General features: G+C 36.5%; 1 protein-coding gene across 4 annotated transcripts; it reads left to right on the top strand.

The window, feature by feature from the left end:
* Positions 1–802: 802 nt before the first annotated feature.
* WDR72 (WD repeat domain 72) lies at positions 803–114,382 on the top strand. 4 transcript variants are annotated; one of them, XM_061347441.1, is made up of 20 exons: positions 803–840; positions 10,572–10,733; positions 11,777–11,883; positions 14,995–15,073; positions 18,019–18,193; positions 18,711–18,784; positions 20,117–20,236; positions 22,028–22,173; positions 22,542–22,638; positions 23,892–24,033; positions 24,519–24,761; positions 25,307–25,527; positions 26,852–27,047; positions 43,354–43,559; positions 60,963–61,780; positions 64,546–64,641; positions 66,500–66,578; positions 72,386–72,497; positions 106,755–106,853; positions 112,785–114,382. In XM_061347441.1, exons 2-20 carry the CDS (start codon positions 10,581–10,583, stop codon positions 112,838–112,840), a joined length of 3,219 nt encoding a protein of 1,072 aa, XP_061203425.1. In that variant the 5' UTR covers positions 803–840; positions 10,572–10,580; the 3' UTR covers positions 112,841–114,382. The 4 variants fall into 4 exon arrangements, with proteins under 4 accessions (XP_061203425.1, XP_061203423.1, XP_061203424.1 ...); XM_061347439.1 differs by having other exon boundaries at positions 18,708–18,784; XM_061347440.1 differs by lacking the exon at positions 803–840 and adding an exon at positions 1,310–1,377 and having other exon boundaries at positions 18,708–18,784.
* Positions 114,383–121,896: the final 7,514 nt, after the last annotated feature.

The raw sequence follows: 121,896 nt of genomic DNA, 5'->3' as shown, positions 1-121,896 counted from the left end.
AAAATGCCCAGAAGTAAGCCCAGAGAAAAGCTACACCTAAGTTTTCATGTAAGATCCTATATTCCAGTGTTTTTCACTTAGCCTAATACTATCTTACTAAACACCACCATCTCCATTAAGGTTCTATTTCCAGGGTTCAAAAAATTTCATAAAATCATTCATTAGGTGAAGCAGCTTAAGTAGTCTCGTATTTATTGTGAGTAATGACCTGCTAAAACAAATTAAAATCAGAAGCCGGAGAGAAACATTTCAAAACATTACTAACTTTACATATTCTTTTTTCGTTACATCCATTTACCTCTAAAACGCAGGCCACAGATGCAAACTATAATTACTTCAACACAGTTTCATTAAGATGAACCCACACGTATGGAACAGCTGAGCTTGGCTCCTCATAATGGTCTCCTTTCACAGACCATAGCTTCTCTGAAATTGACCTTTTAAGAGAAAAGAAACACACCAACAACAAATAAACATCTCATTTCTCCTCCTCACTATATTAGCTCGCTAGAACAGCGTTTATAAGAAGAAATACCTAAAGCTGAGAAACTCATGCCCTCAACAATCCGCAGCCCTCACGTCATGAGGCACACAGCTCACCCTTTACTGTCCTCAAACCTGGAGCTGCTGAGAAACAAAGCACCTGACCGGAGACGTGCAGAACCGACACCACCTGCAGCTGTCCCTACGGCCGCAGAAATACTCTTCTCTCCGTACTTAAAGCAGGTCGGGCACCTAAAAAGTTTCTTGTACCTCATTACGGTTTTAAGGAAGTACTCTATTGAGCAGGCCGGCCCCCCACACGGGTCTGCTGAGCCGCAAGGGAGCGCAGAGGAGCAGGTGGGTGAGTAGGGCGGCAGCAGCCCAGGCACCACCTCACGGGTTGCTACTTTAGTCCTTGTTTCCTCCCGCTTTCCATTCTGAGCCTCCACAGCAGAAAGCGGCCCCCGGAGCAGATCCTGTCGGCGGGCGCTGACGGGACTGTGGGCAGCTGCGGGCAGCACGCGCTGCCCTTGCTCCGTAGCCACGCAAAGGCCGAGGCTCGGCAAGCGCCTCGCGGCCGGGGCGGGGGCTGGGCTGGGCTGGGCTGGGCGTAGCCGCGCCCGAGAGGGATAAAGCCTGTCCCGCTGCAGTCCATTTCCTCTCTTCTTAGCGCTGCCGGCCGGTCTTTTCCCACTGGCGGTGCCTGCAGCCGCTGCAGGTAAGGCGTTGTGCCGCGGCCTCGCTGCTCAGCACGGTTCCTCTCAGCGGTCTCCTCTGCCCGGCGGCAGCGGGTCGCGCTTCAGTGCGGAGCCTCGGGCCGCTCGTTGCGACCTCCCCAGGGTCTGTGGCCGCGAGGCTCTGCTACCTCGGGTGCCTTAGGAAAGCGACTGAGAGGTGGGCTTGGATTTTTGTCTTGGCCGAGAGCAGCGGTAACATCGGGTACTGCAGAGCTCTTCCGCTGGGGTGAAGTTTTTTTGTGTGGTGCGGCGTTTGTTCTCTTTACTCGGGCCGTTGTCAGACAAGTTTCTGGGAGTTCCGTTTCGACCCCTGTACGTTTAGTATCAGCTGTATAGCTTCGTTATGTTTCAGGTTTGACATGTAATGTTGGATGTCTGAACTTCCCTTTCCGACATCATCTAGTGATATTTACATATCACTATACATATACATATATTCTGTCAGCTGTCTTGGAGTATACTTATTCAGTGGACTTCTTGGAGAAATTCCTTCAAGGACATAGCAGAGTTCAAAATACTAGTTCACTGAAATGGGCAAATGCTTCTGTGTTATTTTAGTGATGCCTTTTGAGTAGGTACAAAGCCTTAGAGTAGAAATAAATTTATGTTTATTCAATAGCAGTTCTGTTTTCTCTTGAAAATAGTTCACTTAGAAATGTCTCTTGAGACTTGCTCGATGGAAATAACCAGGGTTCACTTGGAGCCCTGTGGTGGTTCTTTCACACTTGCTTTCCTAGTTACTGCTAGGAACAGCAGTAGTATTTTCTTAAATTATCATGAGATTTAGCATATCAGAAGCGCTGCTGGTAAAGAACTATGATGTTTTGGGAACGCATTGCAGAAATGGCTTTGTGGTGAGCCAGTTCTGTGCAAAAGGTTTGTGTCAGGTGGTAGGATTGGTTACACAAGAGCAGGTTTTTCTCATAAAAATTGTTTCAGTGTTAAAATTAGAACTTTATTGTAGTTACAACTGCAATCCATGCATTGCAATGCATTGAATCAGGTATGGACTTTGATTCTGCTTCATAATAGGCAGTGTCTCTCTACTTAAGTAGATCTGTTTGTGTACATATAATAAATCTTTCAAAGTTGTTTACACTAAACAGGTGCGTGCCCCATAGTGAAGAACTCTGTGGAGAGGCCTGTTTGGTAATCAGTAGTGTTCAAAGAGCAAAATGGAAAAATAAGGAGTTGTTGTTGTCAGAGTTTGGAAATCCTCATTATGATGCAATTAATTACACTAGCGGTTAGCAAATGTTACATCACTGTCCAAAACCCAAAGGCTGATGAAATGTTTCAGTTGTTTTATTTCCAGCATCTGGTTCGAATGTATTTGTTATTTAAACATTCCTGAGTACAGTGTAGCTGAACCAAAAACATCACCTCTCTGATCAGTGGGGTTTTTTTATCTTAAATGAGTTCAAGGTCACTTAAGGAAGACAAAATTAGTGACTTAGAGCTTTGATGCATATTCACTGCCTCTTAGTTTGACATTTTTGTAAGTTGGGTTTTTTTTTTCGATTTCATGTGTCTTGACTTTACCAGATATATCTTCTGTTGCAGTAGTGTAAATAAGAATGAATTCTGTAGGATTAATTATGGCTAGTTCATTACAGATTCTGTCATGTTTAGTAAAAATGAAAGTTTATCAGAGTTCTTGTGGATTACATTAATGACTTTTACTTGCATTTGTGGGAAGTCTTGACAGAGGCTTAAAGTTTATTACTCTTTAGACTTCCCAAGTTACGTGGGCAATAAACTTGAAGTTGATGCCCCCTTAGTACACCCTCTTGATTCATGGGGGATGATTTTATGATCATTGGCTCTTTTAAAGGGCATGATATTTGTCTGCTCAAAAGACAATTTATAATTAAGGAAAAGTAAGGAGCTATCTCTTCACAGGCATAAGGAAGCAGCACTTTCTCAAATGGAAAAACTCTCAATAAAGTTTGGTAACTTAATATATGTAAGGTGAAAACCTGTCTTTAAATCAGTAAGATTCAGTTTTGTTGAAATCAAAACTTGCTTTCTGCAGAAACTAATGACCCTTTTTTGTCATATTTACTTTCCTGTAAGAATTGGTGGGTGAATTTCCTAAGACCTGATTAAAGCTCTGCTTCATTAAAACATTTCACAATTTCCATGTAATGCCACTGAAGATGACTTAAGCGATGTTGTTTGTATGCTTAAGGATTTGAAAGTGGCATATAATTCACATATATATAGTTCTGTATAGTGTTTAAGCAGCATCTTGTTCCTGTAGATAGCTATGTTTGTACCTTGTAAAACATTCAGACATAAAATTTCCGACAGTAAAAACAACTGTGTTTTCTTTTTCTTTAATGTGTTTGTTCTTTCTTTAAAGACATCTTTTATGGCTCCAAGCTCTTGTAATGCTTTTTCCACATGAACTTCAAATATATGCAGTTTCCTTCCTTTGACTTAAAACCAAGATAGCTAGCTCATATGTATCAATTTTTAACGTTTAAACAGTTATTATATCATTGTTGTTGCAGAAGCCTTTAATAACAGTGGAAAAAAAGTAGGAATTTCTAGTTTTTCACACATCTTTATTTTTTCTACTTAGCAAAAGAGCATCTCATGACACTTTTCTAGCAAGCTTAATATAATGAACAGTTAATGGGGTAAAGTGATAACTTCAAGGAGGTGAAGATTTATTCTACTGTACCTTAGGACTGCACAAAGCAGAAGTGTGCTGAGTTTTCACTGCCCTGTTTTCCAGCTTAGGTGCAACATAAACAAACTATTTTAATTAATATTGTGTAACCAAAAGGTTTTGAGATGGCCAATTGAATTCTGCCAAGATAGAGTCTTTTGATGAAAACATATCTTTATTGATTGTAGAAGAAGAAAATCATTCTTAAAATGAAATCCAGAGAAAAATCATATCCCTCAGAGAAAATTTCTGAGTGGCAGGCTGAGATTAACATCATAAAATTGAATTTGTGCTGCAAACCTTTGATGTAATCAGCAGCTGGGAGATGGTGTTGCCCTTACTGTGCTCTTTCTGATTGTGGTGAATTATTGTGTGGAATGAAATAAGTGTTTCTTGTGTCACTCGTTCAAGAAATACAAACAAGGTATTACTAGGTGGTTCTTGCTAGTTAAAATGGGTTGTATTGATCCCTGGTCCCAGCCTCTTGCTCCCTTGGATTGCAGTACATTCACACCCCAAGAGGGATCTGGATGTCACTCAGCAGTGAGTCCTTGGGCAGGTTAGGCTGTAGCCCTGACAGGTCTTCAGGGATGTCCCATGAGCTTGAACTGGTACCACAGTGGTAGGCAAGCAGGCAGGGAGTGTCTCAGGGTAGAGCTGCGAAAAAAGGAAGTAGAATGGAAAACAGGTGTGGAGTACTGAGGGTTCTGGCAGGATGGATTAAAACACAAGGAAGAGAGCCATAGTATATAAGTGTTGATTGAAGTATTTTACTTCTTGCCTGCTATCTGGTTAGGTATGTTAACAAAAAAATTTTAAATACATAAATATTTTTGCTGCTGTACCTACAGAGAGCTGATTCTGCATCTTAAAGGAGCCAATTACTAGTTTTCTTGTGCGATGTGCTAAATGCAAATTAGCTTTTAATTATCTTTTAAAAATATCTTGATAATCTATTTTACTTTTTCCTATTAGTTATTTCAAATATCTTTTCCCTTTGTCTTGTCTTGCTGTCTTCAATATTGTTTCTTTGATCATTCTCTCTTCACTTACCTAGCCTCATACACTTTTTCCTGAATTGCACATCCTGCCATCTGCCCTGTAGCCCTGTATCTCCATTCTATTTCAATTTATCTGTTAAGAATCTTTCTCAGCATTATCTTTTCTAATTTATTCCACTGCTTATACTTGTACAAATGTGTGCTTACCCTGCTGCTTCACAAATTGCAAAGTATTGTTGACCTGTGTTTTCAGATTCATGGATGCAATGGATTTCTGGATAGCAACTTATACAGATCTGTGACCTGCTTCATGAGTGTGGATGTGGTACATCTTCAGGCTTACAAAGACAGCACTTTGTCACTTCTCTGTCTTCAGATTTTGTACTTTAGATGCTTTTATCAAGTATTTTGTAAATGCAATATATTATTTATGCCTCTTAGAAGGATTTGCTATATATTGTGAACAATGGGTGAATAACTTTAGTTAGGGAAAGATATCTCTGATAATCAGCAAAAATATATTATCTTTAAGGAGAGTGCAGCATTTACATCATAAAGTAAGTTGATAAAGTTAAGAAAGCAGTAATCATTAGTAGACTGCAAGTCAACGCTATTTTAGGAAACTAATTAGCTTTTTACCAACAGTACAAAAATATTGTTAAATCCTGTATTTTCTTATATAGGTGGTAAGAGCAAGTATGTCAGAGAAAAAACAAAGAATAGACAGGAATAGGAGAATGAAATTGGTTACAAACAAATGAACCTTTTGAATTTGTTATGAAAACCTACTAGGCTCTGCCTGAAATTTAGTTTGTACACTTTAGCTTGTAACTACAATGATGAATCTAAAAAGGGGTGTGTGTGGAAGAAACTTCTTATTTTACTTGTCCATCAAGAGCATTGAAACCTTGACCAGTACAATTTTGCTAGACTGAGAAGACACATGCTGTTCTCCTAAAGCTGTCAATAATTGTTTTGATCACTTTGGTCCATCTGTCTTTTTGTTGGTGTGCTTTTGTTTTAATTATTTGTATTTTTAATCCAATACAAACCGTTAAATGCTGCTAATCTCTTAATATTTTCAGGACTGTAAGCCAATTTCTGCATCTCTTCTTGTGCCCACTCTGATTGCCACACATTGACCTGGACAAACTGATCTTGAGAAAACTTATATTGTATAGAAGCATGAAATAAGTATGAATATAAACTCAGAAAAGCTTTTTTTGGCAGGTTGACTGTTGCCTGTAGAGTGACTTTTTGTTTTATGACTTTTTTTCTACTATAAATGAACTATAAATTCCAATTTGGTAGCTTCTGTTATGGGCTGTAGCTAAGAGGAGGAGATTTTTGTCACTGCCAGTGCTTTATGATGTGAACTGTTTGAGGTTAAGCTTCTGGGAAGTTCAGTTCCTAGTTTTAAGAACCTTTATGTATGTGAGAACTGGTGTATTCTTAACTCATTTAAAAATCACGGTATTCTCTCTATCCAAAAATGTGACCAGTCCCAGTCAAAACAGTTGAGTGATGAGGAAAACCCGTTGTATTACTATGTGCTTAGAAGGACATTCAAGGTCAGACCTGTGCTCTGGCTGCTTTAAAATACCTCATGGCCTTTGTAGAATAGGAGGTGGTATACTTAGCCTTCTGAATGAAAATTTAACACTATGCAAATGGTCCAAAGTTGCTGATGTAGTACAGCCAAAGTCCATGAAGCAGTGCAAACTGGAATAATTTTCCAAGTTAAGAAGTTTTGTGGTGTGACTTCAGAGTGAAAGGTGCTTGTAGAACTAGAGAGAGGATGGTGCAAGTTAGTGGTGGGATGAATTGGCATGGTTTTAACTCGGAACAGTGTTTTTGTTTTTAGTCATGAGTTTTTAGCAGTGTTATCGTAAGGGCAGGTCAAAAAGAAGTCGGGCTCTAAGCAGAGAGAAATGGGGAGCAGGACTGAGGAACTGGATTTGAAGTTGCATGAGGGGTTAATACTGCAAATCAGACATGCTTGAGTGTGCAGAGCTGGAAGAATTTGTGCTGATAAGCAACATGCAGCTCACATATGCCTTGGGCAATATTTGACTTTGTGGAAGCAGTTTTTACCTTTTTTTTTTTTTTAAAGGAACAGTGTGATAAGTATCTGTTGATTTTTATTTAAAAAAGTTTGCTTTAGGTGCCATCAGTATTACTAAATAGCTTTGATAAAGGTAAGTATCATCAGACAAAATGTAGATGCCTGCATGTGTGTGGTGTTTCTCGGAAAGTCAGGGTATTCTTAAAACTTTCATGCAAAGTACTTGTGCATCAAAATAACTTAATCCAAAAGAGGAGTTAACAAGGGAGCAAGAGTAAAAAAGTTAAGTACTGTTATGTTAACACGGAAGTTCACATACCTTCTGTTTTCTATTTCTCTTATAAGAGAATTAGACTGAAATGTATAACCAATGTTTTAGTAGCTGTTTTTTTTTAATATGACACTCATGGATATTTAAAATGCATACAAATAGATCATCTATACATTAGCAAATTCTACCAGTTCCAGATTTTAACTTCTGTTGGTTGTCTGAGTTCTCTTACTCATCACTTGCTCAGCAGTAGGCCTTCTGCTAAGAATATTGATCTTGAATCTATGCTGCTTTTAGAAGAAAATGTGATTTATGAGTTCATATTCAGTGCAGTACAAATCTGAATTCTGCTGTCTTATGGTGTTTTACACTAATTGAACACTCCCAAGGCACAAGTATAAATTACTACATGATATGCAAGGAAACACATTTGAAAGACTCAGTATTTAGCCTATCAAACTGTTAACTGGGCAGCCACCATTTTGTAAGATGTTTTGTAAGAAACTGAGTTTTCTTTGCTTATCTGATACTTGAAAGCCTATCACTAGAGTTTGGCTAGAACAACTTTGATTTCAGGGTATAAACTGGAAGAGAAAAGGACATCAGTGTTCACCAGTAAGCATAATACATCATGTGACTAGAGATTTAAAAAGTAACTTCTGTAAAAGTCAAATTTTAAAGCTGAGATCAATAACATGTCTCAGGATTTTGTGTGATAACCACAGAGCTTTAAAATGAAACTAAATGTGATTTAGCCTAATAAACTGCTGATTTCAATTAATTTTCTCTTAGACACTTCTTTCTCAGCCTTTGTTCTGGCTGAGGTTGTATAGGTTGTATGGCAGGACCTTGATATTCTGCCATACCAGTCTTCTCAGCCCTTTTTTCTCAGGAGCTGAGCCCTTTGTTTTGTGTACTTGTCAAAAAGCAAGACCATTCCTTCAGTTCTGTGTTACTTAAGGCTTTTATTAGGAATAACAGATACAGTTCTTGTCCGTGTCCCTGCTTTTAGCTGCTACCATGCTAGATTTAGTGATGGTTTGTATTACAGGCTTTTTTAAACAAAGCTTAAAAGCTGCTTCTGTGCTCTGTTTCTATCCTGTGGTCTTTTCTGAATTATCACAGGAACTTCTTTTCATGTCACTTCGCATTGTTCCTAGATTACTTCCTTTGGCTGTCTATTATCTGCTGCCATGCATTTCCTGCCTCCTCTGATAAGATTTCAGCTTTACTGTCATATCTCTTGTCTGATCCCTCCCAACTGTGCTGTTCTGGCACCTGTTTTGTTTTAAATATTTTTTTGCTAAGGAGTCTGTTGTGTCCCCTTTCTTCAGGATAAATAGGAGCACACCTCTGAAAGGTGTATTTTGGTTAGTGGGGGCTCTGAGGTATCTATTAAATGGTATTATGCTGTCTGAATAACAAGTAGCTGACATACAGACAATATTTTGAGAAAAGTAACTGAAGTACTAAAATGACCCTAGGGAATGGTGCATCTGAAGGGCTTAACATTCGTTTCTTGTTCGCTCATGCTTGAGAATAACTTTGAGTTATACAAACGTTTTTGTTGCTCATTTTCAGCTGTCTATGTACTGGTGGTAGTTAAAACTTTCCTCAGTACAGTTTAAGAAAACTCAGTTTTCAGAGGACTGACTTATAACTTCATATCCTTCCTCCCTGACAACAGTTAGGAGCAGGTGACAGCAATCTTCTGGCATTTTCTCCTGAAAACTGAATGGGAAGGGAGGTTGACAAAGATGCTTCAGAAGTATTTGTGCAGATTTTCTAGGAAAATTAAGGAGAGAAGAGTTGTCACAGGATGCAGGGAATGAGTACTGGAGGCTGTTGTATATTCCAGTTAATTTGGGAGTTTTGATACAGGTGACTTCTAGGTATGGAAACTGCTTGGGCTAAGGTAGCACTGCCACCTTAGTGGAAGGCTCTGCTATAAAGATAAAAAGATAAAGATGTGCTAAAGATATTGCTCAACTGTGTCTGTTTTAAGCAGTCCATCCTTTCACCTAAGTTGACCCAAAGGAGGCATATTTGTTGGATGTGTGGTAAGGTCCCCTGAAAAGTCTGAACAGGACAAATACGATTTTAAAGTGCCACATTATTTATGGGCAGATACTGGTTTTTTTGTTTTTTATTTTGAAGGTATCATTGGAAATACTCTAGAAAAACGTTTGAGGCTCATGAACATGGGAATTTGAGCAGTAAACAATGTGATAGAAGGCTTGTGAGGGAGAAAGCAGTTTTCTCAGGGCTTTTGTTTGAAGCAGGACAAGTACAGAATCCAGCTAACAAGCAGAACTGCTTTTAAAAGGAACATGCATCAAGTCTAAAAGCAAGCAAAGCAGGATATATTTTTTTTAATAAGAAGGATTTTAGGATGTTTTCTAAGTACTGGTTTTTGAACATGTGCTGAAATAGTTTCCTGGAAGTGGAGTTTGTAAGAATCTGTATTGAATTAACTAATGACCAATAGTCATTTTGTACAATTCTATTAAAGCAAATTTTTGCTCTAGTGGCTGAAATCTATTATATGGTATGTTTGGATTTTCTTTTTGTTTGTTTGGTTGTTGGTTTTCTTTCTTTCCCCCCCACAAGAGATTCATGAGTTGAGCAGCAGAAAGAGTCTGTTCTCCCTGTTCCTCAGCTTGCAACTCTGCCTCCACCTTTCTTCTGTGGCTTTTCTCTAGGAGATTCTATTGAATGTTGAGGGAATAGTGCTTTGCTGCCCTGGGCCTCACTTTTTTTCTCTTCCTCCCTGACCTACCACCTGCTCCTCCATGCTCATTACCTGTTTCTTTTGCCTTATCCGTATAGGAACTGCAGACCTCTGTATTGACACCCTGTTCCTGTGCCATCTCCATGCTCTGGTAGTTAGCTGCTGAGAATGAGCAGAACTACTGGTTGCGGGGAATAGGGAAGGCATGGTACATATTTCACCAACCAAAATTAAGAAGATGATGACTGTGACATGGGCCCATCAGAGCTAAGCCAGGTTGTGTGGGGTAGCACATGATTTCTGTTGCTGATATTTCAGTATTGTGGTGGTACTAGTTCCTGGTAACTCTGGTCTTATTTAGGAATGCCTCAGTTTAAAATAGTGGTATGTCACTGTTTTGCATATGTAAGTTATTAGCACATAGTTGTCTTAAAGTGTTTGTGTGATGCTTCAATGCCACATTAACTCTTTTGCAGCAATAAGTATTTTGTAGCTCCCCTTTTTTGGATGTTGATTTAATTGCATTAAGTTTTGGATTGTTGTTTTTTTTTCTTTTTTCCTTGCACTTCATGTTTCTTAATCATTGTGACTTGTTTCTGTTTTCAGGTGCTGACTATGAAGGTATCAGTACAGGCTGTGGCAGTGTGGGGGAAAATAGCTCCCTCTCACAGTATCACTGCTATTATGATTACAGATGACCAGCAGACTATAGTTACGGGAAGTCAAGAAGGGCAAATATGTTTCTGGGATCTTGCATCAGAATTAAAGGTTTGTGTTTGCTTTGCTACAGTCTGCCAAATTTACAGAGTAGAGCTTTATCTTTTATTAAGAATGGATTATCCAGACTTGCACTTTAAATTTTAGAGATTATGTGATATTTGTTATAGGTAGTTCATGAAGCAAAAACTGTTGAAATGTGTAAATAAGCAGTTATTTGCAGACTTCAGAAAAATTTTCATGTATTATTGTGACCTGTGGATTATAATTTGAGATGGTGTATGATAACAAGTGAGTGATGATAGCAAGTAAACATATGAATGTCACCATTCCTATCTTGTAAAGCTTTTTTAAATCAGGTGTTGATCATGGCTTGTCATTTAAGGAAAAAAAAAATATCTATTTATAAAACCAGAGCTTTCTACCACGTTTAGAAATGGAAAAAATTGTAGAAAGATGGAACAAGTAAGATGAAATATGTATTTGCAGTGTAATTAAGAGGCAAAGCCCCTAGCATATCATTGGCATTGCTTTGCTTATTTTATATTTATTTTCCTGAGAATGTAACAAAGTCAAAGCAGGTCCAGTTTTTTATTCTGTGTTCCTAGGACTATGGTTCTGTTCTCCTTGCATTTGGATGTCCTATTTGTGCTCACAAATATCCTGAAACTTTAGTTTGCCCTTTTATGGAGCTAGCTTTATTTTATTAAGATCTTTGCATGCAGTGAAGCTAATAAAAAGGATTACTAAACATGCTCTATGAAACCCATGCTTAAGAGCTCTGCTGTATCAGTTGTCTGCTTCACTCTGCCACTTTTGCTGCGTGTTGTAGGGTGAAGGGCAGAGATATTTTGCCTATTGCTTGTTTTACAATGTTTGATACTCCATGAATTCTTCAGGAAGTGAAGAACTTTACACAAACTGGATAATCCATTCATATCTTTGTGCATTCCAGAAATATGATAGAAAAACACAACAAAGCAGATTGAGAATTACTCATAAATAATGACATCTCCAAGTAGTATTCTCTTGCTTTTATGTCTCCTTTGATTAAACTGAAAGTATTATGTTAAACCATTGTATTATTCTCCTAGATTTCATCTAAAGAAATTCTCTTCGGCCATACTGCTTCTGTAACTTGTTTGGCAAAAGCAAGAGAGTTTGAGAAACAACCATATGTAGTAAGTGCTACTGAAAATGGGTAGGTAACTGAATATTCAATTATTCATTTCTTAAATGATGAAATGTGTGGCAGGTGTAGGTCAGATTCTGCATTTGGCAGAAGGTTTTTAATCCACTTCTGTGATATGGAAAGGATATCAGTTACTTAGGATAATGATTGCGTTGCCTATATACAGTAGTCTTAAGTAAGAGGTCATCTCTTGGATGACAAAATGGTTTGGCAGATTCAGGTGTCCAGTTAGTAGTCAGGAAAATGAATTGTTCAGAGAGTTAGCTAGGCCACATTCAAATGGAGAATAATGGGTTATTGGAGGGAAGCAGCAGATTCAAAAACATTTTAATATCGTGGTTCTTTTTTGTATTCCTTCCCAAGTTCACTCTTAAGAATTGAATAAGTAGAAGAGGTTAATGTACTCTGATCCAGGTTGTGCTTGTTCACTGGCTACATATAGAGGCATGTAAACTGCCCTTGAATAAAAGGCATATATATTACTTGTCTTTGCTTTAATCTGCCTTGCTGTTTTGGAGTATATCCTTTTAAGTGGTAGATCTTGCAGCTTTTCTCCTGTGTTTGTTGTGACTGGCTTATTATGTCAGGCAAAAAAAATTTATGCAGTTCTGCTAGGTTAGCATGCAAGGCTTTTTTCCCCTCTCTGAATATTTGGTAATCTTTTCAGCTGGGTTTTCAGCTCAGGATTACAGCAGCTGAAAGTAGTTAGAGGAGCTTTTTACTTCCTTAAACGCTTTCCTCCAAAAATTCTGTCTGGCTGCTTAATGATGTTCTCCTCTCATTTTGGGTCCCTCTTTTCCAATTAACAGCTCTGTTAAAACCTCTTCAGGTGAAGAGTTCCTGTCAATTGCCCTTCTTCAAGCTACACCTTTTAGCATCTTAAGGCTACTACTTTCTCACTGAGGAGCTTATACTTTCCAGCTGCTAGGTTCTTGGCCTGGTTCTCTCAATCATAAGTATGCAAGAAAGGGATAACTTAAGTAGACTGGTTCAGTCTTCTTAATCTTCAGAGGTTAGACTGCCCCACTGGGCAGATAGCGGTAAACAGTTCTGGTTGTTATGTGCAGAAAGGAGGGTGAGAAGTCTACAAAACTAGTTTTGTACTGGCCTACTTCAATTCTACTCAAGGGCTCAGAGGTAAAACTATTTTTCATCTTAATTGTGAAGTTCTGTTACTGTAGTACTGTTTCCAGATCTGTATTAAGATATATAAGATCTGTACTAAGATATATAGCATACTGTATTTCCAAAAAGCGCTGGTGAAAAGTGTGAAGAAACAAATGGTATTTTTTGCTATAGATAAACAGAGATATTCGCTTCCAAAAGATTCTGCCTCTGAAGGGATTATCAGGCTTCCTTGGAATGTGTGTATGTAGGACTGGACAGCCTTCTGGCCCCTTTAAATGTTCACTTTTACCAAATTACTGCGGACTTTTCAGCTGTATTGCATATAAGGGCAAAGCATCCATCACTGATCCCTGAAAGGCTGTGATGTGGAGATAATTACAAATAGGGAGCCTGTCTTCAGGAGAGGCAGGGTTTGTTGAACAGCCTTTTCTGGCTTGTGAATCATAGAATAGTTAGGGTTGGAAAGGACCTTAAGATCATCTAGTTCCAACCCCCCTTCCATGGGTAGGGACACCTCACACTAAACCCTGTCACCAAGGCTCTGTCCAACCTGTCCTTGAATCATTCACTTCTGCCATTTTCAAGCTTACATTCCCTTGTATTGAGGGTGGAAGAAACTGTATAAAAGATCATACTCTTCTCCCGTCCCATTTCAGAATCTCAAGTGTTTGTATAGCTGTCTTGTCCCAGAAGGATGAGTACTGAACAGTATTTCTGTAGTTTTTATATGGAGACCTATAAATCAATTCATTGTGATTCAGAAGGTCTCACTATGTATTTAGCATATGCTGTAGGACAGGTTTATCAACATATGGTATCACTTATTCCTTGTTAGTATAACACGCATTCCTTAGAGTGCAAAATGCGAAATTGATATTTTGGTCTCATTTGTGCATGTTTGCATGTATGTATCACAGTAATATAGCTAAAGCAATAAATTTAATTGTTCTGATGAGAAATTCACTGCCTTAATCTTTAATAAAGAGCATAAGCGTTCTGTTTAAGTTATGAATTTTGGTCTACTGAAGCTGATGTTGCACTAAGCATTATGATGATGCTACATAGATTTTACTGCTTTTGCTGAGTTGAAAACTGTAAGTTAATATTTTTAGATTATCATAAAATGTGAAAGTGTGTGGATTAAAATGTAGAAGACTAAGTGGAATTTTTAATACAATAAAATCTTTTCCCTGATGTGTTCTTTAAGTCCTCATACAGAAATGTGATTTCTGAAATTATAAAATTATTGTCAACTGTGGTAATAATGCTTGCTGTCCAAAATCTAAAAGCGTCAAAGTTTAACATTGCTGAACTATGACAACATACCTCATGCAACCTTATTTGCAACATTTGATTTGACTGTTTCTGTTGTACTCTAGTCCCACAGCACATTGAATAATGTCTAGATGAGGAAGCCTGGCTAATTTGTCTTTTTCAAACATTAATGTAACTAAGTATAGCTAGAATGTTGCACAGGCATTTAGGTTGTCAAGACACAAGTGGTGCTGTACCGCTATCAGATTTCAGGAATAGTCTCATGGTGGCACTGTTTCTTTTTAACAGAAGTTGCGGTTCCTCTTAGGAGCTGGTCTAATGCTGCAGAAGATGCATTATGTTTCAAGATGTGTGGTTTAAGTCCAGTGAAATGAATCATTTTCAGGAGGATATAGTTCCAACGACAGATAGTTACAGTGACATGTTGACGTGCTGTAATGGCAGTATACCTACAATTTGTTGTAGACTAGAGTTGGCCTTAAAGTCAGGTTTGTTGCAAGGCAGCAGGGTGTAATTACCAAAACAAAAAGACAGATACTGTATGTCATCTCTTACTAATGACTACAACATTTTCTTACCCAGTAATCTGTAACAAAAAGTCACATAAAGGACCAGACTGTACTTAAGTACAGCACGACAGAACAACTTGGTGGCACAAAATTATTCCAGCCAATTGAGTAGAAATGACAGAGAATAATATAAAGTTATCTTTGGCAGGGAGATGTGTGTTTGGAATGTCACTAGTGGACAGTGCATTGAGAACGCAAAGCTTCCTTATAGGCATACAGCAATCCATGTAAGTACAGCAACTTTTCATGGGCTCTCTCTGTTCATTACAAGAGCAATTTTGCTTAATAAATGGGATATTTTTCAGAAACGTACAATTTTAAACGTATAGCTCATAACATATTTAATAGGAGAAAATTTTTGTAATGGAAGTAGGTTTGTATCTGTTACATTTCCTTTTTTGACTTCCTCCTAAGAAAAGAGCTCAGACTTTTATGTTCCTCTGAACTCCTTAAATCAAACTGATTCTTTTTAAGCTTCAAATGTTTGGAATGCAATATCAATTAACTTAGTGTAAAGTTTGGGCATTGGGTAGCAAAGTGAAACTGTCTTAATCTTTACTCTTGTCCTCTATTTAAATTGCGTTGAAACTTCAAATGTTATGTTAGATTTTTATGGCATACTTTAGAAGTACAAGCAATTCAGCCAAACGTGAGACAGTATGCTGGAAATCTTATTTTTTAAAGTTTAAAAGGTTTTGATGGCTAACTACTGACCTTCAAAAGACTGCTCTGCCCCGTTTCCAAAAATACACTTTCATTCATTGTAGAACTTGAGACAGAATCCTTATTTTCAGAGGCCAAATTGCTTTGAATGTTACTTCATGTAATTTCAAGTGTGTGCTTGGAACTATATCCAGGTACACTAAATATCTAGATGCTGGACTGTTGAGGCTGTGTTTGAAATACATATGTGTATGGTTAAGGAGCCGCGCATGTATGAATTTGATTCAGAGAGATGGCTTATTTCTGAATGTATTAGTAGAACAGCTCAGGGCTTCTGGGTTGCTTAAGATGCTGGCTGTCTTCAGTGGGGAAATCTAGGGTAGAACTAAGCCTCCAGATGGTAGAAATCTTAAATTACCTTACCTTAAATGATGTAAACTATGGCCAAATTTAGAACTGAATTTTTTTAAAGTTTCAAGAAGAAACTGTTTTTCATGACACTCTTTTGGTTGACATGATGAGTTCGAGCATAGTTGTTAACGATGAAGGGAAGAGAAAAAGCTTGGGTAAATTACCAAATAAAAGTTATAGAAAAGAATTTATTAATATATTTTCACATATAGATGTGTGTATAAACATAAAAATCAAGAGAATTTATTCTTCAATAGTTTTTATGTATATGTTTAAGCTTATATAATCTTTTTACATGTATGTATACACACACGTAAAATATTTCAATTATAGTAGAGGTGTGGTATGATCTGCTTTGTGGTATTGCTTAATTAGATTTCAATAGTTAAAGTTATGGCAGAGTTCCGCTTCCAAGTAGGCAGACCTGGCCTGGGTGATTATCTAACAATCTGCATTTTTGTGGAGATTAGAGGCAGAATCTTCATTCTTACCCTTCAAATAGAAGTGGCAAATACTTTAGAAAACTGTTACTTTTGTATTAGATGCGAGCTAAATTTAATTTTGGCTAGATTAAGATTTTAGTTGTATAACTTGAGGAAGATGGCTAGAGGAAAATAGGAACACCTAAAAAGAAAACTTTCTTAGGAAAAGGTATAGATGTTTCTAGGAGGAGAAACTATACTTTTAAAATGCAACCTTCAGACATTTATAATGGATTTTGGGTTTTTTTTGTGTGCGTGTGGGTGTTTCTTGTGAGTTGTTTTTATAGGATTTTTTTTTTTTCTGCTGTTCCATGGGAAATGGTTGCCTGTGGCATAATAGTAACTGAAAGAGTACTGCTTCCTATGTAATGTTGTTTGTGAGGCTTAGTGCACACAGATTTTGATAGTATCACTGTTTCAAATTGTTGCTTTATTTTTTTGTTGGTGTTTTAGTAGGTTTTAATTAAATGAGCCTGTCTGGTTTAGTAGGTTACTTTTGTTCAGTGTAGATGATTCAGCTATAAATGGCAGATGTCAAGCAGTGCAAACTGAATATTTGCTATTTGAAATGAAGTTTAACACCAGGGTCAGCTCTTAACCGTTTTGGATCTTAATCAGTGTGGGATTTTCTCAGAGGACTAACTGACAATACAAATATTCCATTTCAAGCCTAATTTAAGAGGAACAGTAATTACAAGTTGTTCCTATTGCTAAGCACCTCTGCCTCTGGTCATTCATATCTGCGGTAGTACTTATCCCATTCCCCATTATTTATGCTGCTTTTGTTTTCAGACTTCAATTACTTAACTGATAAACCAAGAATTATTTTTTTTTTAAGCAGAACATGAATGTACAGAGAACTTCTAGTAAACTAGGCACAGTGTTGTGTGTCTGTCTGATGTTTTCCCCTGACTGCATAGTTGTTCCCTTTAAAGATAGTATTGACTTGTAAATTCCATTTGAGGTGGCTGCTTAGGCATTTATAGCAATTATGTGTACAAATATGGATAGATTTTACATAAAATGCAAACATACAAAGCACCTAGCAGAGAAGGAGTCTTCATAGTTGGTCTGCACTGCTGTGCACTTTGTGTCTCTTCCTTTTCTTTGTGACTGTTGAGAAAGAGTGAATCTTAACACTAAGACACTTAATGTCAAGATGAATAATATCTTGTGGAATATAAATTCTTCCTAGAAAATAATGGAAAATTTGTTATGACAAAAATAATTATGAATCTTCTGCATTTTCACCTGTTTTTTTTATCTTTATTTCTTTAACTAGAGCTTTAACAAATATTTGTCCAGAAACAAGTCCCAAACTGTTTAGCAGTATATAATGCAAAGTAGCAGCTTGATTGCTTCTAAAAATCCTAATATTTGAGATCCGCTCTCAGTCCAAAGCATCTCTTACATTATAATGATTTAGTATAGGCATACAGCTGAATATGTGAAATGCTTGTGTCGCTAGGAAAATTTTATATGGCCTCACATATGGAGTAGATTTTTAGTAAATGCTACAAATGTTGATTATAATTCAAAGTATGACATGCTTAACTGGAAAAATATGTGCACATTTGTAGTTCTGTATGCTGATTCTCTTCTTTCCACTTGTACAGTATTACCATTGCTCATTCCGAATGACAGGTGAAGGCTGGCTTCTTTGTTGTGGAGAATATCAAGATGTTCTTATTATTGATGCTAAGAGTTTGGATGTTCTTCACACTTTATCATCATCTCAGTCTTCTGATTGGGTAAATTGTATGTGTATTGTACACTCTGCAAGAATTCAAGGTATGTGTGCTAGATGTATTTGTGATAAAATGTCTGTACAGATAGAACAATCCTACCTGATTTAATATCCAGTCATGTTTTACAAAGCCATTATGTACGTGTTAACATTTCATTGGCAGCACCTAAGAAGGTGTTTTTAATGCTCCTAATATTGGTTATGTTTTATTTAATGTTTCTCAAGGAGAAAAATGAGCAGCCTCTACACTGGTTACAAGCAACTCATTTCTTGGTTTTATGTACAAATTAATTGTGTAATATCAGGAAAATAAAGGACACAAACCCACTATTCTTTGCCTTCTATTAAAATATATCTGAGTGGACAAAATAAATATTCACTCTTTGCTTGCATGTTGTGTATTTTTATATACCATTAGTTATTTTTGTGGAAATATTTCATCTGAAGTGTCCTGCAGAATCCATTTTAGAGCACTGTCTATGCTAAAGTTTTGTTTTCTTATTAGACACTGCTTGAACTTGGTTCCAAGTTGACTATCTCACTGTTACTTCTTCACAGAAGACTCACTGGTTGCAGTGTCTGTAACTGGAACTGTTAAAGTGTGGGACCTATCTTCATCTTTGACTAGCATACAGGTCAGTTTGTATGAGGTGTAAAACAGCAATATGAAAACATAAATATAGTAGTAATCTTAAGTTAAGGATGCCTTGAAGCAGAAGGTAAATTAGAATTTCCTGGGTATGTATTAAACAGAATTAGATGATTTTTGTAACAAAATTATGAAAACACATCCTTGCATTTTTAAAGTAGTTGGGCTCTTGGACAGCTTTTGCCTTGACAACTGCAGTCTTTTGCCCAAGCTTCTTGTCTTTCCATATTCCACAATGCTGAAGTTGTAATGCTTTCCTGCTGTCTTGATGTCATTCCTTTTTCTGAACCCCTTCACTCTGTCCTTTAAATTCAAAGCTCTTCAAAATTGGCCTTAGTACTCCCTCTTCACCTTCCTTGCTTTTTTCAAAATGGTCTTTTAGACTTTGTTTTCCTCTGTCTGCATTTGACAATGCTGTCTTCACTTGGAAAAGACTCTTGCTGTGTCAAGTGCCCTATTTCTCAATCTTCAAACTCTGTTATTCTTTTCTGTGTTAATATTCTCAGCAGCTGTCACTTGACATGCACACATGTTAGAATTGGAATACAATGTTTTGTGTTTGAATTAGACCCAGAGCTGTATTCACAAAGGGACTTAGTATTACAGTGAAGCACTATGAATCATCAACAGAAATGGTGAAATGTCAACAGTCTTCTCTGAACATCCATAATAAGTTATTGCCTTACTTGACAAACTGAAAAGCATGCCACAGTACTACTTGTTAATGGGTAGAATTGAGCTTCTCAGACTCTTGTCAGGTTTGATACCATAGTAGTGGTTTCGTGATGCATTTTTGGTTTACCTGCAAAGTTTCTGGGGGGCCTTTTAAACATTATTAGGGTAAAAAATACTGTCACACTGTAGAAATTGAGGACCTTAGCAATAGGTTACACACCAGAGATGCATACACAGTATCGTGCCATCCTTTTACTGCCTGGGGCCTTCTTTTGCGAAGGGAGGGGTGCAGAGTTAGTAACAACCCAGCTACTTTGTTTTAAAGTGCTGTATTTGAGTAAGTATTGCTATATTTACTTGGAGCTGTAAGGGGTAATAAGAATGTTTTGCAGTTTGATAGCCATAATTCCATGACTAGCATACCTCTTTTTGAGAGATTTAAATACTGTTGATATTTTTTTGAAGCAGAAAACATTAGTTTTCAGTGATTTAATCTATAATTAATAAAAATTATTCAAATATCATAATTTTGAGATTCATGATCTTGATAATAAAGTTATTTTCAACGGTTTGTTTCTATCTTAAAAGTAAAAGATCAAATACCTAGAATAATCTTATGGCTTTCTTCCTCTGTGCTGTAAAGGAGAGACAAAGTGTTTGTGAGAAGGAATCAAAATCTCTGGACTGTGTAAATTGTCAAGCGGTACGGTTTTGTACATACACAGAGAGGCTCCTTCTTCTTGTGTCCTCCACATGCTGGCAGGTACATTATTGAGCATTATACTTTCTCTTAAATGTTATTAATAACTTTGAAATGCTAATGTAATTTTTATGTGCAGATACTTGTTTTTCTCAGCTTAGATTTGTTCACTGTCATCCCTTCTCTGCTGTCCGAACTGCCTGACTGAGATTGCTTATTGTATGCATGTCTGGTTTTGAAGTTTGATATTGGGTAGAAAGGGGTTTACGTTATTAGTCAGTTTTAGAGCACTGAGTGTGTTAAAGTCCTGTCCACAGTGCATTTCAAAAGGAGCCAAAGGTGCACAAAAGCTGTTGTAAGTTCTGTAAGACAGAAGTAATCACAGTCTGCAAGTTCTCAGTGACCAGGGTCCTCTGTTCCATCGAGAGCAATAGCCTGGATTCCACTAATAGATGCCAGCAAAACTAAGTGCCCTGGAATGTATCTCTTTTTTATAGCTGGAAGAAAATAAATGCATTATGTAGTTGCTGAAACTTTTACTGATTTATTTAAGGTTTTAGTTAAACTGAACTTTATTTTAAAATTACTGTGTTTGTTTTTCCTAGATTTAAAAATAATACTGAGCTATTAGTGCAACATCTGCCTGATCCAAACACCACTCCTGGTGGGGGGTGGTGAAAATTCCACATACACCTGCCTCAACTTTGAATAATACATTTGTAGGTCATCCTTGAGACTTCTCTTGGGATATTTAAAAAGTCTGTACAGAAGCTTTCATAAAGAAATTCCACGTATACAATGGATAGGGGTTTCACGGAAAAATATGTGTAACATGCACTGCTTTCTATGAATTTCTGTAATGCTTTTTCCACAAGGAGTGCATGTTTCTTGTGCTGTCTCCATTATGCATTTTAATCTTAAGGTAATGTTATAGGTACATAAGTAATGCTGGATTTTTAACATATATTTCAACGAAGTAACAGCTTTAAAAAATTATGATTAGAAAGGTATGTAAGCATAGGAGACATTCATATGTGTTTAGAGTGGTTCCTTAACCCAATTCTGTAATAATGAAAATACAAAGCAAATTAACTAGAAATTACGTAATGAATAGAACTAAGCTATGGATAATTCATAGAAAAAATCCTAGTTCCTCTCACTGCTGGAATAAATTAATGAAATGTGTCTATGACTACTTTCTCTGTGAGGCCATTAGGAATGTGAACAAGCAGGCAATATCCTAGATTATCTTAGTCATTTCCTGTTTCATCTTAAAATGGGAACTTTAGAGGAAGTAAACAAGTTGTAACTTTTTACCAGCTCTAGAAATGGAAGAATTCATGCAAGCAAAGGGAATTATGTTGTTTGTTTTCAATTAATTTGTGAAAAAGAAAAATCTCTGTTGCTCCCAAAGAAAAAGAAGAATCTCTTTAAGACGTGTGCTGATTATGCCAGCAGATCCTCTTTTCAAGAATATAGAAGCATTTATAGCTTCTATTAGTCTTCCATGTCATGTTTGTGCTAAATTCATTACCTACTTCTCTCTAAGAAATTAATACTCCTGTAAATATTAATAAATGCAAGGCAAGGAAGTAAACCCAATCCAAAATCACCTACTATAACAGAAGGCTTTAATGCTGTTTTTTTTTCTGTTGTCACTTTATTTCAGAAGCGTAAGGCTTGATTCTGATTTTGCGGCAGTTTGAAGTATGAAAACTGCTTTGACTTTAAGAGTTAGACTACAAAGAGCCAAGTTCTACTTATTGCCCATTGCCTCAAACAGTCTTGAATTAAAATGAATGCCTAATGTTTATATTTCATTATTTTGTTGTTTTATTTCTTTTCTGAGCTTAGGTCTATGATTACTGTGATTTCTCCTTGCTTTGTACTGAGTTCTGTAGAAGTGGTCAGTGCTTTGCTGGTGGAGAAGTACTAGCAGCTTACAGACTTATCATCTGGACAGAAGATGGTCACAGTTACATCTACCAGCTGCTGAACAGGTGGGCTCAGATGGGAAATTCACACAAAAAGTTCAGGTACAAGATGAACTTTGGGAGGTTTATTATGGAAAATCTCTGCATGTTGCAAATGATCAAAAACCAGAACAAAACCACTTTGGCACTCAAAGATTTACCCTGAGTTTGACAGCCCTCAGTCTTTGTTTGACACAGCAGGGGACATAGGAATAAGATTAGCCATGTAGAACTTGGGCAGCTGGTGCTGTGATTTCAAAAAGTTGCTTGTAATTACTTATTTGGTAACTTTTAATTGAACTTGTGAATCTTGGATGTTGCTGTTCTGCTTTCTAAAATATATGACTTTTTAAAGCTTTATTTTTTTGCCCTTTTTTTTTTTTTTAATAATGCAGTGGGCTTTCTAAAAGCACATATCCTGCTGATGGGAAGGTGCTGAAAGAAACTGTTTATCCTCATTTACTCTGCTTTACTGATGTGAAAGAAAAAAAGGTAAATTGACAAATGTTTAGAGTAAGCTTTGAAAGTTCAGTCCTTATTTGTTTGCAGTTACCTGAGTGGTCCCTAAAAAAATGAGTCCATTGACAGATTTTATTGTTCTATGAAATCACTGAATAAGACTTGCTCTTTTCTTAATTTTTCATTTGCAAACTAATAGCATATTTTTTTCTTAATTCTTGGCAATGTGTACTTTTTCCACGGAGGAAAAAAATCCTGCCTTTTCAGCTATAGAAAGGCTGGTTGAAGTAATTTTTTAGTTGTATTGCTAATACTGTTTATGAAATAGTAATTGTTGAAAGATGTGGCTTTAATTCCTGCTTGCAGTTACATTAGCTTATGTATTGACATGAGAGCTCAAGCAGGTCTTTAAACAGTTTCTGAAGGTATGCAAGGGTACCTGACTAGAAACACTGTCAAATACATATGTGAGATTTTCTAACGTTCTTTCTTTCTGTTGACAAATACAGGCTCTTGGAAAGCATTTTTATTGCATACTCTTGCAAAGCCTGACAGATTTCATTTTCAGTTGAAGGACAATAGCACAGGCGATTCAGCTTTTCCCCAAAATGCTGTGATCTAAAATCAGATAGGATAACCGCTGAAGGATGCCAAAAGGTCAGATATCGTGAGGGAAAAGAAATAGCCAAAACACATGGCTTAGCAAATAATAGGGTTATGGTGTTGTCAGGAAGCTCATATGCTTCCCCCAGAGCATGTGCTTTTTTAAAGTAATCTCACCTCCCTTTTTCTAATATTTCTGCTTTTATATTTACCTATCTGAATATTTTTCATAGCAGATTTGAGACAACAAAACTGCCTGTCATGATCAGTTTTGATCTTCATTCTTAAATTATAAACCTAACCACATTACAGTAGAATTGCCTAGTGTATAATTTACTCACAAACTTCAATGTTGTAAAATATATCCATCATATGGGGATGTTGATACACTATCTTGAAGGAGCAAAGTTAAGCTGTGTCTACACGAAGTAACTGTGATGTGTGGAACAAAATAGCCTGTGCTGATGACCTGCCATCTACATCATTTACCATAAAGGATCTGCTTGTGGGTTTTTTATCCTCCTGCACACCTCTCCCAGTTTACTTTGGTGCAAAAAGGACTTTTATTTGGTGTTCCAAGACAGCTCCCCAACACAAAGCTAAGCATTCACTTCCAGCGTACATGCCTGGTATCCACATTTTTCCTTTGTATCAGCATATTGATTTACTGTTTCTTTTGGCAGAGTTTTTCTTTTGTCATGGGCTTCATGAATGAAAGAAAGGAGCCTTTCTATAAGGTTCTTTTTTCTGGTGATGCTTCAGGAAGGATCACTTTGTGGCATGTTCCTGATGTCCCCGTGTCAACATTTGATGGTTCTCCAAAAGGTTTGACAATTCTGTGCCCTTGATACCCTATTTTAACTATGTCTTTAAGTCAATTTTCATTAAAACTTAAATTCTCATGAAAATACTTTCACACTAGGAAGTGAGGCTCACTTATTCATTGTGTGATGATTGCCTGGAGTTAGGAGGAGCAAAACACTAACAAAGATGAGTGCCTAGAAATTCTTCACAGAACAGAAAATGTTTCTGTTTCCTTGCTATGAGCCCATAAATGATTCTGTATCAAGTGTCATGAAAATTTACTTAGTTGCTCTTGCTTACTGTTCTTCATAGGGAGGTATAAAAGAAGGGGCTTTGTGAGATATAATCTAGTGTTGGAATAGCACCTACCGACTTTCTATCTCTAGGCTGCAGAAAGGATAAGTTGGGGGAAGTGATGAAGAGACAAATATTTTGCTTTGGTTGGACTTTTATTTTGGTTTGAATAAAAAAAAAAAAATCCCTGACTTACTTCCCACACCCTCTAGAGATCCCAATTACAGCAACATGGAGTCTTCAGGATAATTTTGGTAAACAGCATTCAAAGTCAGAGGGCATTATTGATCATCTTTGTGCATCTAAAGATGGAATCGAAAGTGCAGTTGTCAGTTCCTCTGTATACATACCCAGTCTCGATAAGCTTGTGTGTGGATGTGAAAATGGGAAAATTTTTGTAACGCTGGGTTTAAACACTGCAAGAGCAAGACTTTTGGAAAACACATCTTTGAAAGGTAAGTTGTAAGAATTTTGTTTGAATTAATTTTAATCAAGCACAGATGACTGCTTAATTCTGATATGCCCTCCAGTGAGCCCTGTAAAAATCCTCTGAAAAATAGGGATGATGGTCAGGGGTTGAATGGGAAAAATGAAAGATGAGGATGTTCCTTTCCCCTTTAACTGATTTATTAGATCACAGCTTAGTAGTACTAAGGTGCTTTGCTCTGTTAGGAGTCCTGGAATGGCTGTGGGGATCGAGTGGGGGTGGAGTCACCTGGAAGTGAGATATATGAAACAACTACTGCCCATATCATGACATCTTTGTCTTTTACCCCTCTATAAGACCATTCTACTGAAGGAATAAAAAGGGTACAACTAAGTAATAAAGCTCCAAGTGCAGGCTGTTATCCTCATTTTAAGAACATGTTTGAAATTCTTTGATCCCATGTAAAGAATTGTTGTGTTTAGTCTTTTGAGTCTTGTGACATTTTATGAAATATACTATATAGAACTCCTATTCTTAAAGAGCAGAAATAATTTATGTACCACTTTGTTTCAGATAATGCACCTTACAAGGTTCTGAATGGTCATAGTAGCAGAATCACTTGTTTACTTTATCCACATGATAAATCAGTAAGATTTGATCCAAGCTGGCTGTTATCAGGGAGCCAGGATTCTGTTGTGATCTGCTGGGATATATTTACTGGAGGCATCTTACACCAATTTAATCTGCAAGCTGGTCCAGTGACAGAGCTTTTGCGATCTCCAGAAAACTATAAAGTAAGTAAAAGCATAATAAGTTATGTCTAAAAAAAACAAACAGAAAAAAGTATCTCCAGATATGTGTGTGTATATAAAGTTAAAAACCATTTGGCAATGCTTGTATCCTTGATCACTCTATCCTTAATTTACATTTCATTAATTATCTTGTTTGCAAGTTGCTTTTAATTTCAGGAGGTTGATTTCTTATGAGTTTAACTTCAGTGATTAAGAAAAGTGATCCCAAACCTGTGACATGTTAAATTGAAGCTCTTTACATTCTAGTCACTGCTCTTAATATCATGATTATCAGTCTACATGTTAATCTGATTATGTCCGAACTTCTGAAGTTTAAAAGTGTAATCAGTAAGGCTAGGGGTTAGAACATAGTAAGGAAAGATTTGGAGCAATAGTATTTTAATCTAAGTGTGTATAGTTGATTTTGGTTCTTGACACATCCTTGTGGTCCTTTGCATATATTTTTTTTTTGTGGTTTATGAGATTCAGAATAATTGTGTATATTTTAAGTGGAATTTGTATGAAAATGTTAGATTTATTGTAGTGAATGCAGTATGAAAATTTGTGGAACAAATCCTGTCCCCATTGAATTCCATGGGATAGGGATTTCATCTTTTTCCTCTTAGAAAGCCTGTGAAATCATATTTGATACTTAAGGTTGACTCGGAGTTCACTTACATGCCAGTATTAAATAGTCCATGAGAGGTTTTGCAATGGTGTCATTTCTTAATATTTGTAAGTCTTCCTTTAGCCTTTTTTTCTGAAAACTAGGTAGGATTTAATGCCTGCTTGGGTGGTGTTTCAATTTTCTTTACGGGGATGAATCTTTTCATAGGGTGAATTCCTTTGCGTGTCACCAAAAATTACTTACAGGTATGGAAAGGAAGGCTTTTCAGCCTTCAGATCCATGTGGTATATCATACCCAGTTTTTCATTAGAAATACATTACTCTTGTCTTTTGTGTCATAAGACCTGACATAATTTTGTTACATCAACAGCAGTTTGGTTAAAAGTAACTTTTTAATATCTTTTTTCTAGAACTGCTATTGTATATTTGGTTATATAATCGCTGCTTTGATAAGTGAAGTATTATGAGTCAAGTGTTTCAATACTTTCTTTTAATTGCAAAAACAAGGGAGATCCTGTCAGGAGAGCAGTTGTACATTTAATCTGTTAAAAGCAAGTTGGAGATACAGGCTGAAATAAAACACTTTCTAAAATGAGTATGTTCTGGGAAAGAAATCACTGGGCAACTTGTATGAGGCTTGTTAAAATGATGTGGTTGTGATTGCTTAGTGTTGAAACTGAAGTTCTTTCTATTTTGCAGTTAAAAGACCATGGGATAGTGTGCTGTGTGTGCAGTGATCACTCTGTAGCAATTCTACACCTTCAGAAGAGAGTATGTCTCTTACATGCCAGAAAGCACCTGTTTCCTGTGAAGAAGATAAAATTTGACCCTGTTGAAAATCTGCTAATTGTTGGATGTGAGGACAATTCGGTTTATATTTGGGAAATTGAAACAGGTAAAAAGAGAGGGATTTTTTTTGTGTACTTTCCTAAAGTTTTGTTTGTCATGTGGTGTTATACAAACCTAATTTCTAAAAGACCAAAGCAGAGATCCACCCCATTGAATGTATTAGTTTATTTATATAAACAAGCAAGAAATAAAATCCTTGTATGGTTCAAGATAAGTCATTAATAAAATGCAATACAAGCTTAAGTCAGATCCTGACAATCAGGTGATTAACTGCCATAACAATGAATTGAGAAGATTTTTAGAAGCTATAAATGAAATGTTACATTCTTTAGTTATTAGAATTAAATTTTTAGTCCTAACGATCCCAAGTGAGAAGGCAAAAGTTCTGCTTTCTTTAGCAAAATCATAATCTGAGAAACCTTGGAAGTTAGTTGATAATCAGTTAATTGGGGAAGATAATTGCAAAGCTACAACTATGTACTCAGAAAAACTAAAGCTGGGTGTTGCAGGTAAAACTTTAGATTCCCAGGTGTAATGAGAGTGTAATGCTGATTCACAAGGGTAATAAACATAGCTACTTGAACTTTGACAGATAGAACTGCTTAGGAGCTGTGATGGTACTAGACATTACAATGCAGGGTTTCCATATGATTCGTCTGTGTCCTGGGAGGGAGGACTATAGAACTGCTAAATGTGCAGCATATTAATACTGTATGAAAGCACAGTTTAACTAATGAGATCACAATTTACTTTGCAGGTTATTATAACACACTGTGTAGGCTATCTGCTTGGGACACAAATGTCCCTTGGCTTAATGTACAGTATATCTGCATTTAATGAAGGACTTTGCAAAATGGGTTCAGCATAAATTACAAGCGTATTGTGATAGTAAGCTATTTAATGTTATTAAACTGGCATAGGAAATGCCTTCTGGTGCTTATTTTTTCCTCAAATGTACTGAATTGCTGCTTTAAGTAAAAAGGTTTAGAATAAAATGAAACTGAACTAAGAATTATAGTCAGTTAAAAAAAAAGGTGGATTTACACTGTATGATTTTCTTACAGCTAGTACTATGAAGTTCTCATTTTTGCATTGCATTTTAAAATTTAAAAATTCTTTGTCTCTGAAAAACACAGAAGGGAAGGTGCATCTGTTGTATGCAGTGTTGTACTTATTTTTCTTTGGTGTCTTGCTGTTGCTGAGTGACTATATGATGGCTTTGCTTAGAATTTATCTGTAGGTACAGTGCTGGGAAAAACAATACAAGGTAAAATTTTCAAAAGTAAACATTACGCTTTGAGTTAGGGTACTCTAAACTTGTTATCCTGCTTTTATTTGCTATTGCTTTCTTCATAGCTTTGAATTGTGTTTTCTGGTAAATATTTGTCATCCTTCTTATGTGTGTTCTGTATTTATCTAGTTGCATGATGTTTTCTGTTCTTCTTCTCCGGTCAGGAAGGGGAATGGGTTCTACCCTTCTGCTCAGTCCTCTTTTTGGAGGGTTTGTAGAATGATAGTGTCTTGGGATCTTTCTTCCTGTCCTGTTGTTTCTTTAATCCCTTCACTTTACTAGTCTCCATCAGCACATTTGCAATATTGCAAGCTGCTACTTTCCTCTCCTCTTTTCTTGTTCCTCTAAAGGAAGAGTGCTTCCTCTCTAATGTGTTCTTTTCTGTACCTGAAGGTATTATGAGATCCATGATTATTTCCCCCTCTGTGATGGCAGCACGCACGTTTTCTATGCAAATAGTATTTCTGTTAACAGTATAAGCTGTCATACTGTTATGTCTGCCCCTATATATACTATATATTATCTCCCCTATGTATACTATTTATCTGCCCCTTTACCAAAAAGCAAAAATGTGAAATTAATTTGATAGTCTACTTGCTTGTTCTGTAGCAATTGCCAGAAAGTCACCTTTACTAGTGGTAAAATATTAAAGGTAGGATGGAAAGATATTATAATAGATTCCTGTTGTAACTAAGGGAAATGAGAGCAGGCATCTGAATGTTCAGCAATCATTAACAAATACACACAGTTTTATGGAGAAGCTTGTAATGATGCCACCAGTTTTTGGCTGTTCTGTCTACATCTTCATTATTCTACATTTTCATTACTCTTTTAAAACTGTTGTTTGAAAACAGTTGAGAAATTTAGTTGTGGGTAACCTTGATATCAGATGGTTTCTTTTATTTCACAGCTAAAAGGGGTACTTCTCAAAAACATGTAACTGTGGGTAGGCTGTTTCCTAAGTACAGATCAATTTGAGAGTGAGGCATCCTTGAAGGTGATTGTACTTACACATTAGTTAGCATTTCTAGTGGAGCAATTTTTGACCAAAGGATTAGCATTCATTTGAAACTCTGCAATAAAATTGAGCACAGAAATGTAATAAGGAACAAGCACAATTGTTTGTTTCCTTATAAATCTGTTGTCATAGCTATAATTTGAAACTGATTTTCCTCAGTTATGTTCTATCAGAATTTAATCACTTTAAGAAAGGAGATAGATGAGATATTAAAGCTTTAAAGCAGACTTGAGCATGTAATGATTATTTTTCATACATGTTTTTACAATATATTTTCCTCATAGTGTGTACTGTTGTTATATTTGTAGGGTACAGTGCGACAGCTCCTTGAGTGCTCCTGTGATGTCAATTAAGGTTAAAGTTCACAAGGTGGCAAATCTTCATGTGCCTTTTGAAAAGACATTGGATTGTAAAGGGACTCAGACCACACAGAATGTCAATGCAACACTTTATATCCTTAAAAAAACCCAACCCAAACCAAACACAAACTGAAAACCCCCACCCAACCTTCAAGCCAGAAGACTTATGCTAATGATATGAGAGAGTATAATTTAATTCATCATATCACAAAAAAAAAATTTAAACATTGAATTAGTAACAAAGCTTATTTCTAGAGCTGTAGGGGCAGTATGAAGAAACACTACTTCATATCAAGGATAGCTTTAGCAGGACTTGCGCACTAGTGTTTGCAGGAGGATGCACAACAGGATTGTGCTTGTACTGAGCACTAAGGGGGCTTGTGTCTTGTACTTTCACACTTTTAAGATAAACATAATATCTTTGTTTTCTTTGGTCTAGATATTTTGGGTAAAGTGTGTATTGTGGTAAAAATTTTGAAGGTTAAAATGTATCCCACATCTTAAAAAAAAAGACCAATTGTGCAAGTTCTCAGCTTTTTACTTGTTTAGCCTTTTATTAGTACTTCAGGAATGTGTAATACTAATTAGAAATGGTGCTGACAGGTTACAAGTATCACAGACTTCTGGAGCTAAGTAAATAATTGCTAAATAATTCACTCATCTTCAAACTGAAACTTTTGGTTGTTGGTATAAAGAACTATCTGTGTAGAAAAGACAGTTCTGTATGTGGTGGCTTTGAATTAACTCCTGACAATGGGGATACATTGCACATTATGGTGCAGTGGGGTTCTTCAGTTAAACAAACAATTTCTTTCCTAGATTTCCAGACAGTAAGTACTGTGGAGTAAATTCAGTGCTGCTGCATGTGCTTAACAATATGGAAAATGATTTTGACTCATTAATTCTATAGAGATGCAAATTCTTGCACTCAACAGCATAAGAACTAATAGCTCCTATCACCAGACAATGCCCAAGGCAGCCCAAAGAAGGGCTTGGAGCAGAATTACATCTTTAATGCAATTTTATTTAGTACAGCTGGATAACTTTGTGCTGAAGTATAGTGATTTCTTTATACATCAGTGAAATTTAATAGTGTAGGATTGCAATGGTACCACAGAGACAAAAATTAGGGTGTATTGTAACTGTCAGATGTAAAAATGCTGTCTATTTCAAAGTTAGAGGAATTAAAATTGATGCCACTGTTCATATCTGTTGCATTCTCAGAAAGGGTGCAGATAGTTAAAAGTGTGGGGTTTAGTTGCTGTTCGTATATATTTTACTAGTATCAAACAGGAGTAAGAGTTACAATCACCACCTCTGATAGAAAACAGCTGTAACACAAGAAAGGATGCAGTTATTTGCTAGATTAGCAATTAACAGATTTTTTATTTCAGTCAAGTATTGCTGACTAAAAGGTGCCACCTAGGGTGAATACCTAGGAAAGCCTACTAGGAAGTAGTGTAGTTGGTTTAATGTTGAATTATATCTGTATTGCAGGAGAGCACAAGAGGTCATGGCGTTGATCCTTGAAATTGTCCTGACCCGGATCAAGAGCTATGTAGATACTTTGTCTGCCCAAGTGGCACTGAAGTATTGTTCAGATATATGGGAAAGCTGTACACAGAATTACAGACAAACCTCTCCAGAAACACAGCAGCCTTTTGTTATGATTTTCATCTGTTGGCAAGTGAACAGGCAGCTGTGCATAGTACCACATGCTTATACCTGCAAGTGTATTCCCTGTTAACTAGGGTGAAGAGTAGTAGTAGCCTTGTGCTTGGATTCCATTATGGAAATGGACATAATACAAACTTTAGTTGTTTCTGTAGTCAAGAAAGTGTTTGTTTTTCTTCTGGCTATGCAGTTAGCTTCTTGACTGAAGGTTTGCCTCTTTAAGTGAAAGGGGAAGACCTGATTTTGTCAGACTTGTATCACTGTTTGCAGTTTCAAAAAAAATAAAACTCTGCACAGTGTTACTGTACTGGAGTTAATGGATAACTGGGAGAACAGCCAGTCTGTGTGTAACTTCAGGCTGTGGGTTCAAGAATTTCCATGAACATTTCAATATTTCCACTGGTGTAGAATCTGCAATAATTCTGTTGAATGTGACAGATGACTTGACAAAAGTTTAGGGGCATCTACTACCTATGACTGCCTCTCAGTTATACCAGTTTAGCTTCAAAACTGTTCTTCCATCAGGTAATTAAGAGGCAGGCCCCTTAAGCAGATGAAAGACTCCATAATACAGAACAGATTATCGTCCAGTTTCCTGTGAGAGGCTGATGTCATTTTTCAGAAAACATTCTGAAGTTTTATAAATATTTGTCTTTTAGAAGGCTTTCATAATAGCTTTTTAATACTTTGTTGTGGGAGGAATGTTGTCACACAGATTAAAACCCAAACTAGTACTACTTCATGTAGAATTTGTTGTACCCTCTGTTCGTGAGGCTGCCGAAGAGACCTTATTTTACCTAGTGAATGGGAGGTTACCGGAGATTTATGGGTTGCCTTTAGTCCAAATAAATAGGCATTTCAGCATAGTTTATGCTGAAATGTGTTGAATACCATGAGTGTAGTTGCCTTCCAGTGAAATTTACCTTATCTAACTTGAGATTTCTATCTATACTTAAGAACTCTATTTATACTTAAGTCCTCTATCTATGAGCTAGTTGCCCATGTTGGTTTTATAATGAGCAGAAGAAAGTAGGAATAAGTAAAAGTCTTTTTCCCCATGAACTACAAGAGGAGTCTAAAGGAGGAGGGAGGGTGGCATAACTTGCTCCCTGCTGCTATTATAGGTCTAGAATAAGATAAATTCAGTCTCATCCTTGTAGTCCTTTGGAACAAAGTAATTTTTCTAAGTTTAAATGTCACTATTACCCATGCATGGGGGGTAGTGCTGTAAAAAAAAAAAAAAAACAAAAAAAAACCAACAAAACAACAGAAGCCAGGAACTAACTGTGTAGTTTAGTGTATTTACTTAAATTTTAATATGCAGATAGGGCAACTTTCCATTATAATTTTCCATTATAGTAGAATATCTTTCCATGGCAAATATTGATCTAGTAATACATTTGGAATATTAACATAGCATGTGTACAGGATATGCTCCAAACTTATGTGTGCTAGAAGACAAATATGAAAATCAATAACAAATTTTATTCTAATTAAAGTGCAGAATATTTTTTCCAATAGCCAGCACTTGAAATCCACTTCAATAAGGAAATTAACTGTTACCTGTATTGCTTTTACGTTTTCCTAAGCAGTTGGTCTCCTGCTTTTTTTAAAAAAGGTAAATATCAGTATGATAATATGCAGTAATAAAAGGATCAGTGCTTTTTTACTTGCTGTATACAGCATATGGTAGTATGTCTACAGAGCCACACTGCTAATATGTATTCAGAGCAAGGAAGAAATGGGTAGAATTTAAAGAGCAATCTTTCTCATTCAGAGATGGCAATCTCCATTTATCAGATGTAGATTTAGCCTTTCAATTATTACTAGCTTAATATGACTTTATTCTGTGAAGTTCATCATACTTGCAGAATGAATTGTCTACTAATTTCCTGTTGTTTCTATTGCCTTGCAATTCTTGTTCTGTTTTATTGTTTTACAACATGCTTAGTGAGAGTTTAAAAACATAATAACATCATTTAATAGAACTTCCTGTTCATAATCATAAGACATGTTTAACTTTACATTGCCTATGTTATATTTTTCATACTCTACCATGGAGTGCCAATTTGATAACTTTCTTGCATGATGCTAGCTGCAGCACTAAAACCCCCTTGAAACATATGCCTGAAGAGTATTTCTGCTGAGGTCAGATCTCACTTATAGTCAAAAATAAGCGTACACTTACAGTCCTTTTGAGAAGATGTGGTGGCTTAATCGTCTTACAGGTGTTTATCTGAATACACTGGGGATTGTCTTATTGCATTGTTGTCTATGACACTGTCACTACTGTTATTGTTAATATGTTATACTGGAATAAAGTCAAGTGCAGATACCACTCACTTGCATTCATAGTGCCAGCCCAAACAGTACCCCATGTGACAAAGGACATGTGTCCAAAATGCAGCAAACTTCTTCTGGTCCTTTTAAGCAGACGAGTAAAGGTGCTTTCACGTGTTAATTGTACTCATGCCATTATAATTTTTCAATAACTGTGTAGGAGCTGCTTTTTAAAAATGGTCTGTGAGCTCTAAAACCCAAGTTCAAAAAACTGTGTTGTATTTGAAGCCCCAAGCCTGGGGGTCTTACTTTTCACACACAAGAGGGCAATTTTTATTTATTTATTTTTTTTATACACAAAACCTGATTTGTTAATTTTGCAAAAGTACTGAATCCTTGTGAAGGCTCCAGTCCTTCAGAAACAAGGAATTCCATTTATTTTTCTGATTGAAAATATCTGATACATTTTTACAAGACACTTAAATTATTCATATATATTTTTCAAATTCAGTGCTGTTTTTTCCACATTGTGCTTCCTACCTATGCAATGTGGTGATCCTGGTGATTTTTATTACTTAATCTGTGTTTCAGGTAATGGCAGTGGTGATTTTACTGTACCTGCTTGAAATGTGCATTGCTGGGAAATAATATTCATAAGGTATTTGATTATAAAGCTTAAGTATAGTACCTGCTTGGCTGCTCTTCTATTCAGTGGCTGTCCTCACCTCCAAATTGTGGATCCTTAGCTACTTGGTAGCATTCTATGCCAATTAATTACATACAGGACACTGAATAAAAAATAAGGGACAACTAAAATTTTCTACATAAAATTGAATTGCTATGATGACAAAGATTAAAACAAATTGTCAAAGGAAAGTGTGTAACTCTACATGTAGGAAGTGTGTTTGAAGGAAAAGAAGTTTAACCTTTAAATAGCTCAAGAGATGTGAAGATCATTTGTGCAAATCTAATTGCACAAAATAGATTTATGTACTCCTGCATTTAGCTTTCTTTCCATGTACCTCTGAACTTCTGAGGACAATTACTAAAGAAATATGTGTAATATTGCTTTATCCTCACTGTTTAATGTGTATTGTTTTCCCTACTTGTGCCCTAACTGCATCCTTTTTTGAATATATTTTTTCTTGTATTTTGCCGTGTTGGATATCGCATTATCGGGGTGCACAGTAACAATATTTCTGCCATTTTCCTGCTAAGTGCAGAAGCATCACACGTGTCTTGGTTTCTAACTTCTGCACCCAGACATAGCAGGAATCCTACAAATGGCAGTGCTTTCCATAGAACAATTCTTAGGATGTTCTAGGTGTTCCATAATATTAAAGTGTTTTAACGTGTACAGTGTACCAGACACTTGCATAGAAGTGCCAAAGTTTTTCTTTGCTATTACTACCTGTCTTTGCAAACCTAACACGATGTTGACTCTTATACATAATTTTCTACATGTGTTTTAAACATGTATTAAAAAACCTTGCTTTTTTTAATAGAAGTAAATGAAAGACTGTCGCTTTCATTGACTAAAATAAGATTGATTCTGTGTATATCAGCATGTGGGATGTATTCTCTATAGGCTTTGTTTGACCAAACAAAAAAAGTAATGGCGCTTCAATTAAAATTGTCACTGTAGTGAAAACTAGGCACCAGCATTGACAGTGTGTTTCATAGAAGTGGGATGTTCAGCTTTGATTCCATACTTCAAGGTATGAAGATTTTATGAAACACCTGTGTGCTTTCATGACTTAAACATGAATGATAAATGATTTGAAACACTTGCTGAGAAACAAAAAATCCCACCACCTTAAGGTAGAAGCCAAGCATAGAAAACTTTAGCTCAAACATTTTAAAACTACACAGGTATCAGTAAATTGAAACGGGCTTTTAGTAAGATTGGCACCCGTTATAAAATATGCAGTGCCTAGCATTAGTCAAACCGATCTGTATGATCATTTCTATTACAAAAAAAACCTGTATGAAAAAAAATGAACAAGTTCAGAAATACCCTGAAAATATTTCTCATGATGTTAATGCCACATTGAGTAATTTGACCTGTTATGTAAAAGCTCTTCTATTATCAGAATCATTCTTGCTGTGGAGAAAATGAAATGACCAATTGTGGTGTAATAGATCAAACCTTTGATCATTCTGATGGTCAGAAATGCTGGAACAGTTTGAGATATTGTTAAAAGATAATTTGTATGTAGTTATGTGTGCTCCAATATTTCTGGAATTGATGCTGATGATAAGTCTTCTAAATCTCTGATAAAATCTATGCAAGTATCACACAAGGCGTGCAGTTGTGTGTGGCTGGGTTTTTGTTTGCTTTTTTAAGTAGACCCTCATTTAGTCTGACCTTTTTTTTTATTTTTCCTCTTCAAGAAATTAGTGATTGAACTATGTAGGTAACTAAGGCTTTGGTTTCATCAGGTGGCTATCAGGAAATAAGTTGTACAGTTTTAATGAAACTCTTAGAACTTGATTCTGTTAGTTTCAGAGTTTGAGTATCAGCTCTCTAAAAAACTGAGAACTTGTAAACATGGTCATTATTTTGCTATGGATTTATGCCTAGATTATTGTAAAAGCAACAATAATTACACTCCTGTGATGGGTTTGTCCTTGCAAAATTTGGTCACTTACAGTCTCTTTCAATACTTTCCTCACTTTTCTGTTTTCTTCCTCTGTGTCTCCATCATTTTCTCTTTTTCTCTTCAGATCATTGGTCAGAATTAGACTTGAGTGTGGCCTAGCTGATGAATTCTGTGGTTGCAGTTCATATGCTGAAGGCTGTGGTGTAGCTAGGGTCAAAGTCAGGAGTCACTTCCTTTCTGGTTATGATGAATTCTGTGTAGCCTAAAGATCTGGACTGATGTACAACTCTGTTTTAGGGTCTTTGGGAACTACATATGGGAAGTCTTCTGTGAAACTCCCTCCGTGCTTTTTTTTTGTTTTGTTTTGGCTTTTGTTTTTTGGTTTTTTTTTCTTTTTTTTTTTTTTGTGGTTTTTTGTTTGGTTTGGTTTTTGTTTATTTTTTCATGTTATTTATTCCCAGGCTGTTTATTCACTTTCTCCTGGCTAATGGAGTTTGCCTGTAGGGTCTGATGCCCCCGTCTCCACAAATTCTCACAAATTCTACACGTACTCAATTCACAGCTGCATGATAACTTTCCTTCATTTTAGAATTTATAAAATACAGTCTTGGAAAGCAAGGCTTTTGTGCATACTTCTGTCTCATATTAGGACAAACAGGTCTTGTTTGATATTCCTAATAATGATATCTTAAGCATTCACATTGAACCTGATTTCATCATCCCTTGTGAAACTATGAAGAATAGCCCTTTACAAAACTATGGCTCAAATACTAAATACCCTGTTGCATAACTAGGAGGAGTTAATTGAAGACTGTGAAAGGCTTGTAACTCCCCTGAAGGGAGCTTTTCGTATTTGGAAGAAGGCTCTAGTGATTTAGCTCTTCTGTTCTTAGGTCATGGTCTAACTGTCAACATTAATAGTCAGGGCAGACACCATGTGAGTTAAGATCTTGATTTCTCTCCTCCCCCCCACCTTCATGCTTAAGAAGCATCCTCAGAAAAAGGGAAAACCTGCAGGGGAGTGAGTTAAGCCGACTGTGCAGTATTGAACTGAGACAAGATAAGTTCTTGGACAAAGGGTAACTGTAACTTTAAACAATTAACACAACGCAACATTAAAGTATGTCTGGTTTAGATCAGCAGCTCTGTAAAGAAATTCAAGGTATGTTGAAAGTAACATATATGATGAAATGATAACCTGATAGATGGAAAGTTACCAATTTACCATAGTTTCTCTGTGCATCTTCTACTGTCTCCTAAATCACTCTCTAGAAGATGTAAACAATGAAGAAACATTGGCTAGCATATTTTGAGAATGTGAATGAGAAGTCGCAAGCATGAATATACATGCTTTAGAAGCTGTTCGAGCTTTTTGTTTCAATTAGTTAAGTTTTATCTGAAGGCTGACAAATGCTTTGCCTCTTTTATAGCATCTTATATTTTATACATGTAAACCTCAGGTCAGTCTGTAGCTTGCACTTGAATATTTTATAGTTCTCTAAATTTGAGTCATTGTTCAGTAACTACTTATTGATGTAGAATAATAAAGGGTAGTGGAGCTTGGAAAAGTCTGTCTCGGAAAGAAAAAGCAGTGTCATCTCTTGCCTAGCCTGCAGAAGCTAGGGATGTGCCCTTAGAGTAGTAACATATCTCTCTATTCATATGCATATGTGCACACATACTTTTATGTACTTTTTACTAGCTGAAGCATGTATGGAATGTTGCTGTATATCTGTTAGAAAGGATGTGTCTCTTACAGCTGATAGTTGATCTCTTATTATTTTGTTATTAATAATGAAGTAAGGTTATATATATTTAAAACAACTATAAAACAAACAAACAGAAAAAAAACCAAACCCCCAAAGCAACCCACCAAAACAAAACAAAAAACAAAGCCAAACAAAACCAAAACACCCCAAAACCAAATTAAAACAAAAAAGTGGAAATGGCCAATATTCCATGGTAAGAAGAGCTTGTATGAGGGAGGGTTTTCATTCCAGACATTAAGGGCAAGATTCTCATCCTCAGTCCATGTTTCAGGTGACAATAAAGAAATAGGCAGGAACTGCTCACATCTCTTGTAAACTCTTCCATTCAGCCCAGTTTAGCAGATGGAATGTATTTCAACAATTCCCATTACGGGATTATTGTCCTTTGCTGTTTAGAATAGCTTAAATGGAATCAGGGAGACAACAGGGGAGTTCGAATGTCTTTTTTCCTTGCGTGTTGTGTCTGCAGCAGAAATTCCGAGATGAGGACTTGGCTGCATTGGAGAACTGCTTTTTTACCTACATTTGTAAGACTGATCCTGGTAGTTTGTGCTGCTCTTCAAAGCCATCTTTAGCTAAAGGATATCTTGACAATAGCTATTTTGAAAATGTGTATTCTGAAGAATGTCTGTAATGCACAGCAGTTGGACAAGACTGAAGTCTTCCAAATGCAAAAAAACATCAAGGATGGTCTGCCAAGACATTCTCCTTGCTCCTCTATACAGTGCTATAGTCACAGGGCATTTCCTTTGTTAATCTATTCCTGTATGTAAATTATTCCTTTAAAGATTATTAGATTTTAATAGGCTAGTGTTTGTTTGATCTCTCCTATTTCTATTTGATAGAAAGTAGTTATTTTTGTCTGAGTATCAGTTGGAAATATATATACTTACTTAATGTAATAGTTGTTCCACTTGCTGTGGGCCATTTGATACTAGAGTGGTAGGCACTGGCAGTTCGGAGAACTCTTTCAAGTGAAATGCTTGACAGCTGTCTTGGAGCAAGATGGTAGACTTGTGAAATTCAAGCATCTTCCAGTAAGGAACATAAGTTCTGTTTGCCTGATTCCAGCAGCTTAGAAGAAAGCGGGTGGGAATTTCTTTTCAGATGAAATCTGTATTTATGGAAAGGGAGATATTGACAGAAAATAAAACAATATTGCAGAGGAAACTTGTTCTAAAAGGTGATTTATTTATTTTTTTTCTTTTGCCACTATTAAAGGATTTGTTCTTGACCACATACTCTTTTCAAATAAAATCAATTCTGAAACCATTTTTCATTCACAGATCAGCGTTACGCTGTAAGATTCAGCTGAGTTACTAGGTCACAGCAGTACTGCAATATTGAGGATTTTCAATACTTTAGCTGTGACAGCAAACAGAAAGCACTGGAGCCTGATGATATGACAGGTCATGTGATATCAGTGAATACCTCGTCTTGAGGCAGGATAATATGTGTGGCCTCCTAAGTAAAAATGCATCATTCAGTAAGAGCAGAACCCAGAGAACTGTGTGGACAGTGATAACACCAAGAGACGCAATTTGTAGTATTTGGTCTAGAAGAAGAATAAGATGTTTTAACAGTCTCTATCCAGTCACATCTGGTGGTCCAAAGCTGCCCAGGAGAGTAAAATACTCCAGTCTTGTCTGTTCCTGAGACTTGGTTGCCATGGTCACAGCTTTAGAGAGATAAAGACTTTCTTTTCCTGTATTTTGTATGTATAGTAGGGGGTCATAGCAGTGGTGTTGCTGCGATGTAGAAAACCCTACATTTTCCCTTTCATTCATTGTTACATATGCTCTCCAATCAAAAGCTTTTGAGTGTATTTGTGTTTAAAATACTTCAAGTTTCAGAGTTGTCTTTATTTCTGTTCTCTGTCCTCTGTATTCCTATGTACAGGCTTTGCCTTTTCTTACTCCTTTATTTTTGTTTCCTTTAAAATCAGATACAATGTTCCTGACAGATAACTTCCTGGAACAATAACCACTCTGCTCCAGTATTGCTTTAACTGTTTGAAGTGATCAGAATGTCACTGTCACATACACACACATTCCCCCCTCCCTCCCTGTTTGTTTCTTTCAAATATGTATTTAGGAATCGCAGAATACAGATACCTATTTTTGTCTCTGCCATCTACTCACTTTGCAAATGAGTATTTTGGGCTCTTCAGAAGTGTAGAGTACATTGGATAACAAATATTTTGTAATACTTGCCCCTTTCCATCACGGCAATTTCGCTATGCCCTTTGTGCCCTTTTATTGGAGCTCTGTGTACACAAGTCTGTACCTATGTCTACACACATATACAGAGATCCATGATTAAGATGTATATGCAAGCAACCATGCTTTATAAAGGAACCATTTTCTAGAAGGTACTACTTGTGAGAGAGTTTAGATAGCTGTTGTGGATGATATATAAATAATTTAAGATGGAACTCGTAAGTTTCTGAAATTGACTTTAGGATATCACAGACTTCTGTTAGTGAGAAACTAAGCTGGTCATCCAGGGCATTGTTTTCTGCCTATAAATGTGCTGAAAAAATAAAAACCAGAAACAGTAAATATTGTGACTCCATGTGAGAGGCTGAGTCCCAGCTCTTGCCCAGTGTGAATGCAGAAGGGGTGGTTTTTTTCATATTATTAAGTAGTTAATTTTCCCTTCTCCAAACTACACATGGAAAATGTGACACTTGCTACCAGCATGATTCCAATGCTGACACTTAGAGTTTGGTAGGTAGCAGAAATATTCAGTAACACATGTACAGTTGTTTCCGTTTACATCCATAAGACTACAATATGTAGAAGCACATCTATCAGCATTTTTAAATGGTTCATATGTGCAAAGTATGAAATATCAGTTTGCTTTCATGGACATCAAGACTGCCTCTTTATGTCATTCAGGCCATGGTCTTCAAAGGTGAAATGCTTCTGTCCCCCTTTCCTGTGGTTTTTACCGCTTTTTCTGGTTTGTTTCTTTTCCTTTAGACTAAAAATCTTTTGTTCAAGCAGAAGTTGTAAACTTGGCTCTGAAGCTGTTTCCAGGCAATAAGCTCTGTTATATTGAAAATAAAGCAAGCCTTAAATATATATATATGTATTTTTTTTTTCTCCTGAGTATATATGCATTTATAGGAGGATGAAAATTCAGGCAGCTCATATCTTGATTTGTGACAGAAACATGATTTTATCCTTTTGCTACTGTGGCATGATAGCCTTAATTATTGTATTCTATTCCATATATACAAGAATCTTTCACTTAATTTTCCGTATAACAGTCTGGCTCTAAGGGTATGACTGGTGGTGTGCACATACGGATGCATCTAAAGCTAGAAAAACTTGTTTTGAAGTTCTGTCTAATGCTAAAAAGTATGTAATCAGGTCTTTGAAATTTAATACCATGCCCTCAAAATTGTTGGATTGATTAAAAATTTAGTATAATGTTTGCCTTTAATACTTGTCCATAAAAATGATACACAGTAATTTCACAAGGGTATTATGATAATAGTCTTTCTGAAGCACTTCAGTATTCATGGTAGTGAATTACACAGACCAAGTGATACAGAAAACAAGGATGGATATTTATGTGTATATATACACATATAAGTGTTCTTTGCATAATGGAATTACTGCAGAAGGTAGTAGGGAAAGCTTAGTCATTTACACTTAATAAGGGAGAACATCTACTTTTTTAGTGATTTTTGTTCATCCTTTGCTCTGTATGATGAACAGGATTCTGTGATGAAACAGGGTATACTTACAGCTTGAAAGATTACACTGCGTATATAAAGATGCTAAAATAATATTAGCTGAGTGACTGTTATTGTGACTGTTATTTCCAGGTGTAACTCTGCAAACACTTTTCATTCTTTTCAGGATGTGTGTTTGCTTATGTCTAGTATGAATTGTATAACCCTTCCTTGTAGGCTTCTATTAATAGTTTCTGTGTTTGAACTATTGAAACACTGCAATGTTGGGAGCATTGTACCAAGGTTTGTTTTGAAGTAATTATAGATATTCCAGCTGTAAATATCTTTGGGAAGCTAGCTTTCCTTGCAGTAAATATTCAGTTCTGTAATGATCCTTGACAGTAGCTCCAAATCCTGGGGAGGGATAAAGAAAGTTACATACGAAAACCAACTGAGACTGATCTTTAGTTTTTCAGTGGAATTTCATAGTAATCTATAGTATTCAATTGATATTGTAGGGGACAAAGAATCAGTTGCATTGCTTTGAATTCAAGGGCTTTTGGCCCTGTAAATAACAGAGGTGATACTGCAGTGAACAGAAATGGATGAGTTTCAAAGAAATAATTTCAGATGAAGAGTTTTTATACACATATACACACAAACACTTACTGTATGAGATCCCTCAATCCCAGTCCAATATTTTTAGCAGGTGTTACTGATAGAACTTCAATGTTACACAATTTTTTCTGGTAGCAGTGAAAGGGAAAATTCATGTTGTGTTACTTGAGGCTACAAAGAATTCAAACTTAAGGGAAAAAACATTTCACGTTACAGCAGATATTTAATACTTTAAAAATCCTTCACATGTCTTTTATCTCTGATATTTATAGGAAACATGCCGTTTCAGCAATTTCTTATGAGTTTAATTCCTATAGGAAATGTGTAGCGTATAGTAGGAGCTCATTTCAAATACATTTAAGCTCAGTTTACATGTCTTTAATGACAGTTATAAAGTGCTGTTACTAAAATTGCTACTAAATAAAATTATAACTAAACTGTATAACAGTTAAAGGAACCAGATTGCCTAGAGTTAAAGGAATCGGGCTGCTAAGATACATGTGCTATATTCAGTTGTTTAAAAGTGCGAGAGGTAACGATGTTTTTAGGAATGGAAAGAAAAATTTGAGCTTTCCCTTGCTATTTGTAACCCAGAACACTAGAGGACAGCACTAAAATATTACATAAACGTGTTATTGTTTACACTGTTAATGATACAGATGCTCTGTGAGGGCTTTGTGGAAACAAAACAAATGATTCTTGAACAGAGTTAGGGCAAGTCATAGTCTTGACTTCCTTTTTCTCCTTTTGAAAATTGCATCTGACTTGACGTACTATACACAATGCCTGTTTCTTGTTGTATAAATAAGGTATTTTCTATAGTGATTTCTATAGAAATTAGATTTTGTTTTTTAATGTAATAATGCTGTAGAATAGACCCTTGCATAAGATATATTCTTAAGGTCCATAAAATGAGAAATTAGTTGATTAATCTGTAAATTCTTCATGATTTATCTTCTCACATGAAAAGTACTCAGTGCTGTGATATTTACACTGAAATATGAATTAGTATAGTTTCTTGAAAAAAAATGCATTTTCTGTTTTTGTTTCTCTAGGCACACTGGAAAGACATGAAACAGGTGAAACGGCAAAAGCCATTCTTAGTGCCATTGAAGATTCGGAATACATGGTGGCAGATACTCTACTTCCTGTATCTCAGGAGTCAAAAAGAAATAAAAATGCTGGATACAAACATTCTAGCTTTTATAAATATGGCATGGTCTCTTACGATCTCACTCATACAGAAAAATCTTCAGATAAGGTAAGAAGGAAAAGTAAAGCATTTCTCCAGAGCAATGAGTTGTGATTCAAATTCTTTTTCACCTTCACTGAAAGTAGTCCTGTATAGGTGGTATGAGGGCTTGCTTTAAAGTTTATAAAGGCTGGTTCTGACTGGCTCAGTTTTACATCTTTAACCCTATTTCATACAACAAATGAGCAAGTCTGGGAGAATGCCTTATGCAAGGTCACCAGTAGATCATCTCAGAATTATTTTCTCAGAGACTTTGCACATGTAGTTAGACCCTATTTCCTTATGCCTCTGGCTTATGACTGCCCTATTAGCAGTAACCTCAGAACCTCCTGGTAAAAGTCCTTAAACCAAATAATTGTGAGTGATAGGGAAGTTGTGCTCTTTGCTTTGAAAAAAAACAGAAGGAAATACCGTGCTGAAACAAGTGTTAATGTGCTGTTAAAGCTGAGAAAACAAGTACAGAGGCACCTTATGAGAAGGTTGAAAATGCAGTAGTAATTCTGTTTGTAGCCTAGATACACCTATATCTTCCAGTTATGTGTAGATATTTAAAAAGCCTGTATTTGCTAAATTCAAACCAAGTATTAAAACTGTATCAAATGTAATACATTTTTCAATTCAGTTAGGTGGATATTTATTTAGGTTGGAAGATAATGGTATATACTTTTACAAAACCCTGTTTGTGCCTCAGGAATGGGTAAATTCAGTGAGCTCTTGATATGAGTGTATCTTGAAGAATAGGGCCTCAGTCTTGTTTTTTCTTGTTTGTTACCTTCTAATTAATGGGGTTTGGGATTTCTATTCTCTGCAATAAAAAGTTATGCTGTTCCTCAATCCTGAATTTAGATTAAAAGCATTTTCCCACAAGTATGGGAATGTCACCGAAGTCTGCAAAATAAGTTGAAAGATGAAAAAAAGATGAAAAGATGCTTTCCCTCAGCTTGCATGTGGAAACAGCACCCAGAATGGTCTCAGGCCTTTTTCTGGCTTTATTAATTATGGTCAATTAAATACTGGATATTCCAAAGTTCTGTCTGTTAAAGTATAGCTTAATCTGAGTCCTCATTCTTCAAATTTATTTTCTATTCTTTTTTAATTGTTATCTACAAATTTACTTATAACTTTAGGTTTATAATAATTATTGTTTAACTTTTAATATTTATCTTTGACCTTTTAGTAACCTTAGTCTGATTTCTAAAGTTCTGTTTGATCCCATTTTCTGAAAAGTCTTATTAGAGCGTAATCCTGCTGAGCATGTTGTGGGGCAGATGGTGCACTAGTTGGCCATTGACACAGAATCTGATCTCACTGTTCATTAAAAAGAATAGTTTCTTCTTGCCTTTTTAAAGAGGAACAACAGAAAAAGTTATGGTTGTGTTTGGAGTCTAGTTTTGGTCATACCTGTTAAATTAAAAATTGCTTGGCTTTCACAAAGTGGCTGGGAAGGAAATGTGCTGCTCATGGAATATGCAAAAATAGGTTTTGGTAAATTTTGATATGTGAACTTTCACGTGCTTCGGGATTTATATCACAATAGGCAACAGTGGAGTTGTAATAATATTTTATAGCACTTCATCAGACAAACATCTTGGCTGCTCTGATTTCACAATAAAGTATTCCATTTTCTTGTTTAAAATTTCATATTTGAGACTTAATGAAAAAGTCATCTGATGAAAATTTTTTGTGAGAGAATATTATTGATGTCTCTTAGACTCCCCTATGACTGTCAGAATATCTTTTATTTCATCTTTTTGTCGTTATAGTCCTGTTATTTTAGTCTAATTTCCTGACAAATGAAGTTCTATTCTTAGGAAACCACTTTGCATTCATCAAAAATCTGTCATCCATTACATCTAGCTTTTCTTCGCAACTCCATCCCCATTACAGCAGGTTCTGTAGTGTGGGAGATGCTGGAGGCTAAATGTATAGGGTGTAGCTAAATATGAGAAGACAATAACAATGGAGGTCCCTTTAATGCTATTCCAGAAGTCCAAATGCAGGCTACACAAAAGGAAGCATGGAGCTCTGATGCTTCCTTTAACACTGTTTTGTTATTGCTGAAATGAAGGCTGGTTCTGAAATCTGCTGGTTTTCTTAGTTCTTGTTCAGGAAACAGTTTTTTTCAGAAAGTGCTGTATTGACTCTTCTGGGTCATTGTATTTTACCATTTTGAAATCCAGTCTCATGAAATTAGTGAAAGTTCTGTGCATATCAGAGTTCAACATCCCATACCATATTACAAAGCATGTAGTGATCACACAGGTGAAACTATCATTAAATTTTCAGATTCCCAATAGGCTTTAGTATGAATGTATACAATGAGTATTTTTATTATCATTTTGCTGCTTTTGCAAATTGTGTATTAGAAATATAAAATAATGCTAAATTGTTAATTATTTTCTAAAGCTGTCAATTTTAGTCTCTTTTTAAAGAATTCAATTTCAGAAGATTTGTCACAGAAAAAATAAGGGGTAGCTTTTTGTCCTGTTGGTATTATGTTTTTGAGTGATCCTTATTTTGTACAGTGGGGTGATTCACATGAAGATAGCAAGTAAGATTTAGCGTTTTCTTTAATGTTTAATATTACATGGTTTTATCATTAATATTATATTTAAGGCAAAATAACATTTATAAAGTAACCGTCTCTTTCCTCCATCCTAAGAAGAAAGCAGAAAAATATTCTCACATAGCAGTCCAGCTTCAAAGGCTTTCTTTCAAAACGTTTGTCATCATGTAAATCACAGATACAAAAGCCGAATGCTTTGATTTCATGGTGTTTTGACCATTTTAATTCTTTTATTGTACTGCACGTGCCAGTGGGAGTACCAATAACAGATGAGTGTGACAAATGCAGTTAACACAAGATCCATATTAATGTTGTCAAATCCTCTTGATATATTTAAACAGATTTTAATTATTTTCAATGTCAAAAGACCAAAAATATATAGCTTAATAGTTTTTCAAGGAAGCTTTACTTAATACGTGAATGTAAAACCTCTCATAAAAATGAAACTTTTATATTGGCCTTAGTCATTGACATAGGGTATTCATCAAGTCAGCAATTTGTGTGGCAAAGTGCCATTTGAATAGTGTATTGTTAGAATACTTATGGGCCACTTGACAAGGGCTCTTGCTGTAAATAGTGCAATTTGACTCCAGCTGTTAAAGAGTGGCTTTGACAGCAGCCAAATAGAATGGAGATGCTTTACTGCACCGCAGAAAAATCAATATTGGGTTCTTGTTCATAGTAACCTGTTTTTTCTTTTTTTGCAGATTTATACAAGACTATCTAGAGTTCATTTGTGGAAGTTTAAATATTATTTTTAAAGTGGGTCTGTTTTATTTTCAGATTAATGTTGGTGATGAATGATGTTTGTGTTTAGTAAGAAAGAAAAAGACTGCTTTGTGGAAATACATAAACAGTGTGGTAATGCAGCAGCATTTCAACTCTCAGCTTATATGGATGGATGTGGGTGCATAAGTTATGTAACGAATGGCAAAAAATGGTCTTTCCTTCCTATTCATTTTTTTCTTTTTCATAGTGTTACTGTAGTGTCCCTGTCAATTTTCGAAGCATAGGGGTTTTTAAAGCAGATTTCTTTGTTGTTCTCCCTGTAACAGCCCCCACAGATGTTGACAATCTGTAGTGCCATTGTAGATTTTCCTGAAGCATAGTCTTGCTGGTGCTGAACAGTTTTACAGCAGTAGTCAGTGACACAAGGTTGCTATGATACCTGGCCAGTAGCAATAGGTATTGAATCACTGGTCTTAATTACAATAGACTACACACTAGATCGTGTGCTCATGGTGTTGATATGGAACTGGCTCCCATTATACCTTTAAGTCATAGTTATATTTGAAAATTGGGGCTGTGTGAAAAACTGGTTTAAAAAAAGATTGAAATGCTTCAGTGCATCATATGAAGATTTCATTGATGCACATAAAAAGCTGGATATGTCTGGGAATTGTTTTCCTGATGTTCCAGAAACCTTTCATGCTACAGAGTTTCCTAGCTTTTCAGATAAATAAATCTGATATAAATCTGTGTATATCATGCACTGATATTTCCAGTTATTTCAGGAATGTAATTACAGCTTCTTCTGGATAAAAATCTTGGAGGAGGAACAGATTCTAAAATCTGTGTAAACCTTGGACTGCTGAATTGTACTAGTGAAGAGCTAGAACAGAAAAGGGAATTTTTTACTCTTTCAGAGACAAGCAAGGCAAAGATGAGGTGTAGGGGGAAGTATTTATTTACATAAGTAGTTCTATAGGAATGGTAGGTATATTTATTGTTTGTTATAACCACTCAACTATTTATTAAAATACTGTTATTTCAGTATTAATGGATGACATGCAGAAAATAGAGTCAAAATATCTAATTAAGGGTTTATACAGTACCTTTAAAAGTTCGGTTTGATTTACAAATAATTATGACCAGAGTAGCTAAGTATCAGTTACTATAACACTTTTCAATGCTTTTTAAATTGACATGCCTAGTACTGGTAGTCTAACTTGGTGACTAATTTAACATTTGCTTACATTATTACATACATACTCTGCTCTAAACAAAATATGTAAAAGGCAAGATGCTTCTGAAATAGAGGCATTTTCTTAGAAGCAAAGTCAAAGTTTATATTTTTATAGCTGTTTAAAAAAAAGAAACAAAAACGTACAGAAATGATAAATAAGAAATACCTACTTTGTTTTATTGCTGCACAGAATAAGTAAAAGACAAATGAAGACTGTAGGACAATATCAGTTTACTTGTTTTAGTATAGTAAAGGATGCAATTTGAAAATAAAATTCTTATTGGAAGCCTGGAAAATCACTGCTAGTTACATCTTACTGATGGAAAAATTGATAGAAAAATGGAAATAAGTTACCACCACAAATACCAAATAATACTTATCAAATACAAAATCAGGAGGGATTATAAACAATGGTATGCTAGACATGGCTTCTTTTTATTTCTTTTGTAATATTTAGAGTATTATGATGAGAAACTACAGATCTTGATAATTTTTATGAAGTGGATTATTTAAGAGCAAAGCAAAATGAAGTAGAGCACTTCTCCTTAAAGCTGGTAATCTTTATGCTGCTACTGCCAGGGTATTTCTCTTTTTTTTTTTTTTGCTGGGCCTGGTGTTCAGAAGCTATAGTTAGTAGTATATTAATTACATGTAGTAGGAAAATGTGTGAAGAGACGAAGGTATAGATGTATTTCCTGTAACTCGGATGCAAAACGTTTCAGTTCTTCATTTCCCATGAAATTTCACAGTTAAATATTTTAACAAGGGATCAAGGTAGCAACATAGCTACAGTGAAGTAATAACTACAGTTATGAGATTAAAATTATACCAGTTAAAAGGCATCATGATCCTGAGAGACACGTAGTGATTGGACCACAGGTCAGATTTGTTGGAAGCTACTGTAATTTTTTTAATTGGTCCAGAAAGTCAACAGTTTGTTGACTTCAGTGTTTTATCCACTGCTTCAAAGCAAAATGAAAGCAAAAATCTGACATTGTGATAGTAGAGCACTCTTGCAGATTATTTTACTCTTGCAGATGTGGATAAAAAGTAACCCAGGCTCAAAGAAATCTGGTAAGCCTTAACTCTGTATTTCAGTGCTCCATACAGGTTCTATGTACTTCTACAAACTTTCTGTTATACAGAAGGTGACTGACATGAAATTTTTGTTTTCCGTGCCTGGACAACTAATTAGACCCTGTGCTAAAGCTAAAAAAGCTGCTGTGGTGTCCCACATATATAATTCTAAGGTCAGTATCAATAGTCCTTGTGAAGTTTTTTACATTGGAGGACCATTTATTGAAGCTAAGCTAGCTTTTGCTCTTTGTCTTCTTCCATATGTCAGCTGTCATGCTGTAGTACCCTTCTTTGTCCCTTGGAAACTGTAGCAAAGTTTGTATTTTGTTTTTAGGGACATATCTTTATGGATAGGAACATAGAGATTTTTTTCTTACTGAAGTGCTGTTTCTGATACCTTGTTCTTCATGTCTTGTTATTTCTTTAATTCTGGGTGTGGAGTCATACACAGTTTTCCTGTCTTACATTTTACCTTTACTACTTTCTGGTTTCTAAGATGTGATTTCTTCTTCAGAGATCAGCCAAATTGGTTTTCCTTGGAAGTGCTCTACCTAATGCTAATAATTCTAAAATAAATTACATCACCTTTGTTACAACCTTTATATTTGCAAGTTGCCCAGTGATGTTCTTGAGAATTCCCCACCATTCATGATTGAAGGGTGGTGGAATCTTTACACTTATAATAAAATTTTCTATTCTAAATGTTAAGTTCCTGGCTTCCCATAGTTCAATTAATATTATTTTAGTGAAGAAAAGTATTAACAGGAGCTCAGATGTGTGACACTTTTGTTGATTTCTGCTTCACACACTTATTAAAAAAAAAAAAAAACCAAAAATGAGCAGTGATTTTATTTTTTTTTTTCAGAAATACATAGGCACTTTGAATGCAATTATAGAACTAGGACTTGCAACAGCAAACCATACTCTGCAAAAGACTTGCTATCTGCTACCTTCTCAAGATAACTGACTCTTATCTCAGTTTAATAGCAGAAATAAAACATTAAGCTAAACTGTGGTTCAATTAAAAACAAAGCAACACCAGAGCTTACATTTCTATTCTCTTGATATGCTTTTCTACATATTAATACTAAAACCTTAATTTGTTCTGGTGGTCAGAATTGGTTTGCGCAGTACTTACGTGTAAGGATGACTCAGCCAAATGGGTGGCTGAGCATATTTGTTTGCAAATATTGTCCTCTTGGAAGCCTATGCAGTTCTAGTGCCTTCAGTAAGGTTGAGCAACTATTAAGAACAATTTGAAATCTGAGTGTGGAGACTCAGCAGCTGTCCTGATACATCGTAGTACGGTACAGGATCTGAGTAAAGTCCAGCTTGTCTATTCCTGTGTTTTCAAGAATGGCATTTTCTCAGACAGGATTTTAATTAATATTTAAGAATTTAATCCCATGTTTTGCGGTGTGGTAGTGGGGGTGTTGTGTTTGTTTTTTTCTAGTATTTTTCTTTTTGTTTTTTTTTTTTTTTTCTAGTACTTATGTAGATAAATTTATGGGTGGGATTCTTATAATCCAATATGGAAAATGCACTATCAGAGCAGCCCAGGGCAAATACGTTATTTCAGTTGGAGTCAGCAGCCAGCCATGGGTTGGTAACTTAATTTTTATATACATCAATCCTTCTTAGGACAAAGCAATAATCTCATGCTTTTACCCTCCTTTGAAGGTCGTGTTAGCAGTATCTCTGTGTTCAGCATTATTCTCAGATATTTGGATGTTCATTCACCCAGTAAATTGTTCAGTATAATAATTCCTAGATCCATGAGTCAGTAGTTTGTGTTTTCTGGAGTACCATAGCACTGTTTGTCCTGTTGAGGATCTAGGAAACACAGGAGAAATGTTCCATCTTACAGGTTTTCTTAAGTGCTGAGTAAGGCTGAAAAATGTCTTGGCTATCACTGATTGCTGAGCCTCTATATATTTCTAAAGATATGCTTAGATAATTTACTTCTACATTCAATATATGTTAATATGTTAAGATATAACAAGAGTATTTGGATATTGAGTATATAAATTAATGAGACTTAATTTAAAAATGCCTTATTCTTTCATCTAAATTTTTCATGGTGCAGAGACTGTCCATGTCAAAGGTTTAATTTGAGAGCAGTGGATCTCCAGTTGGGTTTTATATTGTTTCTATATTCATAATATAAGAGACATCGTCAAAGGTATTTGTCTCCAAAATCACTTTCATATATTTACTTGCATTAAATCCAATGAAAAATTTAAGTTCATTATTTGTGATGGAGAGACAGTGTGGACATGAAAACAAAATGTGAGAAACATTCAATTTTCATTCCAGTTCTCTACATTGAGTGATAGATGTGTTAGCAATTCTCCCATAATGACTTAAAATTTGTTGTGCCCGGTATATCCATCTGGCCAACAAGCTGCCTGACAGTGGCCTTCCATACATGATAAAAAGGGGTATTTATGCAGTGGTTTAGTCTCTTCATCACACATTATGCCACAGACTCACCAGGAGTGATGACACAATTACTGGTCAAAGTGCTGCAAAAATGGTAACGTTCTACACTGGGATTAAATAAAAAAGGGGCGAAAGATTGTAGTATTGGAAGGACAAGCTTGACTCTGCTCGTGTTGCATTTAAATGGATAAGCGCTAGTGATGTAAGAAAGTATTGTAGCCTTTTCTGTGTGAGAGCTGGATTCTTGGGAGGATCTGGGCATCCTCGGATATATGATCAAAGTTGTTGTAGTGAATAGTATAATGATGTAATGTAAGACAAGTTCTAAGCAGTTTCTTTAAACTAGTTCATATGGGAAAATTCACCATGAATTGGCATGTTTATTTGGGATTGCATTGTCCAAATGATGAAGCCTCAGGTCAAGCACAAATTGCATGTGAAAGCAAAATGTTGCACCACTGTTGACTCAGGCTTTTTATGCTTAGTTCTTTATGTGGGAGTACTGAGGTTTAAAAAGGGTAAACGAACAAGAAAAGTTCTGAATGACTCCCTCAAGAGTATCCTCTGTCCTGCAACTAAGTGAAGTGTCTGAAGGTAAGAAATATGACCTTGGTGTAGTAGTAACACCTTTACTCTGCATGATCCTCACCCTATGCATAAGCTCAGCATTGCTTTGGAGAGGGCAGGCCTGTCTTTTCTGCCCACTTTCAGAGGCTATGGATACTTTTAGTGGCAAAACTGTTCACATGCTCCCTAAATTTAAAGCTCCAGGAAGCAGGCACGGTGAGACATGGGAATGTGTACATGTGGATTATTGATGGGAGCTATATTGGATTAAAAGGTGCATATGGTTTTTACATGGAGATAAAAGTATAGCTGGTAATTTGCATCCCTTCTTTCTCTACAGGTTCTTTTAGAGATGGTGTATGGAATATATTTAAGAGCTATTTCAATTAAATACCTGCTGTGTAACTATTTTTAACCAAATGCATCTTTGCACGTATCCTTCATTATTCATCCGTTCAGCTGAGCAACTAAACAGCTGTGTACATGCAAAAAGGTTGTGAATTTAAGGCAGGTTTGCCAATGTGGTTTAGCTCAAACAAATACCATTCAATGTCATTGTTGAACAGTAGATTATTTTTCAGTTACAAATAAATGTTATTGCAAGACCATATTTTTATCTAATTATTACTAGTTCTTCAAGCATCACCTAGGGAATTTGAAGCATTCTCTTATGTTGTATGACTAAAATTTTGGTGCAGCAATTTTGAGTAAGAGCTCTTATACTTAAGATAGGGAAATTTGAAATGGAAGTCCGGGCCTTCTCTGACTGCCCTGTAGTATCCAGCTGTTTTAGTAATCATCCACTGAATGATCTGTTTGACCATATGCTGTGTGCTGCTCTAACTCACTCCGGTGGTAAAAGGCTATATTAAATTTTCTTCTTGCTTTTAATGATTAAAGTAATTAAATTAAGCTTTCTAAATAAAGAAGTGACTTTGTACTAACTCAATATGTAAGTCATATCAAGTTTTTAGTTTCAGCTGTAGAAGCTACTACAAAACAAAAATGCAGTTTCCTGGTAGATAGAGGTTTTGTGTTCATGGTGTAGGTTTAAGACGTGCTATTTCAAATGAGATTTTTGTGGAACTTGGTAACAATATTTTATGCTCATAAACCAGTTTGAAGCCACAAACACAATTTCATTTATCTTTATATTCTAAGCTTTATAGAGTCTGCAAAAGTGTCCATCTGTTTGGCTGAGATTGCTTCAAATAGTGAGTGGTCAGAGAGACTTAGCTGGTAAAGGTCAAAGGAGCCTCTTGACCCTGTGATACTTGCCAAAGCAATTGGAGCAATGGGACTGATATACAGTTAGATATAGCTTGCTAACGCGATCTCCCCTTTAATTGGTAATGATAGCAGGAATGCACAGTAAAGTCATTGCTGAAAGAAAACAAAAAGTATCCAATATAGTAATTTATTACCAGTCAGTGGGTTTCACGCACTAGGTTGTTTTACCCCTGCAGTGGTCAGAGAAAGCAAAAAGGTACTCTAACACTTAACTGAAAATGGATGCCCTGCTGCTATCAGAGATGCATGGTGGTCAAATGATTGCCTGTGCCATTAGCTTGGTAATGTTTTCTCTATTGTAAACTCAGCTCCCCATGTTCTTCCTGTGCATCAGCTGCAGATTGAAGGCTTTCTCGTTTGTCTTCTATTTGTGCTGCCAATCATCAAGCTGCTGTCCACCAAGCACATTTGAAGGAGGCAATTTTTTTCACTACTATCAACTACCATCTCTAGCAGCTGAGGGCTCAGAGGATTTAGAAATGAATTTAATGCTTTAATTTACACTGTGCCAGCCATTTTGTGCATTGTTTATGTATTTGTTTCCTAAGAGAGTTCGACGAGAGAATTACAGGTTTCCCATTTTGCAAAACTGTGTGTGAGATAGCACCTGCAAACATGTCCCCAAAACATAATTCTTTATTATGCTATAGATAATGCTATCATTTTTTTTTTGAAAGCTTAAAAAGAAGAAAGTGCCTATGCATAGGCAGACATTTGCTAAGCTATTCCAGATTAAAAAATATAAATAAATGCAAAACCAAACATGGTTATTGCTTCCTGCCATCAAGGATAAAGCATCACGGAGAATAGAATGGAGCTGTCCTTGGCAATATAAGTTATTATTTGATCCCTAGGTTTGGCAGCCGTGCTTCAGGTAAAACAGTTCTTCCAGGTCCATGAAGTACAGCTGTAAGAGGGTAGGAGTAGCTAAATGACTTTTACAAGCAGCTGTGTGACATGCTTATTTTTTGTGAGCCTAGAGCCAAACATGGTTCTGATAAAAGTTATGAGCAGTGAACTTTGTTGACATCCCAGTGACTGGCATGATCCAGACACAGACGTAGCCCTCAATGCATTTTGATTTCTACTGCCCCCCCCCCCCTTCTCTTTAGTTTCTGTAACCAAGGTTCTTCACATCTTAGTTTTTAAACATAAATAATCCTATTTATTGTCAATGTTATTGCCTCAGAGGTAATGAGCAGTAACTCAAACATGTAGATGCTCTTTACAGTTTTTATTGTCTTTGTAGTGTATTTAAAGGTCAGACAGCAGAGACATGATAAAAGTGTTAAATTCACTGAAATAAGCATATTGATATTCTCAAACTTCATTTTGATAGTTCAGAAACTATCATCATATGAAGGAAAGTTCTTAAAGACAATAAGATGAAGTGGTTTTAATGATTCCGTATTGGGGTTTGCTTAAAAATTTGTGTTTGGAAGTCTGATGTACATGTGCCTTGTTCATAGGATGTCTTCATTGAATACACATGAGCAGACAGTAAGATGGTATTTTACTGATTAAATTGGCAGATTTCTTTCTAGTAAGTATATTTAATAATAAACTAATTAGTCTTTAAAAGAGGCAGTCTTGCTTATCTTACTTTTATCATATGCTTAAATGTAATGTTCTATTGGGCCTGCATTAAAAGCCAATAGTCTAATGACTGTCGAAATAGGAAAATATAGATCTGCTAAAGGAGCTCCAACAAATAGGTAGAAATCCTCCACCCCAAATAAAACAGAAGCAGTGCAGCTTCTGTTAATAAAAGAATTTTCCACCCTTCTTTGACAATACTTCTATTACACTCACCCCTTCCCCACCTCAATCTATCTAAAATTTCACTTAAAAATAAGTTGTTCATTTTCTGCGTTACGTTTTCTTAAGCTTTTGTGGGTGGATAAAGGAGAGGACTGATCTTTGACTTGTTTAATGTTTATGGTTAAAAATATACCCTCTCATAAGGGAAAGCTCAAAGGAACATAATTAAACCTCTTGAATATTACTTAGCTTAAAAAAGACAATTAGAATGACCAGAATAGCTCACGTTTATGCTTTATACAGCAAGATTTATTCTGCAGGCACTGGGAATTTTGGGACCAATTTCATGTCACTTTTATCCTGTTATGTTTGGGATAAAGTGAAAGCACAATGGATAAAAAAGGCCAAAAATCTGTTGAACAGTCAAATTTAATACTTAAAGACTTGTTTTACATAGATTCTACCTGTCCTGTGAGAACTGAGCAATTTCTTTTCAGTGGTATCAAAGTGACCTTTAAGTATATTTTTGAGTCCAGTTTCACTAAAAATCTACCATGTGATTTTGCCACTTTATTCCCTTTATGTAAAATGAATGTCAAGATCATTCTTGTCAAATCTGTTTTTATCACAAAACCCACAATAGAATGTATCTAGTAAAGAAAGCTTGTGTGTGGAAAAAGTACATATATATTAGGAGCTGAAACAGTATGGGAATCTCTGCTAGCTAATGGAAGTGTGTATTTTAAGTGGAATGGCATTCCTAAAACAGCTTGGATCCCAGTGGAAACAGGTCTTCAGAGATGAGAAGGCATCTAGGTAAAATAACACTTGACTTGTACTTCCCATGAAATTTTTATGTGCTATGTCTGTCTTAAACTGTTAAAGATAATGGCATGGCTTGATGTATTTGGGGGCCACAGTAAGAATAGCCCCCTGCCTCCCTCCTCCCATAGACATGGGAAAATTTTTCCTCAGGTGCTAGGCTGGTTTGGTAAAGATGTGTGAAGTGAGAAGAGGTAGAAGAACAGGCTTGTAAGTTCTGCAGCAGAGTTCTTCCATGCCAGAATAAATCAAAGTGAGTCTTCAGTGTTTGTTGCACTAGCTTTAAGTTTGTTGCCCCATGCTTTAAGAAGGGTGTGAAGGTCCTTGGATGTGTCAAGAGGAGGGCAACAAACTGGTGAAAGAGCTGGAAAGAATGTCCTGAGGGGAGCTACTGAGGACTTGACTTGTCAGTTTGGGGGCTGAGGGGCAACATCACTGCTCTTTACATCTTTCTGAGGAGGCAAAGTGGAGGTGCTGATATCCAGTGACAGGACACATGGGAAGGGTTCAAAGCTGCACTGGGCAGGATTTAGACTGGACGTTAGGAAACATTTCTAGACTGAGAGTGTGACCAAACATTGAAACAGGCTTCCTAGAGGGGTGGTTGATGCCCCAAGTCTGTTAGTGAGGCATTTGGACAGCATGCATTAACTTTTGTTCAACTAGATGATCGTTGTAGGTGCCTTCAAACTGAAATAGTTTGTTCTATCTCTTGTCCTGACTCAGACATCTTCAGTGGCAAAATAGGGAGCTATTACATAGGTGATAATTTCCACGTATGGAAATATAGCTAGCTATTTCTAAGCTGCCCTGAATCCTGCTCTTTCCTCCATGTAGAAAGCTTGTTCTCCTATGAGTCAGAGATGATACACAAGAGGTTCATGAATCCCAGGATGTAATTTGAGTTTGTAATCAGACTTTTTACTGCCTTAAAGCTTACAGGTGAAGGCTTCATAGGGAGCCTTATCAAGTGATTAAGATCTCTCCAAGCAGTAAAAATTTTCCAAGTTTCAGTTGTTAAGCAGGAATGTTATTGGCACACAAATGGCTTTATTTTGAGCAGAGGCAGTCTGGCCTCCTTACTGAAGTGTTCAGCTGCAAACAGCAAGTTGGTAATTCTAAACAAAATAATATTTTTTTTAAAAGGTTATTTTAGTTTGGGGTGTAGAAATGTTGATATGAAGATCTAATAGTTAATCATAGAAGCTTTGTGAGATACTTCTCAGTTCTTGTTGGGGACTAGCCAGTATATTAACTGAAATGTCTGATGGCTCTGTTAGATTAATTTTGAGATAATGCATGCATACACAAAAAAATTAAAAAGTGCTTCTTGTTCTTCAGTTTCCAACAAAAATATGTGGTAATCTATGCCCTCACAGTAAATACCTGGTTTTATCCCTAAAAGTTGTCATGTAAAAACGGCAATTTTTACTTTATGGAATCATGACTTATTACCAGTTACTAGTCTTGAGGAACATACAAACCTCCTTTGGGGTAACTCCTTGTTAGACTTCCTGCTAGTGATGCACAAAGAGAGCACATTCTGCTTTTTCAGAACTGAACTACAGCAGGGGGGACCTTAACATTTATGTTTATTTTAGATTCATACACTTAAAACCAACAAAGAATACAAAGATCAGCTTTCAAAATCTGGACAAAATTACTGAAGCTGTGGGAAGTCGTACAGTTTGCATTCTCTGTAATAGCTTCAAGAAGTTTATTTTTAAATAAATAACTTTAAAAATCTTCCTAATTTTTCAGGTAAACAATAAAAGTAGATGGAACGTTGGTAGTCGGGAGACTTGTGAATAGTGAATCAGAGGGTTGCCTTTGTCAGAAATAAAAGTTAAAACTAGCAGTGATAAATTGCAATGTTAAATTAGCAATGATAATTGCTAATGTTAATTAACAATGATAAATAGCAATGATAGTAGATGCCTCTACTGTTTGTTTTTTTCTTAATGATTATAAAAATCTGTAGGTTGTGTTCAGTATGTCGTAGCCTGGTGGTCATTTAACTTGTAGAATTAAAGGAATACTAGATTATTTCTTTTTTGACATGGTCTTCTGAAATTCACTGGGAGAACAGTAAGGCTTGAATGGGTTTATATTTGGGCATAACCACTTAAGCAGTTTGAGTTTGAAAGACAGTCCTGTGGTAACTTGGTCTGAGCTGAGCAAAAATTGTTGGAAAAGAAGGAAGTAAGATCTTTTCATTACTGAATCTTGTGTGCTGGTAACAGGGCGGCTTCCAAGTTGGACTGTGGGGTTCAATGACAAGTCATGCTTTGTCACTGCTATTAACCTATTTTATTTTTTTACACAGTTATTAAATTCTTAATGTGTATGTTTGAAAAACCAAAGGGCAATATTTATATGAATATAGTAAGATTTATTTTTGTGAAATACTTCAAAATCTTTAGAAAAGGCACAGTAGTAAATGTAAATATCTGTTAATCTGCTTTTTAATACCTGTCATCCAATGTTATTCCTAGCTCTGTAGTTCATAGTTGGTTTTATGGGTTTCCTTCCATTTTCTGCCACCTTATGTTACAGGCAATAGCTTGTCCATATTTCCTAAATAGTGTTCAGTGTCTGAAGCTTTAGATGTCCACCTTCTTTCAATGCAGTGAAATGCCTATGGCAGACAGCTAAGATAACTTGGTAGGTGCTTTTAGGTTCAATGTCAATAAGTTTTCATATTACCACTAAACATTTATTGTGACTTTGTACACATTAGCATCACCAGATGCCTCAACAGATAGACATTGTCACTGTATATTCTTTAAATGGTGATTTTCTTAAAGGTTTCTAAATGTTAATCAGCCAAATACAAATGGATACAACAGAGAAAATTAAAATGATAGGCCAAATAGCAATAGCTTCTATTAATGCCAAAGCTAGCTTGTGAATTCCAGTGTTTGCATTCCATGGGGATCTCTGTATGTATTGGGAAAGAGCATCATTAAAGATTAAAATAATCCTAGTGCATTGTTACCTACAATGTATTTTTTTGGAAAAGGAAAGGCATAAAACGAAAAGCTGAACAAGCAGTTATAATCTCTTACTTATGACTCCCTATGGAGACCTTCAAATAAGATTATGTATTTAGTGTGCATCCTCATCTGGTGGGAGCATCATTCTCCAAGTGTCAGAAAGCCAAATTGTTTTAATACCAAAAACTAAATAGTGAAATAATTTACAGGCTATAGAATTATTTTTTCCTTGTGTTATTTATAACTTCAATATTAACAGTTTAAAAATAGCTAATCCTATAAAATAGTAATATGAAAAGAGATAGGTAAAGAGTGGTCTTGAGAAAGATGAGTTATTCACCATTGTAATCAAGATAAAGCCAGCTGTTGCCTGTTTCCTAACACTTGATGGTTTCTTTTAAGATTGAGCTATTTTCAACACAAAACAGTACTTTGCATTAGTGACATATTTCTGATTATCACAGGAAAATTAAAATTAATATGGTGATCTAGAAAAGTCTGTCATTTGTTATGGAAGCTGGCATGATGATTTGTGAAAGTATCACTGGGTGAAAAAAGTTTCTTCTTGGTGATATCTTTCCTGTCATACATATGTGCTTTTAAAGGTGCAGTAGCTAGATTGAGCACAATGCTGAAAGCATAGGCTTGAGCATGGCAGTAAAAACATCCAAGTCACGAGCATTTACAGAAAAGGGAGAAAGCATCAACAAGGAATTTATACTCCCTTACATCTGCCTGGAGGTAAAAGATACCTCTTTAATAGATACAGCAGGATTCTAATATAAGATGGTGTCATAATCTCATAACTTTACCATTGGATGATCCTCCCACTACCTTCATGGAATACTGCTTCATAGTGCAGCACGATGATTCCTGTGAAAGAAAGTAGTTGCTCTTCTACAAATTCATCTGGAGTCTTTCTCAGACAAAAGTTAGAAATTTGTCTTTGTAATGCGCGGTATGTACATTCAGTCCTTTTTTAATAAAGAAGGAGTAAGTAAGCAGCCAAAGAGGTTAATATTCTACTGTGCCCTCACTAATAAATTTTTTCTGCTTTCTGAAACCTGTGGAAGCTCTCATGAAAAGCGTGTCATGTTGGGAATATACAGCCAGCTAAAGTTGTATGGGGAAAAGGACAGAAAGAATTTGAAATGCTTTACTACCAAATTTTAGGAGGATTCCAAAACTATTTTATTTGGGTATTTATTAACAGCAATAATCAGGCATATGTATTGATATCAGCACAATTTGTGAAGAAGAATGGGTAATTTCAGAAAGATCCAGATTGGAAATAGAGTGGCACAAGGTGAAGTCAGATGTTCACTGTAGTAGCTCTATACCCTTTTTCTCTGTTATTTTTATCTAACTGCATGATTTTTAACTGGATATCTAATTACCTATGTTCTTTATTGCTGATGAAGTATGTGCAGCTTAACTCAGAATTAAGTAACTTCAAGGTAATTTTGCATGTTTTGAGATGGCAAAAGGCATAGTCTTTCTCAGGCATATATCAAGTTGCTACAAAATATAGATTCCCAGAATTTGCAAGAATTCTGTAGCACTGTAGGGTTTATTTCCCCAGATTTATTTCTTAAAAATAAATAAATAAATAGATGTGTATTCTTCAAAACTTTCCTAAAAGTCTTTTAGCTTGAAGCGAGACTTAACAGAAGAAATATCAGCCTAGAGCATGGCTGTATAATTGTATAGTTAAAGATGCTAGGGATCCTGTATTGTAGTATTTACATGCATATGTCTTTGTGTATCTTAAGCTGTTTAGCAGAAAATCCTTCTTAGGAGTAAATAAATGTAATTAAGTTGAACTTAATAAAGTTAATAGATTTGGTCTATTCCATATGCTGATATCTTGAAAACTACAAAGTACTATGGATTTGTGTTTGAACACTTAGTATTTTTTCTTTCAGTTAACTGATACCAGCTGCATCCAGCAGCCCTTTACTATTTTACCAGTTAAGACAAAATGGAACAGTGCAAACTTCCATGTTCTTTTATTTGATCTGGAAAGACTCAAGGAACTTCTGCTGTCATCTCAACTCAATGGATTAAAGACATCAAATTCATTCCACAATTATGACACTCTAGAAAGAACCAAAAGTGCTACTGAGAAAAGGGCATTGACATTAAAAAGAAATAAAACTGCTGGCTCCATATCTCCAGTGGATGGTCAAGTAGATACTGTTTGTTCAGTCCAGGTCTGTAAGGATAACAATACAGCTAGGCCTTTGGAAGAAAGTGGCATGAAAAGACAGAAGAAAATGAAGAGTTCTAGAAAAATCAGAATGCAGCCATCAGGTAACATTGATGTGAATGTTGTCACTGATACAGCTAAACTGCTTTTGTCGTGTCTTTTACCATGGGGTGTAGATAAAGAAATAGACAATCTCTGTGTTAGACATTTAGATGTCTTGAGGCTTCAGCATCCTGTTTCTTTTGGACTTGTGTCAAATGAAAACCACCTATCACTAATGTTGCCAGGATGGAAATGTACTGATGGTGGCATGCTAGAAGAACGTGCAATAGTCAACTTGTTTTCAAAAAGAGTGCTTGATTTATCAAACAAGTACCTTGCTGCAACTGAAGGAGAAACTGGAAAGAACAATGGACCTGAGAATAATGTTTATGGAACAAAGGGATTGGAAACAGTATTTTTCTTATTTAGCAGAATAGCTTTGGTCAACAGGATTATTAACACACCTTCAGCAGTTACAGATGACATTGAAAGGTAAGAAGCTTTTTATTGCAAGTCTTTTCTTTTATATAGTGGTTTAAAATTGAAAAATATGAAACAAGGTTTTCGTAAATACAGCCTTTTGCAGTGGAGTTTGCAGTCTTTCTCTAGAGTTTTTTATAGGATGTTCTTTGAACAAAAGCAGATAGGGATAAACTTAATTTTCTTTACAGTTTTCTACTTAGAGGGTGATAACTGATGCAAGGATTTTTCTCAGGAGAACAAGAATTTGAATTATCACACTCTGTATTTCCTGAGATCATTCTTTTCTTCACAGTTTAAACTAAATAGAATACTGAGGTGTCTTCTAGCTCATTGCAAGATGTGTGTTTAAGTACCTTTGCTGTTTTAACTTCAATTCTCTGTAAGCAATATAATTCCTTTACTATGAAACCCTTGGCTTCACAGATAAATAAAACATGAGACACAAGAACAGTCTGTCCTAGTTACACAATGTAAAGTAAAATGCCCCCAGTAATAATGGCAGCTACTGGGAATGAGTGCCTCATCAGCCCTTATGTTCTGATAACCATCCCAAATAACAGTTGTGTTACTCAAAACAAATTTATTGCCTAAATGCTTTTTCAGCATTAAAGGAAAAATAGGATGCTCAAAATGATTTCAGCAAGCCAAATAGAGCATGCTAATCAGGCAATGGATACGTCCACAGACTTTTGTTGTTCTGCAGACCTAGGTTGGTCTGTATTTAGCATTTTAGGGACAATTAACTTCAATGTTGGTGACACGATGGCCCTGAGGCAAGAAGGGGGACAAAAAAATATTGATCCTGATGCTGTAGATATCTGTGCATCTTCCACAAAGCTCTGGGCATTCAGCATATCTCAAGATACGCACCATACCGCAAGACAAATGCATAATTCCAAGTTACATTTATTGCTAATTACATTGCCTACTGGCCCGTACTGAACATAAGCTCTTATATGGAAAGTTGTTTAGTATTCCAGCTTGAACATGCATTCCTTTCCATCCCAGAGAGGACTTTATGCTTGGTTTGTGTCATACAGTACTCTGTTGGAAAGACATGGTGTAATTGTTAGTAAGCATACCAGAATCAAACATTTTTCCCAGACTTAAACATCCTGGATTTGGAACATATCACACATAAAATTATAACTATTGACATTGTTACAAGAATAAATGCCTTTTTTTTTTTTTCTCTGTGAAATCTATACAATGTAATTTCAAGTTTTATCCAGGAAATGTAAAGCCATAAAAGCTTTAGCATCTCTTGTAGAAAAAGGTGAATGCTTTTACAAATGAGAGGAAAAGAATTTGCCATAAGTTTTGGTTACAAAAAAAGGTTATTAATTTTATTCAAAAGCTCAGGAGTGCTTTATTTAAGATTTTGACATGGTTTGTTTCCTGTGAAGTTCCCTTCCCCTCTTCCCTCCCCAGTCATAAGAATAGCATGAAGAGGACTTTGGCTATTTGCCGTGATCTTAGGATTCAGCTTTCATTTCACCTATTCCTCTTGCAAATAATTGGGGTCTCAATGAACTATTGTAATCTGTGTTTGTTCATTCATTAAATATTTTTATCTGATTTATCTTTATTCATAATTTGCTCTATTGAGGGTTGGAATGAGTTTTCTTTGTGAGAAAGAGTTAACGTACTTTTGCCAAATTAAAAGCTTGAAAAAAAACAAGGAAATGCTATTTTGTCCAGTTTGCCTTCTAAAAGTATGGTGTGTAGCCAAACCTCTTTGGGCAGCTGGTTTAGCTGCAGCTAGAACATACTCAAGGAAGACAACTAAGTACTGAATTCTAATTCACCACAACATTTGCAGAAAGAATTAGGAAAACTTTAACAGCTTGTAAGTGTTCTGATGTTTCTATATCTGTTTTCTTGCATCTTGACTCAGCCTATGAAAATAAAGGAACCTGCAGTAAAATACTGCTACTGCTGAACCCAGGACAATATGTCAGGTTATAAAAGTGGGACAGAAACAAGAAGCTAGTAAGAAAAGATCTTTCTCCTGCCTTTTGAGATTTGTATCTGCAACTTAGAGCTCTCAAGCTGAAAGCTTTCGGAGTTTAGTATTGCAAGGCTTTTGAAATATTATGACTTGCTGTTGACTCTAGTGAAGTGGAAAGGTGAAATATCATTTTTAAATGACACCTAAATATAGTTTGTGCAGGGTCACTATAGCAATGTATTTAAAAGAAACAGTTTAAAATAGTGCAGGGGTTTGGAGAGGCTTTTCCCTTCCTTTCCCCTCCATTTATATCCTTTGTCTTCAAGGGCTAGGTTGCTGAATTAGTGATAAAGTACCGAAGAACAGTAGATATACACACTAGTCTCCTAAATTGTAGCCATCTGTTGAAATCCCAAACATTGCAATAATATTCTAAATTACTTAATACTGTGAAAAAATGGAAACCTATAAAATAAAGCTGCTAGTTTTCCTTGAACTTTTTTCCTTATGTAATAGAAAAAACCAGAAGTCCTTTGTAAATATGACATTATTTCTTTAATACAGCAAAATTTAAATATAATAATTTTTAAGCTGAATGTAAAGTCCCTTGACATGGGTGGTACTTTTCAGTAGTTGTGTCTATGTCAATACTTCAGTAGCAAGTTGTGGGTGAAATAATGCAAATTACTTTTAAAGAGAAACTGAATTGTGATTGATAGTAATTAGTATCAGAGTACCTGCCTTAAAAGAAGAGCCCTACCTTAAGACGTAAGATTTCTGCAAGTATGTTCAGGTTTTGTTTAATAGTTTGATATTCTTTTAGTCCACAGAAATCAGAATCTGCGTATGACAAATGGCGAACTGTGGAAGCAATAACACATTCGTTCCCCAGTTTTTATGGAGAGTTAACAAGAAGTAAGTATATAGAGGAGTGGCAATATTAGCTTTTACGTATTAATATTTTGCATGGCTTTTATTGCTAAAATACATCATTCTTTAGTAACAAAAAAGGAAAATATTAAATTCTTTTGCTTTGAAGCAGGTCCAGTTTGCAAATACAGAAACTGAATTATCCAGTTCTGTGAATATCACAAAAGCATGTAAAAAAAGTTGACTGTTAAGTAATAGAGGAATCAAGGATATTTTTTCTGTGATTGTAAAACATTCATCTGAGTTTCTAAGGATATTTTCTAGCAATCTGAAAAACAAATGTAATAAGACAAACACTGTTGACTTCCCCTTCCCCCATCTCCCTCATCATCATTATGTGCCTGCCCAGTAATATATACAGCCCTTCAAGCAAACTGTTGCCTTAGTAATACAAGAGCTATCTGGACTGTTCAATAATGCCCTTGGACTTTTGGTTTAGGGCAGAATAAAGTAATCTCTTAATGTTAATATCCCACAGGCAGTCGTTCACCAATCTTGGCTTTGCAAGCAAGTAGTAATTTGTTTACAATATGCAACTAAGCAAGGAATGTTGAAATAAAAGGCCAAATAGAATATGGGTATTTGTCAGTACATATTACCTAACAATCAGTGTTCCTGTTATAAACTAAGTACTGCCTATAGACTGATAACACAAATTATTTGAAGACAAATCTTGACCTTCTCCTATGTAAATAAGCCTTAATATTCTCCTCTAAAGTCAGGTTTTAGTGCACCTTTCCTTCTCTAACTCTTCTATGCACCATAACTGTAGAACTCATTATGACAGCAGAAATGCCTATTGGAAGAAAGAGGTGGAACATAAATTCATGTCACTAATAGAAAATAAGTAGATGGAAGGCATGAAAGTAGTGTAGAGATGACTAAAACTTTTGCAGATATAAAACCACTTTTACTTAGTGACCTAAAACTTGTGAAATAATCTAACTCATAGGCCGTTCACACAGTTGTTGGGATTTGCAAATTGAAATCTTACCCAAGACTTGCAGATCTCTCAGACATTTTAGGAATGACCCATTCTTTGACATTAGGACACACTGGACACCAGAATGGGCAATCTTGATTCTGCTAATGTTTCTGGACTTTCTGTATCTATTTACATGTGTGCAGTGATGGGAACAAAACAAAATAAAAATAGGAGCCTAATGCTTTTGGGCATACATGGACGTGAAACTGAAGCAGTATAACAGAGGACAAAGCTAGATGATAGGTGCCTTACTGGCTGCACTATTCTTGATTAGTGAAAGACTGTTTTATTGAGACATATTGACCACACACTGTGTTGGTGCCCAATAGCAGGAAAGAAAACCTGAATCTGTAAATATACAAAATGTTATTTAATGTCTTTTTGCATAGACTGTATTACTGGTTTAAAGGTAAAGAAATGTATTCAAGTAGTTTTAGAATTTACATGGTAAAATCCATAGTTAAGAAGTTCAAATCTGAAAGCATTCTCTATATCTTAAAAAAAAAAAAAGATAAAAACACTCTGTGGGGTCTATACCAGACCTCTGTTATGGGGGGGGGAGGGGAACAAAACCAAACAAACAAACCAAAAACCCCAAATCAACAACAACAACAACAAAAACAAACCAAACAAACAAAAAAACCCAACCTAATCTGATTTCGGATAGGAAATGTTTAAACATTGTGTTATCTGGAAACTTTGTGCTTATCTCATCCGATGAAAGCATATTCTAAGAAGTTATGCTTTTTCAGGTCTTTTCAGGTATGTTGCTGAAGCAAGAAAATTCAAATGTTAAATATATATTTGTGTGCTTTGTGCTTCTCTGTGTATTGTCAGTTCATAAATTCTGTGTTTCAGGTAGAAGTAGATATCATTCCCCGGACTTTGGGAGTGTTTCATTGCTGAAACTCATTTGTTGTTGGAGTGACCAGTCTGTAAAGGTAAGAAATAATCTGTGTTAGCTGTTGCAACATAATTCTTAAGTGACATTGGCTGTAATTTAGTATTTGGAATCTGTAAGTTACCTGTTCTCAATCAACCAGATGTAACTTACATTACGAATGCCATTTTATGCTCCAGAAAAATAAAGGCCAAAATAAGGGCAGAGTCATATACCAATACATTATTACAGAAGAAACAGAAAAAGTCATCTTAAAGGGATAAATAATCCCAAGTCCTTACTTATTAGACCAGTCTTCAGGACTGACTTAGAGAAGTTATGGGTTCTCAGGTCAGGTGAAGCTCATGCCTATTGTTAGTGAAGAATCTGATGTCTCGAGAGATAAATTACTGTTTCTTGAGAGTTGACAGGTAACTGTGAACTACTCTGAACAGGGAAATCTGGAGACCATTTTTCATTTTGAAAATACGCATTTAAATAAAGTTTTGTGGTTGCTTGAGTGAGTTAATGTTCAGGAATATAAAACTCAAGACAGCATACTATGACCAGAAGGGATTTTACTCCAGAAAAGGGAAATATGTCTTACAAGGTTTTTCTTTTTTTATGGTGTTACTTTTAAAATTGAATACAACTCTGTCCTGCACTTCAAGTGCAAAGAATATTTTTCAAAGCTGGGGTGTGCAGGGTTACTGCAGCAATAGTCCCCTGCTCTATTAGAAAGACAGTAATGGTTTCTGCAAATACTCACATTCAGTCAAATTCAGCGTTTTATCTTGAATTTATCAGTTTTAATTATATTCCCACTGTCTGCACATCTTCCGTATTATTTCAGCATTATTCAGCATTATTCTTCCCTCAAACTGTCTCCTTTTCTCTTACAATAAGGTGTGGGGTTTTTAGCTTCTTTGAATCCTTTTAATAAAATTGAGTACAGGGCCTCAGTTTCAATAGCTACAATTGTTACGTGAAATCCATATAATCTCTCACTGACCTGGTCCGTCACTGAAACTCTTTATAGGGTAGAGGGATATAGCCATGAAGCTTTTATTTGTAGCATAGCTCATTATGTGAGATCTATGTTTTTAGATTTTCTGATGAATTTAGTGACTGATCAGTTTATACATCATCATTGATGCATTATGTATGACTGATACATTATCAATGATCATGTATAGACTGATCTATTGTCTCTATCACAGAAGTGTGCAGGAGGATAAAGTGTGAAATAAGCTGCTTTATGCTTTTGACAACTGAAAAGACTTTAAGACACTGAAATTGTCAAGTACTGCAAATCCTATTCTACCAATGCTTCTCAAATTTCAGCCTTATTCAAACACAGCTTTGTAGTTGCAATAAGCTTTGTTAACCTACTTTGTAGTGCAGGTTTTGGGTCATTTACAGCCAAACTGCCACAAGGAGTTTTAACATCCAAAATAATTTGTGATGTTGGCAGTAAGTGTGGGTATTCAGCAACCAATGATTTATATACAATTTTAGTTTTTGTTGATACTGTTGGTGGCTTTGTAAAAGCTTTCATTATACATACACAGATTTATGGTCAATCTACTAATGCTGAGCAGCCTGATTAAGCACTCATGTACGTTTACCCGAAACATCACTAGTTACTCTGCTTTTAAAAACTTCATATATCGTGGTCTTCAGTGGATGATACTGACTCTTAAGCGTGACCCAAAGGACTTGCCATTTATTGATTCCTCATCTCCTTACAGTCCTGTAACAGATTCTGTGCAAAGAAGAAACCTGCAAAACAAAAACCCTGCTGCCAGGTGATTGATCTGGGGTCTCTTGATCTGAAGTCGAAGGGCTGAGGGACGTCCTTTTCTTTCTTAAATTCTAACGATGCATATATTAAAAAAATATTTTTCTAGGGCTTTTTGTCCAAATGATTTGAAGAGAAAGATTGTCTTCATGTGAGTGCCTGTTTTTTCAGATAAAATATAGCTGCTTCTTGCCACGCTCCCATCCTGCCCAGAAGTTACTTAAGTGTGCTCATCCTTTCAGATAGGTACAAAAAATTCCTTGCCCTGGAATATTTAATATGAGAAAACAGTGGTTACATTTCTGCCCTGAATTGTCCTTCCTCTGCATTTAAAACAGCCAGTTACTTACCTATATCTGTGATAGGTATTTAATTTTATATATATATTAATATATTATTAATAATAATACTATATTATTGCAGCTTTATGGAACCTTTTCTGGCTGAAAGTATGAACATAGATAACTTTGCACAGTATTGCCTCAGGAAAACTGTTGGTGCCATATTTAGATCTCTGACATCATCATCTGCAAGAGGAATGTAGATGCTTTAGCCTTCCTCTTTCACCAGTGGAAAAATATTGAGATTGTGGAGTGACTGCTGAGATTTTAGGAGTGGATGATCTCAGGACTTTCTCATTTCTTTCTGTTGATTCCTGTAGTGCACCTGTGTGTTTTTCAGTTACTTAATTTCCATTACCATCTAAAATAAGGTGGGATGAATCTCACATATATTACAGTGGCCTTCATGTGAAGTGGTTTATTCTTTGAATGTAAAGGCCATTGCTGAGAGCAGTGCTGGTAAGCTTGTACCTTCTTCGCTGATGCCTGTTTACGGTAATTTCTCTTAACAATCTGAACGCATTTGTTTTTACAGCATTTGTGTCTACCTGAGGCCAACTGACTACAGTATAAGTGTCTAGACAACTCTCCTGACAGTTACTATCCAGAAATAGAGGAAAGCAGACTGGATAATACAAGTCTGATATTTTGATCTATATTTTTTTTTGCTCCCCAGTGTGACTGCCTTGTGGAGGCATGTGGGAGGCAGTTTCTGCAAGACTCAGACCTGTATAGGTTATGGCCTGAGTAATAGCTAGGAGTGATGGCTATTGACTTTTCTCCTTAGTCCCACTCATTACAAAGAGTAATCCTTAGTAACTGATAAAGTGCAGAAAGGAAAGCCACTATAACTTACTAGAGACGTAAGGGTACAGTTTGCCTCAACTTTTGTTCACTTGTCTTCTTGAATAGTTTTCTACCATTGCTGCTGAGGAATCAGACAATTACCTAACACTTCTTATAGCTGTTTTTATAGATGGATACATGCTATTTATACTTTCTCAGCCATAGAAGAAGCATAAGTTGTCATATTTAATAATCCCAACTAAAAAGCAGCTAGTATTTATAACAGTAGTTTTAATAGTGGGGAAAAATGAACACTTTAGTAACCAAAAGGTAGTAAATGTATATGTAATCCAGAAGATGATAAAGATATGATGGTGTCATGGTTTAAACCCAGGCAGACAGCTTGTTCACCCACTCCCCCCACTTCTTGCCCTCCCCCTACTCCTGGAGGGATGGAGGGGAGAATCAGAAAGAATGCAACTCCCACAAGTTGATATAACTTTGTATAATACTAAGAGATAGTAACTAAGGTATAACACAAATCACTACTGCTACAACCAATAATAATAGTGATAAAGAAATAACAAGGGAAGAGAACACAAGACCTCATCACCAGGTGACCGGTAACTCACCCCCCCAGCCCGACCAAGCACCGACTGATACCTCCTCCAACTCTGCAGTCCACTTTCCCTTCCGGGTAACTCCCAGTTACTTCCTGGGCATGACGTGCTGTGGTATGGAATACTTCTTTGGTCACTTTGGGTCAGGTGTCCTGTCTCTGCTTCCTCCCAGCTTCCCTCCTCCCTGGCAGAGCATGAGGCTCAGAAAGTCCTTGGCCAAACCAAAACATTGTTTTCAGCTCTGTTCCCAGCCCGAAAGTCAAAACACAGCACTGCACCAGCTACCAAGGAGAAAAATGACTGCTACTGCTGAACCGAGGACAGATGGAAACTATCCAAGAAGGCAGATGTTTCTTACTTAGATTTGTTGTGTTAGAAACAGGAACCACTTCTGGAGATTTTTAAACTTGGTGATAACAGTAGGTGAGGTATGAGAATTTGTGGGAAAGATACAGTGAGAGTACAAACTAAACTTGTGAAACCACACTGAGCACTGTGGAAGTGCAGATTCAACAAGGTGGTAGACAAGTAGTATGCAGAAACCTTCAGGTGCCTCTACAATATCATGTCATGCCATTTGCAACAGCTTTTTATTTTGTCTTAAGAGGTTAGAGGAAGTGACATTGCAAATGCTGCCTGGCTGGCATACACAGCCCTGGCTCAGGTAATGATTATCTGATCCAGATTAGTGGCAGGTTCTTAGCAGATCAAAACACCATGCGAAACACATAATGTGTGCAGTTCTTTCCTGTACCTCTGTAAGAAATTTCTTTGTCAAAACTTTTCCCAGGGCAGTGAAAACATGTCAGTGTTTCCTTCTCTTTCTTAATTATTGTAGATGTATTGTAAATGTCTGCTGTAAAGTCAGGATGTGTAATCCCCAAAGCTCAGGGATGTATGGATTTGTGGAATTGGAAACTGCTTTTGGTTTCCCCTGTAAAATAAAATGCTGTTATAACAAGATGAAGGTTTGTGCTACATTAAAACACATAGGACTGGGTTATTTGCTATGAACTTTTACACTGTGGACCTGACTATGGTATATTTGTCTTCAATAAAGGATTTTGTCACAAAGGACACCTACAGCCTTTATTCTGCTTAATGATTTGAATTTACAAGGGCAGCTAGAAATGTGATTGAGGACAGCCAACGAATTCACTGTTCTTGATTAGTGAGATGAAACAGTTTCTCTGCCAGGCAGTTTGTGGGAACCTACATATCAACTTCCCTTCATATTAAACTTTAAATAACTTTAATAGGTTGTTTATAAATATCATACAAACACAAAAGGTTTATATTTAAGTTAAAATTTTCATATCCAATTTAAACTAATGTTTAAGTCGAGGTGGAGTACACTGTCCTGGAAACTGCTGTCTCTCTGTCTTTCAGGAAATTTGTTGTTCTTGCAAACAAATACCTTTCTGAGGTGGGTGGGGACTGCATTTCCTTTCTGAAGGAAATGCCAAATGAAGGGAAGGTCTGCATGTTGCCATTCTGCACCACGCTGAAATTTAGACTGAGTCAGGATTGTGGAAATTTGGATCCATTATATAAGGTCTTTATATGCTTTATAAGCGTCTTAGGGCTTCTCAGTTCTCATGGGGCTCCTCTGCAGAAGTAAAGTAATCATTCTTTCATACAGTCTCCACACTTTCATAGAGCCTTACCACCCACGTGTGGCACATTAGCTATTGCAAGTGCTGTTTATAGGCTGTTTATAATTTCAGCAGATACTGCTTTTGGATAAGAGGAACTTGAGGAGTGGTGCTTCCCTTTATCTTAGACAAAAAATACAGTATTATCACATCCAAGTTAGAGGAATAGAAGACTATCACTTTGTAATCACAAAACATTATTTAAACTATTTAAATATAGACTAGCCACCAAACTCCTTAAAAAGTCAAAAATGCAAAGTCCTTGTTCAGTCTATAAAGCATTTTTGTACACATGGGAGGAAAAAAAAGATATTTTAGTTATCACCATGAGCCTTACTAATATGTATTGTCATGACCTCTGGAAATGAAGGAGGCAGTAGAAAACTGATTCTAGTTTTGAGATTAAAGAAAATGAATTTTCAGTTAGTGGGAAGTGGTCATGATTGACAACTTCCACCATTTATTGCTATCCAGTTAATGTTTATTTCTCTATGAATGTAGGGACACATAATTATTGGTATCTGAAAGATATTAAGTGTTGACTTTCTAATGACATTCAATGGAAGAGTCTTAAAATTTTGTAGTGTGGTTATTTAAAATTGCCAAATGCTCAGATAAACAACTGAAATACTGATGTCATCCAATATAATTTGCATTTATGACAGATTATTGAGGCAATGCAAGCAGTGCTGCTGGCAGAAGTTCAAAAGACTATGAATACCTTCAGCAAAACGGCAATCTGCAGAGAGCCATTTGCTATAGTAGAGAATGGAAATGGTAAGTGGCAGACATCTACAATATATTAAAAATGTTTCTTAGCCATGTAGGTGGAACATTTATTGGTGTATTCTTTTAGAAGAACTTTCTGTAGTACACAGAACAAGTTAAGAGTGAGTTCATAATATGTTATTTCTGTGTAAGACAACCCAAATAGCCTATTTCTGACCTTATTGGGCTATGAGTTTTCTCATGTGATTGTCAACAAGTTAAAAGACTTTAATGCTCTCTCATCGCCTCTGAACATTAAACAAGAAAACATAGAGTTTCTTTGATTGTATGATAGTTTTGGTACTGTAAATACATTTGCAAATAAAGGAAGCGGTGTGTTTGAAATGAAACCAGTGTATTATATTGAAAATAAGTTTTACAAATATCTAAAACAACTGGAATGACACTAAAAATTAATTGCTTAATTTTTATAACTTCATAGTGTAATACAGAATATTTTAATTTTCTTTGAGAAAGAACCTCCCTGCAAGGAGATATCAAATGCATTTTACAATTAAATAATTTCATTTTACAAGAAGCTTACTCTTTGCAACTTTACAGTGATGCTAGTATTTATGGTAAAAAAAAGATTGAACCTGAATTTGTTATAAAGTCATGCTCTTTATTGTTAGCCCATTACCTGAGTCTTAAAACTGTGACCTAAATTTTAGATCCAATCTTATTAGTGAGCCTTCTCTTGGAGAACTGATTTATAATCTCACTGAGTGTGTCTGTCATAAAAATTTGTTACTGACCTGCTTGTTCCAGAATACTAAAAATGATCAGTGGTACTGGCTTCAGACCATGAAACAAAATAGTATCTCTATAATTTGGACTGTTGGAATATAGCAAAACTGAATAATCGTCATGTCTGAGTTTGTACTTTGTACTGAATTTGCTTTGAATCCTGTTCTTTTAATGTGGTTTTGGCCAAGAAGCATTAAAAGTAAAACATTCCCAGCCTGATTTGTTTTCAGATTTTCTGAATTTTCAGGGTGTATTTCAGTGTGGTGTTTTGATATGGCTTACAACAGAAATAGGACTAACTAGAAGTTGCAAATGCAGATAATCTGCAAACTCTGGATACGTTTAGGTATTTGGGTTTGTTTCAAAACCTTCTATATTAGGTTAAAAAAAGCCACTAAAAATAAAAAAAAACACCTTAAAAAGAAAACCAAAACTCAAACAAACAAACAAAACCCCAATGAAAACAAACCCCAAACCATTTTTGTGGTGTAAAGGTTGCTGGAATGATTACAAGAATCTAGTAGTAAGTTGTTTAATTTTACATACTGAGGATCACACAAGTTAGGAATTCAGAGGAATGACTTCATCTTTCCACTGAAAGGGGGACTTGGTTGTTGTATATGTAGGAAAAGATTTTTACTGTCATTTTGTTCTTAACCCTGTTATTTGAAGGTTATTCAACAAACAACTAGAAAATTGCTTTGCTGGAATAAGCACAGTGTTCATATACATTTATACTGCCTAGGACGTTTTCATACCCATGATCTGAGCTACATAAATATAACCTCTAAAACAGTGGATTTTTGACATTATATTGTTCAGCAGCTTAATGTATTCTGGAATAGACATAAAATATACGGGAAGACTGGGAAAGAGATGTTACACTGAGTATTTAATACCATATTAACTTTCTTTTTCCATTTTTTCCATTTCCATTTTTACATGGTTGCATTATCTAGCACTGTAAATAGCACAAATATTTTTGGTTTAGTTTGCATTGTTTTCTAAAATGCACTGCTAAACTTGATGGGCTTATTCAGAATTAAACAACTTTTTAGTGTTTTTTAATATGTTAAAGCTACAAGTGGCATGCAGTGATACGCAGAAATTATTAAAAACCTGTCTTAGAGTAAGTCCATGACCAGTGTAATTACTAAGACAAGTAATTATGTCTAGTCTTAGTCATTCACCTGGTAGGTATATCATCTTATTAAATACTCTGTATGTATGGGTTGTACAGTAGGTGTCCTCTTGTGCAATGTCAAGATAAAGGTCAAATATTGTTTCAGGTTTTTAAGTCATAATTCAAGACTGGGATCATGCACTGTGACCCAAAGTAAAGATATCTGAATCTTGGCTGCCAACATCAGTGTATTACATTTTTATTAAATTGCAATTAATAGATTTAATATGGAGATTTTTAAACCTAATTTAACTCAAAAGATTTCCCCTGAAGTCAACAGAAGTTTTCTTTAAAACGACAAACAGAACTTTCAGGATTTGACTTTCAGTTTTTATTATTTTTAAAGTTTATAGGGTATTATGTAGTTATTTTTTTCTGAAAGCTCCTAACTCTTTAGGGAGCTCTTGCATCCTTGCTTCATGGTTAAGGGTGATAATATTTAGACATCATCTAAAATGTAATATAAAGCATGCCAGAGAAAGGGTTAACTGTGTTCTCTCCTAGTACATTCTTTCAGTGTTGCTAAAAGGAAATATAAATGCAAACAGTTGCAATTTCTTTATGTTAATGTCAGAGATAATAATTTTGGATCTTTTCCAAACATATTGATAACAATCTTACCATTGATTTCTGCAAGCTTTGCTTCAGTTCTTCAAAGAAGCTGAGGTTTTCCTTTATTTTTTTGACATTCATCATCATTCTGAAAAAGTGCATTGCACTTAATCCCTTCTTGCCTCCTTCCTCAACACTGATAATCTCTGGTTAATGGTACCATTTAACAGGTTGTCAGCATGGTATTGTTTTCCACTGCCATGTGAGTCAGAGGCAGTGATTTTACAGTCTTAATCTATTCCATTTTTACCTGCATAAACTAAATTTACTGGCATTCTTCATTCATTTTTCATTTGTAGTATTTAATCTTATGATATACGTATGTAGTCTATACCTAGCCATGTTCAGAACTTCTATGATCAGATGAAAAATGGTGGCAATACCACTGTTGTTATTCAATAGCCTAGTGATTGGATACAAACAGATTGGATTGTCCCTCCTGTAGTTGCTTTGGACCTGTATCTTCAATATTCATTGCTTATGCTCAAGGCATTCTGCAGTGTCATCTACAGAAATTGTTTCACTTTTAATGGGAATCTCAAAATATTTGCAAGGGTGAGAGTTAGAAATGAGATTCCTTTACACCTAGGTGTGTTGTCTGTAGGACTGTGATTTCATTTTTGCTACTGCACTGAAGCATCCTTGGATGCCTATTTCTTCCAGTGCATAGGGAGCAAAAAACTCTTATCTGAAATACCTTTATAGTACACAAGTTGTTCTGGAATTGTGTGCCTCGATTTTGGGTTTTTGTGTGGTGTGAAGAACTGGATTTATTTGCCTTTTAAGACAGCTGAGGATAAATGTGTTTAAGATGTTAATGCTTAGATATTAAATTGGGACACTGATATATGTGATGTTGCAGCATGCCAAGCTGAAAAAATGAAAGCATAAAGTACAGGCTTTATTCCTAAGTATAGAATGTTATTTTAACTGCCTCTTGTATTTGTGAAAAATGTAAATGTGAAAAATCACACCACCAAGACTAGCTTGCATTAAATTCTGGTTTGCGCTTAAAAATGCCCAGTTTAAGCAACTGCTAATGATTCAAGCTTTTAAGTATATTTGAAAGCTATTAGCTATAACCTCATCTTTTGTATGTGGTTTTGGAGCTCTTTGAACTATTCAATTAAATAAATTGGTTCTTGCTTGAAAAAAGCATCTCCTGATAAATACTAGAGTGTAATTAATGGTGGCAATTGAATTCCATAGGTTAGTGTAAAAAATTGTCAAAGACTTATCTAGAATATAATAATATGTTTTGTTAAAATGAGGAATCCATTCAGTAATGGTAAATCAATGAAAGGCGGGATATAACAGCTTCTGTTCACTGGAGAAGTGTAGTGACCTGCAGCAGAGGGTTTCAAACACTTCTATTGTCTGAGTTTCAGAAATCTGTCCAATTGCAGACAACTTTATGTCAGCTCTTAGGAAGTCATTCTTTGACTGTGTCTTTCTGTATAGCAAATGAATCTTCCTGCCTGTCTGCAAAGTATTAAGGTTTTGTTAAGGAAGTGCCGATAAAGAGAAGGGTTGTTCTGTCTCTGGTATTTTCCTTCATACTGCCATTTTGTTACAAGCTACTGCCTTTTCATATTAGTCCAAAAATACATTCTGTCTCTGTATTTAAACAAAGACCCAAAAGACAGCCCTGACTGAGCCATAGTCTGTTTGGATCATTGATAGCACAAAGATTACACAAGATTGCAATGCTGGCTTGTACTTGGTTGCCTGATTGTTGGAGAAGTAACTTTTAGGGGCATAAAATGCATTGATATTCCTTGTTACTGTAGCCACATTAATGTAACTTGTGCTGTTTCCATTCTGATGATATACTACATGCCCAGAAAACTTGAACATCTGATTAATCAATTTCAGGCTTAACATTGTGCATACAGAAAAGCGCACATCTGTTCTCATATCCTTATATTTTCCATTACTGTTTTAGTTTCAAGGTTTGGGGGGGGGCTTGTCATTTAGATAATGTATTCAGTCTTTGAAACTGCTTGCCTTGCTGTGGCTGGGTTCTGTATCCATCACGAAACAAGGAATCAAGCAAAATACAGAAATAGGTGTCCAGATGACTCATGGAAGGATTTCTGATAAACAAAAGAGAAAAGGCCAAAGAGGAGAAGGAGAATGGGATAGAAAGAAAAAACTAGGAAAAGGGAGAAGAAAAAGATATAGCAAATGCATGGCAATTTGAATGTGTACAGAAGGTTAGCAGTTCTCTAAAGGAAATCACAAGCAGGAAGCTGGTTGCTGACTAAAAAACTCAAGAACAGCATTTGATCCCATTTCTGGTTGATAAAGGTTCTTGAGACTAGTAGGAACTAGGAAATGAGTGAATGTGGACAGTGTGCATATCTTATTTTGATTGAAATTGAAAAAGAAGACCATTAAATGCATAAGCAGTTAAGAATCCGTGTATCCCTGCAGCATGGGTTTCAAGGAGCATAAGTGAAAATGCTCATTTCTTAGCACATTAAAATCATGTGAAAGAAAAGGACAATTCAGTTGTCTGGAATAAAACCAGAGACAATAAGAAACATCTTTTGTTATGGCAGATATCCTAAAGCAAAGCAACTGAAGGATTTTTCTTAGTTTTTATAACCTATTTGTGAAACTCACAAATTTTATTGATTTTTTTTTCTTTTTATATGCAGAAATCTAGAGTAATCTAAGATGATTTACCATATGCTGGCTGTTCTAAAGATTTTATTGCTTGAGAGGAACCAATAGTACTTCCTGCTGCTTTCTCAGACTAGCTCAAGTTTTCAAGGGTATTGAGATTAAGTATCTTTAGTTTGGCATATGAAGATCTAGAGTATGTCTCCAGAGTTTATGTTTGCACTGGCCAAGAAGCGCATGCAACAGGACTAGCAGATTGTACTTAGTAGTGATGAAATTACACTTGCATGAGCCCACCCTAAGTTATTTTCAAGAACATTTCTGCATTATATCAAAACTCTGTTTACAAAATGTAATGAGAGCTGATCTGGTTAGGTCAAAGTAGAGTCCTGTTCATGTAAACTGAAATCTGAATCAGGCCACCATTGTCATGAGATAAGCAAAGCTTTTGGTTAAAATGAGTGAGAATGCTGACAGGAAGAAATCTTTACACTGTGGGAATTCTTGTCATACATGAATCTTCAGAAATGTCTAATCTGAAATGTCCTTCTGAGCCTCACTGCATGTCTGATTAAAGCAAGTAGTATTTAGAATGAAACTGATCAAAACTGTCCCTTTTCTTACATTAGTCTCTGTGCTTTGAAGCATGTCCAGACTTTGGTTTCAGAGCAACGTCTGAACAAACCACTACAATCTTACTTTCTTGCAGTTGTTACTTTTCATCTGGCTTGACTTTTGGCTTCAGATCTCTTCCTGTCTGGCATCTCTCACATTTTTCCAGTTTAACCCTCTTCCGCTGCATGTTGCATCTTCCACATGATTTACCTCAGACTGATCTAAAAGAATTGTCTGGCAGGCCAATTTTTTTTGTGTGTGTGTGCATTAGCAATAAGCAGTGTAAGAAATAATTGTGTAATCATTTCATCGCTATTAATGAGAATTAAATTCATCTGTAATCTCATTTTAGTCAGTGAAACAGCAAACCAATTAATCTAGCATTTGTTTGATGAATGGACTTTGAGTGTAAGCTGGTGACAGCAGTAGCTTTCCTCTGCACTGAATATGCATTAAAAATGAGTGTATTGTATCCTAGTTTCACATTACAAATATTTCCAGTAAAAGAATACAAATCAATGCTGTATTTCACCATCTAACCTGCAGCTTAACTATACCACTGTATCATGTCCTACATATCCAATTAAAACTGTATTCTGATCCAGTAGTCTTTAATATTAGTGGTCAAGTACTAAAGGAAGTAAGCTTAAAGACTCGTTCTAGAACTACAGTTTATTTCATTCCATACGCCATATATTTTACCAGTGAACTCCTTAATGTAGCAGAAATCAGATTTGGTGTGTATTTTTACACAAAATCAAATTGTACAGGCGCCATGTCAGGCTCCTCCAAAACATTAGGAAGGATAGGTCAAGGAGGTAGTAAGGATGACATGTATTCTAAATTCAAATGTGCACAATAGTTTGGACAATTTGCTTTTCTGTGTGCTTTTTTCAGAGTTTACTTACTGGGAAGAATCTCTATCTCTCATTTAGATCTTTCAAAGTAAACACTCTGTTTTGGGGTTGTTATTACAGACATAATATTTTGTTGGTTCATTTTAGTCTCTATTATTTAGAAGTTCATTTGGTAGAGGCAAATCATAACACAACTCTGTCAAATATTTGAAAGCTGGTTCTGAGTTGGGGCTTTAAAATAAGAAGTGATTGAACTGCAAATACTCCAAAAGTGATATCCCCAGCTTTTTGAGGCGGCAAGTCTGGTCTCCTCTGTCTTTTACTGTTTGTTGGGTTTTTTTTTAAGAGCCACTCTTTGCCACATCTTGCTTCCTTATTCTGAATGTCTCCTTGCCTATGTTGCTCTCAGTCAAACACAGTGTTCAGACTTGCTAATGGCATATAATTTGTAATCCTTATGGTTTAGTAACCAACCCTCATTGGTTCCTCTTATTGCTTGGAGAAGGAAGCTATCATCAATGCATTCCAGGAACCTTCTGGATTGCTTGTGCCCTGGTGCGTTGTCCTGCGAGCAGATACTGGGGTGGTTGAAGTCCCCCATGAGGACCAGGGCTTGTGAAGGTGAGGCCTCTCTATAGAGGGCCTCATCTACTTGGTTTCCTGGTCAGGTGGCCTGTAGGAGACCCCCATTATAATGTTCCCTATCCCAAATTATCTGGCAGTAACACAAGTTCAATGCTTTAATATTATTTGTTAAGGAAAAAAAAATCCCAACGGAAAGAAAAAAATTACTTCAAACTCCACTGCGAGTAGAGTTTTCAGTAAGTTGGAATCTAGTTTTAAGTAAGATGGAATTTTTCCATTATGTTTTGTGAAAATCACACTGAAGGTTAGAATTACTTTATACAAGGACATAGTTATAGAAGCTGAGTCTACTTAACACTCAGCATAGCAACACAAGCGACCAGTGCTGAGGAGCATTTGATAGGAGAGCAAGACATCTGTCTCAGCAAAAAAAGAAATGGGAATAACTCAAGAAGCCTTTCTGGCCTATGAAACTTCTCAAGAAAATGTTGAACCAGTTGGAGGTACAGAAATAGCCATGACTATGTAGAAAGTGTATCAACAGAACTGTTACACTTCAGGATGGAGAGTGTGTTCATCTGTGTATGCACTTCTGTATCTTCACACATTTTTAGAAGTCTTAGTACATCCATTTGTATTTCATATCTCTTCTGTAATCCAGAATCTATTTTGCTTTTTATAAAAAGATGAGGTCAGTGTTGTTTTAAAGTAGATAAACATGATTAATAGAAATAGCATTTCATATTTGGATGGTACATAGAACAGATTAACACAAGATTACTTCCAAATCCAGAAATTTAATATGCATGTTGTTTAGTATTTTCTTCTCTTGTCCTTGGTTCATATTTATTTTTTCAGCATATGCTTTAAGGCCGAAAGTTAGATCCACCAAGTATCCTATCTTGCTTCAGCATTATTTGCTAGTTCTTCAATTGTACTTACAAAAAACTGGCAATTCAAATGTTAATGATTACAGAAACCTTTCCAGTGCATTTTTAATTTGAGAATAAATTTCTTCAGATGTATCAGCAGAAGATTTTTCTTTTTTTTCTCTACTATGGAAAAAATCAACTTGTATCATGCTTAAGATACCTATCGCAAATTCCCTAAAGACCAGGTGCCTGTGTTGTTCTCATATGATGGATGGTAGTCACATCACCTGCTGCACTACCAGAAGATGCTCAGATAGCCTACTGAAGAGGGTGAAGTAGGGTCCTGAATCCAGGAGGTACTTTCTGTAGAATAATTAATAGCTGCCCTGTGTATTCTTTTCTTCTTTACTACCTTTTTACAAGGATAGGGTTTGGATGGATTTAAAATGAAAAAAACAAACAAAATATATCTGACAGAAGTGAAGCCCACTGTTCAGTTTTATTTTCTGGTAATGTTCTGTTGCTAAATTATCTGTTTCTTTTGGGAAGTGGAGTGCTGTCAAGGTTTTGCATCTCCTGAGACTGGAGAGTTTAATGCTGAGAGTGAACATATATCTTTGTCTTGACTGAAGGGACAATCTAATTTTTTTTTATTGTTATGTAAGTTAAGCAGGTGCTGGTTTTAATTTGTGTTTTCAGGCAAGAGTAGTTTTTTGACATAAATTAGGAAGATCTTTCAAATAGGTGTGTCCCAGATAGTTTTAGCAGATTAAGGCCATCCTCAATCTACAGGGAAGAATTCATTATTTAATTAGTATATGCCTTTTGGAAAAGGAGCCCCTTTCACTAGTGACCATTGTCATCAATGTCAAGGTATGATATATGGTATATTATATGAATTACACTGCTTGCAATGGACTATATTAAGTAATAGTAAGAAAAGACCATGAGTGTAAACCCATGCTTTTCTATAATAAAATTTAATGTTTTAGTGCATGGTTAGGAATGTTGTAAAATAGGACCTGTATGTGGTTAAGAACTTACATCAGTTACAAGCATGGTAGCAGTAAAGCAAAAGCATCAGTAGAAAGTCTAATAGACATAGCAAGCAGATCTATCTCACATGTATGAGGACAGAAATGTATCTCACAAAAAGGAGCAGACTCATGGACAGGACAGAGAGAACCATTGTTTCCATTCTTGTGATTGTACATAGCAGCCATAATTGCAAAACTATTTCTCTAAAGTTCCATGGCTTGTAAGAGAATAATTTCCTTCAGCCTGGAGTAAGCTGGTTTTTGTGAATGGTCTTGAGTGCTCAGCAGAAACGTATCCTGTTTTTTTTAGTTATGTGATAATACAGATCGCAGATACAAGGCAGTGTTCTTTTTCACTTTCTGACTATGCCTTTTAAAATGTGCCTGTCACCATTTGTATTCTATTACCTAAAGAGGATTTAAGGGTTAGGGCTACACAGGAGTAATAAGCACCCACTTCGCTCACTGCCCCCTGTCCCCAAGTCCCAGGTAAGTTAATATTGCAGTTTGAACCTTAACTGTGTGATTTGGATGCATTTTTTCCTAAATTGGTAAATGAATAACATGAGAAGCATAATCTACTTTATGGAGAAGAAAGACTGATAATTTGGTGATCAGTGGTTACATATATTACAATATATTTTCTATCTATCTTAAAAATAGATACTTAATATTGTATTATAGATCAAGTAGATAGGAATATAATAATGCAGCTTTAAGAAAATTCAATATTTTTCCAGCCATCTTTGTGTGATACTTGTAATTGTACATGAGATTTTAGAGTAGAATCTGAGGAGGAGATGTCCCTTTGATAAAAGATATCGTTGTCATGCTCAGTGCATTTAGGAGTTAAGCAGTAAAAGCCTTGCAACAAAACAACGGAAAAAAAAAAACCCAAAACCTTTAAGGACCTTGTTTATTGAATTCTGTTGGCTAAAACTGCCAAAAATAAATTAATAGCTGCTACCACTGCAGAGCTTTTTTTGTTCACAAGAAAAATATCTTGACATATTTTTTCATTTTGTGATTGGTGCACATTTCAAGGGTATAAATTAATCTTCAAAGGATCCTAGGGAATATCTTTCCTGGACACTTCACTTATACATCAAGTTGGCCATGTTAGCAATCTAATCACAAACCTGTAATTCAGTGGACAACAATTTCTTATTGTGAACAGCATAGCAGCTTTTACTATCATTTAGGTCAGCCTAAGATTGCTGATGCACCATATGTTTCAGGCCATGGATGATGGATGGTATCCTCTGGTGCCCATCCCTAAGTGATTGGAAAGATTGAAGACACACAGTTCACTTAAGCTTGCTTACTATTACATCAAGTAATCAGCGTGATAGGCAAACCTGTGCTCTTTATGTCACACTGCCCAACTTTCTGCAGGGACATTGTGTCAAAAAAACAATCTAAGAACATTTCCAGATGACAGGCCAGTTACTAGAACAACCATTTAACAACTGGATTCATCTAAAAAGCTTAATAACATGGAAAAGTCAATACAGGTTTTTAAAACACCTTTATTTATATGAACCAGACATGGTGTTTTGTTTTTAAAGGGTTTTTATTCCAAGATTGAATTTATGCAACAGAAAAATGTAATAATGCAATCCTTCTCATAGTTAAGCCTTCAGTTAAGCCTTCAGCGATATTAACCAGAGAGAAATGCCACTTTGAAATAATTTTAAATGCTTTAAAGTTTGCTTTAAAATTCTGTGGTTAGAAACACACGGCATCAATTTAAAGATTAATACAGAAATCTCTTTTATTTCCCAATGCCTGTCTCTACTTATAATGTTATTTTCAATTTTCCCCATCTCCACTGGACCAGTATCTAACCTAGGCAATAGAGAGCATCTTCCTTTTTATCAGGTTGTACTGTGGTGAGGAGTCTTTTATACGCTACAGGAAGAAAAACCTAGTTGACATTATAAATCTCATTTTGCATAAAAATCCTGCAAGACCTGCAGCATGTACACCATCAGTCAGAATAAATCCAGCTAAATAATATCATGAGGTGTTTAAAATGTTATAATTTAAAGCTACTACTGGTGTTTGTTATTTTAAAACGGGTAATTTTTTGTTGTTGAAAGCTGAGTACAAGGCCAAGGTATATACCACATCAGCCATGGAAAAGGAGCTAGGTAGTTCTGTGAATGTAAACTCTGTACGATGCTCTTACAGCCTGTCATTAATGAGCCTGGTTTTGTGTACTCCTTTTCTATGTAAAAGTGATAGCTACTTGCATGAATGAATTAATGAATGTACTTTCATTAAGTAACTCATAGAATTATAAAATGTTTTCCTAAAGTACCAGACTCTATTTTGAACACTAAATACTGGCAGTTATTCTGCTGAGGTTTTTTTATCTCAATTTCATTGATTCATTGAGAATGGGTATTTTTTAGTCTCAGTTTCATTGCTTTACTTGATCAGTTACTGGTTTCACAGTTTTATTATTACTGTCAGGTGACTGTGGCCTAACACCAAAATAAATACATTTTTCACATTTTAAGTGTGCATTTGGTGAGAAGTGCTCGTGAAAATAGTTTAAAAAGCATCTGTAAACTAGCCACTCCAAAATCAGAATTTCAAGGCAGGTTTCTCTTGTCAGTCCTTTTATAGCTGTGACACTGAATTCCATAACCAGAGACAATTTAGGCAGCAGCCTCTAATGCAAATATTAAACTAAGGTAATGAAAAGAAAAAGCTATTCTGAGGAAGAGAGTTTGGGGAGCAGTGATCAGCACTGACTTTAAAAACAAGGCTGTCAAAGAGGTGGTAAGGAAATCTGTTGGTATGAGTGAGGCTCATCACTTAACTGCAGAACAGAAATGGTTAGAAAGCTGAATAACTCTTTTAAGCATTGCCTGAATGCATGAACTTTTCTGTGTTAGAACTGTGCTTTTTTGTAGTCGCTGACACTTCAGTTGCTTATGGAGACACCTTCTGGGGAGAGATGTTTACTGGGCTTTACTGTAACTCGTTCTGGTAAGAGGATGCTCCCACTTAAACCTTTGTGCTCATGCTGGAGCACTAGAGCTGAAAGAATAACACAAACTGAAGTATACAAATGAACGCAAGAATAAATGAAAGCACTTCAAATATAAAATGCACTAGACTAGAATAATTCAGATCAGAAGTGTCAGTCAATATGGAAATGTCTACAGAATAAACAGTTGTAGTCGTCACATATTTTCTCCTCTTTTTTCCACCTATTGTGGTCATCTTAATTTGAAAGTATCCTGTAGAATTTAAAACCAGCACCTAAAGCTGCATTGAGGTATCCAAAGGGAAGTTTGTAGAGAGAGAGTGGGCCAGAATCTCTGTAAACAGAGTTTAGGTACTTAAGCAGCAAAGAAAATCTCATCAGCTTCCTAAACTTGTGTTAGTATTGGAGAATAACATGGGGCTCAAGCCCATGCATTGATCTTAACAGTCATAATATGAAGCAAACATAGACTACAGCATTTATGTGAGAATAGTGACATAGATGGGCTGGAGTGGCAGAATCCATGCCCTACATGCAAGAAGACTGGAAGTGACTGAGGTCATAGCATTGGCTCTAAGTTGGGACATTCAGACTAAAAAGGCAGAACAACCTCAGCCAGTGTGAATCACAGGCAGCTAAATATCTTTAAAAATCTGAATAAAGTATCCTAAATTCCTCAACTAAAGAGAAGTCGGTGCTTCCACCTGAATTTAGTAGTTGCTCCACAAGGCAGGATTATTTAGGCAACTGGAAACACATGATATTGGTCGGTCAGTGTTGGCTCTTTTGCTTAAAAGGTATGCTTCCTAGATATTGCAAGCATGGAGATAAGCATTCCATTTCTGCTAAAAGCAAATGCAGTGCAATAATCCTCAGGTTTTGCGATTACGTGTTCTGTGAAATCAGTGGTGTCATGTCAGTGAAGAATGCAACCACACCTAAGTCATTAGAAAGAGATTACATTTTGGGAAATGTAAATAATTTCATTTCTGAGGAAGAGGAGCAGCAGGTAGATTGTGGCTGTTATGCACAATGGGGATTTTATCTTAAATGAAGCACTTCTCCCTGAATAATCAGCCCTATCGTTGAAGAAGCCTGTGTTAAAACATTGTATTTTTTTCAGTTACCACAGTTAAATAGAAAAAAGGCGAAGCTTTTAACTGCTGCAGTCTGCTGTCCCTTTTTAATCCTGTAAAGATGGCAGACACTTATGTTAAACACAGTGGATTGTTGGTAAAGTTAACCGTGTGCATCCAAAAGTGGCAGAATATGGACTAAGGTGCAACCTCAATCTGTGCTGTAATAAAGTAGCTGTTCATCTGTGGTCAGAGATCGTCATGAAAGACCTTGAGTTCCTTCACTTTATTTTGCAGAAAGGCCATCAGACAGCTTTGCATCATCTAACTCTATCAATCAAGGACCTCAACCACTGCTTTCTGCTGAAAGCTTTCCTGTTTGGCTCTGTTTTTCACAGACAGCTCAATAACTTGTCTGTGGAGCTGTGATAAATGTACCATGTGCTTCTAAACTGTCTCTTTAACACTGAACTGAATTTCAGCTTGTAATGCTTGTGACTAATTGTTTTCATCAGAAACATTTTATTTATTTCCAATTATTATTCTGTAGTCCCTGATTCTCCCTTTTTTCATTTATTCTCTGGCAGTGGTAACTTTTGAAGGCTGCCCTGCATACAATGGACTGCTAGAAAACTAGATTTTACTCAGTGAAACAGCTGCATCGTAGGAAGAATAAAGTGAACCTGTATGAACAAGAAGTATAAATTTCTAATACTTTTTTATACCGGAGTATATATTAAGGTTATTTTTAAATCTAATTTTTTTTGCCTGTCATTTGTGAGCCAGTCTTAAGTGAAACATTTTTGTGGGGTTTTTTTCGGTATATATAAAACAGAGCTGGTATCACACAACCTCATGCTATTTGAGCACAATTGTCTGTTTTGCTGAGGAGGCCCAAAATAGAGCTATTACAGCAAATGAGTAACTTCTCACTCTGAAAGAAGGTGGTTCTTTTAGATCAGGTTGTAGGTCAATGGCAGGGCAGGGTGAGGAAACTCATATTGCAGCTGTCTGCAAATGAACTTCACTCCTGATACAACAGAAAAAGGACTTCAAGGTTGGTAAAAGTTAAAAATTAGATATGGGGACTAATGTATAATCTGGGGAAGCAGAAGAGTTTTCGTAGTTGGAGACAAGCTCCACAGGCAGTTGTGTAGCTCATGCATTTTTAGCACTTAGTCTTCCAAAATTCAAAAGAGAAGACTGAAATTCAGTGCAGTTTAATGATTGAGAAAGGATGATGATTTTTGACAAAAAAACATGTAAATGTGTTGTAGGAAATTGAAGTCCTGATAAGGACTGTAAGTTAAAGCGCTGTGTTTTGGGTTGTTTGGTATCTTGGAGCTTGTGTGCAGTAAAGCTGTTCCTTTGTAATAAAAATAAATGATTGCAGTGTGTTTACCACGGTGATAATGTGCAAGTTCTACCGAGAAAATTCTCAGCTCATTAGGTTATGCAACTTGCAAAACTGTAGCTTGCATTTAGCATCACGATAAAGCAATCTCGTCAGGGAAATAATGGCATAAGAAATGATTTCTTAACAGAAAATGAAAGCCACAGATAGCAGAACTGTTCTGGGATGTATCAGGGTGGCTCCTATAAAGCACAATTTGCTAAAACCTGGTGCCTAGTACTTCAGTTTGGACCAAAGCTAGATAAAGCATACCAAAATGCAAAACTACTTTTCTACTTTTTTCTGTAGTGATTTTAGTAGGAGAAGAAGCAAGAGTAGAAGGTATGTTAATTGCTTTTGGGAATGCTCTGTTCCAGGTCAAGAAGAATAAATATTGTACACTCTGGAAAGCATGTTGATTTTTGTGGATGGTACTAATTTACACATTCCTCATTTAGGGCACAGAGGTAATACTAAAAATGGATCCTCTGGTGGGTGTAGTAAGAAATACATATTGTCCATGTCACTGCATAAATATGCAGAACAAAAATTAAAATGGAATGGCGTGGTTGTACTGCATAAAAAACAGGACAAGTGGTGGGAAACAGCAGCCCACCATGCATTAGTTGCCACTACACTGGCACAGGGGCAGAGGGTACATCAGAGCAGTGGTGGGAAACAGCAGCCCACCGTGCATTAGTTGTCACTACACTGGCACAGGGGCAGAGGGTACATCAGAGCACACCTAGGAGATGTGTTTAATAAATTTTGTGTGTTGGACCTATCTGTGATGATTTTCTGTAACAATTATTTCTTCCTGACTTCTTGCCATACTTCTACCCTTGTAAGCCCACAGAGAGATCCACTCCGCAGCATGCATTTTTGGCTCTTGCTGAGCAAAGAAAACTAGAATTTCTGCTTATAGGTATTCCCATTAGGCAAATCTCCTGAGCTCCTCCTCTCTCTCACTCTCCAATTAAAGCATTTTCAGATCTTGCTTAAGAGATGTAACTCAAACCTGTAAATCTAATTCTAGACTGTACTGTTCTGCTTCACATTGTTTAACCAGTAAACAATTAACCTAAACCTAGCTGATTTATCTAATAGATGGTTTAGTCTGCTAGGCAGCAGCTTCTGATGGTGCCCAGCCTTGCAGGGTCTTGTCAGGGGAAAATGGGCATGAAGCTGTTGTGAACAACTCTTTGTTGACTTCTAAAATGACTTGTACTCTCATAGCTATAAAATAGGGCAGCCATAAAAAAATAATTTGGCACTTTATTTTTTTTCCCCTTTTTGTGATATTTTCCAGAGATCCCAGATATATTCCTTTTTGAAGAGAGATGTGCCTTTGGAGTACCAAGGCACTGTTTGGGAGTGGGGAGCAGCATAGGGGTTGAATTAGGAGCGCAGCTGTATATTAGGTGCTGGTTACCTACTATAGAGCTCATGTTGATCATAAAGCAGAGTGAGTGTAATGGTTTTTTTAAGGAAATCTAGCAGACTCACAAAAATATATGTATTACCTAGCACCAAGACAAATCAAAGCAGCAAGACTAAGTATGTTTTAGTGATGCAGTAGCTGCAGGAAGAAATTCTTTCCCCTTTAGAGGATGCTGCTGCCTTAAAGACATGAAGCGAAGCTGCAAGCAGATTTTTGAGCAACTTTTGTAATCTAATCTACTTATAATCAATTTTTATTTCAATTGCATGCAGGCTGGGAGTGCAGGAGCTGGTTGCTATTACTGGTTCCCTAAATGAATACACTAAGATTTAGAAGCTGGGTTCACTAACAATGAGTTTAATTGGTATCTACACACACTACTGAAGTCCCAAAATTGTATTCTGGGCACACACTTGAGTCAGTGAAAAATTGGGATAGATTATGTAGAGACAGTGTGTAATTCCCCTTGCAAAGTCCTCACAAGTGCATAGGGAGGAGGATGTGTGGTCAAGACAGTCCCTTGTGCTAGCTACCCTAGGTATTGGCTGCTACAAGGTGTTTAGAGGCAGTGATAAATTTGAGGGTAGTCATCTGACTTGCCTTAATCAGCACTGATTAAAAAGATCTAAATGGCTCCAGGCAGCCCCTGGATCAGAAGGATACAGATGCTCTCTCCCTAGTGGTATGCCAGTCACCACAGTGGAGGTAAATTCTATCTATGAATGTCAGGGGTAACATTTCAGTCAAAAGTTGTACAGTGGCTTTCAGAAGAGCTGATACACTGTGAAGGTATAAAAAGGTGAATAATACTGCAAATATTAAAAAGTTATGTGCATTGGTATTGAGTTCTTTTGGGGAGGTTATGTTCTTTTCTGTTGATTCTGAAAAAGATGCAGCATAAATAGAGAACTTAAAGATAGACAAGAAAAATTAACGGGCTCTATATAAACATAATTTTAAAAGCTGGTTAATTTAAAGGGGAGGAAAATAGAAAATAATCTTGTAAGAGTGTACAGAATTATAAATTGTTTGGCAAAAGCAAATCGGCTACTTTTCTTTGTCCTTTCTCATGATTCAAGAACAAGCAGGCATGCAGTTAAACTGAAAGGCAGAAGCTTTAAATAGTTTAAAGGAAATGTTTCTTCATTACATTTAACTCCTCAGGTTCCCCTTCAGTGAAATGGGGCAGCATTTTTTCTCCAGCTCCACCAAATATTGAAAGTTTTAGATTTCTTAAATACCAGTTGCTGTGAAAGTTAAAATTAGCTTATGGAAAGTAATACAGAATTGAATAGAGCACAATAACTTTTCTATAGTGTTTTAATGTAGCTTCCAGATTTCAGTGTCTAAAGGACATCCTTTCTAAAAGTAACTATGGTGACTTTTAAAAAACATAGAAAAGCTACTATAGCTTTTGTAGTTCCTATAACTAATTGTATTTATGGTGAGGTATTTAGCCCCAGAAGAATCCAAGCAATTCTCTTTCTTTACAAATTGCATCACAAAAAAATATCCAACAAGGGTATTTAGAAATTTGGCCTTAACATTGCTAATTCATGCAGAGCATAAGCAAGCATGTAGATACACTACTGCAAATTCGTACTTGAGGAATGAGACATCAGGTTGTGGAGATCAGACCCAGCACTCAGAGTGAAGTCAACTCTTAGCATTTCCAAGGTCTGGGATGCAGTAGTGACCCTAAGCCACTTTCACAGTGAAATCTAACAGTGAGTGAAAGAACAAATTCTAGTTTACTTCCCTCTGTTCTTCATGAACCATCTACTTTGTAACTCTTTCTTAATGGAGCTGTTGATGAAGTGATCAGGAGAAAATTCTTGGCCTTGCATATTCTAGGCTTGTCTTTTACTCACTGGGGAAGCAATACATTAGATTGAATTTAAATGAAATAAATTTAAACTTATCTTGAATTTTTGTTGATTTGTACTAAATGAGGTGCCAAAGGAATGTACTGTCAAAGTAGATCTCTTCAAAGTGCGTCCACTGACTGGGAACCCTTTACATGTGAAAAGACCTTAAAGAAATGATAGTCAGGTATTATATTTGGTGGTTGAAGACCACCTAGGAGAGGTAGTAAAATAATTGCTGTAGTATGGATTACAGAGCATTTCATATTACACCTCACTGTAAATACCACTTTAGCTTTTTGCAGTATAGATATTTGCAAGTTTATTTTATATGCTGCATAGCACTTAAATGTCACTGGATCTAAACCCCTTATCCAGGAAGCTCATTAGTTGAGCTGTCTGTGTCTGTATATCTGCCATCAGCATCTGGTGAGAGGGCTGCTGCTGACCCTGCCAGACTTGGGTCATGAGGTCGGCAGGTCTCATTTATTATTCAAAATTGCTTTCTGACCTTTTATCAGCTAGGTCAAAGAATGCTGCATTCTCCTTGGTTGAATTTTATAGTGAAATCAGTATCATGCACAGATAATATAATTACCAATTCATGTGAATCTCATCCCTCTCTCTCTAAAAATGTACTCACTTTGGGGTTGATGAAGTTCGAAGAGTTGCCTGTACAAATGCATGTATGCTTCAAAACCACGTGTACTTTATCATCCTTCTGAAACAGCACATGTAGCTTCATATCTAATTTGTGCTTCAAATTGTGCATCTACCACTGTTGTGGTACTGAGGCAGCTAAAGGCAAAGCCCCATAGTTAACGGATGACCTCCCATTTTTTACCAATAGATTCCTTTTCACTATTTGTGCAATATACATATTCAACATATTTTCAACAGTAACTGAAACACATTTCCCCCTTCAGCTGCACACATGTACCAGCTGAATACAGGAGAACTAGAAGAACCGTAAAGCCAATAAACATGAAGACGGTTTTCTTGGAGATTGGAAAAGATTCTAGAATAAAAAAAAAAATCACTGAGTCCAGAATACTTTTTTAAATATTTTCTGATTACAAATGCAGTCTTGATCTAGGGAATCACTTGGCAGCATGATTTCAGTACCAGAGAGAATCAAGAAGACCCTGGCAAAATTAACAAAGAGCTGATGATTTGACATTTTCATTCTGTGGTCAATAAATAGAAAGCATAAATGATAAGACAGTAAGAAAAATATTTTTGGAATTTTAGAACACTAAACTTTGAAAAGAAAATTAGCCATCAGATCTTAACAAGTCATACTACAGTATGGGAAATAGGAAACCGTAAATGTCAGATTGATTCTTAAAGGGAGCTCTGCAGTGCAGCATTATTCCTCTGGAATGATTTCATCCTTTTTAAAAGAAGGAGCCAAAGGTCACATTGGTCTTGCCCTTGAAGCAGACAATATGAGATGTCAGCTTGTGCTTTCTGACACTGCATATGATAAATAACCTTGACGTAGTAATAAACAAATAACCTATATTAACATTTATAAGTACAGTGAAGTATTAATGCAATATATACTTCAACAATACACTCTGAATATACAGCTTTCATAGAAATGGATTTTTTCTAGTAATACTATACTGAATTTATGGCATGTTAAATATTGCTGTAAAATGCATATTCTTTTCAGTAGCAGAATATATACATATCTGAAATATAACCAACCATATATGCATAAATAAGAGCAGTACTTTAAACAAGCAGCCATGAAATTAAAGTTATGCAAAAAAAAAAAAAAGAACATCTGTATTCACAGATACTCAAATTGTTGTGAACAGGGTATATTTAGTGTTTCAAATTCCTGTAGTTTGTTGTTTTTGTACATGCCATTCTGTCATAATTCAGTATTCAGCTAGGTTATCAGCTATTCTCTTTTGATATTTCCACTAGCAGAGAGAAATAATTGTGTGCTGGTAAGATGTCAAGGTGTACGTAATGTTTGGTAGGAATGAGGTGTTTTCTTTAGAGTGTGGTAAGCTTGGAGTTCTAGTTGTTGTGGGGAGAGTTATAACAGTGTAATAGTCCTTTTAACAAATTTCTTAGCTTTAAGAAAGTCTTGTACTCTTTATAGCTGTCTTGATCACACATATGTTGGGGGGAATTTGGTTTGGTTTGTTCTAAACTGAAAATTAAACAAAGCTGTGGGATGTTAGTGAAATGCTAACATTACAGTGTAGTACTTAGCCCTGTGCAGAGTCTGATGTACAGAGTTTCTCTTGTTCATAAGTAATATCTGTATCTTGCAGGCATTCTGTAATTTTGTTTGCTTTTAAGCACACAATATGCTCCCAAAGAAGTAACCTATTTCTAGTATAGATGATCTGCGTTGAGATTTCTCTGTATTGTTTCTGAATGTTTTAGGGACATCTCTGTTTATTGTTACGTGTGAGGTCACCCCAGGTCCCATTCCAGCCTTTGTTATTACACAAATTCTGTTACAATCACGGTAAATAAGTAGTCACCATATGGGACAGTTTGAGAAACACCTTCTATGTTAACACTTGCAAAATACCGTAGCACATATCCCAGTGTCCTTTATGAAGTGAAAAAAGACATTTATCATTCTCATTCCACATATCATGAATATTGCAGGACTATGAAAGATACTTAGCAGAAGATGAGATCAGGGATACATCTAAGAGTACATAAAAGGATGGTAAAGATTCTAAAATTTAGGTTGGAAACTTGGAAAATGGCATGCCATTGCTGTAGATGAAAGAAACCAAGACTGCTAGTTAGAAGCCAAAAACAATTTGTGGAATTAAATGAGAAGAAAAATGTATAGAAAACAATACAAAGTAGATTAGTTAAAAAAGTTTTCTCTTTCTCTTTTAACATTTAAGTGCTTAGAGTTTGACATCTCTTTACAGGTATCCATCAGTATTCCTGTCATTAAGTAGGGTTAGCTGCTAGAATTAAATGAACAAAGAAAAAGGGTGATCTATTGTCTTTACGTTGAGTATTAAGTGAAACTTACGTGAGAAGAAAATGAATATACATCCAAAGGAATGTGCAGTTCGAGGACACTGATTTAAAAATATCTGCCTTTCAGTGGGTGGCATTGTAAGAGTATAAAATACAGCAAGGAAAGTGAGCCCTGACTGTTCATTTGCACTCAATAGCTGTCATCATGAACTAAAAACAAGTGGTTGGTTCTTTTAAACCATATTTTCACTTTCCTTTAGCTCTGAATGACTGAGTAATTCCCTTGGAATGAAGTCTGAAGTGGCAGCTGTGAATGCAACTATAAAAGTGTCAGATATAGTAAATGTGTTTTATAATAATACAATATGGTAATAGACTGCTGTGATCCCAATTTTCTAAACTTGAGTTTAACTCTTCACTTTGGTATAGTAGTTTTAATCCGTTCTTTAGCCTTTCAGGTTTTTCCTAGGAACAAAGAATGTCTCTAAATTAATTAACAAACTCCAGGTACTAAATGCCTTACAGAAACAGCGGATTTGTTTGTATACACTTGATGTCCAGTAGGCCACATGCATTGTAGATATTCTTTCATATACTGCCCCAAGAATTCTTGCAGTTCTGTAAAGATGTAAAGTGGCAGAGGTAGGTTATTCCCCTCTGGAAAAAGCATCAGGCCATGGAGCAGTTTATAGCTAGAAACTCACCTGCATTTGTCATTTGACTGTGATGAGGGATGTGCAAAAAGTGGGGTGTCAATGAGCTTTGGTGGCTTTGTGCATTTAATTATTGAAATCATGTATACTGCTGTGCTACAGCTGTGTAGTGGCAATTGGACTAGTAAGGTTGAGGAGTTATTTTGGAGCTGAGAGTTTATTGGGTTATTTTGGAAAAGCTTAGGCAGATTCCAGAGTGCCAGTTATATTCTGGTGGAAGTGAACTTGTCTCCTGCTCCTTTGAGCCTAGTTACGGAAAGTCATTTTAGTGTACATCATCTGTCCTAGTAATTTTTACGCATCCATTAGCATTTCTGTACTGCTTGCTTCATCTCAACCACCTTGGCCAAACTCACGTTGTGGTAAATCAAGAGCAGCTCTATTGCTTTGTTTAAAAGTGCACCTAGTTAACACAGAGATGAACTCAGTGCCCTGAGCAGAGAGTGAGCATTCTGTGATTTATTTTACAAGAATGGTGTGTTCTCTGTTAATTATGCTGCAGCCATTGCACTGTGCTTTTGAAACTGCAGTCAAAGTCCTGCTGCACGTTTGTACCTTTTTTGTGCAGTTGCCTTTTTGGCATTTCCACTTCACTCATCTTACAAGCTAGAGTGCAACCTTTAGTGATCTCCTGAAGTGGCAGTTTTGTTTCCTGAAACACTAAATTTGTTTTTATCCTTCCATATATAAAGGGATATATACGACTGTCCCTAGATTCACCTCTGATTGTGCAGACAAGCTGATAGTTGAAAGTGTGTAGGAACATAAACAAATCAACCAGTAAAAAAGAAGAATACTAGCAATACAATTTGAAGTACCTGCAGGAGACAGGTGGGACACTTGCATATGGAATTTCTTGTTGAGGACCGGATCATTTCCAGATAGCCAGTGTATGGCTGACTTTTCTGTGTGTGAATTGATGTCTAAATGTGCACAAATAAACACCCTGAGAGAGGCAGTTTTCAGAATACCTAAGTAAAGATATTCCAGCTATTTTTAACTAGGTATATTGCAAAGAGCAACAAATTTTTGCTTTCAGAGCTAACAAGAAACTAATGCCCTTACAAAAATGTCAACAAAATATCAAATTCTAACCGGTGACTTGGCTATCACAGTAATAGAGCCAGTGAACGTAATGTTGTTTCACCAATCTTCATAATTTTATGGCAAATCTTATGGTACCTTTCATGTTTCTTTTCTGAATGTCCCCTGTTCTTACAGCGAAATGACAATACGAAAGTATTCACTTTTAGTATAAGTGAAAGAAACCTCATACTACTGAAGACTCAAGTATTGTGGTCAAAATGAGGCAGTACCAAAACTGCAGCCTTTTAAGTCGGGCAGCACTGAGCAGCGTGTTCCTGTTACCAACCATATTTAAGCAAAGTGCAAAGAATTTAACATTTTAAAAAATCCTGCTTCTTCTCCATCTAGATTGTTTCTGCCTCATACCCTCATGTGGCACTTGAATGCAGCAAAGAAAGCATGTAAGAGCTCACACCTGTGTTTCTCCTTCATCTCCCCCGTAATGCTTAACTCCAGTAAGAACGTGGTGTTGTACCATGTTTTACCTATTAACAGCAGATTATCTGCATTTTTTTGAACCATTCTGTTTAGTTCCTCACACATGTGATTTCAAATGGCCTGAACCGCAGGGACACTTGTTAGTCATCTCCTTAGATGCCTGTCTTCTTGGAAATCCCTGTAGTGTCTGTCTTACCTGTTTATTACCTGTCTCAAAGTGGAGGGTCCAGGCTCTTCTGTTCACTTACAGATACATCTTGCTGATGGCCTGAAGAATAAGGTTTGGAGTAGGGAAGTGCAGGTGCAGTATTAGGCAGGGGTCATCTTTTATCTAAGTACTTCACAGCTTCTGTTTATCTTCTTATTTGAGGGAATGCTGCCTTCATTTTCCGGAGACATATCCTTTGGAGCTTAAATGGGAGAGTCTGTTTCTTAAACCTGTGTCTGTTTTATGGTAATTGAAACAAATGGTCAACATTCATTAGCAATATAATTACATATCATCCATCAGTTCAACAATGCACCTTCCTGATACCTACACATATCAACAAATACTGCTTATTAATTCACAGAATAGCAAAGTCCAGATTTTGTTTTCAGTTGCATGAGGAGTGTAGCTGCCCTAATGTTAATCTAGATCCATGCTCCTGTAGCACAGCCCACACTCATTGTCAGTATATTCAAAATAGATTTCCACCTACACAAAAAAAAAAAGGACAGCAACTCCTAGTAGAAGATGTTTGGGAAAAAACACAAAATGATATAAATTTGTCAGATGCTGGTTTGTTTCTCCAAACATGAGTTCACTGCAGATCTTAACCATGTAACTAGAAATCATTAATTAAATCCTCTACAGCCAGGAATCATGCATAATGTAACACAGCTACTGCAAACAGTTCGCTCGTGATCATTTAAATTTCCTTCTTGCTCTTACAGACATGAGGAGCCTGTATTTGAAGTAGTCCCTGATGAGATTTTTGCTTTTACATCCTTAGAGAATGTCCTTGTGCATATTTATAGGACAAAGTAGAAGGATTACATATGTGGATTTTTGCTTTCATGGTATTAGCTGTAAGCATTTAAGTATACATACCTTGACACAATCTGATCACATATGCACACCTCAAAAATCCCTTCACTGCATAGAAAATAAGTGGCCTAATTCTCTAAGCCGTTAAGTAATAATACTATGAGAGGGTCATGCATGTGAGATAGGCAGTTTTATATTGAACATGCAGATCCCTCTGAAAAAAAAGAAAAGGATTTCCTTATTTCCTATTAACTCTTGTGAAGAGGATTTCAGTTAGCAGCCTACTCTGTAGGGCAGTGTTATTTCCGTAGTACTGCCATGTTCGTGGTGAGAATAGATAGCCTACTATCTCAGCACTGCTAATGTTCAAAAAGGCAATTTGTTTAAAGGACAGGGACAGAAGAAGAAGGAAGTGAACTTCACAAACCAAGGACTGCACAGCAGTTTCACTGCAAACTATCTACTAGTCATACAGTACTATCCAATTAATCCATTACTCTTACAGGCGGAATCCCTGTATATCCAGGTACAATCCTTGCCAAATATCTGGACACAATCATAGGCTTTTAGGATTACAAGTAAGATAATAAAGGATAATGATCAGAAATTAAGCAGACCAACACAGAATGTTTGGGTTAACTGGGCTTGCCATGTGCACTGTAAGGCAGCAGTCTGTTAGGTTTAAAGTGAGATTAAGGAGTTGTGTAACCTGCAATTATGCTGGTTTTCATTAAAAAAATAAGATGATTGGGCTCAGTAGGGCCCTTCCTTATATTTACCTCTCTTTAATTGGATTTGGAACTGCTTAAACATCTTTGAGTTGGAGCTTATAAGAAGATGATCCCAGCTGTTTTTCGAAGCTTAAGACAGCAGGCAGACAACATGATCATGTCAAGACTCATACTAAAGCCTTAATCCTACTTTTTCATCAACTAGCACTACAGCTGAGTCTTTAACCTCCTAAGTACTAAATGTGCTTTGGATCTCTCACAATGTATTTGCTGTCAAATGTTATTGTCTAATAATATTAATTTTTGATTCCTTTCTGAGGACTTTAAAGAATAGTCTCTATCTGAGGTTGAGGAGCTATAGTGTAAGCCTGTATTTTCAGTCCTGTTAAAAATACAGTTTATAAGCTTGCCCCTGCTGAAGTCTGTTGCTCTCTATGGAGGCGAGGGGTTGCATTGACCTCTACCTCGTCTTTTTATAACATAGAATCCAGTACCTTTGTTACTATTTTTCATTGTACATGTATTACTAGGCTGCCTATAGGTTAATATTCAAAAAGGAAAGAAATGGCTTCAATTTTACTAAGGTCTTTTTCCTAGGAAATGTTAGCGTGACCAAGAGATATTTTCTGGACTCTTAGCCTCAAAACTTGCTACCCAGATAATTATTTAGTTTGATAATCCTGCAGTTGAATAAAGATTAAATGTTCTAATGAGGTTTTCTTACATCTATTAATAGTATCCATGCAATGCAATAATCTCTACTCCTCACCCTTTTTTCTTTCCTTTTCCCTTTTCCTTTTTTCTTTCCTTTTGCCTTTCCCTTTTCTCTTTCCTTTTGCCTTTCCCTTTTCTCTTTCCTTTCCTATTGCCTTTTCTTTTCTTTCTTTTTCCTTTTCCTTTTTTCCTTTTTCCTTTTCCTTTTTCCTTTTCCTTTTTTCCTTTTTCCTTTTCCTTTTTCCTTTTCCTTTTCTTTTTCCTTTTCTCTTTCCTCTTGCCCCTTTCCTTTCCTTTCCTTTCCTTTCCTTTCCTTTCCTTTCCTTTCCTTTCCTTTCCTTTCCTTTCCTTTCCTTTCCTTTCCTTTCCTTTCCTTTCCTTTCCTTTCCTTTCCTTTCCTTTCCTTTCCTCTTCCTTTCCTTTCCTTTCCTTTCCTTTCCTTTCCTTTCCTTTCCTTTCCTTTCCTTTCCTTTCCTTTCCTTTCCCTTTCCTTTCCTTTCCTTTCCTTTCCTTTCCTTTCCTTTCCTTTCCTTTCCTTTCCTTTCCTTTCCTTTCCTTTCCTTCCTCTTTTCTCCCCTTTTGTTTTTTCTTTTCTTCCCTTTCTTCTTTTTTCTTCTTTCTGTTGGGTAGTGCTCCGTTTTGTCCTAGTGACACAGGGCTGCCAGCAGGAAAGCAAGCGTAGTTAATGCTCAGCTGCTCAAACCAGTCAAGCAAGCTAGCAAGTCCCAGCTGTGCTACTTGATGTTTTTTGATTGCACCTAGTCCTCAATCTGTGAACTGTTTTCTGGATTTAGATTCATCAAGCTCTGCCGCTTTAAAAACTCATGCAGGCAGGCATCCTAGGATATGCCATTATAAGCTGCTGCCAGGGGATCTTCTAGGAGATAAATGGAATCTGTGTGAAGTAAATTAGTGTGAACCAGTCAATCTGCGTGTCAGCCTTGAGCCACATCCATGGGTAACTAGCTTGCTGACTGAAAAGTCCAGTCTTTTGCCAATCAGAGGTCTCAGCCACCAGGAAGCAGTCCTATACAACATTAGTTTCTTGGAATAATGCCTGTTTGACCAGCTAGTGAAACTCTTCAGTATACAGTACTGTACTGCCTGAGTTTACTTATTGCTTACAATTGAACTGAAAATCTTTTTAAGTCAGATAACATTTTAACAGTAGGGAGCATCACAGAAATGTCTTGGAAATAAGTACTTCCACTTTCATACAGCAACCATTCAGTAGAGTCATGCTGTGCTGCAGTTGGCTTTACCTCCCTATCAGTAATACATCTTTAAGGCCATAATGCAAAAGAATAACAATAATCTGGCCAGAAGAGATTAATAAAGAGGCTCTGTGTATACTTTTTTTTTTTTTTTTTTTTGCCCATGGATTAAGCTATTTGGGCAGCTTTGATCAAGAGAAAGGAAAAGTACGCAAGCTGTAACATTCACATTATGCACAGGGATATGTCAGTGCCATAACTGTGCTGCGCAGTTGCATTTCATTTTGGTTTTGAAAGCAAATTAAAGCAATATACAGCTAGAATTCCTCTGTAGAAATGGACTGAACCAGAACCATCTGAAAATTCCCTGATTAATGCTTTTCTGCTTGAATACCAAATCAATCTACTGTCGTGAAGATAATAATGTCAATACTGTCAATACTGCGATTTTAAAAGCGTGAAGTACTTCTTTATTCGTTGGTTTTATAGAAGCTACTGATACACTGATAAGCAGCCATATCTGGACTATGTGCTCTCCCACACCATTGATCTAATGAGCAGAAACCAGGACGGATTTTGCTGTATATTTTTAGAGAAGGGGACAGGTGACAAGATGCGCTGTGCTTCAGTTCAGAAACAAACCCAAAGCTGATTATCTGCATCAGAACTGAAAATTTGGCCTTTACCAATTCCTGTACAAATTGTTTCTCTGTTGCCTCTCAGTTACTGGAGGGGCTGGGGGGAGGGTTGTTAGGGTTAGGGGGAAAGAGAAAGAGAGAGGCATTAATAATGTTGATCACATATGATCACGTTGGTTAAACATGCACTACCGCACATTTAGTGATGCTGGAAAAAAAGGAATTTGGGCCTGCTAACTGGGGAGGACATTGAGGAGAAAAAGCAGTGAGTGCGTAATGACAGAAGAATTATTTAAACCCTTTAATAATAATAATAATAATTCTTTAAAAATTCCTTTTTTAAATGCTCCTGAGTTTTACCACAGCGTGTGCTACAAAGCTGTGCTGTGAATGTTGTGTGGGATTTTATGGGAAAGTATTTTATTTCTTGCAGCAGAACCCACTGAGACGAGTTTAACTAGTTAGGTGTTTTATTATATACACTGCACAGAATACATGGACAGATTCTGGTATAAATCACAACTAAGATCAAGACAACTGCTTTAAAATTGAGTGAATGTTTCATTGCACTAATGAAACAAAAATGGGATGTCCTTTGAGAACATAATTTGTTACATGCCATTATATTTTAGTTGAGCGAAGTAGGGAAGTCCCTCTGGGTGAATAAAACTTCAAGGTATATTGGGAAAAGAATCACTGAAAATTTCAGTTTTCTTGTCTGGAGCAATGCTGTCCTCAGCTATACAGGGAGGGAGGAAAATGAAGTTTCAGGAGCTTTGGTAATTTAAAATATACAGAAACCTTAAAAGAAGCCTCACACTACAGAAGAAAAAATGTTCTTTAGTTCACTTAGTGAGTGGAATGAGCTTTGTTTGCATGTGACTTCACACGGTGCAAGAGCAAGCTCAAGTGCATGGGTTAGTATTTCTGCACACTGAGGTCCTAATTCTTCATTCAGTGTAATGGATTTAAATCACTGTAGCTTCCAGTTCGACTTATTTCATACTGGCTTTTCTCAAGGACAATTCCAGCTTCCATATGCTGCAGCACTCACCTTAGACTAATAATGTGTTTCTCCAGGTTAATTTCTTAATCCCTCATTTTAAAATTAAAATGCAATGAAAATTGGGTCACTATGGTATTTAATCATAGAAGGTAACAGCCAGCCATTCTCAGTTAAATGACAACTGCAGACATCAGTGCAGAGTTTTTTTAAATGACACTGAAAATTATGAAAGGACCAGCAACTGATGTCTTCTGTCAGTGAGATGAATTAGTGGTTTGTATGGCCTGAGAAATGGTCTGGAAAAAAAATAGGGTTCAATTCAATAAGGACAAGAGCAAGGATCTAGACTGAGGTGGGATTAATCTTCTGCAAAGAGACAGGATGGGGAAGAAATAGCAAGTTTCTCAGAAAAGAATCTGGATCATAAACTGAGCATGAGTCAACAGCGTTTGTGCTGTGGCAACAAAGGCAGGCACCATAGCAGGCTCTGTAAACAGGAGTATCACCTGTAAAACCTCTGAAGCAATTCGTGTGCTGTACTCAGCACTGGTGCCATCCAGGGCACATGCCCAGCCTTCCTGACTCCCTGCTCTGCTCAGCAGAGAGTGCTGCCACCCTAGCAGAAGGATGGGCACTCCATACTGGACAGTGTAACTTCACTATCTGCTTTTTCTGTTTCCAGGTGCTTGTGGTGAGTGATGCTAATATTTCGTGACTGTTTTGCACATTTCTTATGTTAGTGAAACCTTTTTGGTTGGCATCAAATTACGCACAAAAGCTAAGTAGGACAGTAATCCTCAATCTGGAAAAGAGGTGGTTAAAAGAGGGTAAAACCAAAGGACTGTTCAGTCACAAGCATCATGGAGAGAGTGTGTATGGCTCATACACATTCCTTTTCTCTCACAAGAAAAAGCTTCACATTAATCTAACAGCAACATATGCAGACAAACAAAATGCCTACCTATGTGGTAAAGCATTGGAGCTCGCCATGTTAAGACAGGTTAGGGAGTAGGATGTTAAGGATGTGGAAATTCTATGTATTTAGGGGAAATTCTCTGTGTTTAAGGGGAACTTGAGGAGTTTGTGGAACAACTGTGGGTTAGTCAATGTTTAACGAAACAAATAAATTGGAATTCCCTGGGTTTCAGATTGGCATTTAGGAGTTTTACTGTGTAATTGTTGGAGTCCGACCCTGATGATATTTGGTCTCAAAAAGTACAGCTGTTCTTGTGCTTTTTATGATATCTATGAATTCTGCTTCTTAAAATACTACTCAAAGCATTTACTGCCCCACTCTCCATTAAGCTTCTTAGATGTAATATGGTAGGCACCCATAGATCCCATGCATAGAATCATAGAATCATAGAATAGTTAGGGTTGGAAAGGAGCTTAAGATCATCAAGTTCCAACCCCCCTGCATCTTCGAACTGGCATTGCAGCACAATTGTTTTATCCATTTATGAAATAAAAAATACCAACATTTTGTTCCCTTTGCAGCTTTTTTTCATGCAGTTTTATTAGATTCAGCTTGCTTTGTGTTCTGCGCTGGACCTTAAATATATTTATCATCTATAGCCTATATTGCCTAATACTTTTTTATTAAAAAATAATCTTGCCTTATGCAATTCTTTTGAATAACAAATAAGTTCTTGCTTTCTCTGCAGACAGACTGTGTTTAAGTTACTAATCCACCTTATCAATACAAAGGGATCTTATCAGAAAATTCTAACTGGTTTATTCACCTGTGTTATGCAGACTTCTCTGTCCAGTGTCTGCCCTTTGAAAATTGGTGTGCAGAGCAGGTTATTTAGGCTTTAGTGTGTGATGTTTTCAGAGTTTAAACAGAACATGAAGAAATAAATGCTAGTGATGAGTTGTTGCTGTAATTAGTGATTACTGTATGTTCAAAAAGAACATCTTATAATTCAAGAGTTCATTCACACAAAGACTGTTCTTTCATAGACTGATCAGCAATCAGGCTGTGATCTCTTTTAAGGAATAGTTTGGTTTCATTTTGTGGAATTTTATGTATATGAAACTATTTTCATACATGTTTCATTGAATACTACAATCTTACGACATTCTTTTACTATTGTAAATGCCATACCTGTTTTTAATATCTTTTCCTGCTTCAATAATGTAAGAGAATAGCTATCAAGTTCAGTAAACAACTCTTAAGAGCTTATTAAGATGAATCAGAAAAAATTGCCACTATTATCAAGATTGATCCTGTACAATGAAGATTTATGTCATTTTTATATGCCAAGTTCAAGGTCATTTGCCCCGCTTAAATCTGTTGCTTTTCCTTATTTCCGTACTAACAAAGGTAATTTCTACTTTCCATGTAATAATTGAAATGACACTGTACTGAATAGAAAAAAAATGTCACTGGAGTTGTTGTAGGAGAGATTGTTCTTTCTTTACTTTTTCTGTGACTTGTAGATTTGGGGCTCATTTATGCTCCAGACATTTACATCACTTTGGCTACAAAAATTAACTTTCAAATGGAAGCAAAAGTAATTTTAAGGTCCATTTAAACCCAAAGTAGGACAGAGTATCCTCAGAATGAATAAAGATCACGCTGTTATGTTTAAATAACTTAAATTCTGTCAGCATCCTGTATTTCCCCTATTGACATTTGCACATAAAATCTTGTTTCCCTAAAGGAAAATACAGTAACGTAGATCTCAGGGTTAAGAGTTTTTCATCTTTTTCATTATTATATAATGCCATTTTTTACTTGCACTCTGGATGTGGGCCAGTCCTTTCCATCCTTATTTTTAACTTTTCAATTCTCTTTGTTCTTTCATGATATTTTTATATCATGTCATGTGATATTTTAAGGGAGAAAGTGCTAAAGGCCTCTCCTAGGTCCCTTTCTTGCTCACCGCCTACGCTCATTGTGGAACGTCACAAACTAGGCTGAAGTTTATTTGCCTCTGTTTTGTCTAGGGAGGTGTGTGTACTTCTGAGAAAGTGACAGGGCTAAGGTACACATCCCTCGCTCACAGCAGTGACCCGATCCAAGCCTGTCTGGGCCTGTCTCCTGCTGTTCTGAAATGTGCACTTTCCTTCCTTCTCTTTCTCCTGGTTCTCTGAGAGCTGTTTTTACACAGGCTGTGCCAGAGGTCTGCTTCTCTGTCCATCTGAAAACCCTTTCCATCCATGCTTTCCACTCCCTTTAAACTGTTCCTAATGACTCCTTGCCACCAACTATTCATGTGAGTGTTTCATCATTGGTTTTTGTCATTTGTCAGCATTATCAGCTCTGCCTGTGATCCCTTTCTTTATCGTTTTTGTCTTTATTGGCTTTCAGTGACTCCATCCTCTCCTGAATCTCCCCAGATCTCTTCAATCTCTGCTCAAGCATATCAATGGGAGATCCTCCTGCTTTGTCAGAAGATCTTGCCAGCCTGTCTTGGTTTCTTTCTTGTTCACTTCACACCTTCCTTCTGATGTATCTCATCTGTGTGGACCTGCTTCTAGCTGGCTTTTATTCATTATGTTCTGAGTTATTTCTCAGGTGGTACCTTCATTAAAACACACCTGTGCGGCTCTGCTTTGTTGTAAAATCAAGCAGGTCAGTTTAAATTATATGACTTATGTTGACAGGGTCTGGGACAAAGGGAGGGCACTGGAGCAGGTTTGTCCTAGGCCTGTTCAAAAGCAATTACGGCACAGATTTCCAGCAAGGGAAGTACCTGCCATCTTCTGACACTGATGCTTGGTGCTGTGAAAGCATCTCTCCTCTTGGTTCACTATGAGAGTTCTTCCCTGAGTGAAAGCACACAACTCACTTTGAAAGGTTCATCCTGAATCTTGGGTCACTGCTTTGTGAGTTGGAGGAGACACCTCTTATGATTTTCTCTTTGTCTGCAGAGGCATAGCCACCTTTTATACTCTGCTGGAAATTTTCCTATTGTTCTATTTCAGAGCAGTTCTGACTTTTAAATTCATGCAGCTGTTATGCCTCAGTCTGTCACAGCACAGTGGAGCTGACTGCTGAGTGGGAAGAACTGCTCCAGAAAGAATGTTTTCATAAATTTGGCACAAAATAATTTCTTGAAAACATAATATGTGCGCTTGTATTTTCCAAGTTTTCTTTCTTGAAGCCTCCGATTAGTGTATTGGAAAATCATTTACATGGAGGAAGAAACAGGGAAAAGTACAGATGTTTTTGAAGACATTTCTCCCTGCACATAGCATACTATTTTCATGTATAAACAAGAACATTTGTTATTTATTTTATAAGCTTTTCTTCAGTGTCACCTCATATAGATTGTCATGTCAGCACTTCCATGGCAGAGACAAGAACTGAAAATCTACTTCCTGTGGATACGCTGGCCATTGATAGCAGTTTACTGGCTTTTTGTAAGCTTAGAGATTTAACCAGTGCTACTCCTTTACCCAAGCAGAGTTTTAATCTTGGATGGTTAGCTGCTGTCCAAGGCAGGTTTTTAAGCAAAACTTACTGGCTTCTGTTGGTTTGTTTGTTTAAAGGTGAAATGCATGGTGTCACTATAGTAGATTTTATTATTTATCATTTTTAATATTGTATTTTCAAAGATCTAATTCCACATTTGTATGGAAGCTCTGATTGCTTCAAACAGACTCTGTGTAGATGCAGGAGTCAAAAATGATGGAACCTTTTGGTGACCTAGGATCAATAGCTCCAAACTGAGGGAAAGCGCAAAGCACTGAAGTGGAATATGTGTCCTTTGAGCTCTTCCTGTCTGAATAATGCCCTGAGGCCTTGTTGATTCACTCATAATTTGGGGAAATTTAAATGGCTGCTTAAATGAAGTGATCCTGCAGCAAATACTCATTTGGTAAAATAAAATAATACATAAAGAAACTCCATGCAAAGTTATGAGATAACAAATTTCCTGTTTTAAGAACAGGACAAAACTACACTGAGACTGTGTATAGTCGTTGGTATCCCCATCCACATGGAAGTCTGGAACCTTGCTTAGTTTTCTAGGGATTAGGAAAGAAAAAGTATTTCCGTGTCACCACTCTTTTCCTAAGAAATGGGATGAGCTAAGAGTTTTAATGGACTGAAAAACTGAGATTGAGTCTTTACTGTGCTTGTCTATAAAATATTGTTTTGTAATTGTATTTGATGTTCAAACTGTGTGGCTCCATGTGATGATGAGGAGCATAAGAGAGGACACTGACAAGGGGAATACCTCTCTTCTGTTCAGGAAGACTTATGTGGGATTTGTCCTACACAGCAAATAATTGTTTTCATGAAGATGTTTTCCTGGTCTGAAATGAAAATGGTTTTAGCAATTAAGTAAAAGAAGGAATAAAATCGAGCAATCTCTAAAGCATAACTCAGTCTGGTTTTTACTGCACTTTGGCATTATCACTGATTTTATTACACATTTTAACTTGTCGTATACAACTTATTTTTGTCTTAAAACCAACACCATTTCTCTCCCTGGTGAATGACTGCAGTAATTACAATTGTTTACTGGCTTCCTTGGTGAAACAGACAAGCACTTTTAATGGCTTTTATTTATTTAATTATTTTAGGATTCTGTAAGAAAAAAATGATTTTCTCCTTCAAAGGGATCACATTTAAGCCACTGCCTCAAACTTCTCCCCGGGTGAATTCTTGTCTATAGATTTTTCAACTGTGCTGTGGTTGCATATAAGTACTTAGAGTTTGTGTTTTATTTCCATCTCGTATTTGTGTTTACAAAATTATGTCTTCAGCGTGGAAAGCTCTGCAGAAAGTCAGGAAGTGTTTGTTTGTGAATACATTACATTTCTGCCTCCCCCTGTTTTTGTTCTGTATTGCTCCAGTCGGTGCGCTGAAGCATGACAAGAGCTCCAACTCGGCAAACTTCCAAGATGTGGAGGATACGCCTGACAGATGCGTCTTGGAAGAGTCTGAGAGTCCAGGTGAGAGGCATTTAAAGACAGACACCAAGTATCAAGTGATAAATCTGACACAGCTTTTGGGTCTGTAAAAAAAGCACATTGTAATGCTGTTTCCTTTTTAGCAGCTGCAATGTCAAATTAATGGTCACCTCCAGGGGTCACAGTGTGGAGCTGTTATCCTTTCCTCTTTCATCAAGAATTCAGGTCTTAGAAAGGATAAAGGCTTTATGACCAAAAAGAAAGCTGACACTACTAGTTCATTATAATTAGTTTTGGACTACACTGCTTACTTAATATATGTACAGTGTCTGACCCTTTGAAGGTAGCAAGAGATTATGAAAAATTAGAAGGACTGTATATACTGCAGTTGAATGTAGCGGCAGACATTCAAATGCTGTATTTCTGGGGGAAAGAAAATTGGTGGCGTTAAATAACTTGGTCTTTTTCTTTAAATCAGCTCACGATCCTTATTTCATTTTAATGGCTTTTAACATTGATTCAGCTAAATACAAGAACATCCATAGAGTGCATCCTTTTTGGTGACTAAAAGATTTATCTTCACGTAGTTTCATTATCTTTCTCGTTATGGAACAACTACAAAATATATTAAATGAATCCCAAAGGGAAACAATTAAATATAAAGTGTATCGAGTCACAGCTGATTAAAAACATTCTTTGTGACTAAATACTAAGATCTTTTTAAGCAAACTGTGAGTTTGACCCACATACACCACATATGTAACCTGCGCGTAGTACTCATTAGTGAAAGAGTTAAACATCTTTCTTCACTTGCTGTTTCCCTTCCCTGCTTTATCTGGTCTCTGTGTACCCTCTTGCATCTTTGTGTGCTGATCCGTGTATCATATTTTTGATTCATCGTCTCTGCGGCCTGTCAGCTTAGTTAAGAGATTTCCAAATCTTGCAGCCTGTGCTGACAGGGGGCAGCTGCCAACAGTCCCCTGATCCTTCCCCAAGGAACACTGCTGAGATTTAATTTTCAGTCAAAGGGTGCAGTCTGAAATCCATGTCAGGTCCCCTAAGTCATCTCAGACCCCAGATAGGACCCATGTCTGGGGGATTATATTTCAGCACACTCCACTCCTCCAAGATTCCTTGGGAGTTCAACTGCTGTCATATACCTGATTTGAACTACATTCCCTTTTCATCTTTTCCACAGAAATGAACACCAGTATATGTTAGAATAATTGAAACCAATGAATTGTAAATCCATATTCGTTTTAAAGCCACGTAGGCTTGGACTCAGCACTGTACAGCAGAAACCAGCATGAGATTTAGAAAGAAATACATAATCTGCTCAGGAAGGAGCCAAGTTTGGTTCCTTATCACACCTGCGGTGGTGCATGGCAACTCCTTCAGAAACTGTCTACAGTCCCTTCAATGATAACTATGGGCAAAAATGTGGATTGTGCAAGTTGTGATTGTTCTGAAGTGAGAAAGAATTAAAACACTTTAAAAATTAAAAAAGAGGTGACACTAAAGTGTCCAGATAAAGAACTCACGTACCTTAAAGATAACATTAATTTTCACCTTAAATTACTTCTGTGTGGCAAAGTGTACACATTTGGATGGGAACTTGAATATCCAATTCTGTACTCTGCATATCTGTATGAAGTAATAGAAAGGATAAAAGCCTGTCAGGAGGTGATATTTACTGGCAAAAATACATGTTGATAAAGCATCTAAACTTAAAAACTGAGTTCCATTCGGTCCATCTGACATCATTAAACTAGTAATAAACAATGAATTACTCTGGCTTTTGTTTCTGTCCATTCCTGCATTTTAAGACATCTTGTCTTATAGGTCTGAAAACCTCAGGAGATTTCACTACTGGTCTCACTGCTTTCCACTGAGAATTTGTGGCTTGGTTGTCATGGAGACATCGTATTTCTCCAAGAATTGCTCATATTGATCCGTGGACAGGCGTAAATGGCCAGGCGAATGTGAGGAGTAAAGGGGGTTGGGCAGTACTATAAAATGACCAGAGGTTATGGGTCGGAAATAAGCTCATAGCAAACACTTAGGTAAGGAGAAAGAAACAGTTTCATTTTGTTTCAGGATTTCGGTTTTGCACTTTATGCCATTGTCTTCTTTCACTATAGACTGAAAGAAACTTGTTAGTCACTTGTCATGTCAGATCTTTGGTGCTTGTCCTGACACAGCTGTCAGCCTTCCAGCTCTGTGCAGTTCAGGGACACACAACAAAGAGCTAGGAACATGAATTATTTATTGCTCCTTGTGCGGATGAAATTCTGTGATAAGAAATTAAGACACTTCTGACAGAAGTGCTTGTTTGAAAGGGAAGACTTGGTAACACAATACATTTACTTAAAACTTACCGTTTACTTTTAGTAGCAAACATTGAAACAATAATATGACAATCCGTTGGCTATGATTTTCTCTAGTATTTCTCAGGTGCATTAACTTTGAATCATATCTTGGAATCTGAGAGTTCCTGGGAGGTCAGCATTTGGTTTGGTGCAGCCTCTGACTTTAAAATCTTTGACAGTCTGGGCAAACTTACAGACTCCATTTTGCAGTTTTCATTTTCAAGTCACTGTATGTGTTTTGCGGAGCCTCTTCCGCTTCACTTACAATATGTTGTCATAACATAAGAAATACATTAATTTTCTTTTCTGATGAGGAAAAGGTGAAAATATGACAATGTACCTGCAAGGAATTCCAACTGTTCCTAGAAAGGGTCTGTTATTACAACTTCCACATGAATCAGGAAGGCTCTAGAGCAGCCATTAACAGACATCTCTGTGAATTCTGCTTTCTGGCGGTGAAAGGAGCAGTCTCTAACCTTGACATTTGACTGAGACTTATTTTAAAAGTGATCTTCATTTCCTAAAATCACATAAAGCTTACTGTGCTTATTTCAATTTCCCATTTTCTATGTCCTGAGCATGTTCTCAGTGCTCTGGATGTGGGCCTCCAGCAATTGTAGAAAAAGGCATATACTCAGATGAATAGCAGGAATCCATTTGACTACCCAAGACACCAATCTGAGATTTACCTGTGATTTCTTGTATTCAATGTGTGATCGGAGCTACTCTCAGATAGGTAATAAAACCCCTCAACCTACACTTTTCTCTTAGATAATTCACACTAAACACTTTTCACATGTGATGGACACAGGTAAATATCAGACTGCAGTTTCTTGTCTAAGTGAAATGGATTTTAGTTGCTCCCTTCATGTGCCTACAAGCTGCCATTATCTGTGATAGTGGCTCATGTCTGTTTTAGCCCACACACAGAGGAGATGCTGGGTTTCTCTCCTAGATGCCTAATAGTAGGTTTATCACTGCCATTTTCCCCCCATGCTGAGGACTACTTCTGTTTGACATGCAAAGCCTTGGCTTTTTAAACTTGTCTCTGCTTTGGCCTTAAACATAATAATCAGATAAGAATTACATCAACCTTTTATAGAACTTTACTTTTGATCATATCAACCTATAAGGAATTCACTATCCCTTAGAGTGCTTCTTTAGTATAAATAAATATTCTCAGCAGTGGGTTTTGTTTTATCAGACAAATTTTCCACATTTAGGAAACAGAGAAAGAGGCCACAACTGAGTCAACACAGATGTGTAAGTTAGACTGCTAGGTCTGAGCTCTTCACCCAAGTTTTCTTGTACAAACGGTGGTGGAAAATTCACACTTCCAGAGTGCAGATCATCTTGTCCAAAGGGAGTTGCTTAAGAAGGGGTTTGAGGGGTTTGAAAGCACTCTGAATTTTGGCAGTCAAAACGTAAGAGGAATGACACAATTTGAGGTGTCTTAGCTTTCATATGTGGTGCAAGCCCACTAAGGAGGGTTCTGCAAGTACAGCTTTGGTGAGAAAAAGCAGTAGATTTTAGCTGAAGTGACAGGAAACAATGTAGGCACAGATGTCCTTTGGCTCTTATTTCCCCACTCCCTCTCCCATTTCCCCTCACAGACCCAAACTTAGGCCTCCTCTTCCTCCTAGCTATATCCCCTCTAGCAGTCTACTCAATCCTAAGGTCAGGCTGAGCATCAAACTCCAAATACACCCTAATCAGTGCACTACAGGCAGTAGCACAAGCCATCTCCTATGAAGATCTGCAGAGATACTGCAGTAGTCTAGGCAGTAGACTGTTACTTCACTTGGTTACAGGGGGAAATCGAGTCTCCTTAATGGAAGATTGAGTTGGAAGCTGTAGACAGAAATTACAGTGTTTTCTATCTTCTGGATGAAAACCATGTAAATGGTAAGAGCCCTATATGCTTATGGCCTTCAGTAGCCAGTCTCTACCTGAGTCAGCTGATCCCTTCTTCAGCTCATGATCTCTTCCATCCATTCATACCAGAAACATTGCCCATATTAAATTTTTCCCTCTTCATTTTTTTTACTTTTTAAGGTAGAATGTGATTCTGGATGAATAGCAAATAATAGTGAATATCCAAACAGTTTCCACAGCCTTGCTTATCCTAGATAGACTTTGGCATAGAGAGGGGAAAGATCTCTGACTGTCCATGAAATACAGTCTTTGAGAGACAGAACTGCAGCAAATAGAAATGAGAATGTATCAAGAACAGATTCTTATTAGCCACAATGTGCTTAAAAATACAGTACTAAAATTGTGACAATCTTGTTATGAAGCATGTTATGATTACTCTATTGAATATTCACTTGCCAGCTCCATGTTTCATCCACTGAAGAGAATGTTATTGAAATCATCCCTGTGTCACCAATATGGCTGTTTATCAGTACACAGGCAGAACATCAAAATAAATATTCAGTACATTTCCAAGTATGAAACACCCTAGAAAAGCATGATTTTCTCTATCTGCATCATCATGACAAGTACGACGGATTGTGGACTGGAGTCCTTGAAGTTGTTGATGATGATAATAAGCAGGGTTAGGATGCAATGTAGGGGCAGCCTGCTGATCTCAGGCACTGATCACCCATACTGCTCAGTGGCTGTGCCTAGGAATTACTCCAGATAAGAATTTCTGGAGTGCAGGCAGAGGTGAACCCATAAGAGCTTCACTGCAGTAGATGCAGTGTCACAAACTATCAGCATTTTAGGTTATTAGTATCTTGAATCAAGTTTGGTTTTGTTTTAAATAGTAAATCAAACTGTAAAACCAGAAGACGACACCGTGGAGATCAGGAAAACATATACCTCTGTCTCTAGGACATAGAGAGACAGAAAAATGATAGATGATATGATAAATGTACAAGTTATCCATTAGATTGGGAAAATGCAGTGTGTGAAGTTTTCTTCGTAATCATGGACTCATGGAAGGTGTTGTATCTGTTTAGGCAGTGTTCCTGATACAAGTAATATTTAAAACTCAGGTTATAAGTATTACAATATGTCAAATAAGGAGAAATCATGAAGCTGAAAACTGATGATTGAGTGTGTTCTTCTGTGGAATTCTAATAAAGCATGACAGAATTAGAATATAGTTTCTCATTAGTGTAACTTCCTATTACTTCTGTTTACAGCCATTGTACGATTGTTTCTGCTAAAATAAAATACATAGAATTTGAAAATTACATTTGCAGAGGAAACATCATCAATCTATTACTTTAAAACAGAAATTATCTTTCTGCTGATCCGCTGGAATGTTTTCTTTTAAAACAAAAAAGGAAGACAAAGGAGAAGGTTGTTCAGGTGAAAATTTTTGAGGAATGCTATTTCTTCTCTTGAGCTCTTCTGGGTTCCATATTGCCCCCTGTGCTATACCAATTATCCTGTAAAGAGTCTTCTGGAGGTAGACTTTTGATATTTGTTAACACTAGCATGATAGTGCTGAAAGTTTTCATTCTGTTACAAAAATTACAGAGCTTAGTACTCTATAAAAAGTTTGTAAAGTGATTTCTTTTTAAAAAGACAAATCTTGCCTCTTACCTCAAATTTAAAATTGTTAAGGCACATGAATACATTTCTTTTCCAGATGATATGAAGTCACATCCCTGGATATCTAAGGTGTGCTCCTGTAAGGTGTGTTAGAAAAACCTGTGCAGCCAGAAGAATCAGAAGATGCACAAGAACAACCAAGAAAGAATATATGTGGTCTGGATGTGAAATGGCTTATTTTAGTTGTTATTGTATGCATTTAACAATTCATTTTCAGAAGAAATTTATTCCATAAAATCAGCTTATTTTTGCTAGTTTAGTGGCTTCAATTCATACGTCCGTCATTAACAGTTTTAGATTTATTCAACTAAATTTAGATATTTCTAGCATAGAAAATATCAACTCTTTATTTTTAGATGTTTTTCTCTAGTTTATGTAGTGATCACAAATCTTAGAACTTTGACCATAAAAATTTGCATCAGTTTTAATAGTCTTTTATATATGTAAAATTTAAATTTTTCTCTCTCCTTGCTTCTGGCTTTTATTACCAGTAACATTTTAACACTGATCAAAAGCAAATGCATTTGAAATAACTGGAAACATTGTTTGTATTTGAAGGAATGAATATGGAGTAGTTAGAAACAACTAAAACACAACAAATGTTATTTGCAGAGAAGAGCATGGGAAATTGATTATAAATCTAGTGGTACCTAGGATGTGAATTTTCCTTTTCTATAAATACTGCCATCACCGTCATCTCTGGAAATGTAGTACCAATATGAAGTTGGAGAAGCTGATTGGAGGCCTCTTCCGAAATGATAGGTAGTTTCTATTTGTGCTCACTGGGAAAAGCATCTATACATTTTTGTCTTTTAAAAAATATATATTGTTATGTTTGGAGAATATTTTGAGCTTATTAGACTCATTGGCCACCTAATGTTCTTGGGGATTTATGCTGGTTTGATAAATAATGGCTACTTAGAGCAGTAAGCTCACTTTCTGTATTACAAATTGTCAGAGTGCTAATGAAGCCAAAGGGACTTGAGGATGGGCTTTTCTGGATCTGTACATTTTGGTGGAGATAATGGCCTGATGTGATCCTTCCTAACTGTCAAGGTGCCTTACCTAGCAGAATGAAGATTTCTTCAGTGTGGAGAGATTCCCTGGCAATGGATCTCTTTCTTAATTGTGGGGAAATGTCATGGCTGCAGGAGTGACAAAACTAGGTTTCTGTTGCCATATTGTGGCCTGATTTTGGTTAAACAAACATTAAACCTTTTTTGTTTTGTTTATTTCTGTCTCATAAGTCTATATCTCTAAATGGAGTGTATGGCAGCGAGGTCTACGGAAACATTGATGGATGGGCCTTTTAAGAAGTAGCATTTCCTTTTTTATTCACCTAAAGAATATGTCTTTAAAATAGGTTGCAATCCAGAGAAGATAAAGATATTTTATGTATCTTTTGCGTATATGAGCTTGTATTTGAATTATGGTGACTAAACAATCTGGATGTTGAGTGTTATAGCTTCGTTCTTTCATTTATTGTGCTGGATGTCTGGGATAATTCCATTGACTTATTTATACCTGTACAATACAACTGAGAGCAGAACATGTCTTCAGCTGACATATATACTCTTTTATGGTTAAATCAGAGATGCAGACATCAAGAATGTAAAAATAAAATTGCGACTATAACTAGAGGAACTTAGTAACTCTATGGGAACCTTGCAGTCTGTAAAATAAGTGGCAAATAAAGGATGGACCTTGCTATCTCCTTTGCCACACATCCTTGTTACCAGTCACATCTGGTTTGCTGCAGTAGGCTTCCACTGGCATTGAAATGTCCATTTCCCTTCACAGCAAACATTCCTGCTTTGCATCAGCATCTGCTCACTTGGGCCAGCTCTGTTCTTAGTGCCAGGATAACAGACCTCCTTAAGACTATTTCTATTAGCTATTTTAAAACCTGATAGGTTCAAAGAGGTCTCATAGCTCAAGGAATTGGCATTGTCCATAACACCCAGTAATGCTGTAGTAGCAATTACATTTGTGCAACACAATATTTGATTGCTTGTCTTTAATTCTGCAAAGCAGTGCACATCAGCAGCCTGCCAATATAGACAGCCTTTTGGAATGGTTTGTGCAGTCATGATTGGTGTTTGGCACATGCTTATGCGTGCTTTGTGCTAATTATAATTACAGTGTCAGTAAGGTAAAGCAGGAAATTTTTGTAGGTACATTTATTTGCCAGTAAAGCAAACATATTTCCCATGTGGTCTGGATGTCTTTTAAACACCAGTCTTACAGTATATGCTCAAGATGAACTTTTGCTTAGAACATTATTTTTGCATGAAAGCGACAACTTTAGAGCTATATACAAAAATACATATTAACCTCCTGCAATGGTTTCTTGTAAGCCATAACTGAAGAAACATCTCTATACTAATGCAGTCTGATGTACTGCTCTATTAATGCTTATGGAGATTGATTTTATAACGAAGTTGCAAGGTAATTAAGAATATATTTTTCTATTGGGTTACACTGAAGGAATCCTGCCAAAGGGAGTAATATGCTAATATTTTAGATTAGTTGTCTAAATTTTAGATAGGGGTTAAAAAATTCATGAATGCTTAAACTGCTTAAGGAGCAAAGTCTTTTTGTTTTCTTCCCTCAGAAGTCAGAAGTTGCAGGGCTCAATAAACTGTTGTGGTTTCATAGTCAGGATGACTTCTCTCCTCTCCAGCCATATGCTTCTATGTCTTCTCACTTAGGTTTGCACTAGTGCTTATATGGCCAGGCTGTGTCAAGACAAGCACTGGCTTCAGTGCAAAGAGCAGAGGAGGAACAAGCAAGCCAGAAGAAGGTAGAAATACCACAGAAGTGTGAGATGACCCACACATGCATCAGCATTATTTCAGCATGAAATTGCAGCTTTAAGATGATACATGCAGGGGTCTGTCTTGATAGATTTTCAGCTTTCAGAGCCTGTAGGCTTTTTTTATGTTATGTGCATAATTCATTATATTATTAACAGAAAATTAAAAAGCAAGTTACTGATCCTTTAGTATAAGCCCAAACAAAAACTCACTGATATCTCTTTGATTTCAGGGGGTTTGAGTTTTCCAAATGATTCATACTTGTTAAGTGGTCACTGACCTAGATTCCTGCCTTGAAATATTCCTAAACTTTGAATATTTATGGTTCCAACTCAAAGTATTATATTTTGAAATCTCTTGTGCTATTTACATATTTTAAATTTGATCATTGAAATCAATGGCTTCTGTATTTTGTTGTATTTTGGGTTGTATTTTGTTGAGCAATGCTCTTCCCCAGTCCAATGGAAGATGTTCTGAAAGCAAATTGACCTGGAACTTGAAATATGTATGAGAGATTCAGTGTTTCTTTAAAAAAAAAAAGAGACTTTTTAACAAAACTGGAGTTGCATGCATGTTCCTGACAGGGCATCTGTGACAACAAAGTCCTGCTACTTGCACTGGATATCGCTGCTGAATTTTGCAGGCCATTGTTCTTGCATGAGAAGAGGGTGCAGAGGAATTTCAAGGTCTGGTCTTCCTGCTTTTCCTTACTCATAGGATATGCAGTCTGAACTGTTGGGCAAAGCTTTTAGAATTATTACTAGGGTTTGAGATGGGTTGTAATTTGAATTCATAGACCCTCAAAGTGAAAACTCATCAATCTTAGTTTTGAAGAAGTAATTTTATGTTGGATGCAACATAAAATTCACACAATAACCTGGAATTGTCTTATGAGGGACCATGGGAAGTTTGTTTCTTGAATGACACCTGCTGGAAAGTCCAAAGTGTGTCCAAGAACTGTGCTGCGGGACAGAGGCACATCACATGAAGACTACCTTCCCTGTCATGCTATGAATCTGAGTGTCCTGGATATGGTGTGGTAGGTAAGTACAAATATAGCTGTCAAGGTGAAGCAGTGCAAGTTGCTAAATAATTTTAAACATGAAGCTTAAGGGTTTTTTAGAGTGGACTGTGCATTTGATGAAACTCTTACACAGTACAAATTTAATTGCACTTATCTTTTTCTGTCATGTATTTCTAGAAACCTTAGCTTGAGAAGAGTGAGTTGTGCAGCCTAAATTTACATTGTCTCTTATAAACAGGGATAAAAACTGGTTTTCTTCTTCTGGCAATACTCTCAGTAAGATATCTGTGAAAAATAACATCGCTGAAATAAGTACTGTATGTCATTTCCTTAAGTCAATTACTCTCTATTTTTACAGCAACTGGGAGATTTGATATAGATATATATATATAAGCATTTTAAAGCTTAATACTCAGCAGAGTAATATTAAAAATATTCAACATTAGTAAAATAATATTTTCCTTATTATATTCCTTATGTAAACAATGTCTAAACTCCTTGCTAATCAGGTCCTGGGGAAATCATACTCTCAATCATGAATTTTCTGCACAGAAGCTCAGGGTAATAAAAGATTCTGTCCAGTTTCAGACCTGTATTTTCCACAGTCACACTGGCAAACAGACTTGCAGCCCTGCCCAGTAGATGCAGCATACATATTTTTGTTGTTTGTTTTGGTTTGTAGTCTTCCTGCCATGTAGATGGCAGCAGCACTCAAGCCTTGAAATTCAGTCCGGCTTTTTCTTGAGTTTATTCTGAAACACCATGTTTAAGTATGTTATTGTTGAGGGTGAACTGAAAGCATGATTACCTTAAAGGTGCATATCAGCTTGGTTATATATACACTTTTAATGAAGCCTGTAACTTCGTTATATCAGTGTTCTAAAGGCACTGCACCTGCATTAATATAGATGCCACTGTTTGGGGTTTTGCACATTATGGTGTATTATCTTTTTCTAAATTAAATGGCTAGTATGTTTTTCTCCTGTGCTAGGTGTCAGGACACACAGGGTGTTTCTGAAAGTTGAAAAATGATAAGATTTACTAGGATAATCCCCACACCCATTTCTGCAGAATGAGATGCACCTCGTAGGTGCTTGGGCAGGAAAGCTGTTGGCTGTGGGTATCCTTTTCAATGGTACAAAGAAGAAGGACAGAGAAAGGCAGTGGGATACACAGTGTAGGATTTCGTGCTATGGGCTCTGCTAATCATAGTGCTTTATAAAAAATACCATAAATTATCCTGGGAAAAAAACATTTTGCAGGTCCAAATATCTTTTAGCTTGGATAGATATCCATAGTGTGGAACTGTCTACACTCTGACATTTACTTTGGCTAAGAAGTAGAGAGGGGTTTTGTAAGAGAGGCAACAAAACTGAGACCCAGAATCAAAGCTGTCTGGCAGCCTGTCTCTGCAGCATCAGCTGAAACCTCAGGGAGGCTTTGTGGGATCATCTCCAGGCCCTGGGAGATAAAAGCAGGTGTTACACACGTGACTGTGCACAGAGGAAAAAACTAGCACAAAAAGGCATAATTATTGTAGTTCCTTGAACTAGGAAATACTGTTTAAATGCTGGAGGCAAACTGTTGTGGTTTAGTAAGCTGTCATACAAAGTAGATTGGTACTAGCTCCCTCCTTGTTTCTTAACCAGTAGCAGCTGAAGTAACAGAGAGATTAAATATTCAATGGAAAGCATTTCTCAGTACACAGAATCCTGTCTGGGCATGCATTTGGTGGATGTTTAATCCACATTGAGCACGGAATCAGCTAAGGTACCTGGTAAAGTAGGCAGACTGTGGCGCTTAACTGTCCCCATCCAAGTGCCAGAGCTGCAAATTTAGACAGGTCTGTTCTAGGCTTCTGCAGAAGCTGTGAGAGAAACAGGCACCAATATCCCTCTGATGCCCTTGTTATATGGTATGAAGTAGAACTCCTTGGCCCAGTATATCATCCAACCATTTGTAGTCAGGCAGATGATCTTCAGAGGGCAGAATTCCACACTGGAGGGTCCATTACAGCTTCAAGCTATGGTCAATGGATGATCTGTGACCACACAGGCTCCTAATACCTAATGGGGCAAGGACCAAAAAGCCATTACACTTGTCATGATACATGTACTTCAGGTAAAGGACTAACACAGGGAAAGTATGAATTTGTGTCTGATAAAACTTGTGACAACAGTAAAAGTAGAATTAATGATGGTTAGGAAAAAAACAGCAACAGGATACATGGCCCATCAAAACACTGGGATAGCCAGCTTTTGTCTCTCCTGCGTAACACTGAGTCCAACGCTACAGATGCTGTATTGGACAGTGCGAATGGGAAAAACATTTCACTTTTTACATCTCTTCCACGTAAATTCATGCCAAGAGCAAATATATTTTAGCTGCTTATAGGGCATGTTTTGGAGATTTGGTGGGTTTTACTCCCCACTTCATAGCAACCATTAAATCAATCTTAGATTCCATTCCAGTGAGCAGATATTTGTCAGAAAGCTGCTTCAAGGTCTCCCAAATCCACATGGGGGAATTTGATATTTTCAGAATGATGCCGCTGCTTAAGTAATAAAAATATCTCTTCACCTTTCCTCTATCACACTGGTAGTTCACTTACAGAAGAGGTTTGTGCCTTGTAACCAAAACTGCATTAAGATTCAAACAGTTCATAATAATGCTGATTATGACCTATAAAGAATACATATTTTAAAAGCTCTTGGAAATTTAACATCACTTTATGTGTGTTAGTATTTTGTCTGTGGCATGGAAATACCTGCAAGGCCCTACCTCAGAGAAGTTTTGTTAGGATATAATAAGGGCTGTGTGGGTGACAATGGCATTTTGTAAGTAAAATACACAACCAAAGTTACATAATAAAAAGCTTGATAGATTTTTGTTACCCCCGCCCAAACTTGTTAGGCTGAATTGACAAAACCATCTGAGCAATACCATACAAAACTCTGAGAACTGCCAAACATGGCTTTCTAAGAGGTATCACTGCTCCTTAGGAACTTGAGATTTGCTGCAATAAGATTTCAAGCTTTTAAAGAAGTTGATGAACACTTTTAATGGATTGTAAACTGAGAAAAGCACCAGGGAAGACATCAGAAGTGAAGACTCATTCCAGGCACTGTTTCTTATATTTGTTGCTTCAGTTATATGGAGTGACAGCCCAATGAATCATTGGGTGGTCTTTTGGTCTGACAATTTGGGTATTGTCTGAGCAATTAACAAGCAGTCAGGCAGTTGCAGTGGCTAGTGATTAAATTACAGAGGTTCTTTGGTGGTTTCCATAAAGAAATCTCTGGGAAGAGTTAGGTGGATCCACCATCTATCATATGATGAACAGTGTCTTTTTAGGTTTACATGTTTATTCAGCTGTGTCCTAAAGAGGCATTATTGGTGTTAGCTTTTTGCTTAGCTCCCAAAACATGTAGCGCCCTGTGTTACCCCTTTTTTTTACAGCGCCTAATGCTCATCTGTGTTTCTGCTATTTGGTTGTTTCTCTTCTTCCTCCTGTATGGGATAAATCTATCACACTCTTTCCAGAATTTTGATTTTTTTTTTCCTCCCTGATAGGCCACAGTTAAACTTCCACAGGGACAGAACAAGGTAAAAGCAGCAGTAAGGAAAAATAAAAAGAAGTGAACTCTATTAGCAAGAGTAAATATACCAGCATGGCCAAATTATGATCATGCTGACCTCCAAACTGCACTCTGATCTTTCATGGTAATTCTGAACGGAGCTGCTGGAAGTGGATGTAAATGTCAATACTCTAGGAAGACTGGGAATTTCTGGGCCTTTGCATAGGATACATGTAGCCATAACCCCCATCCTTCAAGTATATGGTACAGTACCCACTGCATTTAGCTCTCATGTGGCATTCTTAATAGGGGATGGAAGTATAGAATTAATCTCAGAAATATTTAAGTTTTCTTCAGCATTTACTCCTTTTTCCTGGGGGTAGTTTTTCTGGATTGTCCAGGAAAGGGCTCTTTCTGGCTAGGAGGGAGGGAAGGAGGTAGTTCTGTACATTTTAATGCTTTTACAGTTTCTATACTAAAAGACACTGGGAATAAGAGGGAAGGTTGAATGGCTTCCATAGAGATAGACTCTGCTCCCTTGCACAGAAAGGTTTTGCCAAGGTTTTGACAAAATGAATCCCCACAGTAGATTACTCCTATTTTCTCCTACAGTATTCAGTCCCAGACTGTATCCTGCAACAGCTTTTATTCAGCCAAAGCTGCTTCCAAAAGGGCTCAGGGGCATCACTTGGTCAGCAGCAATCAGTGGGTTAATACAGCCTGGCTTCTGCCTCTCTCAGATGTTCAGGAGAAGATAATGAGACAGGGATAGAGCCTGCAGATTAATGAGATACCCCAACTGGAAGGCAGAATTCTGAAAGAGACTTGGGAAGCAGAAGAGGAAGGGGGAATGTGGATCTTTATATTCAGATGTTACTCAGCAGAAAGAATTGCTGGGGCAGGACTGTTTTCCAGCATTATAAGGGCCATTTGATTTGTTAGAGCATAGCCAAAATTACTCATCTATCTGGCAAAAATAGTCAGCCTTTTACACTCCTATCAAAATCAATACTGGACTACATTCAGAACTCTGTTATGCCAAAAAGGCGCTCCCATTCCTTGAACCCCAAACAAACCACCAAAACCCAAAGGCACTCATGTTATGATAAACAATGGAATATCTCTAACTAGTGCTTGGGTAAGCATTGTTAGAAACATCCATCATGCATTTAAATAAAATCTATTAGTCAAATGAATAAGGAGAACTTCAACAAATGTAGAGAGGTAACACAATAAAACAAATGTCCCTAGTACAGTAAGCTGTTGTACTATGTTGTTTTGGGTATCAACATGAAAGCAGCTTACCTTGCTTTGCTTCAGAATACCTTCAGCATATTTTGCTAAATCCTTTCAATAATCCAGGGCTGTGAATGGTGCAGCCATGTAAATAACACTGACAGTTGCACTTTGACCATATAATATGAAAAATAGCTTGTTCTCCATAATTGCATTGTCAAAAAATTCCTCCTTCTTATCAGTATGCGACCTCCTGTTACAGACAAGCAGAATGCAGAACAATCTAGTCTGCAGTGTTCAAGATGCTATTCTTACTGTTATTATCAGCAATGACCATTATCTCTAAATGTTCAACAGTAAAACCAGAGAAATAAATGGAAACATTTCTCCTAAGTGGTGTATAACAATACCTGACATTTATATAGCACCTCTCATCTGCAAGGATCCTGAAGTTCTCTACAAAGTCTGCTGGGATCACTTCACCCACCACTGAAA

Source organism: Neopsephotus bourkii, unplaced genomic scaffold (genome assembly GCF_033783945.1).
Source record: "Neopsephotus bourkii isolate Nb327-2 ecotype Australia unplaced genomic scaffold, CSIRO-AGI_Nbou_v1 NB_318, whole genome shotgun sequence".
Classification (NCBI taxonomy): Eukaryota; Metazoa; Chordata; class Aves; order Psittaciformes; family Psittacidae; genus Neopsephotus; species Neopsephotus bourkii.
Note: the sequence above shows the minus strand (reverse complement) of the source record. Positions and strands in the feature narration are given on the sequence as shown.

What these genes read in the sequence shown, in the direction of transcription:
- WDR72 (XM_061347439.1), top strand. Translation starts at nt 10,581, where the DNA reads ATGAAGGTATCAGTACAGGCTGTGGCAGTGTGGGGGAAAATAGCTCCC. An exon ending in CATCTTTGACTAGCATACAG is followed by an intron (nt 18,785 to 20,116) that starts GTCAGTTTGTAT and finishes TGTGCTGTAAAG; the next exon opens with GAGAGACAAAGTGTTTGTGA. An exon ending in CAGAAAAATCTTCAGATAAG is followed by an intron (nt 43,560 to 60,962) that starts GTAAGAAGGAAA and finishes TTTTTCTTTCAG; the next exon opens with TTAACTGATACCAGCTGCAT.